Source organism: Delphinus delphis, chromosome X (genome assembly GCF_949987515.2).
Source record: "Delphinus delphis chromosome X, mDelDel1.2, whole genome shotgun sequence".
Lineage (NCBI taxonomy): Eukaryota > Metazoa > Chordata > Mammalia > Artiodactyla > Delphinidae > Delphinus > Delphinus delphis.
Genome location: NC_082704.1, coordinates 26477272 through 26601775, shown reverse-complemented (window position 1 = coordinate 26601775; position 124504 = coordinate 26477272). Strand labels below are relative to the sequence as shown.

Genomic DNA, 124504 nt, shown 5'->3' with positions numbered 1-124504 from the left:
TCCTCCTCACCGAGATCTCTGGGTGCTTGGAGGGGAGCGCCCGCCGCTGGAGTCTCGCTGCTCCACCACACCTCCCCTCACCTCCCCCATCCCGGCCCGGGAGTGCTGCTGGGGCGGGGGCGAGTTGCGGCACCTGCCGCCCCACGGTGGAGCTTAGAAAGGAGGCGGTTGGGGGGAGCCGCACTGCGGGCCCAGCAGCTGAGCTGTGACCTGCGGAGTCCGAGGCCAGCGGTCTGAGACGAGACGTCCCTTCTGCCCTGGGGTTTCCACGCGGCGGGTGCTGTGGGCTGTCATTTCCGAGCTCACCACCGTTGGGTACTTCATACAAACGGACCCCACGCCTCCTCTCCCCACCGAGCCCTAGACGCTCAGCGTGTGAACGGAGACTCAGACGACTCACTCCCTCGTAGTGCCTGGACCGCCGGGGAGTCTCAGAGGAGGGGCTTGGGGCTGAAGGCTCCCAGCTCAACTGAAGGGGATATTGGGGAGGAGCGCGGAGCTGCCTCCGGTGACTCTGTCCCGCCCCCTGATTTCCCCTTAACCTTGGGTCAGCCCGAGACTAGGCGGCCGCGGCGTGCAGGAGACCTTCCGAAGGCAGAGGCTCTGCCCGCCTGCTTTCCTTTTCCTCCCGGCCCACCGCCACCGCGGGTCCCCTCCCTTGCCCTCGGCACCTCTCCCCGTCTCCGGCCTGTCGCCCCGCACCCCCTCTCCTGGGAGTGGCCCCTTGTTAGCTTCTAGTGACAGGCGAACCCTGGCAGGTTTGGCGTGCCCGAGGCCCGAGCGGGCGGGACAATCCACTCCACTCCACTCCTTAAGAGGACAGGTGCCCTGGTCTCGGAGAGGAACTCAGACCCTCGAGTGGAACCCGGGACCGCGGGGGGACACAGATCCATGGGAGAAAGCTGGGCCCGCGAGGGGGCTGGGATGCAGCGTGGGAAATGGCCCAAGGCGGAGCGGCTGAGGCGGGGGCAGGAGGGAGGAAAGAAGAAAAACGGGAACCAACGAGAGAGAAGGAGAAGGGACCCAACCCAGAGGCCCGTGCGCGCGGGGAGGGGGGAAGGCAGAGAAATTGGGGTGGCCATATGAAGCGCTCCCCTGGCAGTGTTCACCTGCCGGGACAGTGCTGCTCACACTGTCTCAGGGAGCTCTTTACGTGCGTGTGAACCTTGAGAACAAGGACTCCGCAAAATGCGTCCCCCAGTGCCTAGTTCGGGGCCTGGCATCCACCAAGCGCCCAATTAAGCATTTCCCGAACAAGCGGGCAGAGGACTTGGATTGGGAGGAGGGATACAGAAGAAAGAAGAGACACAATCAAGAGGTGACTGTAGGGACAGAAGAGCCAAGTATTGGAGGTGCCAACTGTGCTGGAGACCTAGGAGGCGCCGAAAGAGAAGGGCCTGGCACAATCTGGGACAGTACAGGGGAGTTCTGTAGACAGACAGCGCAGGCCCACAGGGCAGATGGTGGTGGCAGAGAAGAGGGGCGGCTGTTGTCTCCAAGGCCCACCAGGGCGCTGGGGCAGGGCCTGGGCGAGGCGCCAGGCCCTGGATTGGGGTGGCAGCCATGTGCGGGGGCAGGGCTGTATATGAGGAACCGCTGTAAGGTTGGGCCGGGACCGGATGGGGGCGGGGAGTCAGAGGGGACTGGCCGCTTCCAGACTGGGTGTCTGGCAGGGAGACAGGTCTTCCCTGCAAAGGCTGGGGCATGGAGGACGGGGAGGGGCTGGAGCTCATTAGCTCTGACCCGGACGTGGGATCTGGGTGACTGCGGGACGAGAGGCGCACATTTGGAAAGCAGAGCTGAGAGCTGATACCCGGAGCCTCGGCGAGCCGGCGGAGGGCCCAGCAGAGCTGGGCTGGCTGACTGCGGGGCTCCCGGGGAATCCTGCTTGCCCCCAGCAGCACCGCCCTCCCGCCTTAGCGCTCCACGCTCCCCAAAGCTCCGTGCATTTCGGCCCAACGCTGGGGGTACCTTAGCGGGGAACCCTTGGTGCCCCGCCAGTGTGCCCCCCTCTGCCCACCTGTCCCTAGGGACCCTCAGAACCTCGCGGAGGCCTCCGCCTCCAAAACGCTAGACCTCGCAGACTGGAACCAAGTGTGTAACTCAAGTCTCCCTCAACCCCTTGGTCCCTGCAAGACCTGTCACCTGCGTCTGCAAGTGCCTCCCGGGGCTTGGGCTTCCCGGTTTCCGTGGGGTGTGGCTTGCTGTTGATGTGTGAGTAGGCGTGCATTTGTCTGTGTCAGTGTGCGTCAGCTGTGTCTGTGTGTTTCAGTGCATGTCAGTGTGTGTGTGTACGGGCATGTGCTTACTCCTATGTTTGTATTTGTTCTTGTGTACCTGCCAGTGTGTGTGTTTCAGTGAGTGTGTCTGTGTCGATGTGTGTGTGTCAGTGTGAATTTTTGGTGTGTGTTGGTATGTATGAGAATGTGTGCGTGCCAGTATTGTGTGTGTGTTAGTGTGTGCATGTCAATGTGTGTGTCAGTGGCTGTGTGCGTATGTGTAGAGAGGTTTTAGCTCACTGCGTTCTGGGCTTTACATACCTTACCTGACTCAATGCAGGAGGCCAGTAACTGAATGCTGTGGATTATAATACTTATTTAAACAAAGAAGCTTGGAGGGAGGGAGGGGAAAAAATAAAATGAAAACAAAGAAATTTGGAAATTCGCTGGGTTTGTCTTCGGTGCTGGGTCACTTGCCCAGGCACGGGGCAGACACGGGAGGGCCGAGGCAAGAGTCAGTTGCTCCGACCAACTGACGAGTGGTCAGTTGCTTTCTTGCATGTCTGTCCCTGTTGATGAGTGGGACCAAAAGATCCCCTTCCTGAAGAGGCACTGTGGACCCTCAGGCCCTGCCATGAACATGTCTTCATGTTCGATGTGTCCTGGTGGGGTCCCTTGGGCGCAGCACAGTTATCTGGCAGGTGCTCAATGTTTGTTGAGTGAATGAATAAACGGAAGCCTGTAAATGTGGTGTTTTCAGTGTTTCCACTGTCCTTAAGGAAGCTGGAGCAAGCAGCGACTTCCCCAGGCCAGCAGGTGACTGTCATTAATTTGCTAATGTTGTTTGTGGAACCGGACTCCCCGGGGAGGGGAAATGGCCCTCCCTGCTAGATAGGAGGGGGCCTAATTATAGTCAAGCTTTAGCAAAGTCACCCTGACGGCTGGGGCAGGGGGTGCTCAGACTGGATGGGGGAAGGGGACAGGGCAGGGGAGGAGGGCCGTGAAGTGGAGCTAAGAGCTCAGCAAAGGGCTTTGTCCTGAAACTGTGGCTTTATGAAAGGAGAAAGAGGATACTAGAGTTGGTCTAAAGTGGAGACGCTCTGAGAAGCATCTGAAAAGTAAGTTCAGAAAGCTGGAGGAAGAGGACAGGGTGAAGCAGAGGGAAAATGATCTGAGATTAACCAAATGCAGACAGTGCTGATAGAACCAGAAACTCAGTGAAGGGCTGAGTCAGGATGAAGTAAGGATTCCTTTGTGCATCATTACCTGTCGCCCCTGGCTTTACATTATTTTATTCCAGTGCTTCTCAAAATATGTCATTGTCTAGCAGTCTCAGCATCACCTGGGAAGTTAGAAATGCAAATTCTCAGGCCCCAGGCCAGACAGACCTACTGAATCAGAACCTTGAGGACTGGGACCCTTTGAATAAGTAAGTCCTCCAGGGGATTCTAATTTATGCTAAGGTTTGAGAACCACTGGTTTATCTGAAATCTAGCCATGGAGGGATGGGACACAGGACTGGGTAAAGTTTGGCAGGATACTGAGGGAAAATTCTGAAGCCTGGGCTGTAGCGATAATGGCAGATCCTGGTGGATTTCTACCAGTGGGCAGCATGAGAATACAGAGTGCCTAGGGTTGGAGAAGAGGTACCAGAAAGATGGAGAGGGGACCCCTGTAGGGAGCTGGAAGTTTCTAAAGATAAACTTTGCTTCCTTTGAAATTTTACTCTTCATTCCACAAATATGAGCTGCATATCAGCCACTGTGCTCAGTGCCAGAGGACTCAAGAAAAATGGGTGCCAAGCACCTTTGCCATGACCTGAGGGAGCACCCAGGCCAGGTGCCAGATGATGGTTCCACAAACAACCAGTAACGTGATAAGTGATATAATCAGTCAGGAGCAAGACCTTGGAGAGGTGGAGACCCAGAGAGGTGAGGGAAGGCACCTCAAGGCCCATTTGGGGACTTCCATGGTGGTCCAGTGGTTGGGACTCCACGCTTCCGGGGCGTGGGTTCGATCCCTGGTCGGGGAACTAAGCGCCCACATGCCCGTGCGGTGTGGCCAAAAAAAAAAAAAGACCCATTTGGATTGAATCTTGAAGAAAGAGTAGTAGCTTATCTGGCCATCAAGGGGTGGGGGGAACAGTAGAAGAACACTATATGTAAAACCACAGAAGAAAAGGACAGAACATTTAGGGAATTCCAACTCTTGGCCAGAGGGAGTGGTGGAGGAGAGGAGAGCGGTTGTAAATGCGACTGGAAGAGAAGGTGGGGTCAGAGCTGGAAGGGGCACGTTGGTCATATGCCAAAGAGCTTAGCCTTCATGCTCAAGAGTAGGGATTCTCGAGCTGTGCTCTCCAGGGACAACGCCTGCTCATTCTGGAACCAGGCCCGGTGCAAATGAGACGGATGCTCACAGTGAAAAACAAATCAGTTAATGGGTAGAAACTTCTCTATTTTAATTTTTTTAACCATAAAGTTTTGCTCAGTCTTTGACAGATGCTCCTTCTTATCTGCTAGCAAGCAACAAAATGAGTGAACATGTAGCAAAAGAATATTAAAGACAATCCCAGGACTGATTATGCTTAATTCAACAGTTTATTTTTTTTCATGGACATCTGTGCTTGTGGCTATGATTTTGTGTTGCACACACATAATGTAGACGTATTTTCTGCTAGCAGAAGTGTTCTTTTGAAAAGTGTTCTATTTCATATGATGCGATATCCTATATCAATTATTTCCTGGCATTCTAGAAAGACCATCATGACTTCCAACTGCCGTGCCACCTGAACCAGTTGGAGAAACTGTCCATTAGTTGGTGAGGAACCACCGAAGGGTTTTGAGCAGGGGGGCGATATGAATACATTTGCAATTTTGAAAGGTCACTCTGGCTCCAGGTTGGGGAGAAGATTGGAGCAGAGAGCAATTGAAGCGATTAGGACTCAGGAACCAGAACACTGTTGTAGCAGTTCAGGCAAGAAATGATGGTGACAGTGACATGGGACTGGAGTAGCATGGAGGGAACAGAGTCTGCTTTAAAATGGGCCACCCATTAAGGGCCTTGTGTGCCCTGCTAAGGATGCTGAGGTTTCACCCTGTAGGGAATAAAGAGCCTTTGCAGCAGTGTTTCTTGGTGGACGGTACCCGAGCTGCATCAGAATCACCCTTACTGCTTCTTATAGAGGCCAAGGCCTAGACCCCACCACAGACCTGCCGAGACAGAATCTTTGTTTGGTAGAAGTATGGGTGTGTAAGAAGATTTCCAGGTGGTTGTGAGGTGCATCGCAGCTGGAGAACCACCATGTAAAGGTTATTGAGCAGTGACATGGCAGTGAGATCTGTGTTTACACAGCACACTTGAGTCACCACAGAAGAACTCATTGAATGAGGGCAAGACCAAAGACAGGGAGACCAGTTAGGAGGCTACTGCCATAGTCCTAGGCTGGCTTTCTGTGTTGGGCAAGAGCCAGAACTCAAGAGAAGGCTGGGCACACTGCCCATATCAGGGATACTAATTGTCCTTAGACCCTGATTTGTACACATAGACTTAGACAAATGATACAATCTTGTGTTTCCTCAAACAATTCTTTTTTTTTTCTTTTTGGCTGTGCCAGGTCTTAGCCACTGGACCACCAGGGAAGTCCCCCTCAAACAATTCTTGTTCACCACAATTAGTCCTCAGTGGTCTTCCCAGAATCACAGAGTTAGTCTAAGATGTGTAATCATGTCAGATGCGTTGTGTACCTACCAGGGCACTGCACTAGGCACGGGGAGAGGTAGAGAGAAATATGAGGTATGGCTTCTGTTCTGAAGGAAGTTCCTGTCTAACTGGGGAGACGAGATATATATGCACTAAAAGTCAAATAGTAAATAACAAATGTGTCTTAAGGCAGTATCCAATATGAAGCATAGACAATAAATACAATGCTCTATTTCTGTTTTCTTTTTCTTTTGTTTTGTTTTTTGCTGCGCCGTGCGGCTTGCAGGATCTCAGTTCCCCGACCAGGGATCGAACCTGGGCCACGACAGTGAAAGCGCGGAGTCCTAACCACTGGACTGCCAGGGAATTCCCCCAGGGCTCTAGCTCTTAACCTAATGGTGATCACATGGGTGTTTGCTTTATAAATATTGATTTTTGCTTTATCTTTCTGCTTTAGGAACTCTTTGGGATATGTGTTACATTTCACGAGATAAAAGAAGGTTTAAAAAGACAATAAGTTCTGTGAGTTGAATGACATTCACCCACAGCCCCTAGACATGGTACAGAATCTAGAGAAAGAAGGTCTCTACCCAGTGACCCTGCAGTCTTCCACAGATGAGCCACCAGCACTGTGAAAGGATTGAAATGAGCCACATAGATGGAATCAAGATGGTAACGACACTCAGTGAGATACTGGCCTCACCATCACCACCATTAGTCATCAGTTAAGGTGAAGTCTTTTTTCATCAATCTGTCAATGCTTTGCATTTAGGTATTGATTTAGCTTTGCATTCATATACATGTGCACATGGAGGCGTGTGCTCACGTACATGTGCGCGCACACACACACACACACACACGCACAGCGTCTTATTCCAAAACAGATTTTATGGATCAATAAACTGGGAATAGAACATCGGTATCAAAAAGGAGAATTCAGATATGCTGAATCTAGTGGGTTGATATAATTGCCATGATTAAGCTTTAAATAGGATTCTTAGCTTCTTGGAAGATATAACAAAAGGAGAAATACTAGCTGGCTTAGTTTTACGTATTTTCTGTACACAGGGATCCCTGATTCATGAATCTCACAAATATTAATAGATAACCCACTGTGTGCCAAGTCTTAGACTAGGTGCTGGAGATCATTGGTGAGTAAAAACAAACTTGGTCCTGGCCTTCATGGAGCTTATGATCTAGTAGGGAGGACAGACAAACATCAAATAATCACACACATAAAATGAAGAAATAAAACTGCAGTAAGAGCAATTAAGGACATACTTATTGGGGGGGCGGTGCAGATTTGACTTAGTCTAGCTTGTCAGTGTAGGAGGCTTCGTGGAGGAAGTGATGTTTAAATCGAGATCTGCGGATTAAATAAGAGTCAGCTAGGTGAAGGGAGGACGGGAGTGAGAAGGGCATTCCAGGCAAAGGAAAGAGCATGTTCGAAGGCTCTGTTCAAGAAGCGGAAAGGAAAAAAAAAAAAAGAAGCGGAAAGGAAGCTGGTGTTCCTGGAGTACAGACAGACTGGAGGGGAATGAAATGAGGCTGCAGACATAGGCACAGAGCCAGATAATCAGGGCCCTTGGCCATTGTACAGAGCTGTTTGGACTTTTTTACCCTAAGCAATGGGAGCCACTGAGGAGTTTGTGACAGGAGTGTGGCATGATCAGACTCGTGTTTTGAAAAGTTCCTTGGCTTCAGTATGCAGAGCATATTGAAGAGAAGAAAATGGAGGCAGAAAACCAGTTAGGGGAATTCCTTGGCAGTCCTGGTTAGGACTCGGAGCTTCCACTGCAGGGGCACAGGTTCGATCCCTGGTCTGGGAATTAAGATCCCACATGCTGCACGGCACGGCCAAAAAAAGAAAGAAAGAAAAAAAGAAAAAACCGTTAGGAGGCTCTTTTAGTCTTCCAGCTGAAAGATCATGGAGGCTTGTACTAGGGCAGTAGAAGTAGAGATGGAGAGAAGAGAACTTATTGGGGAGCTATTTAGAAGGTAAAGACAACCCAGATTTGGTGATGTGGGAGACGAGGAAGACAGATATGCCGAAGTTGACTCTTAAGTTTCTGACTTATATGGTCCTGCAATTCGTTGAAATGGGGAACACTGGAGAACCTCAGGTTCGAGGAAGAGAGAGAAAGTCTTTGGCTCCAGTTTGGGATTAGCTTGAGTTTGAGATGCTTTTGAGACATTGAAGGGGAAGATGTCGAGTAGGCAACTGGAGCTCCCAGAAGAGGGACCAGGACCAGAGCTATAAATCTAGAAGTCATTGGTGTATAGGTAGTGTGTAAAGCCATGGGAATAAATGAAATGACCTAGGGAGAAAGTAAAGAAAGGACCAAGACTGATCCCTGAAAAACACCAGCATTTCGAGAAGAAGAACCTGAGAAGGGAACTGCAAAGGAGAAACTAGAGAGGTTGGAGGTAAACCAGGATCATGGGCTGCCGAAGCCCAAGGACAAGAGGATTTCAAGAAGGTCGTCAACAGAATTGAATACTGCCAAGAGGTCAAAGGAAGTAAGGGAAAACTGTTCACAGACTTTAGGGTCCATGGAGGTCATTGAGCTCAACAAGAGCTGTTTCAGGGGAGACATGGTGGCAAAAAATGGCTTGAGCGTGTGGAAGAACGATTGGGAAATGACTAAATGGATTCAGGAAATATAGTCAGTTATTTGGGGAAGTTTGGCTGTGAAGGAAAACAGAGATGGTAGCTAGAGAAGGATGTGGGAGGTTGGAATTTCTTTAAAGATGGCAGAAAAGACCTGCGAAGGTTTGAATGTTGTTGGAAAGGATCCAGGTGAGAGAGTGATAGAAGATGTGCAGTAATGTGCTGCTAAATGTTTGACAGCTGGTTCTCTGAGAAGGAAAAAAAAGAAAAAAGCAACCCTGATATGCAGCATTTGCTTATTTCCGTGGTGTAAATATTCTCACCACAACTGATTTCAAGCTCTCAATGTGAGTGCGTTCTCAAGCCCTGCAAGTAGGCTCCAGCACACCACCAACGGCAGAAAGCATTGAAATATTTATCAGTTACCTTTTTCTTTTGTCAATTTCTTGTACGTGTCCTTTGCCTGCTTTTATACTGGAACACTTTTTTCCTTGTTAATTCATATGAGCTCTTTATATATATGGATATTAACACTGTCATTTATTTATAGCAGACTTTTGTGGAAAGAAGTTTAAAATATTTGTACAGTCAAAATCTATCAGTATTTCCCTTTATGATTTTTTCCCTTGGTGTTCTGCCCTTCTTTGTGAATTAGTAAATTGGCCCTCTGCTTTGATTTATGTGAAATTGGCTCTCATGAACTAGCTTTCCTGAGGCTGAGGTGTTTTAAATCTCAAAGGTGATGAACAGACTGTGGCTCTTAGTGAATCCACCAAGGTACTAACCATCTTGTGAGTTCTTCTGGTGGCCAGGTAACACCTCTAACCTCATCTTTTCAATTCCTTATTTCAGATATCATACTAAGACAGAAGGCACTTGCCAAGAGCCTGCCCTCTCTTTTAAAATTTCTACTCCAATCATTTGAATCTGCGTTTCAATCACCTGCACAGATATTCTCCCTACCATGGCAAATAAGACATTCAGGGACTTTTAGTAAGCTAGTGACATGATTCTATCATCACCTGCCGAGAAGGACCTCAAGAGATAATCAGACCTAGTATTTTGCTCCTAATAGAAGTAAGTAAAGTAAAATTGTAACCATTGACTTTAGCACATATTTTCCATACTCAACTGGTCAATATTAAATAACTTGATAAAGTAGATTCATTCACCTCAGGCCATATTGACTTGCAGCTAATTCAACCAAGCTCATGGGTAATTCATGTTACTTAAAATCAGACATCCCATAGTGTCAATCACCAGCTGCAGGATCAAGTCAAGGATACGGCCAGGGCTTCCCTGGTGGCGCAGTGGTTGAGAGTCCGCCTGCCGATACAGGGGACACGGGTTCGTGCCCCGGTCCGGGAACATCCCACATGCCGTGGAGCGGCTGGGCCCGTGAGCCACGGCTGCTGGCCCTGTGCATCCGGAGCCTGTGCTCCTCAATGGGAGAGGCCACAACAGTGAGAGGCCCGTGTACCGCAAGAAAAGAAAAAAAAATGGATACGGCCAGGGTTTCCAGGGTTGGGAAGCCAGTGGAATGAATTCACTTATTTGTTTATTCAATAAAGGTTTACAGAGCACTGTACATAACGCTGGGGATACAGCAGTGAACAAGTGCTATTATGGAACTTACAGTCTAGGTGGGCGTGGAGGGAAAGACATACAGGCTATTATAATACAACGTGATAAAGAGAACCACTGGATGCTACGGGGCCCTCAGGGGATGGGGACCTAATTCTGGTAATTAAGTAAGGCTTTCCAGAGGTAGTGATAACTAAGTTGAGGCCTGAATGGCAGTAGGAGTTGGGCGAACAAGACAAAGGCAATGATCATCTCATCAAGCTGAGATCTAAGAAGAAAACACTAGTAACCAGAAATGGGTGGAGAAATGCCAGATGGTCAGCAAAGGTTCAGAGGTGGGTTCCAGTGGTGTGAGTCCATTATCTTGAGCTAGAGTCAAAAACCAAGGGTGGGGCTTCCCTGGTGGTACAGTCGTTAAGAATCTGCCTGCTAATGCAGGGGACACGGGTTTGAGCCCTGGTCTGGGAAGATCCCACATGCCGCGGAGCAACTAAGCCCGTGCGCCACAACTACGGAGCCTGCGCACCTAGAGCCCGTGCTCCGCAACAAGGGAAGCCGCCGCAATGAGAAGCCCGCGCACCACAACGAAGAGTAGTCCCTGCTCACCACAAGTAGAGAAAGCCCGCATGCAGCAACAAAGACCCAATGCAGCCAAAAATAAATAAATTAGATTAATTAATTAAAAAAAAAAAACAAGGGTGAGCATGGATGTGTATATTGCAGGTGGGGGAGTAGGTTCCAGAATTAAGAACCTTTCATTCTCCTGCAGAGACATGGGGCGTGGGGACTTTGAAGAGCAAGTACTTTAAACAAAATATTTAGTTGTTTATTTGGTTGCACTGGGTCTTAGTTGCGGCACGCGGGCTCTTTAGCTGCGGCATGCATGTGGGATCTAGTTCACTGACCAGGGATCAAACCCAGGCCCCCTGTATTGGGAGCTCGGAGTCTTAACCACTGTGCCACCAGGGAAGTCCCAGCAAGTACTTTTTAAAGTAAGCAAACAACAAGGTCCTACTGTATAGCACAGGGAACTATATTCGGTATCCTGTGACAAACCATAATGGAAAAGAATATGAAAAAGAATATGTATATGTATAACTGAGTCACTGCTGTACAGAAGAAATTAACACAACATTGTAAATCAGCTATACTTCAATAAAATTTGAAAAAAAAGTAAGCAAGGCAAAAATAAGCATGCCTCAAGTGCAGGTAAGATCTTAGCAGAAAGGACAAACACCCTTTCTGGAAGCTTGCTTTTATATGGAATGCCCCATTCCCACTCCTTGGAGGGGACATATTTGACCTTTGCTGAGCTGGAATAGTACAGAGGTTCTGCTAGGATTATGGCAGGTTATTGATTAATGTCATGCTCCATATTGTAGAACTCAGGGACAGAACGCAGTGTTTTTTGACATGTTGGCAAATAGTCAAAGTAGCTTCCTGAGGAAGATCTGGGCTTCACTATAAGTAGCTTCATGGCCCACCTCCAGAAGGCATATGACCTTCCATTTAGGTGAGACCAGAGGTCGAGCTTCTCAATTTTCGTAACAGAATATCTACCAACCACCTCCTCTATAGGTTTCCAAAATAAATGGATCAGTCCTCCATAAACAACAGAGAGAAAATACTAGCTAAGCCATTATCAGAGATGACAGGTTTAAATGGCCTGCCATGCAGTTCTTCTTTTAAAATTAATTAATTAATTATTTATTTAGCTGTGTCGGGTCTTAGCTGCCATGCATGGGCTCTTCATTGTGGCACGCAGGCTCACTAGTTGTGGCTTGCTGGCTTAGTTGCCCCTCGGCATGTGGGATCTTAGTTCCCCAACCAGGGATCAAACCCAGATCCTCTGCATTGGAAGGTGGATTCTTAACCACTGGCCCGCCAGGGAAGTCCCCTGCCATGTAGTTCTGATCACAAATCTAGATAAGAGAACTGAAATTTTAGGGAAGTTTGCTTGGGTTGTGGCATCCACATTTTTTCCATTGTAGGTCACATGATAAAAGATGGAGATATGTACAGGCTGCATACATTGATAGTAATAGTGAAATATGGCTTGTTGGCTGGTCAACTATATGGACTGTAGAGACAGTAATACAAAAGCATCCCCCAAAAGTTTAACCAACTGTATTCATTCAAAAGCGCACATTTGTAAGTCTGTTGGTCGTTGGTCAGTTTTGATTGATTCAATAATAAGAGTAGAACACTGACACTTAACAAAATGACCTGGAACAGTGAGACCTAATTCAGTCTGGGGCTGTCTTATGCTGACTTCAGAGACAGACTCCTGATGCGGGCTTCAATTTTGGCAGTTTTAAGAAAGAGAACACACTCTAAGCTGCATCAGGAGGACCTTACTTAACCTTGTCTAGAGCTTGGCCATCCAACCTAAGACGTTGGGATAATGTTCACCTGCAAAATTCTGGGTGAATCCAGTTCACTGAGCTGAACGTTGACACACACTAGTAGTGGGTTTGAAAATTTAGTTGTAAGCAAAGTATAAATGAATAAATGACAACCTAATACTGCCTGTACTCCCAAGACAGTCATAAAATTGTCTTTTAAAGTATATTTTGGGGCTTCCAGGGTGGCGCAGTGGTTAAGAATCCACCTGCCAATGCAGGGGACACGGGTTTGAGCCCTGGTCAAGGAAGATCCCACATGCTGCGAAGCAACTAAGCCCGTGCGCCACAACTACTGAGCCTGTACTCTAGAGCCCGTGCGCCACAACTACTGAAGCTCGTGCGCCTAGACCCCGTGCTCTGCAACAAGAGAAGCCACTGCAATGAGAAGCCTGCTCACCGCAACAAAGAGTAGCCCCCGCTCGCCACAACTAGAGAAAGCCCGCGCACAGCAACGAAGACCCAATGCAGCCATAAATAAATAAATACATAAAATTGTAAAAAATAAAGTATATTTTGTTTGTTTATGAAATTAAAGGATTGTGTGTGCTCACCAAAACCTATGAACCTGATGGATTGTGTGGTGTGTGAATTATATCTCATTAAAATTATTACACTAGGGCTTCCCTGGTGGCGCAGTGGTTGACAGTCCGCCTGCCGATGCAGGAGACACGAGTTCATGCCCTGGTCCGGGAAGATCCCGCATGCCGCGGAACGGCTGGGCCCGTGAGCCATGGCCGCTGAGCCTGCGCGTCCGGAGCCTGTGCTCCGCGACGGGAGAGGCCACAACAGTGAGAGGCCCGCGTACCACAAAAAAAAAAAAAAACCAAAAAACAAAAACTATTATACTAGAGGGACTTCCCTGGCAGTCCAGTGGTTAAGACTCCGTGCTTCCACTGTAGGGGGCACGGGTTTGATCCCTGATCAGGGAACTGGGATTCCTCATGCTGCGTGGCATTGGCCAGGAAAAAAACCTATTATACTAGAGAAAAATAAAACCTATCAGCCTCTTCTGACCACCTCACCACTGTGCCTTAAACTCCCCTGGGCCCTCTGCATCCTACCGGGCTACGCGAAATACAGGACAATCAATAATTCCTGGCACCGGCCAAGCATGGCCCAGGCCTGGAAGCTGCCTCTGACCCTGCTGTTATTGCTCTTGCTGTTTTGGCTTACAGATGCCTGACTCTGCGTATCTGGACTAAGGTAAGAGGCTCCTTCCTCCATTCCTGGGTTCTCAGGATCCTGTGGTCTAAACTCTCCTCTGCACCCCTCCCCTTGCACCCAGGGAAGGGATCTTCGCACAATGGTGACTTATTTTCCACCAATATAGTGCAGAACTCTTCAAAATCTATGAATGCCTTGAACTCAAGAAGGCTCAGCGATGGAAAATGAGGGATTTCCAGTCACCATCTGCCCAATCCACATGTCCAGTTGGAGTCTGCATTTCCTTGAACAAATCAACAGAGCTTTTGTTTGTCCCCTGCAGTTTCAAGTTCAATGTGCTCAGATGTCTTGTCACATCCATAAGAAAATATAAGCTTGTGAATCACTGGAAGTCTAACAAATTGGACTTGGGGACTCATTCCAAAAAGTCCTTGATTGGAGATGGCAGCTCAGTAAATCTCCATACTTGGGATCAATCTCTTCTAAACAGCTCCTAAACTGCTCATGATTAAAGGCGTGAGCACAGAGGAAATTCATAATCTTCATTGCTCTCTCCATCCCACCATGTGGTAAACTGGACTTGCAAAATTCATGGCATGAGGTATGAGGCAATGACAGCTGGGCCCCCAAATTTCTCTTGGCTTGAATACATTGTTTAAATCTTATTTGCCTTTCAAAGCAGGCGCTCCATGTATAACAAGTGAATTTTTCCATGTTTAGAACTTTTTAAAGTCCTTTAAAAAAGCTGGTTAGGGGCTTCCCTGGTGGCGCAGTGGTTGAGAATCTGCCTGCCAATGCAGGGGACACGGGTTCGAGCCCTGGTCTCGGAGGATCCCACATGCTGCAGAGCAACTAGGCCCGTGAGCCACAACTGCTGAGCCTGCGTGTCTGGAGCCTGTGCTCCGCAACAAGAGAGGCCGCGATAGTGAGAGGCCCACGCACCGCGATGAAGAGTGGCCCCCGCTTGCCGCAACTAGAGAAAGCCCTCGCACAGAAACGAAGACCCAACACAGCCATGAATAAATAAATAAATAAAAATTAAAAAAAAAAGTTAATACTTAAAAAAAAAAAAAAGCTGGTTGGGACCTCCTAATTCATGTGCGTTGGCCTTAAAAACAAAGCATGGGGACTTCCCTCCCAGTCCAGTGGGAGCATGGGTTCGACTCCTGGTCGGGGAATTAGATACCACGTGCTGCAACTAAGAAGTCCGCATGCTGCAACGAAGACCCAACACAGCCAAAATAAATAAATTTTAAAAAAGCGTGGACCTTGGGGCCAGACCCTTTAGATTTAAATCTCAGTATGTCTCTTGCTAGCTATATGTCTTAGGCAAAATGCTTAACCTCTCTGTGCCCCAATTTCTTCTTTCCCTGTAAAATTCAGGTGATGATAATAAGATTACCTATGTTAGGGGGTTATTATGAGGATGAAATATGTTAAAATTTATAAAATGCTTAGAACAGTACTGACATATAATAAAAGCCGTTAAGTATTAGTTATTAAGTAAATTAGATTAGTTAATTTAGCTAAAAATCTCAGGCAGGCACAAACAACAACTCCCCCTTTCCCAGGCCATGTTTGGGTCTGCAAGCTTCGTGTCAGACACCTTGGATGTCCATTCACTCTCCTGGGTACTCTAAGTCCTCTTCTTCAGTCAAATTAGAGCACTTGAAACCTGTGTATTTGGTCACCTTTGCAGGATCACTTTCCCTGAGTTTTACTTCTAATGCTATACCTTCCACTTTTTTTTCTTTTTTTTTTTTTTGCGGTACGCGGGCCTCTCACTGTTGTGGCCTCTCCCGTTGCGGAGCACAGGCTCCGGATGCGCAGGCTCAGCGGCCATGGCTCACGGGCCCAGCCGCTCCATGGCATGTGGGATCTTCCCAGACCGGGGCACGAACCCGTGTCCCCTGCATTGGCAGGCGGACTCTCAACAACTGCGCCACCAGGGAAGGCCATATACCTTCCACTTTTGATCATTACAATAAAGAGTCATGTAAAATGCTTTTTTGCTGACTATTAAAAAATATTGTTAAGGACAGTATCCAATATAGTACATATTTGCACCTCCAGCCCAAACTGTCCAGCTCCAGCCTCATGTATGCAGGTGCCCGTCTGGCATTGCCACTTAGATATTTCAAAAGAAACAGACTCAACAAATTCAAGAACAAACACATCATCTCCTCCCTGCTCTTGACCCTCAACCTGATTTTCATCAGTGTCCCACCTCTCAGAGCATGGTACCACCATTTAGCCTGTCACACAGATCAGAATCATAGGAGTCATCCTTTTTTTTTTTTAGTACAAAACAATAACTTTTTATTTGTTCACAGTTAAACACAAGCAACTGCCTTGACATTTTAGAACATTCTAAGAAGGACAGCAAACCCTTTTGATTCCAATTCCCATTCACTAAGTTTGTATCGTTATATTATAAATGTAAATTTATTATTAATGGCACAAGTAACACATGAATCCATTCTTTTTTTCTTTTAAATTAATTTTTATTGGAGTACAGTTGATTTACACTGTTGTGTTAGTTTCTGCTGTACAGCAAAGTGAATCAGTTATACATATACATATATCCACTCTCTTTTAGATTCTTTTCCCATATAGGTCATTACAGAGTATTGAGTAGATTTCCCTGTGCTATACAGTAGGTCCTTATTAGTGATCTATTTTATATATAGTAGTGTGTATATGTCAATCCCAATCTCCCTATTTATCCCTCCTCCCCCTTCCCCCTTGGTAACCATAAGTGTGCTTTCTACATCTGTGACTCTGTTTCTGTTTTGTAGACAGGTTCATTTGTAGCCTTTTTTAAAGATTCCACATATAAGTGATATCATATGATATTTGTCTTTGTCTGATTTACTTCACTCAGTATGATAATCTCTAGGTCCATCCTACATGAATCCATTCTTTTTTTTTTTAAATGTCTTCTATTTATTTTTATTTTTTTTGGCTGCTCTGGGTCTTTGTTGTGGTGCACAGGCTTCTCATCATGGTGGCTTTTCTTGTTGCGGAGCACAGGCTCTAGGCATGCGGGCTTCAGTAGTTGTGGCTTGCGGGCTCTAGAGCGCAGGCTCAGTAGTTGTGGCACATGGGCTTAGTTGCTCCGTGGCATGTGGGATTTTCCCGGACCGGGGCACGAACCTGTGTCCCCTGCATCGGCAGGCGGACTCAACCACTGCGCCACCAGGGAAGCCCCTCCACTCTTATTTTAAAAAGAAAACAAAAACAAAAGAATAAAGTAAAAGTTCCCTTTCATCAGTCATCTCCAAACCTAATCTCATCCCTAGAGGTTACCAGTGTTTGACATACATCCTTCTAAAGCGCTGACTCTGTATGTGTATCTATATGTGCACTGAAAGGGAGTGAACTCAGATATAATGTTAAACGAAAAAATATTGCAAAACAGTATTTACAGTCTGGCACAACATTTTTTTAAACCCTCATTAGCTATTATTTCAGTTCTGGACACAAATCCAATGTGTGTGGGGGGTGGTGCTTCCCCACACCAACAAGCAATTCTTGGACACCAGCAGGGTGACTGAGAATTCAAATCAATTTTTTTTTTTTTTTGGCCGTGCCAGGTGGCTTGTGGGATCTCAGTTCCCAGACCAGGCTATGGCAGTGAAAGCCCAGATAATTCTAACCACTAGGCCACCAGGGAACTCCCTCACATCAGTTCTGATACAATTTGATCGTGTCAGATCCCACAGGTTAAGGGTTCAGTATCAAAAGATGCCCCCCACCCCGACTTCAGATGCTAATTGCAAGTTCAGGTCACCTATGCTTCTGACCAATCGGCTATAAATCAGAGGTTCCCATGACCCCCTCCTCAGGTTCAATTAATCTGCTAGAACAGCTCATCATACAACTCAGAGAAACACTTCCTTACGTTTGCCAGTTTTATTAAAGGATACGATATGGATACAGATGAACACCCAGATGCAAGAGATGCACAGGGCGAGTTCTGTGGGAAGGGGGTGGAGCTTCCATGCCCTCTTCAGGTGCACTACTCTCCCGGCATCTCCAGCTCTTCACCAATGTGGTTGCTCTCTGAAGCCCATACTATTGGGATTTCGTGGAGGCTCTATCACATAGTCAGGATTGAACATTAATTCCATTTTCAGCCTTTCTCCCTCTTCAAGAGAACGGGGGACAAGGGCTGAAAATCCCAAGCTTCTAATCATGGCTTGGTCTTTCTGGTGACCAGCCCCCATCTAGGAGCCATCCAGGAGCCCACCCAGAGTCGCCTCATGAAAACAAAAGACACTCCTACCACCCAGGTAATTACAAGGGTTTCAGGAGCCCTGTGTCAGAAACCAGGGTTAAAAACCAAATATTGGAACAAAAGATGCTCTTACTGCTCTCGTCACTTAGGAAACTACAGGGTTTCAGAAGCTCTGTGCCAGCAACTGGGTCAAAGCCCAATACTTATATTTTTTATTATCTCATAACTATGAATTCTGTATGCCAGAACTGACATCTTTATGATATTGAGTCTTTCCATTCCTGAACATGGTGCATCCCTCCAAACATTCAGGTCTTCCTTTATGTTCCTCAGTAACAGTGCAAGTCTTCACTGTGCTCAACACGATGTCTTGTAAATAGTTGGCATAAAATAAATACCCGTTGATGATTATTTTATAAGGGTTTACTTGGGAATTGGAGATCAAGAAGACAGAGCCAACCTTAGGGAAAGCAGTGACTTTGGGTCAGTTACTTGTCGTGCCTCAGTTTCCCTTTCTGACAAATGGGCATAATCATAGTACCCACTCCAGAGGACTTCTGTAAGAAGTGAGATAATTCATGCAACTTAGAACAGTGAGTGCCTGGCGCATAATTAGTGCCTGCTTCGCATTAGCTGCTATTACTGTTGCTAGCTACTTGGCCTTGGCCATATTCTTTAACCTCTAATCTGTCGTTCACTCTCTCATTTAATTTGTCATCATTCCTCACTTGATTGCTCTAAGGATTCAAAGTGCTTCACACATAATAGGTATTCAAATAACTATTCCCTTGGTTCTTTATATGGTAATAATAATATTTAACATATGGACACTTGCTTTATGCCAAGCATTTTATCTATTACCTTAGTTAATCCACTTAATTATCAAGAAAACTATATGAAGAAGGTGTGATATTGGGAAGCAGGTATCCCTAGTTTAAGAATGAGTAATTTGGGACTTCCCTGGTGACGCAGTGGTTAAGAATCCGCCTGCCAATGCAGGGGACACGGGTTGGAGCCCAGGTCCGGGAAGATCCCACATGCCACTTAGCAACTAAGCTCGTGCACCACAACTACTGAGCCTGTGCGCCACAACTACTGAAGCCTGCGCGCCTAGAGCCCGTGCTCTGCAACGAGAAGCCACCGCAATGAGAAGTCCGTGCACCACAACGAAGAGTAGCCCCTGCTCACCGCAACTAACGCGCGCAGCAACGCGCGCAGCAACGAAGACCCAACGCAGCCAAAAATAAATAAATAAATAAAAGAATGAGTAACTTGAAATAGATTGCGACTGGCCCAAGGGCATATCCTAAGTGGCTCAGCTGAGATTTAAACTCTTATTTCTTTTCCAAATATTGACGCTGGAGTGGGTGATGGTCAGTCATTTGTAAATTCAGTGCCTGAGCCATTATTGCTATATGGCTAAAGATTGATTCCCCTTACCGGCTGGATGTGAAAGGCTTTCTTGTCTTCCTCCAAGAATAGGCGCACTTTGCTGCCCCCTAGTGTCCAGCCAAGTTCTTACCCCCAGGTTCCACTTCATTAAAAAAAAAACCATCTTTTTTTATTATTATTAATTTTTATTGGAGTATAGTTGCTTAACAATGTTGTGTTAGTTTCTACTGTACAGCAAAATAAATCATCTATACATATACATATATCCCCTCTTTTTTGGATTTCCTTCCCATTTAGGTCACCACAGTGTCTTAAGTAGAGTCCCCTGTGCTATACAGTATGTTCTTTTTTTTTTTGTATGTTCTTATTAGTTGTCTATTTTATGCATAGTATCAATAGTGTATATGTGTCAATCCCAATCTCCCAATTCCTCCTATCCCCTCTTCCCCCCTTGGTATCCATACATTTGTTCTCTACGTCTGTGTCTCTATTTCTGCTTTGCAAATAAGATCATCTGTACCTTTTTTCTAGATTCCACATATATGTGTTAATATACGATATTTGTTTTTCTCTTTCTGACTTACTTCACTCTGTATGACACTCTCTAGGTCCATCCATGCCTCTACAAATGACCCAATTTCGTTCCTTTTCATGGCTGAGAAATATTCAATTGTATATATGTACAGCATATTTTAATTAATTTGTTTGTTTACTTATTTTTGGCTGCTTTGAGTCTTCGTTGCTGTGTGCAGGCTTTCTCTAGCTGCAGAGAGCGGGGGCTACCCTTTGTTGCGGTGCCCAGGCTTCTCATTGTGGTGGCTTCACAGGCTTAGTTGCTCTGTGGCATGTGGCATCTTCTCGTACCAGGGATTGAACCCATGTCCCCTGCATTGGCAGGTGGATTCTCAACCACTGCACCACCAGGGAAGTCCCTGTATCACATCTTCTTTAACCATCTTTTTTATTCCCATAATTTCCCTCTAGGAAAGGTGTTACCTTGGGAGAGGCAAGGAAAAAGAGTGATTGAGGGAGACTGTTGTTACTGGTTTTTTGCCTGTTTTTTAACATAGAGGAGAAAATCTGAGTGTCTCTTACACCATCCAGCATGATACGCCAGAAATGTCTGGAAAAAAGCAACACGGCAACACAGCATTCTGACAGTTCAGGCTGCAGAGCCCCCCACTGCTGGATTTCTCCAAGCAGGGTCCCAGTTTCCATCTCTGTGGAAATGTCTTCTCCTTCCATCCCCTGCCTCAGCTCCTGGACCTCACAGGAAGGATCTGAGGAATAGGTGGGAGGGTCACCCCAACTCCTGGTTCTGCCCCCCATTGCTCTGTTTACCCACAGCTGGCCCTGGCCCTCTGGGCACATTGGCACATCTAGAGGTCCTGCTTGTAGGTGGGGGCAGCATGGGGAGTCTAGGCAGAGCCAGGTCTCCTGGGGTGTCTGGTGTGGACACCCAACTGTCAGCTACTCATGGAATGAAGAGAGTGGGCAGGCATCTGCTACAATATGATCCATTGGTATGAAATGGAAGGTGCAGGGAGATTCCATTCATGTATTTCACATATGCACTTACAGGTATATATTATGTTTCATATACACACATGCACATATGTTGATGCCTACATACATGCCAGAGGAAGTTATGTCAAAATAGTAACAATGTTTAGCATCTAGGATGTAGGATTGTGGATGGGTTTTCCCTGCATGTACCTGTATTTTCAAATAATCTCTAGCAAATATATATTAGATCCACAAGCCCTGATTCTTGGTCACATTCACCAGAAAATAAACCTGAATAGCCATAGGTCCTGCAGGTGACAGATTTCAAGAATTCAGTCTTACTGTCTCTAAAACCCATGCTTAAACTTGTCAGATCGTGGGTCCTAATTTGGGGTGGTGGAAATTAAATCACTGTGGCAGAGAGGTTAGCACCTGTTTCTAGAAACTTTGGATGAGGGGAGCGTGTCAGGATTAGTCTGGAGAACAGGGCTCCCAGGAACCCTGAGAGCACCTACTGAGATAGAAATAGTTCCCCTTTCCCTCCTTTCTATTCCCTTTTTCCCTCATCTGTTGGTTCATTTATTCATTCAGACAGCCAACCTTCTCCAAATACTTACTGATAGCTGTGCAGGCACCGGACTAGACTCTGGGGATACAGGGATGAGAAGACCCAGCGCCTGCCCTCAGGAAGCTCACCGCTTACTGGAGAGGACAGACAGACCAATCGCATGAGACTCAGACATTAACTGAGGCCTGTGCAGGGTGCCGCAGGGTCACGAGGAACGACTGGCTAACTGCCTGGAGACATGGGAGCTTCACGAAGCTGGTGACAGCTGGGTTGGGTCTTAAGGGATGAATAAAAGTTTTCCAGGCAGACTAGGAGCAGGAAGCACCTTCCGAGAAGAGTGCAACATGCGCAGAGGCACCTAGGTGTGAAGGAACATTGTTGGATTTTAAGCTGGGAGGGCAACATGGTCAGATTGAGTCACTCTTTGACTCAATATACGTGTGCCACGGGAATAGCTCTGGAGGTCCAGTGGTTAGGACTCTGCGTTTCCACTGCAGGGGACACTGGTTCGATCCCTGGTTGGGAAGCTAAGATCCTGCATGTCGTGCAGCGCGGCCAAATATGTGTGTGTGTGTGTGTGTGTGTGTGTGTGTGTGTGTGTGTGTCACACACTGCGCTAGTAGTGGGGGTGATGGCAGTGAAAAAAAACAAGTCCCTAAACCTATGGAGCTCACATTCTAGTTGGAAAGATTGACACAGAGCAAAAGGGATAAAAATAAAGCAGGGGACGGGACGAGAGAGAGACCAGAGGGTGCCATTTTAGACACAGTGGTCAGGGGACATTTGAACAGGACTGGATGAAGTGAGGGAGCAAAAGGATCTTGAATGAATGGAGAAAGATCACGCCAGGCAGAGGGAACTGCAGGTGCAAAGGCCCTGAGGTGGGAGTGTGCTTGGCATAATCAAGGAACAAGCAGGTGGGGTGGGGGAGGGCTAGAAGAGCATGAGGGAGTGAAGGTCGGGGTGAAGTTAGCAGGAGATGGGGTGGGTGAGGTAGAGGAAGACCCGATCACAGAGGGCCTTGTGAGCCACGCACAGCAAGAAGTGGAGACCTCCCTCTGAGTGGGATGACGAGCTGTTGCTGAGACTACTTGTTGGGTTATGAGAGGAAAGTGCGGCATTACAGTGATGCGAAGGTCTTCACCCAAGCAACTGGAAGGCTGGAGATGCCATTAAGTGATGCGGAGGAGACTCGGGGAAAGCTGGGGAGGACTCCAGTTTAGACGCGCTGAGTTTGGGAGGCCTATTAGACCTCGAAGGGGAGCTGTCGAGCAGGCAACTGGATCTGTCTGTCTAGCACCCAGAGGAGGGTTCAGAGCAGCAGGGGGGACATTTAAAAACCTGACACCAGATGAGACCCTCAAAGGAGGGAATGCACAGAGAGAAGCAGTCCAAAGCCAGAGCCCTGTGGCTCTGCAATCTCCAGACGCTAGAGGATGCTGAGAGGAGGAGCCAGCAGAAGGCATTGAGGATTCACTGACTGGCTAGTGAGATCAAAGGAAAAGCAGGAGAGCTTGCTGTCCCAGAAGCCAAGGGAAGCAAGGGTCGAAGAGAGGACAGAATGATGGACTGCATCAAATGCCCGGAGAGCTCCAGTAAGATGAGGACTCAGAACTCACCATTGGACTTGACAGCAGGCAGGGAGGCCGTGGATGACCTTGGCACGCTCCTGCCTCACGGGCACGCAACCTGTGCAGTTGGACAGTCCGCTCTCAGCAGGGTCTTGCACTAGTCTAATGCTCTTCTGTCGCCATCTGGAAACTCTTAAGCAACTTTTTCCAGTGGGTTGGATGATGACCCCTCTCCCAAAAGGTATGTCCACCCGGATATGACCTTATTAGGAGAAAGGGTTTTTGCAGATGTACTTAAGGTAAAGATCTTGAGGTGAGATCAGATTGGATTAGGGTGGGCCCTAAACCTAGCAACAGATGTCCTAATGGGAGGAGAGTGGGGAAAGACACACAGAGAAGGTGAAGATAGAGGCCGATATTGGAGTGATGAATCTATAAGCCAAGGAATGCCAAGCGCTGTCTGTGGCCATTGGGAGCTAGAAGAGACACAAGGAATGGATTCTTTTTCAGAACCTCCAGAAGGAACCTACCCTGCTGACACCTTGATTTTGGACTCCCGGCTTCCAGAACTGTGAGAGAATCAATTTCTGTTCTTTTAAGCCACCCGGCATGTGGTAATTTGTTACGATAACTGTAGGGAAAAAATACACTTTTGAACAGAGAGCCCCAGGTATTCACTTTGCCTTGGGCCCTGCTAATGGTGTAGCCGGTCCTGCCTCGGCAAGTGCGGATTCTGAGGCTTGGTGGGGTAGGAACGTTATTGGAATGTGTCCAAGAGACAACGGGAGGTAAAGAAGTAGAGACTGCCAGAGAAGACAATTTGAATTCCAGGCAGTCCTGCTGCAAAAGAGGGCACAGAAATGGAGTGGTGGGCTCATGGACATATATCCAGACAAAACTCTAATTCGAAAAGATACATGTTCATAACAGCACTATGTTCATAACAGCACTACTTACAATAGCCAAGACTATATGCAAACATATATATACACACACACAATGGAATATTAGCCATAAAAAAAGAATGAAATAATGTCATTTGCAGCAACATGGATGGACCTAGAGATGATCATACTAAGTGAAGTAAGTTGGACAGAGAAAGATAAATATATGATATCACTTATATGTCGAACCTAAAATACGACACAAATGGGAATTCCCTGGCAGTCCAGCGGTTAGGACTTGGCGCTTTCACTGCCGGGGCCTGGGTTCAATCCCTGGTCAGGGAACTAGGATCCCACAAGCCTCAAGTCTCGGCCAAAAGAAACAAACAAACGAAAAACTAAAACTAAAATCTGATACAAATGAACATATCTATAAAACAGAAAGAGACTCACAGACATAGAGAACAGACTTGTAGTTGCCAAGGGGGAGGGGAGTGGGGGAGGGATGGAGTGGGAGTTTGGGGTTAGCAGATGCAAACTAGTATATGTAGAATGGATAAACAATGAGGTCCTACTGTATAGCACAGGGAACTATATTCAATATCCTGTGATAAACCATAATGGAAGAGAATATGGGAAAGTACATATATAAACTGAATCACTTTGCTGTACAGCAGAAACTAACACTACACTGTAAATCAACTGTACTTCAAAAAAAAAAGAAATGGAGTGGTGGGTAGACAGGGATATTGGCTCAAGAAAGTTGTGGTTCTCTTAAAGAGAGGGAACAGCACAGTATGCTTGAATATGGATTGCAATGCTCCATTGGGGGGAGTTGATGATGTAAGAACAGGAGGGGACACTTGCTTGAGCAAAGTCTTTGAGTACTTCAGAGGAGAATCAATGGCAAATTTTACTTGTTCTCACATACACACACACACACACACACACACACACACAAAATCAGCATTTTGCGTCATAGTGGAAATGCTGCACCCACACCACACACACAGCAGCAGCCCTCATCACCTGTAATCTGGCCAAGAGCATTCACATCCATGATCTCGTTCGAGTCTCACAAAAGGCCTGGGAGGTAATAAAGTCATTCCTTTCATGTCCATTTTTCAGATGGAAAAATAGAGGCTCGGAGAGGTTAAGTGATGGCCCAAGATCACACAGCCGGTCACCGCCAGACCTAGGGCTCCAATCACAGTAAGGTCTTTCCCTCTCTCCTCGGCTGCCCATTTTAGCCAGTTTTCAAAACTCGAGGAGTGGAGGAAGCAAATTCCTGAGGCATGTCCACATCCGTGAGTATGGAAGCCAATGTGTCTATGGGGGACAAGCTGCTTCTCTCACAACAACGATCGCGGCAGCCCTTGGCAGGACTGCCTCCCTGGAGTGGGCCAGTTGGCAGCCAGCGGGGCTCATGAAGAGGACCCACTTGGAGCCGACAGCCCTGTGAAGGACACTGCAGGGACCCGGGGTCCAACCAGCTCAGGCTGTGTGCTTCTGCCCCGGAGAAGTCTCCTCCTCTATGCGACTGCTGAGCAGGCGCGGGCAAAGGGGCACATGAAGTGAGCCCAGGACAGTGGCTGTCGCGTTGAGGCTGTATCGGGATGGCAGTGTGAGGCGCTGCTTGAGGGATGGAAGTGACAAGCTGAGCTGAGTGGCGGGAGTGGGTGGGAGGGCAGTCTAGGCTCTGGAGAAAACCGCACATGAACCCTCCTGTGTGACAGTGAACTGAGCAGAGAGATGTCACTTGCAGGCCTGGGAATGGCGGGGGGCACAACAGTGATCCCTGCTTCCGCCTCCTCCTAAGCTAGGAGCTGGGGCTGCAGGTGGCCGCACTTGTGCCATCTCGACATCTCGGTGACAAATAGACTTAGCACTCAATGTCTAGTCACCAAAGTCAAGACCAGGAGCGCTGAAGTCCCCTCCTCGGAGGAGCTGAGTGACCCAGATGCTGGAAAGGGGGCCAGAGGGTGGGCAGGGCCAGCAACTCTCCTGCAGGGCCCGTCACAGCCCATCAGGCAGGAGCCAAGGGGCGTGCCGAGGCTGAGTGGCTCGGTTGCAGGAGGGGAGAGCCAGACACTACTCTCTGAATGACAGTTGAAGCAGACAAGCTCCAGGGAGAGGACGGCGAGCCCAAGGCCAGACAGGAAGCTCACAGCCAAATGGAGATTGTAAACCAAAACCAAACCCCGCTCCCATTAACTAAGGCTTGCCACACGCCAGCATCATTTGCTGTCTTTGGAGGAGCAACTTCAAGTTTTAGGACACTGCTAGAAGGCAGACGTAATTATTATGACCTATCTAGCGGAGGAGGCCGAGGCACAGAACCGTGCAGTGCCTTACAAAGGTCACCTAGTTAAGTCCCCAAGCTGGGATTCAAACCAGGTCTGTCTGACTTCAAAGCCCACTCTGTTCATTCTTTCCTGCAGGGCTGTATAACCAGTAAATTTTTTTGGGGGGGGCCGTTTTCAGGATCTTAGTTCCCCGACCAGGGATCGAACACACGCCCCCTGCAGTGGGAATGTGGAGTCCTAACCACTGGACCACCAGGGAAATCCCTATAACCAGTAAATTAAATAAAAGGTGATTTCAATCAAAGTAAAAATAACTGCCTCCTTGTACTGAGCACCTACTATATGCCAGACGTTGTTCTAAGAGCTTTTACACGCAGTACAAAACTCATTTAATTGCCACCACAACCTCAGAAGTAGGTATTATCGTCGTTACCACCTTCCTTCTACAAACCGGAAACTCCTTTGTGTAGAATGAGGAAGAGGGCCCAGTTTTTGCAAATTGCCCAAGGGCTCCTGGATGGGGGCCCAGTCACCAGAAAGACCAAGTCATGATGAGAAGCTTGGCATTTTTAACCTCACCCCCCATCCTGCAGAGAGTGGAGAGGGGCTGGAAATGGAGTTAATCATGGATCATGTCCGCATGAGGAGGCCTCCATAAGATCCCGATAGTAGGGGGTTCAGGGAGCTTCCCGGTCGGTGAACACATCCACACCGGGATGATGACACATCCCAGCTCCACAGAGACAGATGCTCCTGCACTCAGGACCCTCCCAGACCTCAGCCTATCTCTTCATCTGGCTGTTCATCTGTATCCTTTATCGTATCCTTTGATAAACCGGTAAACGGAGGTAAGTGTTTCCCTGAGTTTTGTGAGCCACTCTGGCAAATTAATTGAACCAAAGGAGGGGATCATTGGAACCTCCCAGACCTATAGCCCTTTAGCCTGTTGGCTAGCAGCGGAAGTGATACCCTGGGCTCGCCACTGTCAGCTGAAGTGGTGGGGGGCAGTCTTGTGAGACTGAGCCCTTAACCTGTGGGGTCTGAGGCTATCACTGGTACACAATATCAGAACTGAATTAAATTGTAGAACACCTAGCTGGTGTCACAGAGAATTGTTTGATGTGGGGGAAAAAACCACACATTTGGGACTCCCCTGGTGGCATAGTGGTTAAGAATCTGCCTGCCAATGCAGGGGACACGGGTTCGATCCCTGGTCCAGGAAGATCCCTTAGTTGCTGCGGAGCAACTAAGCCCATGTGCCACTACTATAAATAAATAAATTTATAAAAAAGGAAAAAACAATCCACACATTTTGTGACCAGAAGTGAAGTGTTTGGCACGAGTAGTAAAGGAGACCCACAGGGAAGAAACGTGCAGTGGGGAAGAACTGGGTTTTCCCCTACAGACTGTAGGGGAGGAAGAATTATTTTCCCTTTACCCTTCTAGGTGCTTGGCTGAGACAGGCTGTAATAAAAGAGATTATCAGGAGAAAAACAAACAGAAGTTTAATAATATATATGCTTCCTGTACACGTGAGAGATAACCAGGAAAACTGAGTAACTCCCTGAAATGGCCCAAGCTGCCATCTTAAATACCATCTCCAGCTAAAGACAAAATATATTGGGGAGATGGGGGTGTGGGAAACAGTTTGGGGAGGTTAGCAGGAGAAGCACAGTAAACAGTAAACCAGATTAAGGGTGTTATGCAGATTCAAGTCATTGCCTTCTGCATTGATAAGTTTCGAGAGATTTAGAGTCACGCTTAGAGAAGCGTGTACAGAGGGGGAGACATCCTTACATTTGGAGACGTCCCCTACAAATGTAAAAGTCTCTTACAAAAGGGTAACTTCCACTCAGTTTTCAGAGCTTCACCTGTGTCTGCTGTTTCTTAAAAATAACCAGGTAGGGCTTCCCTGGTGGCGCAGTGGTTGAGAGTCCGCCTGCCGATGCAGGGGACACGGGTTCGTGCCCCGGTCTGGGAAGATCCCACATGCCGCGGAGCGGCTGGGCCCGTGAGCCATGGCCGCTGAGCCTGCGCGTCCGGAGCCTGTGCTCCGCAACGGGAGAGGCCACAACAGTGAGAGGCCCACATACCACAAAAAAATAAAATAAAAAATAACCAGGTAAAGATAATCAATATGCCAAAGAGGTGTATTCTGGGGTGGTATATACATATATTTTCTATATATAAATTTATTTATTTTATTTATTTATTTTTGGCTGTGTTGGGTCTTCGTTGCTGTACTCGGGCTTTCTCTAGTTGTGGCAAGCAGGGACTACTCTTCATTGTGGTGCACAGGCTTCTCATTGCAGTGGCTTCTCTTGCTGTGGAGCACGGGCTCTAGGCGCATGGGCTTCAGTAGTTGCAGCAAGAGGGCTTAGTAATTGTGGCGCACGGGCTTAGTTGCTCCATGGCATGTGGGATCTCCCCGGACCGGGGATCGAACCCGTGTCCCCTGCATTGGCAGGTTCGGGAAGATCCCACATGCCATGGAGCAAGTAAGCCTGTGCGCCACAACTACTGAGCCTGCGCTGTAGAGCCCGCGAGCCACAACTACTGAAGCCCACGTGCCACAACTACTGAAGCCGGCGCGCCTAGAGCCTGTGCTCTGCAACAAGAGAAGCCACCGCAATGAGAAGCCTGCGCACCGCAACGAAGAGTAGCCCCCGCTCGCAGCAGCTAGAGAAAGACTGCGCGCAGCAAAGAAGATCCAACACAGCCAAAATAAAATAACTAAAATATAAATAAATTTTTTAAAAGAAGGAATTCCCTGGTGGTCCAGTGGTTAGGACTCTGTGAAGGCCCGGGTTCAATCCCTGGTAGGGGAACTAAGATCCCACAAGCTGCACGGTGTGGCCAAAAGAAACAAACAAGCAAACAAAAATCATGTGTCTTATGGGGTGGGGGGGTAGGAAGAGAGTGGAGGAGGGGTGCCTCCTAGATGCCCCAGCCCTGAGAATGGCTTTTAGCACTACTGAGTCCTTTAAACTCTTCTGTTCACTTTCCAGAAACTACTGCAAAATATAGCTTTTAATTATAACTTTTAATTGACTCATTTTTATTTCTTTTGAATCCCACAGAAGTAATACAGGGATACATTTTCCTTGGAAAAAAAGAGAAAACATTACAGATATGACTAAAATCTCCTTGGACACCCCTCTCCCACTCCTGGGCCCATTGAGAAGAGCCCTAGTTATAACCAGTGTTAGTGCTTTGGTGTGCTCCTTCCAGGGCCTATTCCGTGCATTGACATCCATATGCATGAATATATACAGGTACAGAGTGGTGCTTTGTGGGTATTCTTTTACATAAATTAGATCACACTGATTCTTCTTGTTCTGCAACTTGCGTTTGTCACTTACCAGTCCGTCTGGGAGATTAACAAACATCTATTGAGCACTTATCCTGTGCCAGGCACTGTTCTAAGAGCTGGAGAGACTTCAGTGTACAACACAAAAATTCCTGCCCTCACGGAGCTTACATTCTAAGGGGGGGAATAAAATAAGTGAGTAAAACATATAGTATGCTAGGTGATGATGAGTCCTAAGGAGAAAAGTAAAGCAGGGAAGCAGAGAAGGGAAAGTAAAAGAGAGGGGATGGCAGGAGGGGCTGCAATTGTAAATAGAATGGTCAGGAAAGGCCTCACCGAGAAGATGTGCAGGAGGTGAGTGAGCAGGTCAACCAGACATCTGGGGAAAGAGCATTCCAGGCCAGGAGCTTGGCTGGCATGTTAAATGAATAACAAAAAGGTCAACTGATTCCCAGAGCAGGGTGAGTGATGGGGAGAATAGTTGGAGATGAGGACTTTGGCTTTGGCTTTGGCTTTGGAGTAAGATGTAGCCATTGGGCAGCTCTGAGCAGAGAAGTTATCTGATCGCATTTATGTTTTACCGAGAAGTGAGAAGTGGCCGGGCTCTGGATACCCGTTGTAGATAGAGCTGACGGGATTTGCTGAGGAATTGTCTGTGGGATGCGTAACGACTGTTGGGGAGGAAAAAACTTTCCTCTACCCTTCTAGGTTCTTCTGGCTGATCTAGTCATTAAATTGAAGTGCGACAGATTAACAGGAGAAAATCAAATTTTAATTTGGTACTTACAGAAATTCATAGAAATATGAGACTCAAAGAAATGACCAAAGCAGGCAGATTTTATACCTTTTAGACAAAGAAACAATAAATGTGTGAAGAACTGACAAGACAAAGAAACTTAGACTTGGGTACTAATCGGTGAAAAAACTAAGCAGAGTTTGTTACCCTGTGCCAGGCACTGTTCTAAGAACTGAAGAAACCTCCCTATCTCTGGCAATAAGGATGTCTCTCTACCTCCTGGTGCAGGGAGAGGACCTTTCCCTTGGGAGGTGTATTTCCTGTTTTCAGGGGGACAGAGAGGAGGGTCATAGGGTCCTTTCTGCACTGGCTGTTTCTCAGATAACTTTAAATCAAAATAATTAATATACCAAAGTGGTATATTTGGGGGTGGCCTGCCCTGAACCCCATCATGACCCCAAGGTTTTGGGTCTGAGTGATTGAAAGCATGGAGTCTCCATTTTGGAAATGAAGAGGATTGTGGGAGGAGCAGGTCTAGGGGGAAGGCATCGAGGATTTGGTGCTGACCCTGCTAAGTGTGATGCGGCAACAAGACATCCGGGTGGTGATGCCAAGGAGGCCTCTGGTTATACAGGTGTGGAGTTCAAGACAGAGGTCCCTCACAAATGAACTTAACTACGAAACAGAAACAGACTCGCAGACATAAAGATCAGACTTGTAGTTGCCAAGGGAGAGGAGTGTGGGACAGAGATGGATCGGGAGCTCGGGATTAGCAAACTATTACATATGGAATGGATAAACAACAAGGTCCTACTGTAGGGCTTCCCTGGTGGCACAGTGGTTAAGAATCCGCCTGCCAATACGGGGGACACGGGTTTGATCCCTGGTCCGGGAAGATCCCACATGCCGCGGAGCAACTAAGCCCGTGTGCCACAACTACTGAAGCCTGTGTGCCTAGAGCCCGTGCTCCGCAACAAGAGAAGCCACCACAATGAGAGGCCCGCACAGCGCGATGAAGAGTAGCCGCCGCTCGCCACAACTAGAGGAAGCCTGCGCGCAGCAACGAAGACCCAACACAGCCAAAAATAAATAAAAATAAAATAATTTTTTTAAAAGACCCTACTGTATAGCACAGGGAACTATATTCAATATCCTGTGATAAACCATAATGGAAAAGAATATGAAAACAATGTATATATATGTATAACTGAATCTCTTTGAAGTACAGCAGAAATTAACACAACATTGTAAATCAACTATACTTCAATAAAATAATTTTAAAAAAAAGATAGAGGTCCCTGGTGGAACTATGACTGTGGGAGTTGTCCAGTATACAGATGCAAGAACCATATCCAGTACATATTTAAAGCCATGGTCTAGATAAGACCACTAGGAAACACTAGGAAAGAACAGAGATCTGAAGACACAGCCCTGGGCCACTCCACGATTTACAAGTCAGGGGATGAGGAGGAAATTGCCAAGGAGTCTGAGAACCGGGGAGGTAGGAGAAAAGCCAGAGAGTGTGGTGTCCCGGAGGAGGAAGAAGAAAAGGTCAACTTTGTCAGTTATGCAGATGGGACCAGTCACAGGAAGGTGGAGAAAACTGACCCTTGGATTTGACAGCATGTAAGTTGTTGATGATCATATAGGGAAAACCTCAGTCTTTTTCCTTCACATGTAGGGAAAAACCCAGTTCTTCCCCATTGTGTGTTTCTTCCCTGTACGTCTCCTTTACCTACAGAGAGAACATTTCACTTCTGACACTTCTGGTCACCAAATGTGTGTGTGTCGGGGGGTGTTCCCCACACCAACAAGCAATTCTCGGACACCAGTGGGGTGTCCAATTCAACTCAATTCTGACCCTATTTACCCGGAGATAGCATTAGATTCCACAGGTTAAGGGCTCAGTTCCACAAGACTGCCACACACACCCAACTTCAGATGCCAGTCGCAAGCCAAGGTTATCACCTGTGCTTCTGACCAACCAGCTATAGATCAGAGGTTCCAATGCCCCCCTTCTTTGGTTTGATTAATTTTCTAGAGCAGGTCACAGAGCTCAGGGAAACACATTTACCAGTTTATCAAAGGATATGATAAAGGCTACAGAACAGCCAGATGAAGAGATACAGAGGCTGAGGTCTGGGAGGATCCCAAGTGCACGAGCTTCTGTCCCTGTGGAGCTGGGATGTGTCATCCTCCCGGTATGGATGTGTTCACCAATCTGGAAGTTCCCTGAACCCCCTGAACTGGGATTTTATGAAGGCTTTCATAAATTTTATGGGCATGATCCATGATTAACTCCATTTCCAGGCCCTCTCCTCTCTCTGGAGAATGTGGGAGGAGCTGAAAATCCCAAGATTTTAATCATGGCTTGGTCTCTCTGGTGACCAGCCCCCATCCAAGAGCCCACCCAGAACCACCTCAGTAGAACAAAAGATGTTCCTCATTGCTCTCGTCACTTAGGAATTTATAACGGTTTTAAGAGCCCTGTGTCAGGGATGGGGTCGAAGACAGATGTTAGAACAAGAGATGCTCCGAGTATTCTTATCACTTAGGAAATTGTGAGGTTTTTAGGAGCTCTGTGCCAGGAACCAGGACAGAGAGCAATATATATATTCTCTATTATCTCACAGTGATCTTAACAAGAACAACTTTGGTGGAGTGGAGGGGACAAAAGCCAGTTTCGAGAGTATGTGAAAGAGAGAGTTGGAGGACATAGACTGAGTGGGGGGAAGCAAATGCAGACCATGATTCTGCAAGTGTTAGAAAAGGGGAAGGAGAGAGATGGGGCAATAGCTAGAGGAAACCATTTTTCTTTTTCTTCGATTGGAGCTTAAACAGCATATTTGTGTGGTGATAGAAAAGATCCAGTAGAGAGGGAAAAAATGACACAGGAGAGAGAGGGCAACTGCTGGAGCAAGGTCCTGAGGTAAGTGAGAGGGAATGGCATCGAGTGCCAACGGGTCTTGGCAGAAACTCAGTATAGAATCTTCAACCCTAAGGGATGGAAAAGACCTTAGAGGTGATTACTCCAACTTTCTTCCATATGCAGTAATTCCCCCACACAGCCTCCCAGAAAATGCTGGTCCAGCCTTTGCCTGAACATCTCCAGTGATGATGAACTGACTACTACCCAAAGCAGTTATTTTCATTTATGACCCCTATAGTGGTTAGGTACCTCTTCATAACTGTACTGCACCACAGTCTGCCTCTCTGTCAGTTTCACCCACTGGACCAGGCTCTGTGCTCCAGGACCACAGAGACTGATAGTAATATCAATTGCTAAGCATTTTGCAGATTTCAAGCACTCTTTTGTAGACCCCCTCTCACTGGATCCTTACAGCACAGGGAGGAAGGTATTATCTTCCAAACCACTGCACCGATGGAAAAACTGAGGCTCAAGGAGATTAAATGACCAAAGAGAGCAGGCCTAGTAAATTGCAGAGCAATGACTTCAACTGAGGGTTCCTGAACCCATAGCCCACACTTTCCATTCCTCCACTCTGCCTTAAGTCCCCTCCTCTCTCCCACAGGCCAGCCTGTCTGGTTTTGTTTTTTGTTTTTTTGCGGTACGCGGGCCTCTCACTGTTGTGGCCTCTCCCGTTGCGGAGCACAGGCTCCGGACGCGCAGGCTCAGCGGCCATGGCTCACGGGCCCAGCCGCTCCGCGGCATGTGGGATCCTCCCAGACCAGGGCACGAACCCATGTCCCCTGCATCGGCAGGCGGACTCTCAACCACTGCGCCACCAGGGAAGCCCAGCCGTCTGGTTTTTTAAAGGCAGCTGTCATGTTCCCTGTGAGCCTTCTCCTCTTCCAGCTAAACATTCCCAACTTTCAATCACTTCTCACCTGAAGTCCCTTCACTGCTGGTCACCCCTGTAGATGGGTCCCAAAAACTGAGCACAATATTCTTCTTGTGTCCCCACCCGCTTTGCTCTGGGCGCTGTCCTGTCATTCCCGCAGCCTGGAATCCAATTCCTGCCTTGGCAAAGAAGCCTCACCAATCTGTTGTCTTACTCGTTTTTCACTCATAAATATGAATAACTTGTATATGTGTTTTTGGTCTCTTTTGTTCCTTTACAAAATCTTCTGTCCCCAGGACCCCTGAGAAACAAGTGTTCTATGAGCACAGAAGGAGGTGCATGAGGCAGCCCTGACATTTAATTATAATTTGAAATGTGTGGAGAAATGTGAACCCTACCCGACTTGCTAGATTAGGCATGTGCGCCCGATCTGTCTTCGGAAGGAGTGTGTCCTCCCTCTAGATCTTGATGAATGAAACCCTGTCGGGTTATTGCATCCGCCTGGATTTCCAGCAGCTCTGAGCTTCTGGCAGACAGGAAACAAATCAACTGACTATTCTTCCCAGCCCGCTCTTGCCAAACTGGCTGCCAGGGGACCCTAGGAACAGAACTCCTGATGATGCCAGCTGGCCAACTGGAAAGGGTGGCCAAACTGGGGCGGGTTCTTCCTTGTGCCCTCAGGGAGCAGCTAAACTTCCAAAAGAATGGGAACCACCCCGGGATAGGGATTACTGAACTGGCGCCTCCAGGGTCTTAGTGCACCCAGCAGGCAGTTGACCTTGATCCCTCAACTGTCCTGGCAGGGCCAGGCAGGGTTGTCTTTCTTCCAGGGATTGGCAACCTGTGACATGCTTGCCAAAGATGGCACGCAAATCCTTTAGCAATGGCACTGCGACCAGCCGCGATGCTCTCTCCTTCTCCCTTTCCCTAGCCACCCACTGGAAGAGCTGACCCAGGGACAGTGTCTTCTCATGAAAGCCCGTGCCCAGCTTGAGGTCCTCCTTGCCCCTCTACAAACCTGGACCAAACCCCCAGCACACCGAACAAAGGGATCATGCTCTTAGCAGACCAGTCGTGAGGGACTGCCCATACCTGCCCTAACAATAGGTGAAAGTAGACAGAGAGGGTATCATGCTTAGTGAAATAAGTCAGACAGAGAAAGACAGATACTGTATGATCTCACTTATATGTGGAATCTAAAAAATACAACAGACTAGTGAATATAACAAAAAGAAACAGACTCACAGATATAGAGAACAAACTAGTGGTTACCAGTGAGGAGAGAGAGGGGAGAGGGACAAGATAGGGGCAGTGGATTAATAGGTACAAACTACTGTGTATAAAATAACTAAGCTACAAGGATATATTGTACAGCACAGGGAATATAGCCAATATCTTTTATAGTAACTATCTTTGGAGTATAACCTTTAAAAGCTGTGAATCACTAGGTTGTAAACCTGAAACTCATGTTGAGGTATAGTATACATCAACTATACCTCAATTAAAAAAAAAAGAAAGAAAGAAAGAAAGAGGGCTTCCCTGGTGGCGCAGTGGTTGAGAGTCCGCCTGCCGATGCAGGGGACACGGGTTCGTTTCCCGGTCCAGGAAGATCCCACATGCCGCGGAGCAGCTAGGCCCGTGCGCCACAGCCGCTGAGCCTGCGCGTCCGGAGCCTGTGCTCCGCAACGGGAGAGGCCACAACAGTGAGAGGCCCACGTATCGCAAAAAAATAAAATAAAATAAAAAATAAATAAAAGAAAGAAAACAGAGTATGGTCTCCCCAAAGCCACAGAATACACAGATGATGATAGACTCGGTGCCAGTAAAGGCACAGGCCCTATTTCTTGAACTCCAGAAACAGAATGAATGACAAAGAGGCACGATACAAAATACTACCAAAAATGCTTCAAGTTGAGATCTCACCAGGCTCTGCCCATCTGAGCGGAAACAATATTCAGGCGAACTCAGTCTCAGCCCGAACAAGGGCCATTGAAACATTAAGGCCATGGCTTGGAGGCCTTGGGTCATTTAGAAAGATGCCACAGGGACTTCCCTGACAGCCCAGTGGTTAGGACTCCGCGTTTCCACTGCAGGGGGCACGGGTTTGATCCCTGGTTGGGAAACTACGATCGCGCACGCAGCGTGGCGTGGCCAAAAAAATAAAAAGAAAAGAAAAGAAAGATACCACAAACCCAAGCAGGGGATTCTCTTCCTCATTTATCTCATGTAAGAATCAGATATGGTCTCACAGAGGAGCCTCCATGAAACTTAGGGTTCAGGGCAGAGTTGAGTGTGCCTCTAACTTAAAGTCTCCAAGATCAGAGTTTTCTCCCCTATCAGGCTCCCGCGTGTCTGAGATCTCCACCATTCGAGCAATCCTTCAGGTTAAGGCATTGAAGCCCCTGTCACAAGGCAAATATTTCAGCATAGGCTTTTGGGTGAACATCTGCCCCTTGAGCCAGACTGCCTGGGTTTGAATCCCAGCTCCACCACATGCTAGCTGTGCAAACTTGGGCAAGTCACTTAACCTCTTAACTTCTCTGTGCCTTAGTTTCCTCATCTGTAAAATGGGGGTAATAATGGAACCTGCTCACAAGGTTAGTCTGAGGATTCAATGAGCTAATACACATAAACTTGGAGCAGCGGCTGGCACATAGGAAGTGCTCACCAGATGTTAACTGTTATCATTATGATGGGGTCACATTGTAAAGGGCTTTGAATGGGAGGCCAAGGAACAATGCAGGCTCAGGTCCTGCCTGGTTCCCAGACTCTCCTCCTCCCCCTCCATGACTGGAGCCACTTTCTGAGGATCAACCAACCCTCTAGCTACAGACTCAGCCCAGCCCCAGGCTCTAGCTCAGAAGGATGTCAGCAGTTCCAGCCCAGCATTCTCGGATTCTGCCTGGGGTCATCCTTACTGCTGGACCAGCCCTGACTTCAGACCTCAGTTCTGACAACTGGGCAGCCCCCTTACTCCTGAAGCCCAGCCCCACATCCCATCATGCTTCAGTTCTGGTTGCTAAATCCTTGCCTTTTCCCCTGTGATTGCTTTGGGGACCTTTAACCTAGATGAGAAATTGAGATGTAAGTCATATGAGAACCACTCAGGATACTATACGATGAAACGTTGGGTGTGACAGGCAACAAGGATGCTGTGAAGAGGGAAGTGATTAGGATTAGAGCTGCCTGGAGGAAGCAGAGCTGTGATAGGTAGCATCTGTGCTGGCAGAAGGTGGAAGGGAAAAACGAGTCTGGTCACCTGCCTAGGCCTTTAGCTTAGGCCCCTAAAGCTCACTTTACAATCTTGTTCTGGTTCCCAGTGCCTCACTGCCTGTCCTGTCCCATAGCATTTAACTGGGTCATGTCCTATATCTGGAGAGATGGCAATGCCTACCGAAACTGAGGACAGCAGTGGCATCTCTGGATCGGAGGATGTCACAGTGATGCCCTTTGTTTTTTGTTTTAAATTCGTATTTATTTATTATTATTATTTTAATGTATTTATTTATTTTTGGCTGTGTTGGGTCTTCGCTGCTGCGTGTGGGCTTTCTCTAGTTGTGGTGAGCGGGCTTCTCATTGCGGTGGCTTCTCTTGTTGTGGAGCACAGGTTCTAGGGCGTGCGGGCTTCAGTAGTTGTGGCACATGCACTCAGTAATTGTGGCTCGTGGGCTCTAGAGCACAGGCTCAGTAGTTGTGGCGCACGGGCTTAGTTGCTCCACGGCATGTGGGATCTTCCCGGACCAGGGCTTGAACCCGTGTCCCCTGCATTGGCAGGCGGGCTCTTAACCACTGCACCACCGGGGAAGCCCCTGATGCCCTTTGTTGATGGTTAGTCATTGGAGAACTCCTGAGGGACCCCTTGAAATAAAAATGAGTCTGGATCTTCCAAGCCAGCATCATCATCATTTAAAGCCGACAGCCTCATTCTTCTTGGAGGCTTCCCAAAAGGAACAAGATCAGGCCTTTACTGTCTTTCACAAACCCTCAGCATCAGGTTCAACTTGGGGTGAACCAAGTCTTTCCCACAATCCTTTGGGAACCATTTGCAGGCAACTCACCCCCTCCCCTGGCTCGGAACTGACCACTCTTGCTCTCACAGGGACAGATCATGGGCATGGATAGTGGACAGGATTTGTCTATACCTGTGCTTCTCAAACTATCTGTGGTGAAAGATAGGTTATTTGGTTTTTAAATTTCCAATCTGTCATGAACAGATACTATTGTAAAAGTTTTTAAAAAATGAATCATGCACTCGGATGCTGCAGCAGTATCAAGGTTGTGCAAATGTTGCCAAGCTCTCAATGTCCTTTCTTATCTCGTTGGACTGGCATCTGTCCACAGACCACACCATTCTCGGCCTCTCTGGACTCCATGTGCTCAATGAGGAGATGCTGGCAGATGGATGTGGACTCCCCAAGAAAGGCTGGCTCTGGGAGATTCTGCCCATTCCCTGACCAAAGCAACGACGGAAGGGAGGCCAGACTGCTAGAAGATCTGCCACTTGCTAGCAGCCCCCGGTGACCTTGGACAAGTTACCTAACCTCTCTGAGCCTCAGTTTCTGCACCTGTAAAATGAAGATAATGTCTAACAGTACCTTTCTCATGAGGCTGTTGTGAGAGTTAAATGAGATATAATACATGAAAAGCAGTTGGCACAGTGCCTGGCACTGTCTACTAGAGGCTACACTGTGTATTGGTTAAGAGCCCAGGTTTGGGAGTCATTCCATTTTCGGCTTGGAGTGCCAGCAGGGCCACCTACTCCATTTTGTCATCTGAAAAATGGACGCACCACTTGGAGCTCTCTCACAGGGCCGTGAGGAGGATTCAGTGTTCGGCTCTGGGTCTTGCCCATAGTAAGTGCCCGATGACTGGCGGTTAGATCCCAGTTTTGCCAGTATCCTCCTTCTAAGCCTGACCCCTACTCTGCCATAGACCACGCAGAGGGAAACGTGCCCCTAGCTGGGAGAGTAAGATCATTAGTCTTCCCTCCCTCTGATGTCTGAAACCAGAAACTTTGTGTCACTGAACCAGCCAGAATCTTTTGGTTGTAATAGAGGGGGCGTGGGCACTGGAACCAAACAGACCTGTTCGAATACTGGCTCCATCATGTACTAGCTGTGTATCCTCGAATTCGTTTCTTCACCTGTTGGGATCTCGGTTGTCTCATTTGTAAAATGGGACAAACGCAATAAACCAGTTGTCTCTAAAGTGAGGAGTACAAGGTGATTCATTGAGGTGTGGGAAGAAAATATTACAACTTTTATTTAAAGTTATTTTGTAACAAAAGGATAAAAGAAATTAAACTGTAATGTACCCAAGACATGCGGTGACACTGGCACCCTCATTTGGTCTATTTGTAACACGGCTGCTGATGGGTATCCTGAAGGAGGAATGGGAATTTCACAACACAGAAGGGTTTGATGGTGGTGTCCACCCTCTTTCGTTTTATTTTTAGCCTATTGCAAAGTTCTGCAATGTCTGTGTTGGGTTGTGAATTTGAAGATTATATCATCTGGTTTTAACTAAACCAGTCCTCCCCAAATGGAAAACTGGCTTGAAAAGATTCCGACAAATAAACCACAGCCTGAATGAAGATACTATGAAGAATACAAGGACAAGTGGGCAACAGGAAAGTGGCAGAACTGATTCATCTCCCATTCCTAGTATAAGTTTTCCATCAGCCCCATTCCAAAATAAAAACAACAATGAACAAATTGGTTCTGATAAGAAATCAGCCAAAGAAAAAAAGAAAGAAAGAAAAAGAAAACATCAAGAAAGCTACTTAGGGAAGTCCCTGGCGGTCCAGGGGTCAGGACTCTGCGCTGTCACTGCTGGGGCCCGGGTTCAATCCCTGGTCGGGGAACTGAGATCCTGCAAGCTGTGCAGCACAGCCAAAAAAAAAAAAAAAGGAATGAAAAGAAAAAGAGAAGTTCAACTTGAAAAAAAAGAAAGCTAATTAAAGTATGGTTCACGTCCACTTTGTTAATAAACTCACTTTAAGTGTGTACTTTGCCTTGATATATTAGCTAATAATGATATGAAGCTATAATGATTAGCAAGATCTTTAAAATCTAAGCATCTATTTAACTGATCAATGGCGGTAGACATTAAGGTGGTGATTACTTTTTGTGGCAGTTTTGAAACATGTCTGGAAATTCTCCTTTTGAGGGGAGGAGTCTGTGTTTCCTTCACTTGAATCTGAGTGACCAACATAGTATGGTGGAAGTGATGCTAGATCGTAGACCACATAGAGAGGCCATCTATAGGTGTTCTGGCCAGCAGCTCCAGCTGAAGTTCCAGCCAACAGCCATCATAAAATGATGGACATGAGGAAAGACATCTCCAGATTTCAGCCGCCAGGTGTCCAGTCACCCCCAGCCATCGTGTCTTCCCAGAAAATCCCCAGAGGCCATCCCCACGTGCCCTGTCTGAATTCTTGACCTACAGAATCCATGAGCATAAAAAAATGGTCATTTTCACTACATTTTGGGGTGATTCATTACACAGCAATAAGAACTAAAGGGGTAATGAAAGGGAGGGGGCACAAAGGAGACTCCTGGGTGCTATGATATTCTTTTTTTTTTTTTTTTTTTTGGCTGCGCCGCCGGGCTTGCAGGATCTTAGTTCCCCGACCAGAGATTGAACCTGGGCCATGGCAGTGAAAAGACCAAGTCTTAACCACTGAACCGCCCGGGAATTCCCGATATTCTATTTCTTGACCTGGCTGCTGGTTATACAAGTGTGTTCAGTTTGTAAAAATTTGTCAAGCTGTACACTTGTGATTTGTGCACTTTTCTATATGTATGTCATAGTTTCTTTAAGTTTACATGAAAAAACTGGGCATCCAGGACATAAAAATAAATTTCTACTTTTTTTTTTTTTTTTTTTTTTTTGCTGTACGCAGGCCCCTCACTGCTGTGGCCTCTCCCATTGCAGAGCACAGGCTCCGGACGTGCAGGCTTAGTGGCCATGGCCCACGGGCCCAACCGCTCCGCGGCATGTGGGATCTTCCCGGACCGGGGCACGAACCCGCGTCCCCTGCATCGGCAGGCGGACTCTCAACCACTGCGCCACCAGGGAAGCCCCTCTACTATTTTTTTATCAATGTTTAACATCAAGTGATTTTCAATATAGTACTTTATTAGATCTCACTAAACGTAAAGATACATGCTTAGAAGCTTTGTTTGAAGTTTCATACTAAATAAAGAAAAACGAAAGTTCACAGATCCCTTTAGGGAACCACTTGTTTTTCCCATCATGGTAAAAATGGGCAAAATAAAACCATGTGAAACAACATGATGACAAACTCAACTCCAGTCTTTTGTCAGCAAATACTGTTGGAAGGCATCTAGAAAACACTGCTGAAGATTTGAACAAACAGTATTAGAATAAATGATGGAGTTTGGGAGGTTTGCTGTATAGCTGGGTAAAATCTTTCTAACATTTTCAGCTTTCTATTTGCTAGATTCTGTCTCAGTAATGAAATCCACAAAGAACTACTTTTTTGTGGGCTACTAAAGGAAAGATATAAAGAACAAGATATAGTATGTACAAAAAATGATTGGTTTAATTGTTTAAATTTTTATTGGAGTATAGTTGATTTACAATGTTGTGTTAGTTTCAGGTGTACAGCAAAGTGAATCAGTTATACATAAACATATATCCACTCTTTTTTAAATTCTATTTCCGTATAGGTCATTACAGAGTACTGAGATGGTTTAATCTTTTTTAAACGCCTTACAGAAAAAGAGGAAATGCAGTTTTTTACTCTAATGAAGTGCTGTTTTGACAGGAATATTTTTCAAAAGGTGGGGGTGAATTTCAAGGTAAGTTTACTGAAAAAGTTGGCAACCTTTCACAGCAAAGATATTGAAGCCTGGAATGTACAAACTGCTATAGGATTCACGAATATCCTACAGAAACTAGACTTTTGATATGTTCATAGTACTCTATTTTGTAACAAGGTAGGGAGTGACACTCCCTTTGTCACTTCCCCACCACACAGAGGTTAGCTGGTTATTTTGTGGCAAACTCCTTAAAAGAGTTTTCAAACTAAAAGATAGCTTCCTTTCACACAAAGGTACGTGTTTCAAATATACTGACCTTTTCTGTGGTGTCCTTTAACAGTCAGTGGCTATTTTTTTTTTTTTTTTTTTTTGCTGTACGCGGGCCTCTCACTGTTGTGGCCTCTCCCGTTGCGGAGCACAGGCTCTGGACGCGCAGGCTCAGCGGCCATGGCTCACGGGCCCAGCCGCTCCGCTGCATGTGGGATCTTCCCAGACCGGGGCACGAACCCGTGTCCCCTGCATCGGCAGGCGGACTCTCAACCACTGCGCCACCAGGGAAGTCCCAGTGGCTATTTTTTAAAAACCATTATAATAAACACACTCAATATAGCTCTTCAAGGTTAAGTTGATATTTTAACACTGAGTGAGAAAATAACTGCTTTGGATGGAAACTCAGTTCATGGAGAGAGCATTTGGAGAACAGATATTTGTGTTTTCATTGTTATGTAATTTTATTGCCAAAAATGATTAAGTTGCATACCTAGAAAACCTCTCATATCTACACACTTAAAACCTGGGACTGAAAATATCTACCCTGAAAATGTCTTTCAAATGTAGAGTTTTGATGGATTTTGAACACATTTGTTAAAAGCACAAAAGTGGGGCTTCCCTGGTGGTGCAGTGGTTAAGAGTCCGCCTGCCGATGCAGGGGACACGGGTTCGTGCCCCGGTCCGGGAAGATCCCACATGCTGCGGAGCGGCTGGGCCCGTGAGCCATGGCCGCTGAGCCTATGCGTCCGGAGCCTGTGCTCCGCAATGGGAGGAGGCCACAACATTGAGAGGCCCGCGTGCCGAAAAAAAAAAAAAAAAAAACATAAAACACAAAAGTGCAGCAAGTGCTGATTGGTTGGCAAGAACAAATGATTGGCATCAGGAAAGGTGATGGTTTACCAGCTGAATTTCATCAAAAGCTGTTTCATAATTGGTGGGTGGAATAGGAAAAGGAGAATCATGACGATGTGGTAAACTCAGCCCATGGAATTTGTCTTCCATTGAGAGCTGTGCATCTTTTTCAGACATCTTCCTCATCTATGGCAGCTGCTGAAACCAAGTGCTGAAATAAATTAAACTTAGAACCACACCTTCACACAGCTGTATTATAGCGTATAATTATAGCTGTATTACTGTATTACTATATTAACCCAAGATATTTTTTTAATGAAGCATATGCGATCACATTCTCTGTAGGAAAAAAATGTATTCATAACATTTTATTTATTTATTTATTTTTGGCTGCATTGGGTCTTTTTTTTTTTGCGGTACGCGGGCCTCTCACTGTTGTGGCCTCTCCCGTTGCGGAGCACAGGCTCCGGACGCGCAGGCTCAGCGGCCATGGCTCACGGGCCCAGCCGCTCCGCGGCATGTGGGATCTTCCCGGACCGGGGCACGAACCCGTGCCCCCTGCATCGGCAGGCGGACTCCCAACCACATCACCACCAGGGAAGCCCTGCATTGGGTCTTCGTTGCTGCGCGCGGGCCTAGTTGCGGCGAGCGGGAACTGCTCTTGATTGCAGTGCACAGACTTCTCATTGCGGCGGCTTCTCCTGTTGTGGAGTTCAGGCTGTAGGCGCGCGGGCTTCAGCAGTTGTGACTCACGGGCTCCAGAGTGCAGGCTCAGCAGCTGTGGTTCAGGGGCTTAGCTGCTCCACAGCCTGCGGGATCCTCCCGGAACAGGGCTCGAACCCATGTCCCCTGCATTGGCAGGCGGACTCTTAACCATTGCGCCACCAGGGAAGCCCTCATAACATTTTAGTGAGAGTCAAAATAGTTTTCTGTACTACAAATATTATAAAAAGTTTAAACTGTTTGAAAATACTGTTTATTTCATCCTTGTCTCATCCTTTTAAAATGTCCTTTTTGTGTATGCTTTAGAACATACATAATGTATTAGTAGAGTAACACATGCACATGATTTTATAAAACACTCAAGCATTGAGAATACTTCTCAAAATATTTTTAGTAGAGGGGTGTGCAATCGAAAAAGTTGGGAGGACTTCCCTGGTGGCGCAGTGGTTAAGAATCCGCCTGCCAATGCAGGGGACACGGGTTCGATCCCTGGTCCGGTAAGATCCCACATGCTGCAGAGCAACTAAGCCCGTGCACCACAACTACTGAGCCTGTGTTCTAGAGCTCGCGAGCCACAACTCCTGAGGCTGCGAGCCACAACTACTGAGCCCACATGCCACAACTACTGAAGCCTGCACACCTAGAGCCCGTGCTCTGCAACAAGAGAAGCCACGGCAATGAGAAGCCCGGGCACTGCAACGATGAGTAGACCCCGCTCGCTGCAAGTAGAGAAAGCCTGCATGCAGCAACGAAGACCCAACTCAGCCAAAAATAAATTTTAAAAAAAGTTGGGAGACCACTGCTTGAATAGTGTCTACCTTGTTTTAGGGCATCAACGAGGTCATGAATGCAATGTGCTCGGCACATATTAAGTCCTCAGTGAGTATTGGCTCTTTGGCTCTTATGATATCCTCTATACGAGTGATGCATTAGAGGCAGTGTGAAATGATGGTGAAAAGCAAGAGCCTTGCAGTCAGGCAAAGTAGGATGCGTTCCCCTGCCACTTACTAACTGAGAGAATGTGACCAATGAACTTCGCAGGATTTCCCTGGTAGCGCGGTGGTTACGAATCTGCCTGCCAATGCAGGGGACACGGGTTTGTGCCCTGGTCCACGAAGATCCCACATGCCTTGAAGCAACTAAGCCCGTGCGTCACAACTACTAAGCCTGTGCTCTAGAACCCACGAGCCACAACTACTGAGCCCACGTGCCACAACTACTGAAGCCCGCACGCCTAGAGCCGGTGCTCCGCAACAAGAGAAGCCACCAAAATGAGACACACACGCACCGCAACCAGAGAAAGCCCACGTGCAGCAACGAAGACCCAATGCAGCCAAAAATAAATAAATTAATTAATTAATTTAAAAATCCTTTCTCCTTCCCACTTCCTTTAAAAGAAAAACAAACAAACTTCGCTGGGCCTCAATTTCTCATTAGTCCCCATCTCTTAGAGTTGTTATAAAGATTAAGAGAGATAATGCACTCTTTTGGTAACAGCTTCATTGAAATATAATTCACATACCATAAATGTCACCATTTTAAAGTGTACCATTCAGTGGGTTTTAGTATGTTCACAAGGTTGCACAACCACTGCCAATATCTAATCCAGAACACTTTCATTACCCCAAAAAGAAACCTGTGCCCATTAGCAGTTGCTCTCCATGCTCCCTTCCCCTCCCCTACTCCCCCCACCTAGCCTAGGCAACCACTAACTTACTTTCTGTCTCTGTGGACTTGCCTCTTCTGGACATTTCATATAAATGGTATCAGACTATATGTGGTCTTTTGTGTCTGGCTTCTTTCACATAGCACAGTGCTTTCAGGGTTCCTCCATGTTATATGTAGCAAGCATCATTACTTAATTCCTTTTTATTACTGGATAATATTCCATTGCATGGATATACCACATTTTGTTTATCCCCTCATCAGCTGATGGACACTGGGGCTGTTTCTACCTTTTGGCTATTGTGAATAGTGCGGCTATGAATACTCGTGCATGATAAGGCATGTTTAATGCTCAGCACAGGGCCTGCCAGGCACCTAAGTGCTCAATACCAGTAGGTGGTTGCTCTCCTTATCATTAGGGAGTGCTATCATTGGGAGATTTGGGACCCAGAGTGCCTGGATGTCAAAAAGGGTAGGTGAAAGTCACCAAGGACAGCATTCATTTACTGCACAGTGTCACCGAGAGCTGTCCCTGCCCACCTCACCCAAATAAGTAAGGCAGTGTGACACAGAGGCATGAGCACAGACCCACTCCACCACTTTTGAGCTGTGTGATGCCGGGCAAGTCACTTAACCTCTCTCAACCTTGTGTGTAAGTTGGATATAATTAGTCTTGTCTACATATCTCACAGGCTTGCTGCCTGGGTCAAAGAGTTAAGTTAAAAATATGGGGCTTCCCTGGTGGCGCAGTGGTTGAGAGTCCGCCTGCCGATGCAGGGGACGCGGGTTCGTGCCCCGGTTCGGGAAGATCCCACATGCCGTGGAGCGGCTGGGCCCGTGAGCCATGGCCGCTGAGCCTGCGCGTCCGGAGCCTGTGCTCCGCAACGGGAGAGGCCACAACAGTGAGAGGCCCGCTACCGCAAAAAAAAAAAAAAAAAAAAAAAAAAAAAAAAAAAATGAAAGCACTTTGAAAACCATAAAGCATTATTATTGCAAACCTTACATATTACAGAAACTAACGGCTCTCGAATAGAGTAAGGAAGCACTTTGTTCCGCTCACCATTCTCCCTCTCTCTCCAGCTTGTTCACATTCTCTTCAACATGACACCCTGGCCTTCTCACCACAGCCCCTGATGCTAGTACCTCCTTCCTTGCATCTACTTAAGGGCCAAGGGTGAGCAGCCTGATCCTGGGTAAAAACCTGAATTCACATCAAGAAAAAGCCTGCCATGTCTCTATTTCCAGGTAGAAATCTGTGCGACCTTTCCGGTTTTCTCAATAGCTAGCTGGTTAGAGCGCCCTCGTGTGTCTCCACGTGGTAATACCTGAGGTCTTTCCTGAGAGGTGACTTTTTCATCGCAGCCTCAGTAAAAGGTGTAATGGAAATTTTTTTCTCGTCACACTTCATGGCCCATGCTTGACACTTGGACTCCAGTTAAGCCATTGCAGCCCGAGTCTTAGGCAGGTTTCCTGCTTGCGCTCAGGCCTAAAGATTTCTTCCTGCTCCCTGCCCACACCTTTCTCCTCAGTCATTTTGAAAAACCCTGGTCTCACCGTTCACAGATGTCAACTTGGTCTTACCACCTTCTATTATTCCAAGCTTATCCAGCTCCCAAAGTAAGATCATATGTTTTTCTAAAAAGGGAAGAAAGTAAATCCAAAATAATAGAAAAGTGTGTTTTAAGTGTTTACTATATATATAAAACTATATATATATATTATATATATATAAATATATATATATTTACTATATATAGTAAAACTATATATATATATGATTTGTTCTATAGTCTAAGGAAAAGGTATCGAGAATGTTAAACCTTTCACAGGGGTCTCCTCATGGAAAGCCCTGACACTTGGGAAGGGGTAAATGATGATCAGAGACAGTGATGTCTGGCAGTGCGTGCTTGCGTGCGCGCGCACACGAACACATGTTTACACACTCTCACACGCTCTTCTGCTCAGGGAGCTTTCTCTCTCGTGGCTTTCTCTCTCACTGAGAATCATGTGATAATATCAGCTCAGGTCTTTGGAGGAAAGAAAACTTATATTTTATATCTGGAACCTCAAGAATGTTCCCTGCAGGGACTTCCCTGGTGGTCCAGTGGTTAAGACTGCACACTTCCATGGCAGGGGGCGTGGGTTCAGTCCCTGGTCGGGGAAGTAAGATCCCACATGCCACGCGGCGTGGCAAAAAAAAAAAAAAAAAGTTCCCTGCTCCCTCCATCAGCTACCGCTATGAAAGCCTGAGGGACTTTACTTCCCATATTCCACACATTCCCCTCATGCCTGCTCTGCAGCCATGGATTTTTCTGAATCCATGAGCCCCATTGGCAAACTCCACTGCGAGCCAAAGATACATGTGCTTTTGGCTTCACCCCAGGAGCATGTTCCTGAAAAGTTGCGGGCAAATTAAATTTTTGCAGGTCAGTTATGATTCCCCACCGGCTTCCAATGAGACTTTTGAGCTGCGCTCTCTCCTCCTCAAGATTGATTTTCAACACTTCAGCTTGAAGTTTCTCTGCCTCTTGCCATCCTCTCTGACAGTTAAACCTCATCTGGAAAATGAAGAACCTGACCGAGGAAACATTAAGAATTCTCGAATAGTCCAGGACCTATAAAAAATACACTAGAGAGGCTGCCATTTGGAAAAGACACCAGGTACCACCATTCAAACTGCAAACCCTCACCCTACATCCAGCTTTTGGAGAGGTTATTTCCAAGGGCTTGAGGGGTTTTGCCCCACTCTCTTGGGGGGCAGCAGCTGCCTCGGGGGATGGGCATTTTCAGTTTAGGAGGATCTTTACTACCCTTCTGCTTTCTGTTCTCTTCACCCCACTCCCAGGTGTCAGATTCCAGAGACCTGTTGACTGAAGAAAAACACACAACCCAAAAGTTGCAGGTTATGTTTTATTCAGCGGACTTACTGAGGACTCTAGCCTGGGAGGCAGCCTCTCCGAGAGCTCTAAGGAACTGTGGCAAAGAAGTAAAGGAGGAGCCACGATATACGGGAGTTTTTGCAAGAAAAAATAAAAACATGTGTTCAAACATCAAAGACTACAGCTAATCACAGAAAACAGACATCTCAAAGTAGTGATTTTAGCCTCCCCCCCTTTTTTTTGGCCATGCCGTGCAGCTTGTGGGATCTTAGTTCCCCGGCCAGGGATTGAACCCAGAGCCCTCAGCAGTGAGAGCATAGAGTCCTAACCAATGGACCACCAGGGAATTCCCTAGCCCTTTTCTCTGTATGGCAAGATGCAAGAGTCTGGGCTCATGGAAATTATTCCTTAGATAAGCATCTTAACTATCTAGGGCCAGTATCCTGTTTTTCTCCATCCTGAGTTCCCCTCAGGGCACGCCGTGGGGCCGTGGGGGACGGTGGCTGCAGGGGCTCCTGGCTTGATGGTAGTTGACTTTCATTGTTCACTAGACTAGCAGGCAGCATTCTTTGTTTACTGGAATGGCAGGTGATACTCTTTGTCTACAGACCCTCTCTCCCGAAATAGAGATGGGTGCTGTGGTCCCGGGGAACCATGTATGCAATTGGTGACCTAGACAAAGCACTTGGTAATAAGTAAAGAGTTGCTAGGGAAGCACCTTGGCTCTGGTCTCTGGCAACAGTTAAGCAAGGGCACGTGTGCCCTGGGTCTGTGATGCTGGTCAGGCGACTGCCCTTGCAGTCTTTGAACCGGAACCAGAGATATTATTAGTGCTGATAGCGAAGGGAACTGCCTGCTTAGTGGCGAGGAAAATTAATAGTCCAAGCGTTCTCCCATCCTGCATTCTCCATGCTGGCATTTTGATTAAAAGAAATACTGCTGCAGCTGTTTGCATATTCTAGAAGTGTGTGTGCATGTGTGCGGTTTAGTGTTTACAGATTTGGGGTTGTGGAGGGGAGTTTCCAGAGCAACGGAAGTAGCTGCTTGTCAGTCAGGGTTCATTTTGAAAATGAAAGCCTGAAAGCTTGGGGCCCACTCTGGGCCTGGGCCTGGTCTCCGAGGAGCCGGCAAAAGCCAGGAGTTGCCTTTGGTTAGTCAGCTCAGTGAAGCAACCACTTGATCACCTTTTGCCTTTTTCTTTTACGAATTGACCAAGTCTATGAGCTGCTTTTGGTGTCCTGCAAATTCAGTCTGAGGCAGGGATGTGGGAGTGGGCATCGAGGTTCTGGCCGAAGACACCTCCCCCAACACGTACACACACGATTACATTTCCCCAGGCTGCCAGACCAGAACGAGGTAACCTATTTCTCACACACTACTAGGTACACAAGGGTAGTATGACTAGTCATCAAAGAGTTTAGTTTAATTGGCCTATGTCAGAGTAAAGGGAGAGAAATACAACACAAGGCTGTCTGTTCTGGGTGCCGGAGGAGTAATACAAACAGATGGTTGGGGGAGCGAGGGATCACTCTGGGCTGGGGTAATCGGAGGAGGCTTACTGGAGAAGGTGGCAACTGAGGCCAACCTTGAAGGACAGGGGGGAGAACTTCACCAAATAGAAGCTATGAGGGAGGACATTCTCGGTAGAGGAGGGCAAGTTCAAGATATGCTCAGGTTAGAACAAGTCCATCCGTTTGGCTGGAATTTGGGATTTGTGTGAATGGTTTGCTGTTGATAAGCTTGGTTTGAAGGCCAGATCCTCTGCGCCAGAACAAAGGCTGCGGTGTCACACAGACTTGCTCTGCCACTTCCTTCGGGGTGACCTTGGGCAAATGGCCTAATCTCTTTGCAAAGCGAGGACAGTAACAATACTTAGCTCTTGAGATCCTTGGGCGGGTGATAGAATGAACATATATAAAGCATTTAGCAAAGTGGCACATAAAAAGTATTTTAAAAAATGGATTACAAATGCATAGGCTGTCATGAAGGAAAGCTCCAGCTCTTTAGGGCTGACCCCAAATATCTGAGGGCAAAGGTGGAAAAGCCTCTGATACCTTCCATCACTGTGGGACCCAGTAGAGTGGGCTGGCTTGGCCTGAGTCCCCATTCCCTCTGGCCTAGACTGTTGGAATAGTCTCCTGGCTTTCTGCCTCTGCCTCTCCCATAATCATCTTCCTAAAGACCACCTTAATCATGGCTGTATTCCTCTCTGGCTCAAGAACCTTCTATGGCTCCCCACTGCTCATGACTGAACTCCCTAACATGGGGCGGGGGGGGGGGGAGGCAAGAACTACCATTTATTGAGAGAAGAGCCAAGAGGATGCTAATGTTAGGACTAAAAAGGTAAAATACCCTCCTCTTTTAAAAGCCTTGAAACTCGGAATTCGCGGAAATCAGCAGGTCCCTCAGGGAGAGAGCGGGATGCATCTCTGAAGAGGGTAAGGCGTTCGTGGCCGATGGCTCAGATTCACCAGTACCTGCTTCTTCAAGCCAAGCTGGGAAAGGTTAAAGAGAAGAGGGCGGAGAGAGGAGTAGGGAGCCTCGGGGAAGCAGGGGGTAGCCCTTCTCAGTTCCCTGGAAGGGCTTTTACGCCTGGACACTTTCTCGAATTTCTCTGTAGGAATCCCGGGCAGCTCCGGCGCTGCGGGAAGGGTCAAGGCCACACAAAGGGCAGTGCAAGCGAACCCGAGTCACATGGGGCAGCCAAGCCGCCTCCGTGAATGCGAGGCGCGGGACAAAGACGGCTCGGGGACAAAGTGCAGGGAGACTCCTGAGGAGATAAGAGGGAAGGGCGAAGGAAGGGGCGGAGAGCGACCGCCCCGGAGCTGTAAGGACCGCGCTGCCGGAGGCCTTGGCTGGAAGCCGAACTCAGCCCACCGCGGAGGGGGCTCCCTAGAGCCTCTTCACCCAGCAACTGCGGGGATGCTGAGAACCCGGCTGCTGGGGCAGCTGGGCTGCTCCCGTTGGCGCTCGGGGCTAGCGCGCAGCCCGCCCCGGCGTCCGCCCCACAGTTGCCCACGCCGTGCGGGAGGCGGGGCCGCCCAGCTCACCTGGCCGTTTGGGGCGGGGCCGCCCGCGACCCGGGGAAGCGTAGGTGGCGGCGGTACCCGGGGTGCAGGAAAGGGGCTCTACCCGGGGGCATGGCCGGAGCTCCCACCCCTCCAGGCCCCCCCACCGCCCGTGCCGGGGGCCCTCCCTCGGCTCGCTCGCGCTCTCCCTCCCTCTTCTCCCCTCCTTCGCTCCCTCCCTCCGAGCCCAATTGCTCAAGCCGCTTCCTTCCCCAACGCCAGCGCCAGTTCCTCTCTTGGTGGGGCCCGGGAAGGGCAGCAAACGCTAGACACTGGAACAGCCGCGGCGGCAGGACCATGGCCGAGCCCCGAGGGGCCGCGAAGCCGGCACCCAAGGCCTCCTTCGCACCGACCGAGCTCAGCCTGCGGAGCGCCCCGCAGCCCCGCCCCTCGAGAGTGGACACCGTCAGCCTGGGCAGGTACCGGGGCAACGCCACCACCGCCTTCCACCGCTCGGTGATGCCCTCGGGGACAGTCTCGGGGCGCCGGCGGGGAGCGCTGCGGGAGCTGTTGGGGCTGCAGGGGGCGGCTCCCGCCGGGTGGCTGTCGGAGGAGCGCCCCGAGGAGCAGTCCCCGGGCGGGCCGAACGCACCGAGCGGTAGCGGGCTATGCCTGGAGCCCCGGGAGCACGCGTGGATACTGGCGGCCGCTGAGGGCCGCTTTGAGGCGCTGCAGGAGCTGCTGGAGGTCGAGCCGGGGCTGCTCCTGCGGGGCGACCCGATCACGGGCTACACGGTGCTGCACTGGCTGGCCAAGCACGGGCGCCACGAGGAACTCATCCTGGTGCACGACTTCGCCCAGCGCAGGGGGCTGCGGCTCGACGTGAGCGCCCCGGGTAGCGGCGGCCTCACGCCCCTCCACCTGGCGGCCCTGCAGGGCCACGATATGGTCGTCAAGGTGCTGGTGGGCGCCTTGGGGGCAGACCCCACGCGCCGCGACCACAGCGGCCACCGGGCCTGTCACTACCTGCGGCCCGACGCGCCCTGGAGCCTGCGGGAGCTGTCGGGGGCCGAGGACTGGGAGACGGCGGGCAGCAGCGAGCGTAACAACGCCAACAACAACAGCAGCGGCGGCGGCGCCGCGTGTACGCCGAGACGCGCCTCCAGCGCAGTGGGCGCGTCGGTCGTGGAGACAGCGGCGGCGGCGCCCGCCAAGGGGAAGGACTCCGTGGGCAGACGGGTGGCGCAAATTCAAGGCCTTCTCCGCCATATGTTCCCCTTCTTCCAGGACCGTTGAAGGAGACGGAGACTGGAGAGCGTGGAGGGACCAAGACGCTGCGGCGGGGCCGTGGTCCCGGGTGGTCCCTGGCGGTCCCGGGTGGTCCCGGGTGGTCCCTGGCGGTCCCGGGTCCCACCGAAGGGGCGGCGCCTCGGACGCAGCTCGGGCCGCAGCCGTGGGCGCTGGTCCTGCAGGGAGCAGATCACCTCGGGGTCCGTCTCAGGCACCTGTCTCAGGAGTACAGTCACCGGCCAGGAGACGCGGGGACCAGGGCACGCCTAACCGAGGGAGACCAAGGACCAAGCCTTCCTGGCGCCGAATCCCCAAACTACAGGATTGAGTTAGGAGCAGAAGCGTGGTCCTGCTTGGGAGAGGGAAAGTTAGCTTCCAGTAGACATTTCTGGGCAGGTGGAAGCTCTGGGTTTATTAGGAAACATTTGCTAGAAGAATGAGTTAAGATTGTAAACCACTGACGCAGAGGAAGCGCCTAACTGCAGTTAACGGGTCTGACTCGGCTGTTAACGGGTCACTTTGTGAGGGCAGGCTCAGCCCCTGTCAACCTGCTCCTGAGACAACCAGGCCTTACCCATACGGTTTGGTTTCTAATGTATCATGAATGACTTCTTAAGCATATTAAAGTGGCATATGTTTTCCTTTCACATTACAAAGCTGTCCTTTGAATGACTTTTTTTTTTTCCATCAACCACCTCTTCCCTGTGTTTGCAGGGAAGAGGTCACCAACCCACGGCTGCGAGCTAGTGATCCGGAACAGTCTCTGGATCTCATTTGCACAGCAAGTGGCCAAGGTGTGCACCAAAGGAGCTACTTTCCCCTTGGCTCTGAGTAGAGACACACAGTTTACCTGTCTCCTGGGCTCTTTAGCATCTAGGTCTGGCCTCTTGCACAAGTCTCATCCCAGAGGAGTTGTCTGCAGGGAGCAGAGGGGAGGTAAAAGGAAAAAGCCTCCAAATATGTATTTCTAATATTTCCTGGTGAGTCATGTAATTTACCTTGACTTCTGCCCTCCAATGAGACACACCCCCTGGCATTTTTTCCAAGATAGGGCTTTAATCATCAGCATTGTGGGTTTCTTTTAGTTACATTTACAGGTGGGTTGATTTGAGCTGAAAGGAGGGAGAAGCAGTTGGTGGCTGGAAATCCGTGCTGCTTTCGAGAACAGCATATTTTCAAAATAGCACTGTATCCCTGGAGGGTTGGGTAGCCCTTGCAATGGACTGCTGTGTCCCCAGCCCTCCCATCCCAGTCCTCTAAGGCCAGGGAGGAACTGAGTCACAATAAAACACAGCCCAGAGACACCACCCTGAGCCCATCTGTCCAGGTTTCCATCTCTGCCTGGCGGGCCTGTTTGCCCCTTCTGTGCTCAAAACGTTCCCACCTGCCCTTAATAACGCATTAGATTCTTCCCATCCATGAAATGATCCAAATCTTTCCTATTGATTCTCAGCCTGTCCCGTGTCTCTAGGAACTATACCTTAAACATATTTACAGTGTAATGTAGCATTTCCTTTTTCTTCTTCTAAATGAACTTCTTTGGGAATTCCTCCGCCATCCAGTGGTTAGGGCTCGGCGCTTTCACTGTAGGGTCTTGAGTTCAATCCCTGGTTGGGAACTAAGATCCCACAAGCCGCGAGGCAGAGCCAAAAAAAGAAAAGAAACAAAAATGAACTTCTTTGATGTTTGCAGTGGGAGGGTGAGCAGCTCCTGGCTTGTGGCATTTGGAACGGGCATCTAGCATAGCCCTCCTCCACCCCCATGCCCATTTTATAGATGCAAATTGGCTAACTGATGCAGGACCGCGAGTTCTGCTCCACAACCTCTCCCTTGACAGCTGCCGAGGTGGGTTGGGTTTGGTGAAGGCGTCAGGGCAGGGCCTTCCTGCCACATGGTTGAGTCTGCGGACTCCTGGCTTGGAGGGAAGATTGGCATGTGCCTTCGTCCAACATTCAAAGGACACTTTTAACAGTAGTCCCCTCTTCATAGGAAAAGTTTGAACCTAAGCATCTTAACTATTAGCAGATTTGGGGACCTAAGACAAGCATCTGCCCTGCTCTTTCCAAAATGCACACCAAGTCAGCTGGAGGATTTGAAAGCGGCTTTCTGGAGTTTTTCCTGTAGTCAGCTATTCTTCCCCACAGATTTTTCTCATCATGTGATATTGCCTAGCCTACCTCCTCCATGTAAAATTGAGGTTTGGCTGCAGGGGACAAACCCCCATGCTGAAAACTCTCCATGCCTAACATCAAGCCATTGGCATTTCTGGTATGCTTTTCGAGGCAAATATGGTATGCTCACCCCAAGAGAAAGAACAAATTCCCTGAGAAACTTCTTTCCAGGGGAGCAAAACAGAGTTAAGCAGATGATGCAAATCTGCATTCTAGTGGGACAGGCAGACAAGAAAAGGAGGCAGAAGCAGGGCTCTGACAGGTAAGCATGGGGGTTGGAGTAGGGGGTGCTGCAAAGAGGGCGGGGCCTAACCCAGGCCAAAGGTGCAGGAAAGGCTTTCGTGGAGGAAGAGTACACCTGATCTGAGGCTGGAGGGGTGAGTGGGAGTCGCTCAGTGGAGACGGGAGAGCAGCCTCCTGGCAGGGCCACTGGAGTATACACGGATGCACATAGCAAGTACCAGGAGATGTGAGTCAGCCGGTTTGAAAGGAAGGTGGGAGCTGGGGAGTAATTAACGGCAACTCTGGAGAGGTGGATGGGGGTCCAGATCACTAAGGCTCTCATAGGTCATGCTGAAAGAGGAATACAGATTTTAACCTAGAGGTAGCTGGGAGCCATAGAAGTTTCTAAGCAGGGGAGTAACATGATGAGATTTTAGAAAAATCACTCTTCCGGTCACGTGGAGGATAGAGCCAAGTGGGGGAAAATGCATCATACAAGCAAAGCGTTTCAGGAGAAACGCTTCAAGGAAAGCCACGCTTCTGCTGGGAAGTTCAAAGCCCCCTGTGGAAGGCAGTGGCCTTCAAACTTGTTTTTTATTCTCTCTTTTGCTCAAATGGAGCTTACCTCAGAGCACCAGGTGTAAAACTAAGTGTGGAACCGCTCAGGTGAAGCTGGGTTGGGACCTCTCCCCCCCCGCCCCCCGATCCCGTGCCCCTGTCTTAGACCGGCGGGGGTCGCACAGTGGCCCCGGGAGCAAAATTGCCAAAACTGCTGGCATGGTGAAAAGCGCTCAGCCTAACCTGGGTTCCGAAACCTGCTACTGATTAGTGACCTTGAGCAAATCACTCACCTCTCTGAGCTGCAGTTTCCTCATCAGTAAAATGGGAACAATACAAGCTCCCTTGCATGGTTGTTCTGATGATTCGAGAAAATACATATGCAACGCCTAACAGCGCTGCAGGACACATAGGAAATAGAAAATAACAGAGAATGTATTTATTAACAAATTTATTAACAAATAACTTCTTGTTTGGAAAAATTAAGGTACTCAGCAGGCTCTTGTGGTGAAACTACTTTATCTGCTAGGGTAGCCCAGGAGGGATCTTGTGGTTACCTGAATTATCCCACCTCTAAAATGTGTCCACATTCATTGCAAATTATTTTCCCTCTGTACTAGATGAGTGGCTGCTCCTCAAAGGAGATATTGGTTCCTCTGCTGATGTCTTCACAGCCTACACACTTTTCCTTTAGACAAAATCGAAACAAGCCGACTTACCTTGTTCTCAGCCCCCAGAAGAAGTAAAAGCAGTAACTTAGTAAGTAATTGCCCACCAACTATTAAATAGGTTAGATATTATTTCCAGATAAAGCCATAAACTGGAGTCAGGGCTAAACCTGAAATCCTCTGAAGAGAATAAAAGCACACAAGTCGATCCGTCTCTTGACCCTGTTATCTATAGAAATGCCCCCTCCCATCCCAGCCAACATACCCTGCATTCCACACCCAGCCTCCCTGTTTTCTCTCTTTCTGTTCATTTTAACGAAGGGAAGGAGCACACCTGTCTCCTTTCAAGATGTAACTCATGCTCTCAAGCCCGCCTCCTCCCACAGCCTAATTCCATCAGTTGTCCCTCTCCTGTATCTTGGAGCTCACCCTCAGTTTAGTTCAGTGCAATAAACGTTTGTTGAGCACCTACTAGGAGCCAGGCTCTTTGGGTGACAAACACTTCCCAGCCAAGCTTTTCCACAGGGAGGTCTCCTCCCTTAACATCTCCACTTCCTCAGCTCTTAATCACTCCTATGCATTCTGGTTTCTGCCTCTGTCATCCCAGCACAGCTGCTTCCACAAAGGTCTCCCATGATGACCTCCCGTCTGCCAAATGCAAGTCCTTACCTTTGTTCACTTCTTGGCAGCACTGGCCAATGTGGGCAACTTCCTCCTCCTTGAAACTCTCTTCTCTAGTCTTCCATGACCTTCTATGGCTTTAGTTGCTGGCACTTACCAGGTTGAAGTCATGGAAAGTTCACTCTACATTCTCTCCCTAAGTCATTTCATCCCTTCCCCCACTCACCCCTGCCCCCAACTCTGCTCCAGCCACACAGTCCTTGCTGTTCCTCAAAAGAGCCTTGTTCTCCTGAACTCTGGGATTCCTACATGCTGTTCCCTGTCCAGAAACACTCTTCCCTCTATTCCTTGCCCCCTTTCACCTGGCCTACTCCCACTCATCCTTCAAATGTCAGTTTAAATGTCACCTCCTTGGGGAAGTCTTCTCTGACCCTCAGGCTAGGTTAGAACTGTACCTTTTCTAATCCTTATCACACTTGAGAAGTTATTCATGCAGTTATTAGATTAATATCTCCCCTGCCCCACTAGACATAAATTCCATGAGGGCAGGAACCAAGTCTGTCTTATTCACCACATTATCCCTAGTTCCTGGTAGATGGAAGGCGCTCAATAAATTGGCAGTGGAATCACAGATTTGATCTCAAAAGCACAAGAAGCAAAAGAATAGATAAATTGGACTTCATCAAAATTAAAAACTTTGGAGCCTGAAAGGAAACTACTAAAAAGTAAAAAGACAACCCACACAATGGGAGAAAATATTTGCAAACATATATCTCATAAGGGTCTAGTATCCAGAATATATAAAGAACTCCTACAACTCAACAGCAAAAGTATAAAAAACCTGATTTAAAAACAAGCAAAGGACTTGAATAGACACTTCTCAGAAGATATGCAAATAGCCAACACGCAGAGGAAAAGGTGCTCAACCCCATTAGTTGTTAGGGAAACGCGAGTCAAATCCAGAATGAGATACCACTTCACATCCACTAGGATGACTATCGTCAAAAAGTCAGATGAGGGCTTCCCTGGTGGTGCAGTGGTTGAGAGTCTGCCTGCAGATGCAGGGGACACGGATTCGTGCCCCGGTCCGGGAGGATCCCACATGCTGCGGAGAGGCTGGGCCCGTGAGCCATGGCCGCTGAGCCTGCGCGTCAGGCCACAACAGTGAGAGGCCCCCGAACCGCAAAAAAAAACAAAAAACCAAAGTCAGATGATAACAAGCATTGGTGAGGATATAGAGAAATTGGAACACTCCTATTTTGCTGGTAGGAATGTAAAATGATACAGTCACTTTGGAAACTAGTCTGGCAGTTCCTCAAAAGTTAAACACAGAGTTACCATACGTAATACTGTGATTTATAATAACAGACATATATTTGGTCTTCAACCCCATTCCTGGCACAGAGCTCCTAAAGCCCTTGGAATTTCCTATGATAAGAGTGATAAAGGTGTCCCTTGTATGTTAATAAGGTGACTTTGGGGAAAGCCCTTAGGTAACCTAAGGTTAGGAACTGGCTGCCAGGGGAAGCAAAGGCGACAGGAGAGGGGTGGAACTTTCAGTATAACCCCCCTCCACCCTCTGCGAGGAGAGAGGGGCTGGAGGCTGAATCAGTCATTGGCCAGTGTTTTAATCAGTCATGCCTATGTAATGAAGCTTCCATCAAAACCCGAAGGACAGGGCTCAGGGTTCAGAGCTTCCAGGTTGGTAAATACATGGAGATTTGGGGAGTGTGGAACCTTCAGAGAGGGTATGGAAGCTCTTAACCCTTTCTTCATACCTTGCCCTATGCAACTCTTCCATCTGGCTCTTCCTGGATTACATCATTTTATAATAAACTGGTGATCTAGTAAGTAGGATGTTTCTCTGAGTTCTGTGAGCCACTCTAGCAAATGAATTGAACCCATGAGTGGGTCTTAGGATCCTCTGATTTACAGTCAGTCAGAAGTACAGGTAACAACCTGGACTTGCAACTGGCATGTGAAACCCGAGGGGTGTGGTAGTTGGAACCTCCGATCTGTAGCCCATCAGTCAGAAGCACAGGTGACAGCTTGTGACAAGCATCTGAAGGGGGAGGGGGCGAGGGACAGTCTTGTGGGACTGAACCCTGAACCTTTGGAATCTGATGCTGTCTCCATGTAGTGTCAGAATTGAGTTGAATTGTAGGACACTCAGCTGGTGTTGGAAAACTGCTCCTCGTTAGTGTGAGGGAACTTCTCCCCACTGGAATTGGTACCAGAACCTATTTACCATATGACTGAGCCATTCCACTCCTAAGGTATCTAGGTATTTACCCAAGAGAAATGAAAACATAAGCTTATATGTGAATGTTCATAGCAATGTTATTCATAATAACCAAAAGATGGAAACAACCCCATTGTCTATCAACAGAGGAATAGATAAACAAAATGTGATGTAGCCATACAATGGAATCTTATCCAGCCATGAAAACGAATGAAGTACTGATTCAACATACAACATGGATGATCCTTGAAAACATGCGCTAAGTGAAATAAGCCAGTCACAAAAGACCACATATTATATGGTTCCATTTATGTGAAATGTCCAGAACAGGCAAATCCATAAGAGACAGAAGGAGATTAATGGTTGCTTAGGGCTGAAGAGGATGGGGGCTGGGGCTGGGGGTGGGTGATAGCTAAAGGGTAGGAAATTTCTTTTCTTTTAATCATTTTTTTATTGGAACTTCCCGGGCGGTCCAAGTGGTTAAGACTCTGCACTTCCACTGCAGGGGGCATGGGTTCAATCCCTGATTGTGGAACTAAGATCCTGCATGCAGCGGGGCACGGCCAAAAAAAAAAAAATCATTTTTAAAAATTGAAGTATAGTTAATTTACAATGTTGTGTTAGTTTCAGGTATACAGCAAAGTGATTCAGATACATATATTCTTTTCCAGATTCTTTTCCATTATAGGTTATTACAAGATATTGGATATCTTGTAATATCCAATACATTACAATATCCAATGTAATACCCTGTGCTATACAGTAGGTCCTTGTTATCTATTTTATGTATAATAGTTGTGTATATGTTAATCCCAAGCTCTTAATTTCTCTCCCCTCCCCCATCCTCTTTGGTTTGTTTTCTGTGTCTGTGAGTCTATTTCTGTTTTGTAAATAAGTTCATTTGTATCTTTTTTTATTTTTATTTTTTTAAATTTATTTATTTTTGCGGTACGCCTCTCACTGCTGTGGCCTCTCCCGTTGCGGAGCACAGGCTCCGGACGCGCAGGCTAAGCGGCCATGGCTCACGGGCCCAGCCGCTCCGCGGCATGTGGGATCTTCCCGGACCGGGGCACGAACCCGTGTCCCCTGCATCGGCAGGCGGACTCTCAACCACTGTGCCACCAGGGAAGCCCTCAAATTGTTTTTTTTAATAAATTTATTTATTTATTTTTGGCTGTGTTGGGTCTTCGTTGCTGCACGCAGGCTTTCTCTAGTTGTGGCGAGCGGAGCTGCTCTTCGTTGCAGTGCACGGGCTTCTCATTGCGGTGGCTTCTCTTTTTCTGGAGCATGGGCTCTAGGCGCACGGGCTTCAGTACTTGTGGCATGCGGGCTCAGTAGTTGTGGCTCGCAGGCTCTAGAGCACAGGCTCAGTAGTTGTGGTACACAGGCTTAGTTGCTCCGCGGCATGTGGGATCTTCCCGGACCAGGGATCAAACCCGTGTCTCCTGCATTGGCAGGCAGACTCTTAAACACAGTGCCACCAGGGAAGTCCCCTATTTTCAGTTTTTTAAGGAACCTCCATACTCTTCTCCATAGTGGCTGTATCGATTTACATTCCCACCAACAGTGTACGAGGATTCACTTTTCTCCACACCCTCACAACCATTTATTGTTTGTAGACTTTTTATTTTATTTTAATAAATTTATTTACTTTTGGCTGCATTGGATCTTTTTTTACATAAATTTATTTATTTATTCATTTATTGGCTGCGTTGGGTCTTCGTTGCTGCGCATAGGCTTTCTCTAGTTGCGGTGAGCAGGGTCTGCTCCCAGTTGCAGTGCACGGGCTTCTTATTGCAGTGGCTTCTCTTGTTGCGGAGCACAGGCTCTAGGCGCACAGGCTTCAGTAGTTGTGGCTCGCGGGCTCTGGAGTGCAGGCTCAGTAGTTGTGGCGCATGGGCTTAGTTGCTCCGTGGCATGTGGGATCTTCCCGGACCAGGGCTCGAACCCATGTCCCCAGCATTGGCAGGGGTATTCTTAACCACTGCACCACCAGGGAAGCCCCTATAGACTTTTTAATAATGGCCATTCTGACTGGTGTGAGGTGATGCCTCATTGTAGTTTTGATTTGTGTTTCTCTAATAATTAGTGGTGTTGAGCATCTTTTCATGTGCCTGTTGGCCATCCGTATGTCTTCTTTGGAGAAATGTCTATTTAGGTCTTCTGCCCATTTTTTTATTGGATTTTTTTGATATTGAGCTGTATGAGCTGTTAGTATATTTTGGAAATTAATCCCTTGTCAGTAGCATCATTTGCAAATATTTTCTCCTAGTCGGTAGGTTGTCTTTTCATTGTTTATGGTTTCCTTTGCTGTGCAAAACCTTTTAAGTTTAATTAGGTCCCATTTGTTTATTTTTGTTTTTATTGCCATTACTCTAGGAGACAGATCCAAAAAATATTGCTGTGATTTATGTCAAAGAATGTTCTGCATATGTTTTCCTCTAGGAGTTTTATAGTATCCAGTCCTACATTTAGGTCTTCAATCCATGTTGAGTTTTTATTTTAATTTTGAGTTTATTTTTTGTATATGGTATTAGAGAATGTTCTAATTTCATTCGTTTACATGTAGCTGTCCATTATTCCCAGCACCACTTATTGAGGAGACTGTCTTTTCTCCATTGTATATTCTTGCCTCCCTGTCATAGATTAATTGACCATAAGCACATGGGTTTCTTTCTGGGCTTTCTATCAGCAATTTTCTTTCTTTTCTTTTTTTTAACATCTTTATTGGGGTATAATTGCTTTACAATGGTGTGTTAATTTCTGCTTTATAACAAAGTGAACCAGTTATACATATACATATGTTCCCATATCTCTTCCCTCTTGCATCTCCCTCCCACCCACCCTCCCTATCCCACCCCTCCAGGCGGGCACAAAGCACCGAGCTGATCTCCCTGTGCTATGCAGCTGCTTCCCACTAGCTATCTACCTTACGTTTGGTAGTGTATATATGTCCATGCCTCTCTCTCGCTTTGTCACAACTCACCCTTCCCCCTCCCCATATCCTCAAGTCCAGTCCATTCTTTAGTAGGTCTGTGTCTTTATTCCTGTATTACCCCTAGGTTCCTCATGACATTATTTTTTCTTAAATTCCATATATATGTGTTAGCATACGGTATTTGTCTTTCTCTTTCTGACTTACTTCACTCTGTATGACAGACTCTAGGTCTATCCACCTCATTAAAAATAGCTCAATTTCGTTATTTTTTATGGCTGAGTAATATTTCATTGTATATATGTGCCACATCTTCTTTATCCATTCATCCGATGATGGGCGCTTAGGTTGTTTCCATCTCCGGGCTATTGTAAATAGAGCTGCAATGAACATTTTGGTACATGACTCTTTTTGAATTATGGTCTTCTCAGGGTATATGCCCAGTAGTGGGATTGCTGGGTCATATGGTAGTTCTATTTGTAGTTTTTTAAGGAATCTCCATACTGTTCACCATAGTGGCTGTACCAATTCACATTCCCACCAGGAGTGCAAGAGTGTTCCCTTTTCTCCACACCCTCTCCAGCATTTATTGTTTCTAGATTTTTTGATGATCGCCATTCTGACTGGTGTGAGATGATATCTCATTGTAGTTTTGATTTGCATTTCCCTAATGATTAATGATGTTGAGCATTCTTTCATGTGTTTGTTGGCAATCTGTATATCTTCTTTGGAGAAATGTCTATTTAGGTCTTCTGCCCAGTTTTGGATTGGGTTGTTTGTTTTTTTTGTTATTGAGCTGCATGAGCTGCTTGTAAATTTTGGAAATTAATCCTTTGTCAGTTGCTTCATTTGCAAATATTTTCTCCTATTCTGAGGGTTGTCTTTTGGTCTTGGTTATGGTTTCCTTTGCTGTGCAAAAGCTTTGAAGTTTCATTAGGTCCCATTTGTTTATTTTTGTTTTTATTTCCATTTCTCTAGGAGGTGGGTCAAAAAGGATCTTGCTGTGATTTATGTCATAGAGTGTTCTGCCTATGTTTTCCTCTAAGAGTTTGATAGCTTCTGGCCTTACATTTAGGTCTTTAATCCATTTTGAGCTTATTTTTGTGTATGGTGTTAGGGAGTGATCTAATCTCATACTTCTACATGTACCTGTCCAGTTTTCCCAGCACCACTTATTGAAGAGGCTGTCCTTTCTCCACTGTACATTCCTGCCTCCTTTATCAAAGATAAGGTGACCATATGTGCTTGGGTTTATCTCTGGGATTTCTATCCTGTTCCATTGATCTATCTTTCTGTTTTTGTGCCAGTACCATACTGTCTTGATTACTGTAGCTTTGTAGTATACTCTGCAGTCAGGGAGCCTGATTCCTCCAGCTCCATTTTTCGTTCTCAAGATTGCTTTGGCTATTCGGGGTCTTTTGTGTTTCTATACAACTTGTGAAATTTTTTGTTCTAGTTCTGTGAAAAATGCCAGTAGTAGTTTGATAGGGATTGCATTGAATCTGTAGATTGCTTTGGGTAGTAGAGTCATTTTCACAATGTTGATTCTTCCAATCCAAGAACATGGTATATCTCTCCATCTACTAGTATCATCTTCAGTTTCTTTCATCAGTGTCTTATAATTTTCTGCATACAGGTCTTTTGTCTCCTTAGGTACGTTTATTCTAGATATTGTATTCTTTTTGTTGCAATGGTAAATGGGAGTGTTTTCTTGATTTCACTTTCAGATTTTTCATCATTAGTGTATAGGAATGCCAGAGATTTCTGTGCATTAATTTTGTATCCTGCTACTTTACCAAATTCATTGATTAGCTCTAGGAGTTTTCTGGTAGCATCTTTAGGATTCTCTATGTGTAGTATCATGTCATCTGCAAACAGTGACAGCTTTACTTCTTCTTTTCCGATTTGGATTCCTTTTATTTCCTTTTCTTCTCTGATTGCTGTGGCTAAAACTTCCAAAACTATGTTGAATAACAGTGGTGAGAGTGGGCAACCTTGTCTTGTTCCTGATCTTAGTGGAAACGCTTTCAGTTTTTCACCATTGAGGATGATGTTGGCTGTGGGTTTGTCATATATGGCCTTTATTATGTTGAGGAAAGTTCCCTCTATGCCTACTTTCTGCAGGGTTTTTATCATAAATGGGTGTTGAATTTTGTGAAAAGCTTTCTCTGCATCTATTGAGATGATCATATGGTTTTTCTCCTTCAATTTGTTAATATGGTTTATCACATTAATTGATTTGCGTATATTGAAGAATCCTTCCATTCCTGGAATAAACCCCAATTGATCATGGTGTATGATCCTTTTAATGTGCTGTTGGATTCTGTTTGCTAGTATTTTGTTGAGGATTTTTGCATCTATGTTCATCAGTGATATTGGCCTGTAGTTTTCTTTCTTTGTGACATCCTTGTCCGGTTTTGGTATCAAGGTGATGGTGGCCTCGTAGAAAGAATTTGGGAGTGTTTCTCCCTCTGCTATATTTTGGAAGAGTTTGAGAAGGGTAGGTGTTAGCTCTTCTCTAAATGTTTGATAGAATTCACCTGTGAAGCCATCTGGTCCTGGGCTTTTGTTTGTTGGAAGGTTTTTTATCACAGTTTCAATTTCAGTGCTTGTGATTGGTCTGTTCATATTTTCTATTTCTTCCTGATTCAGTCTTGGCAGGTTGTGCATTTCTAAGAATTTGTCCATTTCTTCCAGGTTGTCCATTTTATTGGCATAGAATTGCTTGTAGTAATCGCTCATGATCTTTTGTATTTCTGCAGTGTCAGTTGTTACTTCTCCTTTTTCATTTCTAATTCTATTGATTTGAGTCTTCTCCCTTTTTTTCTTGATGAGTCTGGCTAATGGTTTATCTATTTTGTTTATCTTCTCAAAGAACCAGCTTTTAGTTTTATTGATCTTTGCTATCGTTTCCTTCATTTCTTCTTCATTTATTTCTGATCTGATTTTTATGATTTCTTTCCTTCTGCTGACTTTGGGGTTTTTTTTGTTCTTCTTTCTCTAATTGCTTTAGGTGCAAGGTTAGGTTGTTTATTCGAGATGTTTCCTGTTTCTTAAGGTGAGCTTGTATTGCTATAAACTTCCCTCTTAGAACTGCTTTTGCTGCATCCCATAGATTTTGGATCGTCGTCTCTCCATTGTCATTTGTTTCTAGGTAATTTTTAATTTCCTCTTTGATTTCTTCAGTGATCAGTTCGTTATTAAGTAGTGTATTGTTTAGCCTCCATGTGTTTGTATTTTTTACAGATCTTTTCCTGTAATTGATATCTAGTCTTATGGCATTGTGTTTGGAAAAGATACTTGATACAATTTCAATTTTCTTAAATTTACCAAGGCTTGATTTGTGACCCAAGATATGATCTATCCTGCAGAATGTTCCATGAGCACTTGAGAAAAATGTGCATTCTGTTGTTTTTGGATGGAGTGTCCTATAAATATCAATTAAGACTATCTTGTTTAATGTATCATTTAAAGCTTGTGTTTCCTTATTTATTTTCATTTTGGATGATCTGTCCATCGGTGAAAGTGGGGTGTTAAAGTCCCCTACTATGAATGTTTTACTGTCAATTTCCCCTTTTATGGCTGTTAGTATTTGCCTTATGTATTGAGGTGCTCCTATGTTGGGTGCATAAATATTTACAATTGCTATATCTTCTTCTTGGATCAATCCCTTGATCATTATGTAGTGTCCTTCTTTATCTCTTCTAATCGTCTTTATTTTAAAGTCTATTTTGTCTGATATGAGAATTGCGACTCCAGCTTTCTTTTGGTTTCCATTTGCATGGAACATCTTTTTCCATCCCCTTACTTTCAGTCTGTATGTGTCTCTAGGTCTGAAGTGGGTCTCTTGTAGACAGCATATACATGGGTCTTGTTTTTGTATCCATTCAGCCAATCTGTGTCTTTTGGTGGGAGCATTTAGTCCATTTACATTTAAGGTAATTATCGATATGTATGTTCCTATTCCCATTTTCGAAATTGTTTTGAGTTCGTTATTGTAGGTCTTTTCCTTCTCTTGTGTTTCTTGCCTAGAGAAATTCCTTTAGCATTTGTTGTAAAGCTGGTTTGGTGGTGCTGAACTCTCTCAGCTTTTGCTTGTCTGTAAAGGTTTTAATTTCTCCATCAAATCTGAATGAGATCCTTGCTGGGTAGAGTAATCTTTGTTGCAGGTTTTTCTCCTTCATCGCTTTCAGTATGTCCTGCCACTCTATTCTGGCTTGCAGGATTTCTGCTGAGAGATCAGCTGTTAACCTTATGGGGATTCCCTTGTGTGTTATTTGTTGTTTTTCCCTTGCTGCTTTTAATATGCTTTCTTTGTATTTAATTTTTGACAGTTTGATTAATATGTGTCTTGGCGTATTTCTCCTTGGATTTATCCTTTATGGGACTCTCTGTGCTTCCTGGACTTGATTAACTATTTCCTTTCCCATATTAGGGAAGTTTTCAACTATAATCTCTTCAAATATTTTCTCAGTCCCTTTCTTTTTCTCTTCTTCTTCTGGAACCCCTATAATTCGAATGTTGGTGCGTTTAATGTTGTCCCAGAGGTCTCTGAGACTGTCCTCAGTTCTTTTCATTCTTTTTTCTTTATTCTGCTCTGCAGTAGTTATTTCCATTATTTTATCTTTCAGGTCACTTATGCGTTCTTCTGCCTCAGTTATTCTGCTATTGATCCCATCTAGAGTATTTTTCATTTCATTTATTGTGTTGTTCATCACTGTTTGTTTCATCTTTAGTTCTTCTAGGTCCTTGTTAAATGTTTCTTGCATTTTGCCTATTCTATTTCCAAGATTTTGGATCATCTTTACTATCATTATTCTGAATTCTTTTTCAGGTAGACTGCCTGTTTCCTCTTCATTTGTTAGGTCTCGTGGGTTTTTATCTTGCTCCTTCATCTGCTGTGTGTTTTTCTGTCTTCTCATTTTGCTTATCTTACTGTGTTTGGGGTCTCCTTTTTGCAGGCTGCAGGTTCGTAGTTCCCGTTGTTTTTGGTGTCTGTCTGCAGTGGCTAAGGTTGGTTCAGTGGGTTGTGTAGGCTTCCTGGTGGAGGCGACTAGTGCCTGTGTTCCAGTGGATGAGGCTGGATCTTGTCTTTCTGGTGGGCAGGTCCACGTCTGGTGGTGTGTTTTGGGGTGCCTGTGTTTTGCGGTGCCTGGGACTTATTATGATTTTAGGCAGCCTCTCTGCTAATGGGTGGGGTTGTGTTCCTGTTTTGCTAGTTGTTTGGCATAGGGTGTCCAGCACTGTAGCTTGCTGGTCATTGAGTGAAGCTGGGTGGTGGTGTCGAGATGGAGATCTCTGGGAGATTTTCACCGTTTGATATTATGTGGAGCTGGGAGGTCTCTTGTTGACCAGTGTCCTGAAGTTGGCTCTCCCACCTCAGAGGCACAGCACTGACTCCTGGCTGCAGCACCAAGAGCCTTTCATCCACATGGCTCAGAATAAAAGGGAGAGAAAGTAGAGAGAAGGAATTAGTAGAAGTAGGAAGAAAGAAAGAAAGAAAGAAAGAAGGAAAGAAAGAAAGAAAGGAGGGAAGGAAGGAAGGAAGAAAGAAAGAAAGAAAGAAAGAAAGAAGAAAAGAAGGAAAGAAGCAAAGAAAGAAAGCAAGGAGGAAGGGAGGGAGGGACGGTGGGAGGAAGGAAGGAAGGAGGGAAGGAAGGAAAAAGAAAGAAAGAAAGAAGATAAAGTAAAATAAAGTAAAATATAATAAAGTTATTAAATTAAAAAATAATTATTAAGAAAAAAAAATTTTTTTAATTGACGGATAGAACCTTAGGATAAATGGTGGAAGCAAAGCTATACAGACAAAATCTCACACAGAAGCATACACATACACACTCACAAAAAGAGGAAAAGGGAAAAAAATCATAAATCTTGCTCTCAAAGTCCACCTCCTCAATTTGGGATGATTTGTTGTCTAAAGGAGGGAAGGAAGGAAGGAAGGAAGGAAGGACGGAAGGAAAGAAAGAAAGAAAGAAAGAAAGAAAGAAAGAAAGAAAGAAAGAAAGAAAGAAAGAAAGAAAAAGAAAGAAGATAAAGTAAAATAAAATTATTAAAATTAATTATTAAGAAAAAAATTTTTTTAAAAAACGGACGGATAGAACCCTAGGACAAATGGTGGAAGCAAAGCTATACAGACAAAATCTCACACGGAAACATACACACTCACAAAAAGAGGAAAAGGGGAAAAAATCATAAATCTTGCTCCCAAAGTCCACCTCCTTAATTTGGGATGATTGGTTGACTATTCAGGTATTCCACAGATGCAGGTACATCAAGTTGGTTGTGGCGCTTTAATCTGCTGCTTCTGAGGCTGCTGGGAGAGATTTCCCTTTCTCTTCTTTGTTCTCACAGCTCCCGGGGCTCAGCTTTGGATTTGGCCCCGCCTCTGCGTGTAGGTCGCTGGAGGGCGTCTGTTTTTTGCTCAAGACAGGACAGGGTTAAAGGAGCCACTGATTCGGGGGCTCTGGCTCACTCAGGCCGGGGGGCGGGAGGGGCGCGGAGTGCGGGGCGAGCCTGCGGCGGCAGAGGCCGGCGTGACGGCGTGACGTTGCGCCGGCGTGACGTTGCACCAGCCTGAGGCGCGCCATGCGTTCTCCCGGAGGAGTTGACCCTGGATCCCGGGACCCTGGCAGTGGCGGGCTGCACAGGCTCCCCGGAAGGGGGGTGTGGATAGTGATCTGTGCTCGCACACAGGCTTGTTGGTGGCGGCAGCAGCAGCCTTGGCGTCTCATGCCCGTCTCTGGGGTCCGCGCTTTTAGCCGCAGCTCGCGCCCGTCTCTGGAGCTCCTTTAAGCAGCGCTCTTAATCCCTTCTCTTCGAGCACCAGGAAACAAAGAGGTAAGAAAAAGTCTCTTGCCCCTTTGGCAGCTCCAGACTTTTCCCCGGACTCCCTCCCGGCCAGCCGTGGCGCACTAGCCCCTTCAGGCTGTGTTCACGCTGCCAACCCCATTCCTCTCCCTGCGCTCCAACCGAAGCCCAAGCCTCAGCTCGCAGCCCCACCCGCCCTGGCGGGTGAGCAGACAAGCCTCTCGGGCAGGTGAGTGCCGGTCGGCACCCATCCTCTGGGCGGGAATCTCACCGCATTGCCCTCCGCACCCCTGTTGCTGTGCTCTCCTCCGCGGCTCTGAAGCTTTCCCCCTCCGCCACCCGCAGTCTCCCGGCAATTTCCTTTTAAGGTGATGAAAATGTTCTAAAATTGAGTTTGGTAATGGCTGCACATATCTGTGAATATACTAAAAACCACTGAACTGTACACTTTAAATGAGTGAATTGTATACTCCGTGAATTATATCTTATTAAAACTGTTACTTAAAAAAAAAAAACAGAAAGAACCAGAGAAAAATGTCCTCTTAGATTAGAGAGCAGTGAGAACAGAGTTACTGAATTAATGAAAGAGAAGTGAGGAGGGGCGGCCTTCAGAAAGGGAAGGAGGAAGAAGTATATAAATAGAAAGCTGACAGAGGAATTAGAAGAACTAGAGCAATGAGGTCCCTGGGTGTGGAGATAAGGCTCCTTCCAGGCCTCAGAGGCCCTGAAGCAACCCTGTAAGCTCAGTTCAGTGTGATAAATGGTGTTCACATAGGGGCCCTGGGTCATTACAACCAGGTTTAAAGTGTTTAGTATCTCTGTTGAAGAAGGCAGAGAAGTTTATGACACATCCTAAATAGGTAACAGTCTAAAAGCTTGGGTTCATATGGGCGCACTCCTCAGTCATCCAGAAAATGTACGTTTATGGAGCACACTCAACAGATAAGGTCCTCCTGAATTCAGAACATTTTAAGGGTGTGATGGTCTTTTTGATATGTCAACTTGGCAAGGCTCCAGCCGCCAGTTACTCAAACACTAATCTAGGTGTTTCAGTCAAGGTATTTTGCAGATGTAATTAAAGTCCACAGTTAGCTCACTTTAAGTAAAGGAGATTATCTTAGATAACATAGGTGGGCCTGATTTAATCAGGTGCGAAGCCTTAAAAGCCGGGTTGAGGCTCTCCCAAGAAAAGAAATTCTGCCTGTGGGCAGCAGCTTCAGCCAGTGGACAGCCATGCCTGTGAGATCCTGTCTGCCTTTCCTGAAGGCCTGCCCTGGGAGTTCCCAATTTGCCTCTCAGGCCTCAAAATCACAGAAGCCAATTCCTTGCAATAAAACCCTCATTATATATCTCCTACTTGTCGTGCTTCTCTGGGTGAACACTGACTCATAAAAAAGCAACTGTGTTACTCCAAGATAATAAATTTGTGATCAAATTAAAGTTTATTCAGATGGAACATATCTAATGCCTAGATGGTGGTTTCTAATACCATTCTCCAATAAAAGGAACCAAGGTTCCTTGTCTCCCTGGAGAAATGGCTGATTCTGGGCTGGGGAAGTAGTGGATTTATACCATAAGTATAAAATAAACATCCAGGGACTTCCCTAGTGGTCCAGTGGAAGACACGGAAGAACCTTAAATGCATTATTACTAAGTGAACAAAGCCAATTCAAAAAGGCTACATACTGGGACTTCCCTGGTGGCGCAGTGGTTAAGACTTCACGCTCCCAATGCAGGGGGCTGAGGTTCGATCCCTGGTCAGGGAACTAGATCCCACAGGCCGCAACTAAGAGTTCTCATTCCGCAACTCAAAGATCCCGCTTGCTGCAAACTAAAGACCCGACGTAGCCAAATAAATAAATAAAAATCCATACGTCCATTTTGATATAAACAAATGACAGAATAAGTAAACAGGGAAGAAGAGACAAATCTCCCATGCAGGAAAATTCTGGGTAATTTATGGAGCTCCTCGTCTCTTGAAGAGTTAAAGAAGGGGGAGCATAACTCCCCACTTCTTAAGAGCTGCACATTGTGACTTACTTCCAAAGAGTACAGTCGGGAAGGGGGAAAATAGAGTAACTGTACAGTGGAGAAACCTGACCAACACTACTTCAGCCAGTTGATCAAGGTTAACATCAATGATGATAAATCATGGTGAGAGTACATACCCTTGAAATGATCTGATAAGAACGGCCCTGTGATCTTCCTTCCCCAAAACTTATAACCTCAGTCTGATAATGAGAAAAACATCAAACACAATCCAGTAGAGGGGCGTCCTAAAAAATATTTGACCAGTACTCAAAACTGTCAAGCTCATGTTGTTGAACCCAAGTTCATGGGCCTGACACACAGTGAAGCCAAACAAATAGAAACATCAGAGTTTGGAGCAGAGAACGGTTTATTGCTAGGGCCAAGCAAAGAGTTCTGATCCAAACTCAAACGTTTTGGTTTGTTTGGCCTCACTGTACATTGGGCCCACGAACTTGGGTTCGACAGCAGTCATCAGAAACAAGGAGAGGGCTTCCCTGGTGGCGCAGTGGTTGAGAGTCCGCCTGCCGATGCAGAGGACGTGGGTTCGTGCCCCGGTCCGGGAGGATCCCATGTGCCGTGGAGCGGCTGGGCCCGTGAACCATGGCCTCTGAGCCTGCGCGTCCGGAGCCTGTGCTCCACAGCGAAAGAGGCCACAGCGGTGAGAGGCCCGCGTACCGCAAAAAAAAAAAAAAAAAAAAAAACAAGGAGAATCTGAGACACTATCACAGCCAAGAGGAGCCTAAGGAGACATAACTACTATATGCCAAAGTGGTATCCTGGATGGGATCTTGGAGCAGAAAAAGGCTATTAGGTAAAAACTAAAAAAATCTGAATAGGGGCTTCCCTGGTGGCGCAGTGGTTGGGAGTCCGCCTGCTGATGCAGGGGATGCGGGTTCATGCCCCGGGATCCCGCGTGCCGCGGAGCGGCTGGGCCCGTGCATCAGGAGCCTGTGCTCCGCAGCGGGAGAGGCCACAGCGGTGAGAGGCCCGCGTACCGAAAAAAAAAAAATCTGAATAAACTATGAACTTTATATTATCTTCTCGACTTTTCTCGAAATCTAATACTGTTCTAAAAAATAAAGTCTATTAAAAAACTAGAGGGACTTCCCTGGTGGTCCAGTGGCTAGGGCTCCATGCTCCCAATGCAGAGGGCCCGGGTTCGATCCCTGGTCAGGGAACTAGATCTCACATGCTGCAACTAAAAGATTCCACATGCTGCAACTAAGACCCGGTGCATCCAAATAAGTAAATAAATAAATATATTTTTAAAAAACTAGATCAGGAAAAAAATCAGATGAACAAATACTTCTGAATATGTACTCTACAAGTTTTTTTTTTTTTTTAAGATAACTGAGTTAAATTTATTTTGTTTTATTTTTTGGCCACACTGCGCTGCTTGCGGGATCTTAGTCCCCCGACCAGGGATTGAACATGGGCCCACGGCAGTGAAAGTCCCGAGTCCTAACCACTGGACCACCAGGGAATTCCCTGTAATCTACAAGTTTTGGTACTAGACTACAAAATGAGGAGTCATTCCGCTGTTTTCATTTTTACTTTAATTTAAAAGCAAGTCTAGGGGCTTCCCTGGTGGCGCAGTGGTTGAGAGTCCACCTGCCGATGCAGGACACATGGATTCGTGCCCCAGTCCGGGAAGATCCCACATGCCACAGAGTGGCTGGGCCCGTGAGCCATGGCCACTGAGCCTGCGCGTCCGGAGCCTGTGCTCCACAACGGGAAAGACCACAACAGTGAGAGGCCCACGTACCGCAAAAAAAAAAAAAAAAAAAAAAGCAAGTCTTGATGATTTAAGTGGCTGGCAGTCTGTTGACCCTCTGTTGATAGAGACTGTCCTATCTCCTAGTCAGTGCCAAATGAATGGCTTTTCTACCCCAAAGAGACTTTAGCAGGTAGTCCCCCCCAGTAGATAACCTCACTTTCTATTTCATTAAAAAGACGGAAATCACCTAAAAAGAATTTGTTCAGCTTCCTGCAACCAAACCTATGAACTGATCTGCATGTGCACCCATTTTTCCCTTCCTGTGCTCCTGTTATAACAGTTACCACTGATGCAGTGTTAACTGTGTGCCAGGCACTATGGTAATGCAGGTTGCGTGCCATTTCAGTAAACAAGAATGTCTCCCGCCATCAAACCATCAGCCACTGCAGACGTCCCGACCGCGCGCCCTGAGGGGAATTCGGATGAAGAGAAACAGGATACTGGCCCTAGATAGTTAAGATGCATATCTAAGGAATGATTTCCATGAGCCCAGACTCTTGCATCTTCCCATACATAGAAAAGTGCTGAAATCATTAACTTGAGAGGTCTGTTTTTTAGTGATTAGCAGTAATCTTCTGATGTTTGACGATATTTTTTTTCCAGCAAAAACTCCCCTATATCGTGGCTCCTCCCTTGCCTCTCTGGAACATTTCCTCAGAGCTCTCTGAGAGGCTATCTCTCCTGGGCTGTAGTCCTCACTAAGGTCCCCGAATAAAACATAACTTGCAACTTTTAGCTTGTGGGAGTTTTTGAGGGTTTTTTTTTTAGTCGATAGTAAGCATATTGCATGCATTATCTCCTTTAATCGTCACACCGAAATTCCGAGGTTCTCATAATTTCCCCATTTTATAGTCAAGGAAAACTGAGACTCAGGGAAAGTAAGTGACTTGCCCAAGTTCTCACAGCTAGAAGGTGTTAGAACCAAGTGTTCCAACCCAGACTCCAGAGTCTGACCTCTTAACTCCTAGGCTCTCCTCCTCTGTGAGACAAATCCCTACTCCTGTGCTCTGACTCATCACTTCCCAGCCCTTGGGAGCTTTGATCCACTGACGATTTGTATTGTCCACTCTGTGTTCCTACTTCTTCCCTTCTGTGCCCTTCACATCATTATGCAAACAAGCTGTCACTCCCCGGGTCAAGACAAAACCCCTCCTCTAACCCCACAGGTTTCTCCAGTTCTCTCTTGACTCGAATATTCACTACTCAACTGTCAATATTGAGTATCTTCACCTGGAAGGCTTACAGCCATCCTGTGCTAAATATACCCCAAACTGAACCCTTGACCACTCCGCTTTCCCACCAGAAAACTATTCTCATGGTCTTTCCCTCTCAGCGAATGACACCACCAACCACCTTGTTGCTCAAGCCAGAAACTTGGGCATCATCCTTGCCACTTCCCTCTACCTCTTCTCCTACACTCAGTCACAAGTCTTGTTGATTCTATGAAATCTCTCCTCTGTCCATTTAACTCCATCTCCACTGCCTCTGCCCTAGTGCTGGCCACCATCCTTTCTCATGCGGACTACAAACCACAGCCTCTTACTAGTCTCTACTTCTAGCCTATGCTGCCCCATCCCCAGCCAGTCTGATCTTAGCACTCCACGCACTAACCCCGGTTATTTCTTAAACCCAAACCCGATAGGCATCTGTCCATTTTCAAGCCCTTCAATGTTTTTCTGGGCCTCAAGATGCAATCCAAGCTCTGTCTCAAGGCTTTGAGCCTCCCACTGATCTGGCCTCTGCTTACTCTCCAGCTTCCTCCTTCATTACTACTTCCTCTGGGCACCCCTCTCCCGCCACCCCCGAGTATGTCCCCTTCCCACACTTCTGCCACACAGAGTGACTTTCAGTTCCCTAAATTCTCCCAGCTTTCTATTTATTTTTTAGGGGGGGGGGTTGCCCACATGGCATGTGGGATCTAGTTCCCCGCCCAGGGATCGAACCCACGGCCCGTGCAGTGGAAGCGTGGAGTCTTAACCACTGGACCACCAGGGAAGTCCCTCCCAGCTTTCTCCTGATTGGGCCTTTTCACAGTCTGTATCCTCTGTGTAGCACATGAACACACCACACTCCACCCGCCAGATCTAACTCCTCTTTGGCCTTCGGGGCTCAGCTTGCTCTTCCTCAGCTCCTCACTCCCATGTTCAGGTCAGGTTCCCAAGGACCTAGTGCCTTCCTCAGCACAGCACTTAGCATCGGGGGCTGTGGCTGTCTGCACATTCGTCTGTCCCCTGCAGACTGTGAGCCGGTGAAAATGGGGGCCTGTGGATGTGGCTCACCCCTGCAGCCCAGCACCCAGCACCCAGCGCCATGCATCCACCTCGTAGTCTGTGTTGGGTGTTTGCGGAATGAACAAGTGGGAGTCGGAGGCAGCTGACCTTGAACTAGAGCCACAGGCTTTCTGATTAAACTAATAGTTGTTTCTTTGTAGGTCATTTGCGTTCTGTTCCAATGCCTTTCTCCCTTTGGTGGCCCCAGTGGAAACACTTTTTCTAATGAATCAGATATACATTTAGAGACTTACAAATGTAGCATTAGAGGTTCATGATTTAGAACCAGTTTCCTCATTTTGAGCGGCAGAAAACTGAAGTCCCCAAAGCTGACGTGGTTTGTTAGTAGCAGGCTCATTGTAGCTGTAAAACTGGGACTATATCTTGTCTTACTTCAGTTACTCTGGTACCTAACTGTTGGTAATGCCTGTCTTCTTTCATTTAAACGGTAAGGTAGGTTGCACTGTGACTGTGGCTTTCACGATTAGCCATGTGTTAACATTAAATGGGGCTGGGACTTCCCTGGTGGCGCAGTGCCACAACTACTGAAGCCCGTGCGCCTAGAGCCCGTGCTCCGCAACAAGATAAGCCACCGCAATGAGAAGCCCGTGCACTGCAACGAAGAGTAGCCGCCACTCGCCACAAGTAGAGAAAGCCCGCGCGCAGCAACAAAGACCTAATGCAGCCACAACTAAATCAATTACTTAATTAATTAAAAAAAGAGAGAACGCAGTTCCACTTAGGGTCAGGCTGAGGCACAAGTCCTGTCCCACTGCTCCTGGGTCTCAAGTGACAGCTTTGGACATGCAGCTGCAGGTGGCCTCATCAGTGACCATAGTTCAGGTGCAGGTGTTGGCCCACCAGTGTGGTGAATGAGGTGCTCCTACAGAGGGTGAGTAGTGAGAACAGTGCCATTCCCTACTCGTTATGCCTGAGTTTTCATGATGTGCCCGATTCTCCACATTCTTTCCCTAGTGCCTTAAGCCCCAGCTACCTACCTGCCAACCACGCATGCGCACACACACACCATTTGCCTCCTCGTGAACCTGGGTGAGGCCTTCCCGCAACTCCCCAGGCAAGTCATTCCTCCTTCACCCTTTGTAAACACATGTTAAGGCATCGATTAGTTTTCTTCGAGGGTTTGCCACCCATCCTCCCTCCCTCCGTTCCCAGACGGGCATATCTGATGTGCACAGGTACAGATGCACGGCACGCTCTCTTGACTGCAATACCTGTGAGGGTCATACTTGCCTCTGGCTCCCCAAATACCCAACGTTTTGTATAAGCAGGGGCTTCATGTTTGCTTCTCTGGGCTAAAACACCCTCAGGGAAGGGTAAATGGTTAATACTTCACCCTGTTCTTTCCAAGAAAATCTACTTCCTGTTCAAGCTGGTTCTCATTGCCATTCCTGCTGACAGCAGCTACCTGCCATGTTAAGTACTCAAACTGTTAGTTGCTATCAGCAGGAATGAGAATTGTGGGACTTTTTTTTTACCCTGGCCAATGAAAGCACCAATTCCTAACCACTGGACTGCCAGGGAATTCCCCTTTCTTCTTTTTTATTTATTTATTATTTATTTATTTATTTATTTTTGCGTTACGCGGGTCTCTCACTGTTGTGGCCTCTCCCGTTGCGGAGCACAGGCTCCGGACGCGCAGGCTCAGTGGCCATGGCTCACGGCCCCAGCCGCTCCGCGGCACGTGGGATCTTCCCGGACCGGGGCACGAACCCGTGTCGCCTGCATTGGCAGGCGGACTCTCAACCACTGCGCCACCAGGGAAGCCCTTCTCTTTTTTAAATTTTATTTTCTTGTTTGAGAATTGTTTAACTTTTTTTCATCTGTAAAATGGGAGAATTATCTGCTAGGACTGATCCTTGACCGACATTATCATTCAATCCTTACAAACCCGAAGTAGGTATGATTCTGGATAAGTCTCCTGATGTTTCCACAGCTGGTTCAGTAACAGAGGTGGGATTCACCTGGAGGTGAGTGTAAGGCCCAGGATTTTCGTCCTCAAGTCACCCTACCTCCTTTCTTTCCAAGATCTCGAGGGGTTACTCTACTCCAAATTCAAATCCTGGAACTAGAAGGGAACTGGCATCTCTCCAAAGGCTGACACTAAGCACCAACTCCATGCCAGCTCTGCCTGATGTCCCCCCTGACAACCTGCCCCTTCCCACTGTCTTCGGTCCCTGTGTCTTATTTTTGCTTTATCCAGCATACAGCCCACGTCTGCTGGGGAGGGGTCCACACCAAAACTTTAATCCTGCTTACTCCCCATTCCTCTTCCCCGTTTCCTAGTTAGGCGCTGAGTCAACTGCTTCAGTGCGTTATTAACTTCATCCTCAAAGCCCTCTGAGGGAGGTCCCACATTGCAGATGACACTGAGGCTTACAGCTGGTGCATGAAGAGCCGGATTTGAATGCAGACTATGCAGTCTTGCCACTCCAGACTGCTAACTCTTGGCCACCACTCTGCTGCTGCCTGCTTCTCAGTAGGCCATCGAGGGATGGCCAGCATCACCACGGAGTTGACTGTCTTTTAAAAGCTGATCTTATGCTGCACCTCTTATAGGTAAATATAAGTCCTAAATATCTCAAAGCTCCCATTCCTCCCTTCAGGAAGCAGCAATCTAGTCCACCGAGGAAACAAATACCGGCACTTACTGCACGAGGCAGTGAGGAACCACTGGATCCAGGACCTGTGTCCAACCCCAGGCTCCAAAGAAACCCCTTTTACACGGCCAACCAACCCTGGTGTCCATCATTTTCCCTTTCAATTTTAATCCTCCTTATTCAAGGTCTATAGAGAAAGCTCCCTCTGCCGTGTGACCTTGGCCTTGTCATAACCTCCCCGGGCTCAGCGAGGAGCCTACCTACTCTGAATGGTGAGGGTGAGGTATTCCTAATACTCCAAAATGGTTAGAAATTTCCATCACATGACTGTTAATTAATTGTATCAAGTCCCTCTGCCTTGGACTTGAATAACATTTTTAGCACATTAACATTTACCAACTGCTGTTCACACAGTGGCAGCTGTCTTTGAATACGAAGGAAACACTGATGCAATAAGAGAAAATATTTGAAATCTAGGAGCTTGTAAAGGAAGTGGAAGTGTTTTTCCAAGATCTGTTGGCAGCTCCCACGTTCTTGGGCTGGTGGGTATTCTGCAGCCCACCCTTCAAAATTCTGGTGAGCACAGTGGTGCTTCTTAAGGACCGTGGTCATGAGCCTCCTAGTTTGGTTACAGGTCAGGGGCCCCTTGGTTGTGCAAGGGGTGCAACCACCATTTGCTGCACTCTGACAGCTCCTGTCACTTGCTTTATCGGCTCTGTCCAGTGCAGGCTCCCTACAAGCTGGGTAGGGAGTTAGCACTAAACCTGACCCCCTTCCTCTGCGGCAGTTCCAGCCTAATTCCACAGGTAACTAGCTGGGGCACTCTGGCTTTCTCCCATCTTTCCCAGACATTAGATATGGCCTGTGTATTGGCCCATTACTAGCCTAACGTACATCTGTCTATCCATCAGTTAAACTCAAGTACCTAAGAATAGTGCCTGGCCTGTAAATTCGAATGTATTACATGTCAAAAATACTCTTGATTTCTTTCAACCATTTAAAAATGCAGGGCCGGGCTTCCGTGGTGGCGCAGTGGTTGAGTCCGCCTGCCAATGCAGGGGACACAGGTTTGTGCCCCGGTCCGGGAAGATCCCACATGCCGTGGAGCGGCTGGGCCCGTGAGCCATGGCCGCTGAGCCTGCGCGTCTGGAGCCTGTGCTCCGCAACGGGAGAGGCCACAACAGTGAGAGGCCCATATACTGCAATAAATAAATAAATAAATAAATAATAAAAATGGAGGGACTTCCCTGGTGGCACGGTAGTGGTTAAGAATTGGCCTGCCAATGCAGGCGACACAGGTTCGAGCCCTGGTCCGGGAGGATCCCACATGCCACGGAGCAACTAAGCCCGTGCGCCACAACTACTGAGCTCGTGCGCAGCAACAGAGACCCAACGCAGCCAAAAATAAATACATAAATTTATTTTAAAATAAATTTTAAAATGCATAATTTTAGTTCACAGGCCATACGAAAACAGTCAGCAGACCAGTTTGCCAATCCCTGGCTCACATGATTCCTACTCTGAGGACTGGCACCACAGAATAGTATATGAAGATGCTTTTTATGGGACTTCCCTGGCAGTCCAGTGGTTAAGACTGCACGAGTTCGATCCTTGGTCAGGGAACTAAGACCCTGCCTGCATCGTGGCATGCCCCCCACCCACAAAAGCCTTTTATTTTAAGGTGCTACCCTCAGGTATGAGGATGACACATACATGCACTTCCCATAACAGTAGGTATAAGAGCTGCAAGTTACAGGGAGCTATTAAACAACAAAATCTAAAAAAAACAGTTCCTTACTTTTACTAGACATACTTCTAAGTACCTGGTAACTAGAGAACATTTCTATCATTGGACAGTCCTGTGTTACATCTGATAGGAGGAGTATTTATTCAGTACATCATCACAAACCAGAATAATACAATAACAGTTCCAACAAAAGGTTCACATGTTTATTACAGAGCTACACAGTGAGCAGTGATGAGGAAAGCTCAAGAGGAGAGAGCATCAAACACAGGCAGCTGTTCCAGACACTAGTGATGTTCTGATAATGTGTGTGAATTCATATGTGAGGCTCATTATAGACCGAGCTTGGTTCTTCTCCAATGTCTTCTCTTAGAGTTGTACCTACACAGAAGGAGATCACAAATTACAAAGGCAGTCTGACCTCAATTTAGCTGCTCTTACTGACCACAAACTTTGCCTTGAAGTACCATAAAAATCTTTGAAAGAAAAAGCGTTCCACTTTCCCTACCGTTAACAAGTTTGGAGCTCTTTTTGGAGAGTAAAAAACGATTTGCTAGATGTGTTAAAGAACTAGTCAAAGCAATTTTTTACCTCTCAAAATGATTCCAGGCTAAGGAAAACATACACTGGTTCCTTATAGGGACTAAGTAGTGGAGAAGCTCTCTCCTCTCCCCAAGTGTACGCTCATTCACTTTTGATTCAACAGACCTGGGGTAGACCCAGAGACATATAACCTCCCCTTCTAAATTATATCAAAACCAGTAATTCTACATAATAGGTCACACATACAAAAAAGCTCTTGCATAATTTTAATACTACATTAACACCCTCAGTCACTTCAATACCACAGCCAAGTTATTTGCAGAGCTAAGGCCATCTCAGAAATGTTCATGTCAATCTGTCATGATTTTACCCCCATAAAAGGCAAAATCAAAAATGATCAACACAGATTTTCTTTCAGCAGGATTATGTCAGTACTTCCACGAAACGGAGCACTGTAATTGCAACCTGCTTTCAATACATTTTAAAAGTTAGACAACACACACACAAAAAGCCAGACCACAGAGCAAGAGACCAGCATCTGATAACTGCAGGTACCCTCTATTGAGCTAGGCACTGAGCTTTATATACATTTCTTTCACTCCTCACAACTATAAAGGCAGGTCCTACCATCATTGGATGAGGACACGATAAACCAAAGGTTGCAATTAATTGGCCTATAAAGCTACAGTGGGTGGTGATTTCACATGTGTAACTGGCTAAATGAATTAAGGAAATGGGCCTTCCATCTTATGTTCTGGCTCAGACTGAAGACAACAAGGAAATTAACAAATATTGGAGGAGTGTCTGCCCCTAAGCTCAGCTGTGGGCTGACTGTGTCCAGAAACCCAGAAGAAGCACATTAAAAAAAAAAAACCCAAAAGAATTTCAGAATGGTGGCTCAGGACGAATTAAACTGCATATAACTTTCAATTGTGCATTTACACCCCCAAAGTAATCCTAAGTTCAACAAAACACAAGGGTGGGGAGTGTTTGCCTTTACCTGATTTTATTACCAGTTTTCATTCGAATCCATTGGGGAATGGGACGATTCTGCTTTTGTTTCTTAGCCAGAAATCGCTTGATCCTGAAAGTCTTGTGAGAAGACTGGGAAGGAAATGCAATCAATTTAACAGCAATACCAGAACTTGCTCCAATGATTCAAAGTCAAGAACTCCCTAAATCCAACAAATATTCAAATGCTTAACATATACCAAGAACAACCCTCTCGATGCTAAACCCATCACTGCCCTTTGCTTTGTTCCTCACTTCTCCGGAGGCAGATACCATAATTCCCACTGTTCAAAGAAAAATCAGTAGTCAGGGAGGTAGGTAACCTGCCCCAAAGCAGAGTATTAATGTGCAGATTTGGCTGGGATTCAAACCCAGGTCCTCTCTGCTCCAAGGCTAGGGCGTGTTCCAGTCTTCCCTGCTGTCAACCCAGGACTGAGAGGACTATAGTCAGAGATGGCGGGGACTAAAGCACGTGGTTTTCAGGAACAATCCCTTGCAAGTCAGTGAGTCTCAGCGCACTATTTTATACACCAGAGTACTGGGACTTCCCTGGTGGTCGAGTGGTTAGGATCCCACGCTTCCACTGCTGGGGACCCCGGTTCGATCCCTGGTCGGGAATCCAAAAAGCCACACGGAGCGGCAAAAAAAAAAAAAAAAAAGATTTACACAAAGTCCCTGACTTTCGGTAAATCTGTTCTAGCCCTCTGACCATTTTGGTATTAATTCTAACTCTATTTAAAACGTCACTTTCCCAAGGATGACTTTCCCAGCTTCCCGTCACATTCAGAGCACATCACCCCTTGATCCAGGCGTTTCTACGAGGTGACGTTCAAGTCCCTTAACAAAGGGCTAAAAAGTCCTGTAATCTCATAGCGTGGAAGGATCCTGGCACCCAAGTAAAAACACTCTTCGAAAACCAGCAGCCTACATTGCCTTTTCGATGCCAGGAACATCCCGCGTGTCGCAGGCAGCCCGAAGTCAGGCCACGATTTCTGGGGTACCCCCTCGACTTCTCTTCTTGCCCCCGAAACAGAGTTCGCTCCGGGAAAAACGGGAATCCCTGCCCGCCTGAGCAGTGGCCTGGAGCACAGAGCGCCCCTTCGGACCTCGCGGGGCCGGCACAGCCCGCCCCTCCCCAGGTGCTCGCTCGCTTCCCAGCAGGCCCGCGGACTGGAGCCGTGGCCCAACTCCATCTCCTCTGGAAAAGGCCTTAAAAAGGGTCCCGCACATCGGCGCAGCCCGCGGCACCGGCGAGCTCGCGGGGACCTCAGATCTCGGAAAGCCACCCCAGACCCGATGGTAATGGATGGACTTACCATGGCGATGATCAAATCCAGCCGCAGATAGAATGGAGGACAAGAGAAAAGAGGGAGAATCAAGCGGAAGTACGTGTTTTAGAGGGCGCCGCCGGGGGCCGGGCTTGGGGAGGACACGCCATGAGCCAACCATCGCCCCCTGGCGGCCGCTCTCTGCGCAAGCTACCGTGAGGCCGTGGGAAACTGCGCTCATTCGTGCGAAATGGAATTCCCTTTGCTTCAGTTCCGTAATCGGGTTTTTCAGGACCCCGTTAGTGTGCCAGGGGCACCCTGTGTCATGGGTGAGACACACAGTCCGTGATAACCGCCAAGGCAGAAACCCTTCCGAAGGCGGGAGGAGCGGAGTGGGCGGGGCTATCTCCAAGGAGGGCGGGGAAGAGGTTATGTCCCTGCGCAAGGGACTTCGGTCCTGCGTTTGGGAGGGAGCGCGCCTAGGGGTGGGGGCTGGGAACGCCCCGCCGGAGTGGACTAGGGGGTTGGCCCCCGGCTCTTTCTCGGCGGTTGTGTCCACTAGGCTGGGCCGTGCGGGATGGGAAGGTACAGTGGTGTTGGCCATGGGGCGTTAGACTAGGCAAGAGGCTGCCAATCAAGGGTTTTTTTTTTCCTTTCCAGTTATATTGAGATATAATTGACATACAGCACTGTATAACCAATCAAGGTTTTACACAACGCAGAGTACTAAGGATCACGGCCCCAATCAAGGTTTTAAACTGAGAAAGTTCTGGACAGAACATTCCCTTGGCTGCTAGGAAGCTCAGACTGACTTTGTAACCCACCTTTGGCAAAATGTACAGGAATTAATGGCACACGTTTTGGATGTTAATGTTCCCCGTTTTCATCTTTTTCTTCTCCCCATTTAGGAATAAAGATCTCTACAGTCACTTCAAGCATTTTTGCACCAATAGATTAAGGTAAGGGTTTTTAACCTGGGGTCCACAAGGGTCAATGTATAGAATTCACAGGGTACGAACGTGGATGGAAAAAAAATCACAACTTCGTTTTCATCAAACTCTGAAATGTAGTGCTTTCTTTATTTACAAATGTAGACAACAAACTACAGTGACATTAGCAGTACCTGTGACTTGGTCACCAATAGAAATAAAAGATGGTTTCATATCACACTGCAGTTGATGCAGATGTCTCGAAATATCATTTATGTACTCATCACTTCTTTGAAATTACAGTAGACCCACAAGAACTCTGTTAATCCTGTATGTTGCTATAGTACACATTTCTTTTAGAAAATATTTTGATAGCTGTATCGCAGTGTGATTGGTTTTCTTTATCATCCTGTGTGCTTTGTTTTATGCATTTAAAAACATTCTGAGAAGGACTTCCCTGGTGGCGCAGTGGTTAAGAATCTGCCTGCCAATGCAGGGGACACGGGTTCGAGCCCTGGTCCTGGAAGATCCCACATGCCACGGAGCAACTAAGCCCGTGCGCCACAACTACTGAGCCTGCACTCTGGAGCCCACGGGCCACAACTACTGAAGCCCGCGCGCCTAGAGCCCGTGCTCCGTACCAAGACAAGCCACCGCAATGAGAAGCCTGCGCACCGAAACGAAGAGTAGCCCCCGCTCGCCGCAACTAGAGAAAGCCTGCCTGCAGCAACGAAGACCCAATGCAGCCAAAAATAAATAAATAAAATTTATTAAAAAAAACCACAAAACGATTCTGAGGGACTTCCTTGGCGATCCAGTGGTTAAGAATTGCCTTCCAATTCAGGGAACGCGGGCTCGATCCCTGGTTGGGGAACTAAGATCCCACATGCTCCGGGGCAACTAAGCCTGTGTATCACAACTACTGAGCATGTGAGCCACAACTAGAGAGCCGCGTGCCAAAACAAAGGATCCCGCATGTCACAATAAAGATTCCGCATGCCGCAACTAAGACCCAACGTAGCCAAAAATAAAATAAAATATATTTTTTTAATTCTGAAAATAAGTCCAGAAACTTTCTCAGACTGCCAAATGGTTCTATGGCACAAAAATGGTTTCGAATCCCTGGATTGGGATAGTGACAGATGGTAGAACAAACAAACTAACTAAGTAGGAGGCTTTGGAAATAGTCTAAACAAGAAGTGATGGTGGGGGGCTCCCACGGTGGCACAGTGGTTGAGAGTCTGCCTGCCAGTGCAGGGGACACGGGTTCGAGCCCTGGTCTGGGAGGATCCCGCATGCCGCGGAGCGACTGGACCCGTGAGCCACAACTACTGAGCCTGCGCGTCTGGAGCCTGTGCTCCGCAACAAGAGAGGCCCGTGCACCGCGATGAAGCGTGGCCCCCGCTCTCCGCAACTAGAGAAAGCCCTCGCACAGAAACGAAGACCCAACACAGCCAAAAATAAATAAATTAATTAATTTTTTAAAAAAAAGAGTTAGATAAATTAATAAATTTATTTTTTTAAAAAAAAGAAGTGATGGTGGCACAAAGTAAGGTAGTCACCATGACGTTGAATAAGAAGAAACAAGATCAAGAGGTGATTGTGGTACCCGTTTCGGCAGCACATATACTAAAATTGGAAGGATACAGAGAAGATTAGCATGGCCCCTGCGCAAGGATGACACGCAAATTGGGGCAGCGTTCCATATTTTTTTGAATGTTCTCAAATGGTTACATATGTGGGGGAAAAAAAGGTGATTGTGACATAAAGTTAACAGGTCTTAGTCCCAGGTCTCTGCCTTGGGCAACTGGATGCTGGTGCCTTAGATCTAGAGAGGGAATACAGAAACCATAGGAAGCTTGAGCCCAATTTAATAATTACCGGGGTTTTGTTTGTTTGCTTTTTGGCTACGCCATGTGGCTTTCGGGATCTTAGTTCCCCGACCAGGGATCAAACCTGTGCCACCTGCAGTGGAAGCACGGAGTCCCAACCACTGGACTGCCAGGGAATTCCCGAATAATTACCAGTTTTTAACAGCAACAGTTTAGTTACTTTAATCCCACCCAGTTTTTAGATTCAGACCCTCATCCAAATTTACATTTAATTCAAGTGAGACCTTGGGCTTCTTACCTTGGATTTTTATTATTTACTTAAGAGCCAGTATTTTCTTTTTGGTGACCAGAAGGAAGGAGCAACAAATAAACCTTTAGTAGATGAATTATCATCGTCATCATCATCGTCATCATAGCTACCATTTCCTCCGGTTTAGAGTGGGACTGACACTGTGCTAAGAGCTTATATAAATCATCCTTTTAATTCTTACAGCTTTATAGGACACTTGTTGTTCTTTCCTTCTGCATTGCATGGCACCCGCTCTGAGTTTCTTTTGCTGATTCTTCCTTATCTCACTTACTTTTTAACATTGGAGAGCGCTGAGGTTCAGATTTGGACCTCTTCTCTTTTGTATATACACTCCCTTCCTTGGTGACCTCATCCAACATCATGGCTTTAAATGTTTTCTTGGACTTCCCCCGCGGTCCAGTGGTTAAGACTCGGCGCTTCCACTGCAGGGGCCACGGGTTTGATCCCTGATCAGGGAAGTAAGATCCCGCATGCCACACAGCACGGCCAAAAAAAAGAGAAAAGTTTAAATACTCTCTTGGTTGACGACACCCAAATGTATGTCTCCAGCCTGGATGTCTCCTTGAACTACTACCTTCAACGTCCCCACCTGGATGTCTAATAGATGTCTTTAAACTTAATGTGTCCCAAACAGGACTCCTGATATTTCACCGTCAGCTGGCTCCCTCAAAAGTCCTTCCCATCTCAGCAGATGGCACCTCCATTCTTCCTGTTGCTTAGGCCAAAATTTATTTTCCACTCTTTTTTAAAAAATACTTCCTCTTTTTTAAAAAAATTTTTAAAAATTTTATTTTTAGCTGCGTTGGGTCTTCATTGCTTCGCGTGGGCTTTCTCTAGTGGTGGCGAGTGGGGTTACTCTTCGTTGCGTGCGCAGGCTTCTCATTGCTGAGGCTTCTTTTGTTGCGGAGCACAGGCTCTAGGCGCGAGGGCTTCAGTAGTTGCGGCTCGTGGGCTCAGTAATTGCGGCTCATGGGCTTAGTTGCTCCGTGGCATGTGGGATCTTCCCGGACCAGGGATTGAACCTGTGTCCCCTGCATTGGCAGGCAGGTTCTTAACCACTGCACCACCAGGGAAGCCATCCACTCTTCTCTTTTCTCTCACATCCCATATCCAATTTGTCAGCAAATCTGGTCAGTTTGACTTTGAAATTTATGCAGTACCTCAAAATGTGACTTTATTTGGAGGTAGGGTCGTTACAGAGGTAATCAAGTTAAAATGAGGCTGGGGAGGGACTTCCCTGGTGTTCCAGTGACTAAGACTCCACGCTTCCAATGCAGGGGGTCTGGATTCGATCCCTGGTCAGGGAACTAGATCCCACATGCCACAACTAAGAGTTCACATGCTGCAACTGAGACCTGGCACAGCCAAATAAATAAATAAATATTTTTTAAAAATGAGGCTGCCTAGTGTGGGCCCTCATACAGTCTGACTGGTGTCCTCATCAGAAGAGATTAGGACACACAAGGAGACACCAGGGATGCTCGCATGCATGCAGAAAGGCCATGTGAGGACACAATAGGAAGGTGGCCGGCCACCCGCGAGCCAAAGAGAGAGGCCTCAGGAGAAACCAGACCTGCTGATGCCTCGATCTCAGGCTTCTCGCCTCCAGAACTGTGAGAAACTTCCGTTGTTTAAGCCACCCAATCTGTGGTATTTTGTCATGGCAGCTCTCACCAACTAAGACAGGTGGGATCAGGACATGGGGAGTGGGGAGAAGGGCATTCCAGCTAGAAGGAACAGCATGCCACCAGTCACAAGCCAATGTGCTGTACCTCCTGATTGGCTGGAGCCAGGGAGGCAAGTTTCAGGGGCTGGAATTCCACAGAGCTGGGTCCCATAGGGTCAGAAAGGACAACGGCTGTGAAGAGGCTCCCGGATTTGACATAGGGTGCTCCCTGGTGCCCTTGGAAGTTGGGCAGTACACACGGGATGTGAGGAAGGGGGCAAGAGGAGAAAGAGTGGGTGGTGAAGTGGGGGCAGGGCTTGTGGGGAGGAGAGGCTTTTAGGACGTTTGGGTGTGAAGAGGAGACAAAGGAGGGCAGTGAGAGAGGGTGGTGAGCTCAAGAATTGGTCATTTCTGAGACTTCCCTGGCGGTCCAGTGGTTACGACTCCATGTTCCCAAGGCAGGGGGCACAGGTTCGATTCCTGGTCAGGGAACTAAGATCCCACATGCCGTAGGGCGCGACCTAAAAATAAATAATAATTTTTTTTTTTTTTTTTGCGGTACGCGGGCCTCTCACTGTTGTGGCCTCTGCCGTTGCGGAGCACAGGCTCCGGATGCGCAGGCTCAGCGGCCATGGCTCACGGGCCCAGCCGCTCCACGGCATGTGGGATCCTCCTGGACCGGGGCATGAACCCGTGTCCCCTGCATCGGCAGGCGGACCCTCAACCACTGTGCCACCAGGGAAGCCCCCAATAATTTTTTTTTAAAGTTTGAAAAAATGTATGTACTCAGTTGCTTATAGAAGAATTATTTCTAACAGCCCCAAACAGGAAACTATCTTTCTCCAGCTGAATGGATAAACTGTGGTATATTTACCAAGGGCTACTATACAGCAATGGTTCTCAAAGTGTGATCCAGGGAACTCTGGGGGATTCTCAAGACCCTTTTGGAGGGTCTGCAGGGTCAAAACTATTTTTTTTTTTTTTTTTTTTTTTTTTGCGGTACGCGGGCCTCTCACTGCTGTGGCCTCTCCCGTTGCGGAGCACAGGCGCCGGATGCGCAGGCTCAGCGGCCATGGCTCACGGGCCCAGCCGCTCCGCGGCATGTGGGATCTTCCCAGACCGGGACACGAACTCGTGTCCCCTGCATCAGCAGGCGGACTCTCAACCACTGCGCCACCAGGGAAGCCCCAAAACTATTTTTATAATAATACAAAGAAGTCATCTGCTTCTTTCACTCTTGTCCTCTCACGGGTGTACCGTGGAGTTTCCAAGAGGCTCCATGACTTGTAATAACTTCATTGCTCTGACACACAATAATAGAATGTGTGTTTGTGTGTTCTTGGGTTTTAAATATTTTTCAGTTTTAATTTCTAATACAGTAAATATCGATAGATATAATCCACACAAACAAAGGCCCTTTGGAGTCCTCAATAATTTTTAAGTGTAAAGGGGTCCTAAGACTAAAACATTTGTGAACCGCTCCTATACAGCAATGAGAATGAACAGACTACAGCTACCCACAGTGGCACGGATGGATCTCACAAACATCCACAAATGTGGAACAAAGGAAGCCAGACACAGAAGCATGCATACTGTATGATTCCATTTACATAAAGACACAAACCGGGCAAGACTAATCTGTGCCATTAGCAGTCAGGATAGTGGTTATCCTTGGGGGGAGGAGGCGCTGGTCATACTCTGTTTCTTGATCTGGGTGCTAGTTCTGTAGGTGTGTTCCCTTTGTGAAAATTCATCTAGCTGTACACTTCAGGTTCGTGTGCTTTTCTCTATGGGTGTTATATTTCAATATAAATTAAAAATACTTTTATATGGGTCTACAGATAAAACTATAGATGAGGGCTTCCCTGGTGGCGCAGTGGTTAAGAATCCGCCTGCCAATGCAGGGGACACGGGCTCGAGCCCTGGTCCAAGAAGATCCCACATGCCGCGGAGCAACTAAGCCCGTGCTCCATGACTACTGAGCCTGCTCTCTAGAGCCCGCGAGCCACAACTACTGAAGACCCCATGCCTAGAGCCCGTGCTCTGCAATAAGAGAAGCCACTGCAATGAGAAGCCCGTGTACCACAACGAAGAGTAGCCCCCACTCGCCATAACTAGAGAAAGCCCACACGCAGCAACGAAGACCCAACCCAGCCAAAAAAAAAAAAAAAAAAAAAAAGACACACCACCATCTCTCACTTGGATCATTACAAAAATCTCCCTTCTTCTGACCCTGCCCCCTACACTGTCTTTTCAACACAGCAGCCAGAGTGATCCTATTAAAACCTGTCAGATCGCATCACTCTTCTGCTCAGAGGGGCTCTAATGGCTAATTTCACTCAGGTAAAAATCCAAGTCCATACAACGGCCTGCAAGGGGCAAGTGCCATCAGGCCCTTTCACCCCGCCCACACCCCCCCCACCTCATCTCCAGCTGCTCTCACCTTCAGCTCACTCTGTTTGGGCCACACTGGCCGTTACGTTCTTGTCTTGGGGACTTCGCACTTGCTGTTCCCTCTGCCTGGGAGCTTCCTCCGTCAGTCTCTTCAGGGCTTGATTCACACCCCCTTCTCCTTGAGGCTTTCCCTGACCGCCCTCTCCATCTAAAAGCGCAGCGTCGGGCTTCCCTGGTGGGGCAGTGGCCGAGAGTCCGCCTGCCGATGCAGGGGACACGGGTTCGTGCCCCGGTCCGAGAAGATCCCACATGCCGCGGAGCGGCTGGGCCCCTGAGCCACGGCAGCTGAGTCTGCGCGTCCAGAGCCTGTGCTCCGCAACGGGAGAGGCCACAACAGTGAGAGGCCCGCGTACCACAAAAAAGTAAAAAATTAAAAAATAAAAGCGCAGCGTCTGCCCTCACTGAGCGTTCCCCACCCCCACCCCCACCCCACCCCCACCCCACCCCCCACTCCTGCTTTATTGTTCTCCGTGGAGCTTACAACACCACGTATATTTTTTTCTTTTTTTTTTTTAAGTTTTGGCTGCATAACATGTGGGATCTTAGTTCCCCAATCAAGGATCAAACCCAGTCCCCTGCATTGGAAGTGCAGAGTCTTAACCACTGGACCACAAGGGAAGTCCCTATTTTCTTTCTTTATTGCCTGACTCCCTCCCTAGAATGTAAATTCCATGAGGGCTTGGATTATGTGTTTTGTTCACTGCGGTCTTCTCCGAGCCTAGAACAGTGCCTCACACATAGTAGGTGCTCAATAAATATTTAATGAATGAATGAATCAACAAATGAAGTCAAATACCTCAAACAGACAAAACAGAAGAACAGGCCCCTCAGGGCAGTTGACAGCTTCACTGTTTGACTTGGACACTTCTTGTTTGAGGAACCCCTGAAGCACTTCTGCCCAGCCAAGAGGGTTCCTCAGAGTAGAGCTTCAAAATGACTGCTGAAGGCAAATGGGAGCCGTTGAAAGCTTTTGAAGGGCAAGCAGCAGTTATGTGGTTATTTTAGAAAGATCGCTTGGGCAGCTGTGCCGAGAGCAGATGGTAGCGGAGGTAAGAGTGGAAGCAAGGAGACCCACGGGGGCCACTGCTGCAGTCCCAGCACAAAGATGCTCTTTTTTGTTGCAGCTGCTTCCCAGTCCCTCCCAGTCTCTCCCTGTCATTCCTTGCAGATTTAGCTCCTGGTTCACTGCCGCTCTCTCCAACACTGCTCCTGTCATGGTTCCTGGTGAGTTCAGTACCCACTTGCGGCCCCTTGGCTTCCTCTCCTCCGGTGACCCCGTCCTCCGCTGCACCGCAGCCACTTGCTCCCTTGCCAGCCCTTTGACCTTGGCATGATCCCACTCTCTGATGTCCTTGCAGCTGACTTTCTCTAGGACCCCAGCACTGACGACGATGCTCCCACCCCACCGGGAGCACCCCTCCATTGAAGCTATGCCATTTCCCTGTTCCTTCCGCTGCCCCTCCGTATCTCCTCTTCCCTCCTTATTTAGCTTAAATTGTATCAGCCGCTCACTCGTCCGCACCCTGCCCTTCTTTGTACTTGCCTGGAGAGACCGTAACCCTAGTAAATCCAGTCCTCCACCTGACCGACAGCCTGTGCTGCTGACAGCTGAATGAGCCTGGAGGAAACCGACTGACCTCGCTCCGGGTTCACAACCACTGACTTCCAGTGGGCCCTGAAGACTACCCCACAGTTCTACATTTCTCCAGTGCAGCCACCCTCCCATTCTCCTAGAGCAGTGCTCCTCAAGCTTTAATGTGCACATGAGTCACCTGGGGATCTTCGTAGACTACAGATTCTGACACCTTCCCAGGTGACCTGCATGCTGCTGGCCTGTGATCAGCAAGGGCCTAGGCCAGGGGCTGGCAAACATTTTCTGATGGCAAATATTTTAGGCTTTGCAGGCGACATATATATATGATGTTTATTACAACTATTCAACTCAGCTGCTGTAGCTAGACAGTACATAAACTAGTGGGTGTGACCAGGTTCCGATAAAATTTTAGTTATGGAGACTAAAATTTGAATTTCGTAGAATTCTTTTGTATCACAAAATATTATTCTTTTGATTTTTTCCATCATTTACGAATATAAAAGCCATTCTTAGCAGGCTGTACACAAATAGGCAGTGGCCAGGCTTGGTTCACTTTTGGCCTAAATGACAGTTTTAACCCTTCTTCCTCCATTCTCACTCTCAGGGATGCCCTTGCTTCCTAGCCACCGAGAAAACTTCAGCAATGACAGGAGAACTTCCATAACTCACCTACCACATCCCAGCTACCAGCACTGTACTCGAATGCTCTGCCTTCATCCCGTTCCTACAATGGATCCTAACCCCCGTCACCTATTCAGAAACCTGCCTCTGGCAGTTCCTCCCTTTCTGTCCCTGCTTTTCCCTGGATTGTTCCCATCAACACACAAATAAATACGCCGTTGCTTCTCCCATCTTAAAAACCTGCTCTTTACCTCGACTCCCTTTCCAACTACTGCTCTTTTCCTTCCTTTACAACAAAACTGAAAGATTTGTCTATATTTACTACTTCCAATTACTCTCCTCTTTCTTTTTTTTTTGAGCTATAATTCACATACCATAAAATTCACCATTTTAAAGTGTACAGTTCAGTGGGTTTTAGTATGTTCACAAGGTTGTACAACCACCACTGGTATCTAATCCAGAACACTTTCATTACCCCCAAAAGAAACCTGTGCCCATTAGCAGTCACTCTCCATTCCCCTTCTCCCCCACAGCCTTAGGCAACCACTAACATACTTTGTTTCTATGGATTTGAATATTCTGGGCGTTTCATATAAATGGAATCATACATTATGTGGCCATTTGTGTCTGGCTTCCTTCACAATTTTTCAGGGTTCCTTCATGTGGCATGTGTCATTAATTCTTTCCTTTTTATGGCTGAATAATATTCCACTGTGTGGACATAATCATTTTGTTTATCCATTTATCAGTTGATGGACACTAGGGTTGCTTCTGTGTTTTGGGCTATAATGAATAATGCTATAAACAGTGGTGTGCAATTATGTTTGAGTAACTGTTTTCAATTATTTTGGATATATACCTAGGAGTGGAATTGCTGGGTCATATGGTAACTCTGTTTAACCTTTTGAGTAACTGCTGGGGTATTTTCCACAATGGCTACACCATTTTACATTTCCTCCAACACTGCATGAGAGTTCACATTTTTCTCACTAATGCTTATTATTTTCCATTAAAAAAAATTACAGCCATCCTAGTGGGTACCCATCCTTTCTGGAGCCCACTCCAATCAGGTTTTCACCTAGCACTCAAGCTGAAACTGTACTTAAGATCATCAGTGACCTCTGTGTTGCTAAATCCTAAGTTAATTTCTCGGATCTGATCTGACCTATCAACATTTATCTTAGTTGACCTTTCCTTAGAATACTTTCTTCACTTGGCTTCCAGGACAGAACACTTGGTTTTCTTCCTATCCTTCTGCCTGCTCCTTCAGAATCTCTTTTTTCTGGTTCTTCTTTATCTCATTTCCTCCTCAACTCTTTATTCAAAAGTCATCTTCTCGGGACTTCCCTGGTGGTCCAGTGGCTAAGACTCTGTGCTCCCAATGCAGGGGGCCCGGGTTTGATCCCTGGTCAGGCAACTAGATCCCACATGTATGCCGCAACTAAGAGTTCACATTGCCACAACTAAAGATCCCGCATGCCGCAACGAAGATCCCGCACGCAGCAACTAAGACCCAATGCAGCCAAATAAATAAATATTTTAAAAAGTCATCTTTTCATTGAAGCCTTTCAACCCCTATCCATGAACATCATACTCCTTTCCCCTGATTTATTTTTTCTCCTAAGCACCCGTCACTTTCTAACAATACATATTTTGCTTGATATATTTACTTTCTCTCTCCACTTCAATGTAAGTACCATGAAGGCAGGAATTTTGTCTGTTTCATTCACTGATGTAATTCCAGAATCTAGAACATGAATGGTACATGGTGTGTGCTCAAAAATTGGCAAATGAATAAGTGACTGCATGAATGATGGCAGCTTGAACTAGGGCAATGAAGGCCTGGAGAGGAAGGAGATGAATGGCACAGGATGATTGAGCAGCCTTGGGGAGTGAGGATGGAATCAGACATGATCCTCAGTGCTGAGTGAGTAGGTGGTTCACATCCTCTGTGAAGCAGGAGGATGGGAGGAACGTTGAGTTCAATTTGGGGCCAGGGATATTTGGGGTCATTGGGTGATGTCCGGTAGGGAGCTGCATCTGAGATCAAGGGATTGGTCAGGGCTGGAGGTATGGAGGATAGCCTTAAAGTCTGGAAATATAGATAATACATCATGCATTACAGTAGCAATAAACAATCATGTATTTAACCATGCCTCTGTAGTATAAGCTTAATAAATATTTGGTGGATGAATAAATGAGCTCTGTGAGATTTCTAAGGATGGCCAATCCTAGGTATTGTCGGTACATATTTTCTAAGAATTCACCAAATCTCAGCCTGTCTTTGCTACCTTGCCTTCCTTAATAAGGATATAAATGGTCATAATAAATTTTTGTCATGTAGAGGACAGTCCCAGAGACAGTAAAGAAAATTCTGGGCCACCTCCATAAAAACATACAACATATAGAGCCTCTATATACCAACAAAAGGCCACAAAACTCCTCTATTCTTTCTCCTATGGAACTAGTTGAGATAAGGTCTGTGAATACCATAGGAAGTTAGATCTTAATTTATTTTTTAATTAATCAATTTTTTTAAAGGGTTTGTGATTTTTTTAAAGGAACTCCTTTATTTATTTATTTATTTATTTTTGGCTGTGTTGGGTCTTCGTTTCTGTGCGAGGGCTTTCTCTAATTGCGGCAAGCGGGGTCCACTCTTTTTTTTTTTTTTTTTTGCGGTACGTGGGCCTCTCACTGTTGTGGCCTCTCCCGTTGCGGAGCAACAGGCTCCAGACGCGCAGGCTCAGCGGCCATGGCTCACGGGCGCAGCCGCTCCGCGGCATGTGGGATCTTCCCGGACCGGGGCACGAACCCGTGTCCCCCGCATCGGTAGGCGGACTCTCAACCACTGCGCCACCAGGGAAGCCCGGGGGCCACTCTTCATCGCAGTGCGCGGGCCTCTCACTATCACGGCCTCTCTTGTTGCGGAGCACAGGCTCTAGACGCGCAGGTTCAGTAATTGTGGCTCACGGGCCTAATTGCTCCACGGCATGTGGGATCCTCCCAGACCAGGGCTCGAACCCGTGTCCCCTGCATTGGCAGGCAGATTCTCAACCACTGCGCCACCAGGGAAGCCCTAGATCTTAATTTATAATCAGAGTTAAAGTACTGCCTCAGGACTACCTTGTATATGCCTGCTGGGCAAGGAGGTGTGGTTCCCGATTTTGAAGGCATGAAAGCCTCATGAATGCCCAAGCCACTCCCTTTTCACTGCCCTGGAGGTAGCTATTCCCACTGCCCTCACTCCTTGAACTTCTCATGCCTACTTCCCTTAGAATCGCTTCTCTCCACCAGAGCAGCAAACTCTCCAGGGCTGTCAGCATCTGGAGGGTGGGGACCTTGTTTACAACTGTGGCCTTAGTGCCAACACATAGGAGGTGCTTGATGAATGTTCAGATATCCAGTGTCTGAGCTGTCTCCATCCTGTCTTCATTTCCAAAGAAATCAAACCTGTGTCCGAAGAAGGCAAAAATGGAATCAACTGCTTATCAAGAGGGAGGGCCCTCCTGCAGTCTCAGCAGTTTGTCTGGTTTAGGGATTTTCTTCAACAACACCTGGCAGCTTAGGGGAAGGAGACTCCCACCCCAGGCCATCAACACAGCCCCTCTCACATGGTGCATTGTGCCCTGGTTATTTCTGGTTGTCTCTTGACACCACTGGCCCATGGTTCCTCAAGGACAAGGACTTGAGTCCTTGAACCCCAGGGCCTCCACACAGTCAGTGACTAGTAAATGTTAAGTGAATACATAAGTGAATGGAAGAAATTTAAGAGGGGGTGGGAAGGGGCTTCCCTGGTGGCAAAGTGGTTGAGAATCCGCCTGCCAATGCAGGAGACACGGGCTCGAGCCCTGGTCTGGGAAGATCCCACATGCCGCGGAGCAACTAAGCCCATGCGCTACAACTACTGAGCCTGCGCTCTAGAGCCTGCGTGCCTAGAGCCTGTGCTCTGCAATAAGGGAAGCCCCCAGTTGCCACAACTAGAGAAGGCCCACATGCAGCAATGAAGATCCAACGCAGCCAAAAATTAATTAATTAGTTAAAAGAAAAAAAAGAGGGGGTGGGGAAGTGTGGTTTAATGAGTTGGACTGGGCAGCAAGCAGAACAAGAGAGGGAGGCACTGACATGAAAACAACTGTGAGAGGGCTGGCAACGGGCCCCAGGCTGGGTACAGAGGCAAGTGATGCCAACTCATGACTGATGGTGCTGGGGTGATGCTTCTCCTAAGCTGCCAACAGGTTCCCTTTTCACCTGCCTTCTCAGGAAACCTACACTAGTGGTTATCACTTCCCCTGGGTATTCATCCTTTCTCAGTTCTTTCCTTTTGGCTTCTAAACATGCTTTAGTATTTCTCATATTAAAAAAAATCCTTCCCCAATACCCTTTATCATCACCATTTTTTCACTGCCAAACTTCTCTGAAAAGTTGTCTATGCTGTTTCCATTCTCAGCCCAGTCTGGCTTTCATTCCTTATCATTCCAGGTCATCAATGATTTGTCAGTCACTGAATCCCATGGCCTTTTTTTAAAAAAATATTTTTTGGCTGTGCCACATGGCAGGTGGGATCTTAGTTCACAGACCAGGGATCGAACCCCCACCCCCTGCAATGGAAGTGTGGAGTCTTAACCACTGGACCGCCAGGGAAGTCCCCCCATGGCCTTTTTTCAGGCATCACACTTGACCTTCCAGCAGCATCCAACCCTGATGGCCACTCCCCTTCTTCATTCTTATCCTTGGGTTAGGTAATATAATACCAGTCTTCTGGTTTTTCACCTGCTCTCTGGCTACTCCTTTTCTGTCTTTATACATTTCCTTACCTGTACAGTATCCTTAGAGTTCTTTAAGGCTGGGCCTTAGGCCTGTTTCTGTTCTTTCTCTACTCTCTCCCCCTAAGTGATTAAATCCAGGCCCATGACTTCAATGATCACCTAAAAATAGATGAATTCCAAACCTGTATCTCTAGCCCAAATCTTTTCTCTGAGCTCCAAGACCTGTATATCCAACTGCCCCCATCTCCATTTCCCACCTGCCACTCACCCTCACTGTAACATGGTTTCTGCCTCACCAGTTCACACGTGCCTCAATACTGCCAAATCCAGTGAACAGTGCACATTTCTTATCTTTCTTAATCTCTCTGTGGCATGGGACACTGCCAGCCATTCTCCTCCTTGAAAATACCCCTTCCATTATGCCAGTACTCTCTCCCAGTTGAGGACCATTCTCTTTCAATCACCTTCGATGGCTCTTCCTCTTTACCTGCCTCTTGGGCTACTGGTTTCTAAAAGCTGAGTAAACATAAAGCAGTGACTTATAAAGTAAAGGCAAACTGATGTCACATTAGAGAAGATGGCAGGATGGAAATGAAGCAGCAGCTCAAGGATGTTGTCCAGACATTTTGGTTCTTATGGAACAAGACTGGTGAACAATGATTTGGTCTTCTAGGTGAGCAAAATATAGGCATAGTGCTAGTGAAGGTAGTAACAAATATCATTCATCCACTTTCAAAATTCCCAAAAGGTTAATTAAGTATCAAAAGCTTAATTTCTCAAAACTAACAGCTATTTTGTAAAGTTAATAAACACTTAGCTTCGTACTTGAGTGATGTTGATGTTTATTGATATCGACGCAAAACAAACTAAGATTAAAAGTTGCTATTTAACAGGAACAAATATTGGTGCAGTTTCCTTCCTGGAGACGGTAGGCACTCAGCTCCAGACCTAAGATAAAACAAAGACTGGATTGTCAAGCACCAACTAAGGGTTAAGCTTTAGTAATATAAAAATTGCTAAAGGCAAAAGGAGATGTTAAAAAAGTTTTTTTTATGCTAAGCTCACGTAAGCAAACAAAAAACTAAAACTAATCCTAAAACTTTAGGACATAGGATATAGACAAGACATGACTATTTAAATTTTTGCAGAAGCGAAAATCTGTTATATCCTTCACTGTACTTGTATTACAATTACATGCTTGTTGCTTCTACACTACACAAAGTCAACAGTTATCAACAACAATGACTATAACTAGACCTGAACAAGACTTCAAAGTGACTCTGCTCCACTGAAATTAAGAAAATTCAATCCAGGATTAACAAAACCTTTTGATTTTAGAGCCAGTTCCCGTATCTTCTTCTCGTGTCATACCTAATTAAGTCCTCTCTTGACGTCTCCTGCCTGCAAACTGCAATGTATGTCCTCTCCCTCAGCTTTGTCTGACACTTTAAAATTAATTTGTATGAACTGCATAAAAAATGAAATTGTACTTCCAATCTGAACCTGCAATCGGGCTCCTGCTTTGACGCAAAACATACTCCTCTGCAGTGTACCCCACCAGCACAGCGACCCCCTTTCTCTCTCTCTATTCCTTTGCCCTGAAGGCACTTCTGGATTGCTTAATTCGTGCTCTTTGGCTGCCTAGACAGTCAGGACACCTAAGGCCATTTGGACCTATCACTCCTCGCTTCCTTCTTTTCTATGGCTAATACCACTTTCCTGCTTTTTTTCTATGGTTGAATCTCCAGACTTGGTGCTGTCATCATGGGGACAGAGTCGATTTCGGCTTCGAGCTCCTGGTTGGTAAAGCTGCATTGCTGGGCGATCCTAAAGTAAAATGAAATGTTAATGTTACAACATTGCTACTAAGCATTTACAGGGGATTTTCAGAGTCATAAGTTATATATTGACATATACCAAAAAGAACCCACACAAGACCAAAATGTGAGGGCACAGTACGTGACAGTAAGTGCCGATGGTTAATTTGCTTCAAACTGCCCGCTTCCTTTCCCCTATCTACAAAGAAAAACAACCGTTTCACTTTTTAAGCAACAGTTAAAAATACGTATTATTTTATATGCCTAGAGTAAATTTTTGATAAGTCTACTGCCTAATTTTCTCAACCATCTCAAGATGAACTGAATCAGCTTGAATAGTTTTTCCTTAGAAACCATGGCCACTGGCTCTCTTCCCCATCAGTAAATTCACTTTAAAATGCACCACCACCTGAGAAAATTTTAGGAGTAAAAACAAAAATAATAAAGAATGCAAAGTCTTAAATGAAGACCTCCCTGAAGTTATGAGCTCAGACCCTTGTAACTTAGCACAAATATGACTGTCTCTTAATTCAGGTTTAACAAGGTAATAGCCTAGTTTGAGACTCTCTAGGTGGCACTTTAGATCTCAGGTTCCTAAATAATCCTCAATAAAGTCACCAGGTACCCCTCAGTTCAAGTAATGTGTTTGGTTATGACAGTATGACCCTGGAAAACTTACATGTATAGGCCTTTTTTCAAATTCAATAAAACAAGACATGAGCCTTCCTTGCCCTTTCTCTCTGACATATGAAAGTTAGGCTTAAAGCATTATTCCCAAGTGAATAATTCCAGCAAAATATTTCACTATTTTAACAAGATGAAACGTTAAAACAAATGAGACTGCTGCGTAGCATTTAAAGAAACAGATGATGGGGCTCCTACTGTGCAAAGATGGGACAATTTAAACATCCATCAACAAGGACAATAACTGATAGTAACAAGTTGGAGTACACCAAATATTTCTAAATCCACAAGTTCTTAAAGACTAAACGGAACAAAACTCATGGATAGCCCCTACAAGTTGCTGGGACACCAACTCATTACTCTGAATACTGTAAATAAAGGGAAAGGATCAAATGCTTTTCTTGCCTTTCCTCCACCTTATGAAATAACGCATCTAAACAAAATTATCAGGAGAAAAGCTGATAAAAATTTTTATAATATATGGATCAGGCTTATAATACCTGAACTAATTGATCAGTTGTTTTTCCAACTTTTTATCTTAAAAAATTTTTAATCTATAGAAATGTTGCCAAACTTGTACAACAAATACCTCATACCTTTCTCCTAGATTCACGATGGTTAACATTTTGTCACATGTGCCTTTTCCGACTCTAGTGTGTGCAGGCATACACGTATATAGACACATTATATTTTTGCAGAACCATTTGAGAGTAAGTGCAGACATCATGACCCTTCATTGCTAAATATTTCAGCCTGTGTATCTTAAGAGCAAGGACATCCTATCACATAACCATAATACGATTACTATTGGTCAATCTTAACGTCACAATAAAAGGATACCCAGACATTGTATGCTTCCTGATATGATGCAGTAGGAACTGCACACCACCACCTATCAAGTATTCTTGCCAACAATTGAGTCTGAATATATTCAGGCCTCTAGATGAGGGGCCACCTGTTTTTGTGAATAAAGTTTGATTGGCACACAGCCAGGCTTATTCTTTTACATGTTGTCTATGCCTACTTTCCTACAAAGCTTACCGGTTGTGACAGAGACCACATGGCCCACAAAGCCTGAAATATTTACCATCTGGCCCTTGACAGAAAAAATTTGCTGACACTGCTCTAGATATGACTACTGGTTTTCAAGGAAACACAGAAGGTAGAGGAACATGTTAAATGATACCACAGGGATGTAATTAGCCAATCTGGACTGTTAGAAGCTCTACAGGGCAAACTGGATTCTGCAACAAATAAATGGTAGGAAAGCAAGAGGAGGAGGAATTGTCTAGATTAAGAGACACTTAAGGGAACATTTCAAGCAAATACAGTTTGTGGACCTTGTTTAGAGCCTATAAAAAAGATGTTAATGAGACAATTGGGAAAATCTGAACACTGAGTAGGTAGGATGCTAAGGAGTTATTGTCAGTTTTTTTTTTTTTTCTGGTGTGAAAATGATATTAGGGTTATTTTATTAAGAAAAAGAGTCTTGGGCTTCCCTGGTGGTGCAGTGGTTGAGAGTCCGCCTGCCGATGCAGGGGGCACGGGTTCGTGCCCCAGTTCGGGAAGATCCCACATGCCGCGGAGTGGCTGGGCCTGTGAGCCATGGCCGCTGGGCCTGCACTCCGCAACAGGAGAGGCCACAACAGTGAGAGGCCCGTGTACCAGAAAAAAAAAACAAAAAAAAAAAAAACAAAAAGAAAAAAAGTCTTTGGGACTTCCCTGGCAGTCCAGTGGTTAAAACTCTGCATTTCCACTGCAGGGGGTATGGGTTCGATCTCTGGCTGGGGAACTAGGATCCTGCATGCCACCTCGGGGCGTGGCCAAAAAAAAAAGTCTTTACTCTTAATATTGACGTATTTAAAGAAGAGATTATCTGTCTAGGATTTGCTTGAAAATAATCCAGTAGGAGTAAGATAGGCTAGAGTAGAAAGAAGATTGGCCATGAGGTGATAATTGCTGAAGCTGGGTGATGGGTACATCACATTATTCCTCTGTTCTCTCTACTTTTGTGTGTGTTTGAAATACATACACAAACTTATTAACAATAAGTTAATAAAAGGACCCCACCAAGACTGAAAAAAAGGTGCAGATAGTTAAAGTTCCCCTAAAATTCTATAATGAACAACGAGCTAGCCCTTTCCTTTATACTTGCAGGAAAAGAAAAAGAAATCCTCATGAAAATAAGTTTAACGAAAAGCAGCACCTTGTTTCTTATGCGATCTCTCTTAACCACTTCTTCTTTCTTTTCAGTTTTTTCTGAGCTGCCTACTGGTTCTGTACTTTCAGGCTTCTTTCCTTTATCCCGAAGGGCTTCTTTCTCTTTTTTCATTTCTTCTTCCTTTCTTTTAAAAGCCTTCTCTTTCTCGTAGCGCTCCTTCTGCCTGCGGCGCTCTTCCTCCTGCCGCTTCAGCCTCTCTCTTTCCCGCAGGGCGCGCTCTTGGTCTCGTTCATAATCCCGCTCCCTCTCCCTGTATTCTCTGCCACTCTCATCTTCAGGTCTGCGTGAGAAACAAATCTGAGTATGCACCCTCAAAGTTCTTCTAATCACAAATGCAGGAACATTCTGATCCTGACTTGGCCACTACAATGAGGTTGAACTTTTGGAGCAGCATTAAAAAAAAACTACTAGTATTTTGAAAAACAATAAAAAAAAAACCCCAAAGTCATTCACCCAGATTAAGATACTAAAATATTTGAAACCTGTCCTCCTCATCCCCCTACACCTCGTAAAACCAAGTATCTTGATTCAGGTACAAGTCCAGAAAGTAGCAGTAAAACTAGCACCTAGAAACATACCAAAAACAAATGTACCAAAGAGCCCTCAACTACCGACCTCTTAGGCTTTTCATCTTTAAATTCACCATCAGAACGTTTGGGCAATGGACAACTCTGCCCACTGGCTCTTTCATCACTCAGATTCTCTTTGTCCAATTTCTTGACCTTTTCTCTTTTGTCCACTTCTTTTTCATCGCCTTTTTCTGGCTTCTTGAGCAGCTTTAAAGAGAACAAATTTAAGTTTATTTTGAAGGGTGGGACATTGTCTTCTGATTCTACCAAAGAAAATAATACACTAAATATTTTCAATTTAGGCTATAGAAGGCCCCCGTCTCTGCAGGTACTCATAAACTTTCAGGTGAACAACTAGTGCATGAGAGCAGTAATTTGCTAAAAGGACGCTATTAATGTGAAAGTGTTATCCACTCAAATGAAGTGGTTTAATCACTTTGTGGCAATAGGATCAAGACTCCTTTGGCTTAAATGGGTCAACCTTTAAGTAGACCAACGTACACTTTCAAGTACGCCTTCTGTAGCCCAGCATGTTGGCATAACTTGATAGGAAAATATGGTATGAATTTAAAATGCTAAGCAGATCATTACTGCTGGACTATTTTTACGTAGTAATTATAAAGACAAATACCTTGGTCACCAAAGGAGAGATCCATTGCAGGAATAATTTTGCCTTGAGTCTGAGAGTAGTTACATACTTATGATGGTACAATCATATTATCATTAGAGATGAAAAGCAAAAATTATTTGGCATTTGATTTAAAAATCCAAATACCTCATACAATGGAACTGTGAAGTTCCATCTGTACTGAATAGGAATTCTGCTCAATGTCATATATATGACAGAATGCAATTCTAAACTAAAAGTGGTTTATAAAGTCCAAATTGCTAACAAAAATTTCTTTCTCATGCCACTGCTATAAATCTCTCTAGAATACCCCCAAGTGTTGGATATTCAGAGAGATTTTTAGTCAAAATAGAAGAATTTCAAGTCTCAGAGTGAAGGCATCATAGAAAGTTTCATCTCAGGGTGAAGGCATCATACAAGCCACCAAGCAAGAGGCAAAGCACCACAAGACTTAAGCATGAAGTGTTTCAGCACACAGACAGCCACTGCAAATGGTGAGTCCAAACTGGACACTAAGAAGGCACCAGTGTAAAGTGAGGATACCATGTGCAGGTTTCACTGGAAGTGTTCTTATTTCTCTAATGAACATCTTTGTTAGAAGCCAAGATGTTCATTACTCTAATAAGAACATTAACGGATATCTCTAGCATGGCTGGCTCTACCTTCTGCCTTGCTGACAGAAATAGCAAGTCAAGTCACTTGTGGCATGGCGGACAGAGAAATCGCTAGAAGGAATTAAGATGGGAACCTCCCCACCCTGCCGCCAAGCCCCTTATCACCAATAATGAGTCCTGGAGAGCCTAGGGGAACCCTAGCCACGTGAACGGCTGAATTTTGAGGAGGTAAAAGGAGACCCTGCCATCACCTCGGTGAGATTTTCTCTGACTTTCTCTGAAGTACTATGTACAAGTACTTCCCCAGGAAGTTCGCTGAAGTAAGGGCTGCCAAGCCATGCCCTCAGAAGGGAAGTAGCAAGGCTGGGATCTTTCTATAGGTTTTCCTCTTCCTACATGCAATATATTAATCAGAATCTGCTGCTCACAGATTCCCAGGTAGATGCAAGAAGGTAACGTGGGGAATCCTGTGAGAGGGGAAAGGACATAATGCAGGGGGTATATCCCTAGTACTCCCACAAGGCAGCCAGTTATGAGAGGCATATAAAAAGAAGAGAAGGGAAAGAGCTCTTTAGGCATGGTTGTCCTCTAGCTGTATATTGTTGAAGCTCCTGGGTACACAGCAGAGCATCAGCAAGTCATCTGAGCTTCCTTCTAAGGTAGGAATTTAAAATGGCTCAGCTTTTAAGAAGACTTAGGTCAGTCTGAAGGGGTTTTCTACAGGTAACACTACCACCACCACCAAAAGGACTTATTAACTAAGACCTGTGTGTGTGACATGATACTAGGTGCTCTGTATCATGTACTTGGTCCTTACATTTTTCTGATTCACAGCTTGTAACAGAAACCTGTGTACCTGAGGACAGTGGAAAACAAACAGATGAGGCAACTTCATGTATCAAAAATGAAGGAAAAGCTGAATAAAACCCGTAATTCATGCCAGCCAGCCCTAAGCCCTTATTTATGAAGAATTGAGAAAATAATAATCCAAAATTGAACATTTTCAATGATTAAAAATAACACAGATCTGCACTGAATACCATGTAAACTACTTAATCTTTAAAATTATCTTAAATTAAAAGAATAATACTATTACTATTATAGGAAAGGCTTCTGTTGATTCACTCCCCCCCCAAAAAAGACAAAAACAAAACCAAAAACACTGTTTACACCAACACAAGATGCATGCATATTTGAAGAAGTAGATACAGTACATGCAAATTTCAGCAACATGCAGTCAGTTTAAGTTATTTTCATACCTTAATCTTTGGTTCATCCTTTAATTTGTCCCTTTCTGGAACTCTGTCTATCTTCTTTAGCTTTTCTATATCTTTCCTTTTTCGTTTCTCTTCTTCTTTCCACTTCCTCCTCTCTTCTTCTCTTTGTCTTTTTCTTTCTATTTCTCGCCTCCTTCTTTCTTCTCTCTTTTCTTCTCTCATCCTCTAGAAAGAAACATCAACACAAACCTTCAAACAAGATAACTGCCACCAAAAACTTAGTCTTGAAGGTACGGTGGGCACCCACTTAACTATATCATCTTTCCTTCCCATTTTCTATCTCCTTAACCCCCTCACCACCCCATTCAAAATATGAGAGAGAATAAAGACCAGGGCCTGCTAATATCAGAGTCTCCCAATGCTGCCTTACTACATTATCCAGAGGCTTTCAGGAAATCAAGAGAGTGTCTCTGGAGCAAGCTAAGGACTCCCTGGTTTTGCAGAGTGAATCTTTGGTCCAACAACCAGAGTGAAGAAGAAGGCCAGAGAGTGAGGCCAATGAGCCAACTCTTTAAAGAATAATGGTAGAAGAAGCAGCTATCTCTCCTATAGGATCCCAATGCTCTTATATTCACAGAATGCAAACCAATGAAATAGAAGTATTGAGAGAACTATAAAAACAAAAGGTTTACCTGCTTGTTTTTCAGGAAGCTCAAAAGTGGGGTTGTCTTTTTAGCTACATAAATGTAAACAGATTATTAATAATACTTAATCAACCCCTAGAAAGGATTCTGTTTTCTGACATTCCCTGCCAACCACCCAAGGTGGGAAAACTACACCCCTTAAACAGTAAGTTCACAACTATATTATTGGAAAGAAGTTTTACAGTATTCTATTTCGATTCTGAAGGTTTAAAATAATTTTTTAAAAGTTAAGAAATTCAAATTAAAACAATAAAACAATTATTAAAAAGAGCAATTCCCGGTCAGTGAGAATAAAGTGCAAAGGACATTCTCTTGTTTTACAGATGGGAGTATAAATTTGCTCAACCAGGAAGAAACTGGGGTAAGGGGCTAAAAATATCTAATACTTTTGACCCCATAATTCCACTTCTGGGAATTTATTCTATGGAAAGTATCGGAGATGGGCTTATATTATGCATCCATTAATAAAAACCAAGTTTTAGAAGAATATTTAACTCATTCTTCAATATTCTGAACAATGCTATCTAACCTTGTAGCTAGCTTTTTGCAAAGCATACTTCCTTCCTAGGATAAATTCCTAGGAGTGGAAATCCTGGGTCAGAGGCTGTGCTTATGTTTAGAGCTGATATAGTAGTGACAACTTACTACTAAAACCAATATCCAAGCTAGAATTTCTCAAGTGGTTTTCAATTTTGCAGTAACTAACTTCATTTTTTGACATTTTCAGGTCAAAATTTTTTTTAGGAATATGAGCTTATTACTAGAAAACACCAATTGATCTTCAAAGGCTTACCAACATCTTAAGGTCCTATATGAGTCTTCAAACTTTTTATACTTCTGTTACATTTGTGTGGCACTAAATAAGTCAGAATTTTTCCCATCTTATCAATGCATTCTCATAATCCTGTGAGGCAGGTATTATCTGCACTTTATAGTAGAACAAACAGAGTCTTAAAGAAGTTAGTGCCTTTCCCATGGTCAAACAGCTAGCAAGTGACAGAAGTGGGAGTCTGACAGGTCTTCTGATGAAAAAGCTGTTGCCCTTAATTCCTTTTGCCCACTTACCTATTAATTCTCTATTTTTTGCTTCTATTTCCTCTAGCAGTGTCTCTGGAGTAGATGTCATTTTCTCATTATCTGCAGCATAACTTTCCAAAAATTTTCTATATTCTGGATCTAAATAATTGTTTAAGTAAATAGAAAACATAGCAGACTTTAAACAAAATAGGAAATATTATCTATGGGAGAACTGCAAGCCATAGTTATGGGACCTTCAGAGACTATCATTTATAGCATGTAAGCAGTTTCTGCATCAGTACACCTCACTTTAATTAAACTCAGCATATGAAAATCAGGTGTTCTAAACAGATAAATGAGGGCAGATGTCCTAGATGTGGCACTAGAGGTGATAGTAACTTCTGGAATTCTTTCCTAGATGCCTCCGACATCAGAAAAGGTAACACATCTGAGTCATTATGTTGTATCTGGAGCATGCACTGTGGAGCATGTCACTTGATCTAGTCTTCACGGTCTGAATCTATGATATAATCAATAAGCAGCTGTGTGTTGAGTCTTTTCTGTGTTTTCCTTATAAAATACCCATTATAGTAATAAATAATGGAAACCAAACTAGTTGATTCTAAAATGCCCATCTGATATAAAATATTGCAGCTAAGTCCTTAGCCAACACAACCACATTACAGAGATCTCAAAATCTGGATCCAGTTTACCGTAAATGGCAATTATTTCAGTTTTTTAGTTCTAGTATTTCAGTTCAATGGAATTACTATGTGTGCAGTTAACTGCATATTCAAAGCCTAGAAAACAGGACTGGCCACTACAGTACTTTATATTAAGTTACTCAAGTATAGAAAATTTTCCATCACAGCTCTCAATGATAACGCTTCCTCTTTATAAAAATGGAAACCAAAAGTCAAATAAATAATCATAAAAATGGTAAGAGGCCTCAAGGAGTTGTAATTTGAAACATCTGATTTTTTCCCATTGTCTTCTAATATACCTAAGGTGATTTACTACTCAACAGTCAAAATATATTGCTTAATGGTGAAGGGATGAAAAGCCATTAGCCAAAGAGAGTGAAAACTAGAGGAAACCCACCTCCATTCTGACAAGCAAAGCTTTCATCAGTGAATTACATCTCTCATGAACTTTATTTCCTATGTTTTCTTAATTTAAAAGATTGGAGTCCATTTAATTCCCACAAAGGTAATATTTTTAAAAAACCCATGGCCCTACTATATATACAACACAGGGAACTCTACTCAATATTCTGTAATAACCCATATGGGAAAAGAACCTGAAAAAGAATAAATATATGTATATGTATAACAGAATCACTTTGCTGTACACCTGAAACTAACACAACATTGTAAATCAACTATATTCCAATATAAAATAAAAATTAAATTAAAAAAAACATGGCATTAGCATTACATAACTAGAGCTATACTGTACCATCATCGATAGTCCCAACTTTAGTATCTCTTTTCTTAGTCTTCTTTTTTGCAGCTTTTTGAAAAGGTGCAAATTCTACTATGGCAGGATATTCCTGACCTGTTTAGAAAAAATAGCATACTTGTTGTAAGAAAGAAAAGGTCAAAAGTGGATACAAGAGACTCAACCCACCACTCTCTAGGCTTCCTTTGATGACAGTGGTCTGAATAGGTCTCCCAACAGGCATAAATCACATTGGCACAACTAAAATCAACATGTTGCCAAAGGAGCTCCCAGTTCATACTGATAACTTAGTGAAAAGATATGGGAGGGAATTAAAATACTCACTTAAATTCAACTTCTAAGTGTGATATTGTGATATGTGGGGGAAAAAAATCTACAAACTAATTTTCATTTAAAAAATACATCAGAGGGAATTCCCTGGCAGTCCAGTGGTTAGTACTCGGCACTTTCATTGCAGGGGCCTAGGTTCAATCCCTAGTGGGGGAACTAAGATCCTGCAAGCCATGCAGCATGGCCAAAACAAACAAACGAACAAACAAAAAAACCAGATCACAATACTGATTATACAGGGGTATAAATATGTCAAAAGTCACCAAATGCACACATAAAATGGATGCATTTTAATATGTAAATTATACCTTAATAAAATTGATTTTTTATAAGTGCAAAAATATACATCAGAAATCTCTAGAACAGGTAAAGCTACAGAGATAGAAAGTAGGTTAGTGCTTGTCTAGAGATAAGGAGTAACAGCTAATGGGTACGAGGTTTCTCTTTAGAGAAATGTGTTCTAAAATTAGATTGTGGCGACAGCTGCACAACTCTGTGAATATACTAAAAAACACTGAACAGTACACTTTAAAAGGGTGAATTTTATGGCATATGCATTATATCTCAGTAAAGCTGTTATTAAAAAATACACCAGGAGACACCAAAGCACAGGCAACAAAAGTGAAAAATAGATAAACTGTGCTACATCAAAATTAGGAACTTATGGGGCTTCCCTGGTGGCACAGTGGTTGGGAATCCGCCTGCCAATGCAGGGGACACGGGTTCGAGCCCTGGTCCGGGAATATCCCACATGCCGCGGAGCAACTAAGCCTGTGTGCCACAACTCCTGAGCCTGTGCTCTAGAGCCCGCGAGCCACAACTACTGAAGCCCGTGCGCCTAGAGCCCATGCTCCGCAACAAGAGAAGCCACCACAATGAGAAGCCCGCACACCACAATGAAGAGCAGCTCCACTTGCCACAACTAGAGAAAGCCTGTGCCCAGCAACAAAGACTCAACGCAGCCAAAAATAAAAATAAATAAAATAAATAAATTAAAAAAAATTAAGAACTTCTGTGCATCTAGGGACATAATCAACAGAGAGAAAAGGAAGCCTATAGAATTCGAGAAAATATTTGCAAATCATATATCTGATAAGGGGTCAATATACAGAATACGTAAAGAACTCCTACAACTCAACAAAAAAAACCCCAAATAATCTGATTAAAAAATGTTCAAAGGACTCGAATAGACATTTCTCCAGAGATGGTATACAAATGGCCAATAAGCAAATGAAAAGATGCTATGTGCTCAAGCATATGAAAAGATTAAACTATTACCTCACTAATCATTAGGGAAATGCCAATCAAAACCACAATGAAATACCATCTTATACCTGTCAGAATGATTACTATTAAAGGGGAAAAAAACCCCAGAAAATAGCAAATGTTGGCAAGGACATGGAGAAATTAGAACCTTCATGCATTGCTGGTGGGAATATAAAATGGTGCAGCCACTATGGAAAACGGTATGGTGGTTCCTCAAAAAAATTAAAAATAGAATTACCATATGACCCCGCAATTCCACTTTTGGGTATGTATTCAAAAGAAGTGAAAGCAGAGACTTGAACAGATGCTTGTACATTCATAGCAGCATTATTCACAATAGCCAAATGTCCCTCAACAGATGAATGGATAAAGAAAATGAAGTATATACATACAATGGAAAAGGAGATTCTGACACATGCTACAACATGGATTAACCTTGAGGACATTATGCTAAGTGAAATAAGCTAGTCACTAGAAGTCAAATACTATGATTCCACTTATATGAGGTACCTAGAATGGTCAACTTCATAGACAGAAGGGTGGTTCATGGAGGTAGAATGTAGTTGCAAGAGGCTGGGAGAGGGAGAAATGGGGAGTTGTTTAACAGGTAGAGTTTCAACCTTACAAGAAGAAGTTCTAGAGATTGGTTGCAGAACAACGTGAATGTACTCAACACTACTGAACTGCACATTTAAAAATGGTTAAGATGGTAAATTTTATTTGTGCATTTTACCACAATTTTTAATAATGCAAAAAACCAAAAAAAGTAACAAGGTAATGATACATACTATGACATGGATGAACCTTGAAAACATACTAAGTAAAAGAGGCAGTCACAAAAGGCCACATATTGTATGATTCAGTTCATATGAAATGTCCAGAATAAGGAAATCCATAGTTAGATCAGTGGTTGCCAGGGTCTAGCGGGAGAGGAGAATGGGAGATGACTGCTAATGAATACAGGATTCTTTTTGAAGTGATGTATACATTCTGGAATTACATAGTGGTAATGGTTACAAAACTTGTGAATATACTAAAAACCATTGAATTTTATGGTATGTGAGTTATATCTCAATTAAAAAAAAAAAACCCAAGTGACTACTGGAAAAATACACTAGATCCCTGCTATAGAATGTCATACAAGGTATAAAATTCCATCCTGGGCTTCCCTGGTGGCGCAGTGGTTGGGAGTCCGCCTGCCAATGCAGGGGACGCGGGTTCGTGCCCCGGTCTGGGAGGATCCCACATGCCAGGGAGCGGCTGGGCCCGTGAGCCATGGCCGCTGGGCCTGCGCGTCCGGAGCCTGTGCTCCGCAACGGGAGAGGCCATAGCAGTGAGAGGCCCGCGTACCGCAAAAAAAAAAAATTCCATCCTTAGATCTTTGGCATGTAAACATAAGCCAGGATAAATTACTAGAATTGACCATTAGGCATCACAAAGCAGTCACACAGGAAACAAGGTTTTAGAAATCCTAGTGAATGCAGAATCATATTACCTTAATAACTGATACATTTGAGAAGGAACAGATAAACCAGACTGAAACAAAAGGAAATTGTGGAAGACAGGCTGAAAAAAACAGAAGTGAGGCCAAACTATGGAAGATGCTGACTACCAGACTAAGGAATTTGGACTTTTGTTCACAACTGCTATCTTAAGTCACTATTTTCAAAAAGATTAATTTCATGGCAATATAAGACTATTAAATTATACAGAAAGTGGAAAAAAATGGAAAATCCTATAAGGTTAGAGACTGGTTGTCTAAGCATTTGGTGATGAGGATATAAAGTGTGAAAGTATTACTAAGTCTGGATGAACAAGATATTAAAAAGCAGTAAATTGACAAAATCCATCACTTGTTTAAATGTAAGGGATAAAAAAGAGAGGAAAAAAGTTAAACACAACTCAGATTTCCAGGAAATCACTGCTATCTACTGGAATAAACTTGGAGTGGAGAAGTAGCCGGTTTGAGGGGATTAATAAAAGCTGGACAAACACAGTAGCAATCCTTCAACTTTTACTGGCATATTTCCTGACAAAGATTTCCTTTTTACCAACTTTGAACTAATACTGAAAAAACATAACCTAACAAAAAGACACATCATTCACCTATGATTGCAAAGTCAAAAGAAAAGTGGCAAATGGAAGTGTGGACATTCTCTGACTAAATGTTGCAAGCAGCAGATAATAAAATGAGAGTTAAGGCAGAAGTTTTTCTTCCCTATAAACTCCTGGATACAAAGTGGGAAATCATCAAGTTCAATGTTTTAATTATATACAACTTAGAATGTTAAACAGTACTCCAGCTGGCAACTATTGACATAAAGAATCTGACTTAAATAAGTGTTAGTCCTTGAAGCAAGATGAGAAGTAAATATTTAAAATTTGTCATACAAGTTTAAAGAGTCATTTATCAGTATCACTGTTGAAACTAGTAAATACTCAAAACAACAGATCATCTAATACCGGGCAAAAGAATAGTCACAGGAGGAGAAAACTGTGGCAATTTCATTCAGTTGATCAAACTACAGAAATAATAGGTTAATACAAATATCTGAGGACTGTAAAAAGTCATATTATCTATTTATAAGGCTGTCATAAGCTTATCAAATGTGTAAAACTCTTTAAATGTTGCTCATCTTATCACCCAGGATTTTAGAAACGCCATGAAGGCATCGAGAAAACACTGTGATACACACATTGTCTTAAACATACAAATGACAAAGAAACCACCCCCCTCAGTTAAAAGGACTTACCTTTATTGTCGAGGAACACATAACCATCGAAACGATCCCTGAACAAAATAATGTCCTCCTGGTTTTTAAAGTTGATGTATGCTCTGGCATACATATGAGGATACAGGCTGCAGGGAGGAAAGCAATTATGTCAATGTGCTTGCAGGTGTCTGACTGAACTACAAGTATGCATATGTTAAAAAGATAGGCTCAAAAATCAAATGGAAAACATTAGTAGGATTAAAAAGAATGGAAGAAACCTTTTTCATTTACCCCCTCCCTCTTTTATTTATTTATTTTACCTAGTATCATTAGAAAAAAACTCAAAATAATCATGCTCAGGCATAGGCTGAAGATGTTCCTGAAGCTGCTCCTTGGTCAAAGTGGGCGGTAATCTCCGTATTACCACCTTAAGAAATGAATAAGGAAAATAAAATTAGTACAAAGCAATTTTCTGTCAAACCTGAATCACTGTCCCTGAAGAAAGTTGGCCTTTAAAAGATGAGATCACTTATAAAAACCCAAGAGAATGTTCAGAAAGCTCAGAATGATTAGTCAAACATAATAGTAACGTAGTTAAAAAAAACCACCAACTCTCAAAAACGAGAACTGCCTGGAGCAAGGAAAATCTCAGGTTCTGTTAACCTGAAGCCCCACAGTTTACTAGGTCTTCGCCTCATTTTCTATCACCCATTTTCAGCAGTGGTAAGAAATTAGTAAACCAACCCTGGTCTTTTGTGGGTGCCATGAATTCTTGATTTATTAATATTTCCCTACCACATCCAACACATCCTAAAATAAAATCCTTACTCAATCAGCATAAAGAATTCAAAATTCTAAGGAAGACCACAAATTCCCTCATTGCTCCCCAAATAAGGATGCACCCGATCTGGCCCCCAGACCATAATATCCCCCACCCACCCACTCCCTCAACTAGCCTCTATTAATTTTCCTATCACAAACTACTCCCACCCTTGATGGCCTCTTCACTATTGCCCCTTCCCAACCATCCTCCACGGGTGGCGGAACGGTCCCGCCCTCTCCTGGGCCGACAGCCGGCCAGTCACCTTGCTCAACGCCTCTTTCTTCTCCTTGTTCCGATCCTGCTTATCTTCCGCTTTGATGCTGTCCCCCGAAGGCCCACAGACGCTGCCTGTGGCCCCCGGGGGAGTCAAGAGGGTTACTCGCTTCTCCTTAGGCCTATGCTCCTTCTCCTCCTTCATGGCCACGGTTTCGCTCCTCATCGCGGTGGCCCGGCCTAAACGCCACTACGCCGGCACCTAACGACTCCCGGCCCACTCCGAACAGAACTCCGCCCCCAACGGACGCCCCGCCTTCTAAGCGGAATCCTGCTTTCTTTCGGGCCCCGCCAGGATCTCGCGAGACTTCAGGACGCCTGGTCTTAGCTTCCCGCCCGCGGAATCCCCGCACCGCCCAATCCCCTTGCGACCCAGACTCCCTCGGGGCACGTCATTAGCAGCTCCGCCATCTTGGCTGGGACGAGTATTTCACGGACTACAAATCCCGGCATGCAAAGCACTTACTCGGGCTTCCCTGGTGACGCAGTGGTTAAGAATCCACCTGCCAATACAGGGGACACAGGATCGAGCCCTGGTCTGGGAAGATCCCACATGCCACTGAGTAACTAAGCCCGTGTGCCACAACTACTGAGCCTGCGCTCTAGAGCCCACGAGCCAAAACTACTGAGCCCACGCGCCACAACTATTGAAGCCCGCGCACCTAGAGCCCGTGCTCCGCAACAGGAGAGGCCACCGCAATGAAAAGCCCGCGTATCGCAAGAAAGAGCAGCCCCCGCTCGCTGCTTCTGGCCGGGAGGTCTGGAGTCGTAGGTGTTTCAGGGTTCCTATTTGTAAGTAAATGGAATCCTTAATCTTGAAAGTGTAGTGTTTTTCAGATCTAAAGATACTTTCTGCGGGCTTTGTTTTCCTCAGATAAACCCGATGTTATCCAAAGTTTACCTCACTAGGGGAACGACTTGTATTTTCTATCATTGGTTGTGAAGTGTCCTTTCAGAGTCTTTAGAGGTTTTTTTCCTTATATTGATTAGGATTCAGACACTTAATAAACACGCACAGAACACTGACATTAAAGGATCATTATAACCAAAATGTATGAGATTTGTTTTCATCACCGTTTTTAAAAGTAAAAGGAACCTATCATGGTACTGATGCCCCGCAGGGAGGAGAAAATAAAATAAAACCCAACTTGCTTTAGATGGGATTGCCCTCCTTCCCGCTTTTAAAAAGGCTAATTATGCATTATTTGTAATAGCCCCAAACTGGAAACAACCCAAATATCTGTCAACCGGCTAATGCATAAACAAAATGTGGCACATCCATAGATCTAAATACTACTCAGCAATAAAAATGAAGCGATACGTCCATCCACATGAGTGAATCTCAAAACGATTATGCTGAGTGAAAGAATCAGGACACAAAGAGAATACATGCTGTATGATCTCATTGATATGAAATTCCAGAAAAGGTAAAACCATAGTGAGAGAAGGCAGATCAATGATTGCCAGGGGGCGTCGGGGGTGGGGAGAAGGGATTGACTGCAGAAGGGCTCCAGGGAACTTTTTGGAATTATAAAAAATGCTCTTTATCATGATTGTGGTGGTGGTGGTTGCATGACTGCAGACATTTGTGTAAACTCATTGAATTGTACACTTAAAATTGGCAAATATTATTTTATGTAAATTATATTTTATTGAAATTCAGCCCCTCAGATTAAAAGAAATGCAAAACTTGAAAAATATTGCTCAGCAAAAGCCCCAGGGGGCTCCTCAGGAGAATGGAATGGAATCTGTCTCCTTCTCCAAACCCAAGAAAAATCTTTTTCCGTGGAGGAGCTGGTTAGTAGTGATCTTGAAGAGACAGCTGGCAGTGGAAGTCTTTACAAGAGGAAGAAATCTTTCTCCAAAAAGGAACCAATTAGTGACCCTAAAGAGGCAGGAAACAAGTGTCCCCAAGAAAAAGGGGAAATTCTCTTGTAAATGTCAAGTATTCTGATTTGGGTTTTTTTAATGTTTTATTATACTTTGTTAAAAAGGAAAAATTGTACATTTTAGAATGTTTTTATGAGTAAATTTAATGTACTGAAAATGTAAAAAAAAAGAAAAGAAAAAGAGGAAATTCTCTTCCAAGGAGGAGCCACTCAGCAGTGGACCTGAAGAGGCTGCTGCCAGCAAGAGCAGCAGCTTCAAGAAAAAGAAAAAGCTCCAAAAGCTGTCCCAGGGTGATTAGAATTGACATTTCCCTGGTGAGGCATAACTTGCAGAGATATTTCCCAACCCAAGCCTATATCTCAATAAAAAGAAAAATATTGCTCTAAATGATAGAGCGTTTGTATTTCATCAAATTTAAGATACCATCGAATCTAAAACCATTATTTTATATACAAAGAAAGAAAAAATGCTGCCAATTGAACTATGACACACTATCAATTTTAAGATGTATCTTGATTTCAGAGGTGTTAAAATGTGAAAAAAAGTGTTAGTATCAATTGAGCATAGTATATCTCTATTATGTGCAATTAAGGAAAAAGGAGGTGAAATGGGAGAGAAGGGCAAATGATAAGCCAGAGAGAGACACAGACATCCCCAGCAGGCAGGAACCAAGTTAAGGATGCAATAGAAACCCAAGGCAGAAAGCTGGCTCAGGGCCAAGGACCCATTTTTGCTGACGTCTGGAATATATTATCCAGACTCCGTTCTTAAACTGTCTCACTTCTGTTGCCAAGCATATGCTTGTGTTCCTAATTCCTGTTGCCAAGGCTATTTCCCTGTATTTGGGATCTGTTACTCACTCTTGCCTCCAGCACCTGCCCACTCGTACAAGCCTAGCTTAAGTATCTATCTGCCTCTGAACTCCTACTTAGCTTTGCATTTACATCTTGGTGTATGCCTGTTTTGGAGTGCTTGCTAGCTTTAAACAACTGCTGTATTTCAGTCGTCAGAGTTGGGTGTTCCAGGGCTCAGTCCTTAGACCCCTTTTCTATCTACGCTCACTCCTCTGTTAGTCTCATCTGTTCTTGTGGATTTTCTCTCTTCGCTGACTACTCCAAAATTTATATCACCAGTCCATACATCTCCTCTGAATTCCAGACATATATCCAACTGCCTAATTTGACATCTCCACTTAGATGTCTAACACATTCAGATTCTCTGAACATGTCCAAAACTGAACACCTGATCACTCCCCACAACGCCTGTATTAGTTTCCTATTACTGCTGCAACAAATTACCACAAATTTTGGGGGTTAAAATAACACAAATTTATTATCTTACAGTTCTGTAGGTTAAAAGTCCAACAGAGGTCTCACTGGACTAAAACTGAGGTGATGGCAGGACTGAGTTGCTCCCTGGAGGCTCTAGGAGAGACTCTAGTTCCTTGTCTTTTCCAGATTCTTGAGGTTGCTCATATTCCTCAGCTTGTGGCCCTTCCCTCCATCTTCAAAGCCAATAATATAGCATCTCTCGGGACTTCCCTGGTGGTCAAGTGGCTAAGACTCCGTGCTCCTAATGTAGGGGGCCTGGGTTCGATCCCTGGTCGGGGAATTAGATCCCACATGCAGCAACTAAAGATCCTGCATGCTGCAACTAAGACCCATCATAGCCAAATAAATAAATAAAAATAGCATCTCTCTCGGACCATCTTCATCTATGTCTCTTTCACTCTCTCTTCTGCTTCCCCCTTCCACTTTTAAGGACCCCTGTGACTACGTTGTGCCCACCTGGATAATCCAGGATACTCTCCTTATGTTAAAGTCAGCTGATTAGCAACCTTAATTCCCATTGCCATATAATGTAACATAGTCACAGGTTCTGGGGATTAGGATGTAGACAATTTAAGGGGGCATTATTTTGCCTACCACACACTGTAAAGTTTCTTTTTTTTTTTTAAGGGAATTTCATTTTCATTTATTTATTTATTTATTTTTGGCTGCGTTGGGTCTTAGTTGCTGCGCGCGGGCTTTCTTTAGTTGCAGCAAGTGGAGGCTACTCTTCCTTGCGGTGCGCGGGCTTCTCATTGCATTGGCTTCTCTTGTTGCAGAGCACGGGCTTTAGGTGCGTGGGCTTCAGTAGTTGTGGCACGTGGGCTCAGTAGTTGTGGCGCACGGGCTTAGTTGCTCTGCAGCATGTGGGATCGCCCTGGACCAGGGCTCAAACCCATGTCCGCTGCGTTGGGAGGCGGATTCTTTTTTTTTTCTTAACTGCTTCTGAAGCATTTGTTTGCAAATGCAGGTTATATATATATATTTCTCAACATCTTTATTGGAGTACAATTTTTTTTTACATCTTTATTGGAGTATAATTGCTTTACAATGGTGTGTTAGTTTCTGCTTTATAACAAAGTGAACCAGTTATACATATACATATGTTCCCATATCTCTTCCCTCTTGCATCTCCCTCCCTCCCACCCTCCCTATCCCACCCCTCCAGGCGGTCACAAAGAACCAAGCTGATCTCCCTGTGCTATACGGCTGCTTCCCACTAGCTATCTACCTTACGTTTGGTAGTGTATATATGTCCCTGCCTCTCTCTCGCTTTGTCACAGCTTACCCTTCCCCCTCCCCATATCCTCAAGTCCATTCTCTAGTAGGTCTGTGTCTTTATTCCTGTCTTACCCCTAGGTTCTTCATGACATTATTTTTTCATAAATTCCATATATATGTGTTAGCATACGGTATTTGTCTTTCTCTTTCTGACTTACTTCACTCTGTATGACAGACTCTAGGTCTATCCACCTCATTACAAATAGCTCAATTTCGTTTCTTTTTGTGGCTGAGTAATATTCCATTGTATATATGTGCCACATCTTCTTTATCCATTCATCCGATGATGGGCGCTTAGGTTGTTTCCATCTCCGGGCTATTGTAAATAGAGCTGCAATGAACATTTTGGTACATGACTCTTTTTGAATTATGGTCTTCTCGGGGTATATGCCCAGTAGTGGGATTGCTGGGTCATATGGTAGTTCTATTTGTAGTTTTTTAAGGAACCTCCATACTGTTCTCCATAGTGGCTGTACCAATTCACATTCCCACCAGCAGAGCAAGAGTGTTCCCTTTTCTGCACACCCTCTCTAGCATTTATTGTTTCTAGATTTTTTGATGATGGCCATTCTGACTGTTGTGAGATGATGTGAGATGATATCTCATTGTAGTTTTGATTTGCATTTTCACAATCCAAGAACATGGTATATCTCTCCATCTATTTGTATCATTTTTAATTTCTTTCATCAGTGTCTTATAATTTTCTGTATACAGGTCTTTTGTCTCCTTAGGTAGGTTTATTCCTAGATATTTTATCCTTTTTGTTGCAATGGTAAATGGGAGTGTTTTCTTGGTTTCACTTTCAGATTTTTCATCATTAGTGTATAGGAATGCCAGAGATTTCTGTGCATTAATTTTGTATCCTGATACTTTACCAAGTTCACTGACTAGCTCTAGTAGTTTTCTGGTAGCATCTTTAGGATTCTCTATGTATAGTATCATGTCATCTGCAAACAGTGACAGCTTTACTTCTTCTTTTCCAATTTGGATTCCTTTTATTTCCTTTTATTCTCTGATTGCTGTGGCTAAAACTTCCAAAACTATGTTGAATAAGAGTGGTGAGAGTGGGCAACCTTGTCTTGTTCCTGATCTTAGTGGAAATGCTTTCAGTTTTTCACCATTGAGGACGATGTTGGCTGTGGGTTTGTCATATATGGCCTTTATTATGTTGAGGAAAGTTCCCTCTATGCCTACTTTCTGCAGGGTTTTTATCACAAATGGGTGTTGAATTTTGTGAAAAGCTTTCTCTGCATCTATTGAGATGATCATATGGTTTTACTCCTTCAATTTGTTAATATGGTGTATTACGTTGATAGATTTGCGTATATTGAAGAATCCTTCCATTCCTGGAATAAACCCCACTTGATCATGGTGTATGATCCTTTTAATATGCTGTTGGATTCTGTTTGCTAGTATTTTGTTGAGGATTTTTGCATCTATGTTTATCAGTGATATTGGCCTGTAGTTTTTTTGTTGTTGTTGTAAAGCTGGTTTGGTGGTGCTGAACTCTCTCAGCTTTTGCTTGTCTGTAAAGGTTTTAATTTCTCCATCAAATCTGAATGAGATCCTTGCTGGGTAGAGTAATCTTGGTTGCAGGTTTTTCTCCTTCATCACTTTAAATATGTCCTGCCAGTCCCTTCTGCCTTGCACAGTCTCTGCTGAAAGATCAGCTGTTAACCTTATGGGGATTCCCTTGTATGTTATTTGTTGTTTTTCCCTTGCTGCTTTTATTATGTTTTCTTTGTATTTAATTTTTGATAGTTTGATTAATATGTGTCTTGGTGTATTTCTCCTTGGATTTATCCTGTATGGGACTCTCTGTGCTTCCTGGGCTTGATTAACTATTTCCTTTCCCATATTAGGGAACTTTTCAACTATAATCTCTTCAAATATTTTCTCAGTCCCTTTCTTTTTCTCTTCTTCTGGAACCCCTATAATTCGAATGTTGGTGCGTTTGTTGTCCCAGAGGTCTCTGAGACTGTCCTCAGTTCTTTTCATTCTTTTTTCTTTATTCTGCTCTGCAGTAGTTATTTCCACTATTTTATCTTCCAGGTCACTTATCCGTTCTTCTGCCTCAGTTATTCTGCTATTGATCCCATCTAGAGTATTTTTCATTTCATTTATTGTGTTGTTCATCGTTTATTGTTTCATCTTTAGTTCTTCTAGGTCCTTGTTAAATGTTTCTTGCATTTTGTCTATTCTATTTCCAAGATTTTGGATCATCTTTACTATCATTATTCTGAATTCTTTTTCAGGTAGACTGCCTGTTTCCTCTTCATTTGTTAGGTCTGGTGGGTTTTTATCTTGCTCCTTCATGCTGTGTGTTTTTCTGTCTTCTCATTTTGCTTAACTTACTGTGTTTGGGGTCTCCTTTTTGCAGGCTGCAGGTTCGTAGTTCCCGTTGTTTTTGGTGTCTGTCCCCAGTGGCTAAGGTTGGTTCAGTGGGTTGTGTAGGCTTCCTGGTGGAGGGGACTAGTGCCTGTGCTCTGGTGGATGAGGCTGGATCTTGTCTTTCTGGTGGGCAGGTCCATGTCTGGTGGTGTGTTTTGGGGTGTCTGTGAACTTACGATTTTAGGCAGCGTCTCTGCTAATGGGTGGGGTTGTGTTCCTGTCTTGCTAGTTGTTTGGCATGGGGTCCAGCACTGTAGCTTGCTGGTCGTTGAGTGAAGTTGGGTGCTGGCGTTGAGATGGAGATCTCTGGGAGATTTTCGCCGTTTGATATTATGTGGAGCTGGGAGGTCTCTTGTGGACCAGTGTCCTGAAGTTGGCTCTCCCACCTCAGAGGCACAGCAGTGACTCCTGGCTGCAGCACCAAGAGCCTTTCATCCACATGGCTCAGAATAAAAGGAAGAAAAAGTATAAAGAATTATAAGTAGAAAGAAAGAAAGAAACGAAGGAAGAAAGAAAGAAAGAAAGAAGGAAAGAAGGGATGAAGGAAAGAAGGAAAGAAAGAAAAAGGAGGGAGGGAGGGACAGAGGGATAGAGGGAGGAAGGAAGGAAGGAAGGAAGGAGGGAAGGAAGGAAAAAAAGAAAGACAATAAAGTAAATTAAAATAAAGTAAAATATAAAGTTATTAAAATAAAAAATAATTATTAAGAAAAAAAATTTTTTAAAAATGGACAGATAGAATCCTAGGACAAATGGTGGAAGCAAAGCTATACAGACAAAATCTCACACAGAAGCATACACATACACACTCACAAAAAGAGGAAAAGGGGAAAAAATCATAGTTCTTGCTCGAAGCCCACCTCCTCAATTTGGGATGACTCGTTGTCTATTCATGTATTCCACAGATGCAGGTACATCAAGTTGATTGTGGAGCTTTAATCCACTGCTTCTGAGGCTGCTGGGAGAGATTTCCCTTTCTCTTCTTTGTTCGCTCTGGTCCTGGGGTTCAGCTTTGGATTTGGCCCCGCCTCTGTGTGTAGGTCGCCTGAGGGCATCCGTTCTTCGCTCAGACAGGACGGGGTTAAAGGAGCAGCTGATTCGGGGGCTCTGACTCACTCAGACCAGGGGGAGGGAGGGGCACGGAGGGCGGGGCGAGCCTGCGGCAGCAGAGGCCAGCATGATGGTGTGCCGTTGCACCAGCCTGAGGCCTGCCGTGTGTCCTCCCGGGGAAGTTGTCCCTGGATCCCGGGACCCTGGCAGTGGCGGGCTGCACAGGCTCCCCGGAAGGGGGGTGTGGATAGTGACCTGTGCTCGCACACAGGCTTCTTGGTGGCGGCAGCAGCAGCCTTAGCGTCTCCCGCCCGTCTCTGGGGTCCGCGCTTTTAGCCGCGGCTCACGCCCGTCTCTGGAGCTCCTTTAAGCAGCGCTCTTAATCCCCTCTTCCAGGTACGTGGGGAGTTTCTTGCCTTTTGGGAGGTCTGAGGTCTTCTGCCAGCATTCAGTAGGTGTTCTGTAGGAGATGTTCCACGTGTAGATGTATTTCTGGTGTATCTGTGGAGAGGAAGGTGATCTCCGCGTCTTACTCTTCTACCATCTTCCCTGGAGTATATCGAGGCAGATTCTTAACCACTAAGCCACCAGGGAAGCCCTGTGAAGTTTCTTTTTAATTAAAATTTTAAAGTACAACACGTACAGATAAGTGCACAAATAATAAACATATAGCTTGATGAATTTTCACAGAGTGAATACACTCATGTAACTAGCACTGAGATCAAGAAGTAGAACATTGCCAGCATTCCAGATGCTCTGTTGGCGTTCCTGCTCAGTCACTTCCCCCACCAAGAATACCACCATCCTAACTTCTAACACGATTGATTCGTTTTGCTTGTTTTAAACTTTATGTAAATCGAATCACACAGCATGTATTCTTTTATGCCGAGCTGCTTTCTCTCAACTTTTATTTATTTATTTATTTAGGCTGCACCATGCAGCTTGTGGGATCTCAGTTCTCTGACCAGGGATTGAATCCGGGCCATGGCAGTGAAAGCCCAGAACCCTAACCACTAGACCGTCAGGGAACTCCCTCTCTCAACTTTTATGACTATGAGATTCATTTATATTGTCGTATGTAGCTTTGAATTGTTCATTCTCGTTGCTGTATAATATTCCATTGAATGAATCTACCACACTTTATCTATTCCAATATTTGGGGTGCTGCTCTGAACATTCTAGTACGTGTTGTTTGGTGATCATATGTATGCATTTACGTTGGATACATACCTAGGAGTGGAATTGCTGGATCCCAGAGTAAGCATATGCTCCACTTTATTAGACACTGCCAAAGAGTTTTCCAAGAGGTTGTACCAATTTACACTCTTATCAACAGTGTGTGAGAGTCCCAATTGCTTCACACCCTTCCCAACACTTGCTAATGTCTGGTGGGTGTGTAGTGGTTGCTCATTGTAGTTTTACTTTGCATTTTTCTGATGATTAGTGCAGTAGAGCACCTTTTCATATGTTTATTTTTTACTGTATGCCTTTTTAACCTTTTGGTTATTGCACCATGTTAATATATTATTTATTCCAAAGCAAAATTAAAAAAACAAAACCAAGGTGCGGAGGTGTTACGGCTCCTTTTCACCAGTTAAGGGGGCGAGTAAAGGAGAGACAGAGAGAGAGAGAGAGAGAGAGAGAAACTCTCTTCAAAGTTCCTTACATCATTGATTCTCAGCATTTGATTGTACACTCCAAGATCCTTCTTCCCGCTTCCCAAGTTGGCAATATCATGGTTGGGACTCCACCGTAGAAAAGCAGAAAGAAAATGTTTACACATACACAGAGAAAAACCCTTACTTTAAAAATTCTTCCCTGGCCTTCATTGAGCAGACTGCTTTTTATAAGTTGTATTGCCCCTTTTGTATTAACTCCTTTCACAAATAAAATTCCTTGTGGGAATCACGTGGGACTGCCCGATGTTCAGCTCCACCCAGCATAATGGGCAATATAACACTAACACCCAATTTCAAGATCAAAGTGCCTTTCATTTAAATGCTGTTGTGTTTGTTGTTGTTTTTAATTAATTTTTGATCCAGAGCAGCTCTGAAATTACCCAAATCCCAAGCAGACATGAGAAAAGGAGTTGGATAATTTGTAAAGTACAAAAAAAAAAAAAATCCACTTAAGTGCCTGCTGATTCTAAAGTTATCTGTAAAGGAAAGGATAATAGTTTACTTTATATATCAGCCAAGTTAAAGATATGTTTGAGAACTTTGGACTCCAATGTAAAAAGGAGGATTACACAGTATAATTATTTAAAGTACCTTCCCATTGGTCAAGGATTATAACAAAAGATGTTAACCAGCTATACCCCATGTGTACTGATGACATAAAACAAGAGGTAATGGGAGATATGACATAAGCAATTCAGTTTCATGGGAAACAAAGGTGAATTTCTCAATTAAAAAAAATTTTTTTCAGTTTAAAATTGGTGTCTGAGGCTTGGAGGAGTGACATTAGATTCTGAGTGAGAATACCACACTTATGTGAACTTGTAAGTAAATAAAATACGGTTTAAAATCCTGAAAATGTATAATTTTCTCGGGTGAATAAATTTACAAGATATAAAAGTCAAACAAAAATTACAAGTTAATCATATTCTCTAATATGGACTTAGAAAGAGCCTATGTACTGAGAGTGAGAATATGTTTAGACAAAAGACTTACGGACTCACAACAACAGAAACAATCGTGAAAAAAGCTCAGTTTTACCCTGTGCTGTAGCTTTGAATTGTTCCACTTCTTCCCTAAAAAAAAATGATACCATCTAGAGTCACCAGCTAACAACAGGGTATTCAAAATAGCAAAGATTTATCTTGGGAGTTCCCTAGTGGCCTAGTGGTTAGGATTCCAGGCTTTCACTGCCGTGGCCTGGGTTCAGTCCCTGGTCGGGGAACTGAGATCTCAAAAGCTGTGCAGCACGGCCAAAAAAGAAAAAAGAAAAGATTTATCTTGATGATGTTAACATAAATAATTTTAGATTAGTTTCTGCCACAATTTTAAAAAGTTATTTGGATTTCTTTTCCTAAATATTAAAACAGAAGATTGCTTGCCTAATTAATTCCCCAAATTCTTCCCCTATTCCACTCAGTTTCACATAGAAACAAAGGAAGTAATTATCTATTGAATTTTATTGAAGATGAGCGTTGAGTTCTCTTATAGCCACTGCCACCCACAAACACGCATGTGTGGGCACACAAGTAGAGTCAGAAAGTATCTGAGAGGGAAAATGTACAATACAATTATTTGTCTCTTCTGTCCACTCTCAATTAAAAGAGAAAAATAGACATGGAATATTGGATGAAGAAAAAAGTTTTTTGGACCTAAGATATTCTGTTCATTTATGTGCTTTGTTTTTTTTGTTGTTGTTAGTAATTTTTTATTTTTTTAATATGTGCTTTGTTATAGATTACTTTCCTCTTTACTAATTAAAAAAAAAGCTGGAGAATATTTAAGACCTTGTTAGCTAAATAAGAAACCTTAACCATCTTGAAGGCAAATTTCCAAGTAAGAGTAAATTTGACTATGCTTTTCTCTTTGTCATAAGCCATAGGGGTCCTTTCTATTGTGCCTCCCTGACATTTAGTATAAGGAATTAAGGACTCATAATATTTTGCTAAAGAACCTGTCTTTACCCACCCTGTGTTAGGCATGTATTAGCTCCAATAGCTTGTAAAACATGTTTTGGAGAATTTCATGATGTCATAAATATGTCTATTGTAGAAAATAGTTCCAGCTCACAAATTGTATATGTTATTAACCACTCAAGTCATGGCAGACTGATAAACCACAAGTAAATAACAGTAGTGCTTCTAATAGGATTTATTCACAATGCCACATCTTGTTCTTGCATATACTTCCCCTTATCCCATTTAGTTTTATATCTTTCATTTAATCCTAAGTCGGTGTTAACATTATTATGACTATGTAAATGTTGTTCCTAGCTGAGACATATAATATACCATTATTATGCTTCCTTTCATATATGACATTTTGTTTTTCCTGGAGTTATTAATTACTTTGGTTATTTTATTTTATTTTTTTGGCCACGCCCTGCGGCTTGTGGGATCCTAGCTCCCCAACCAGGGTTG

General features: G+C 45.3%; 3 protein-coding genes, 1 long non-coding RNA gene and 2 other non-coding genes across 8 annotated transcripts; 3 read left to right on the top strand and 3 right to left on the bottom strand.

The window, feature by feature from the left end:
• The first annotated feature begins 51462 nt into the window (after positions 1-51462).
• Positions 51463-52514, top strand: SOWAHD (sosondowah ankyrin repeat domain family member D). Its single transcript, XM_060002497.1, has one exon. It carries the CDS (start codon positions 51540-51542, stop codon positions 52476-52478), a length of 939 nt encoding a protein of 312 aa, XP_059858480.1. The 5' UTR covers positions 51463-51539; the 3' UTR covers positions 52479-52514.
• Positions 52515-79331: 26817 nt separating this feature from the next.
• Positions 79332-82324, bottom strand: RPL39 (ribosomal protein L39). The gene is made up of 3 exons (XM_060002786.1): positions 82010-82324; positions 80683-80786; positions 79332-79520 (listed from the first exon to the last, which is right to left on the bottom strand). Exons 1-3 carry the CDS (start codon positions 82010-82012, stop codon positions 79472-79474), a joined length of 156 nt encoding a protein of 51 aa, XP_059858769.1. The 5' UTR covers positions 82013-82324; the 3' UTR covers positions 79332-79471.
• On the bottom strand, positions 80022-80154 carry LOC132419072 (small nucleolar RNA SNORA69). Its single transcript, XR_009518088.1, has one exon. It is a non-coding gene; the product is annotated as a small nucleolar RNA SNORA69 (small nucleolar RNA).
• A 122-nt stretch (positions 82325-82446) lies between the features above and the next one.
• Positions 82447-83901, top strand: LOC132418796 (uncharacterized). The gene is made up of 3 exons (XR_009518038.1): positions 82447-82546; positions 82870-82920; positions 83341-83901. It is a non-coding gene; the product is annotated as an uncharacterized lncRNA (long non-coding RNA).
• Positions 83902-84492: 591 nt separating this feature from the next.
• On the top strand, positions 84493-84602 carry LOC132419122 (U6 spliceosomal RNA). The gene has a single exon (XR_009518130.1). It is a non-coding gene; the product is annotated as a U6 spliceosomal RNA (small nuclear RNA).
• Positions 84603-96959: 12357 nt separating this feature from the next.
• On the bottom strand, positions 96960-112704 carry UPF3B (UPF3B regulator of nonsense mediated mRNA decay). Of its 3 annotated transcripts, XM_060001880.1 has the most exons (12): positions 112461-112704; positions 111696-111802; positions 111415-111521; positions 107063-107161; positions 105653-105763; positions 104576-104619; positions 103926-104108; positions 103484-103522; positions 101471-101631; positions 100841-101135; positions 97855-97960; positions 96960-97083 (listed from the first exon to the last, which is right to left on the bottom strand). In XM_060001880.1, exons 1-12 carry the CDS (start codon positions 112635-112637, stop codon positions 97070-97072), a joined length of 1443 nt encoding a protein of 480 aa, XP_059857863.1. In that variant the 5' UTR covers positions 112638-112704; the 3' UTR covers positions 96960-97069. The 3 variants fall into 3 exon arrangements, with proteins under 3 accessions (XP_059857863.1, XP_059857862.1, XP_059857864.1); XM_060001879.1 differs by having other exon boundaries at positions 96965-97960; XM_060001881.1 differs by lacking the exon at positions 103484-103522 and having other exon boundaries at positions 96965-97960.
• Positions 112705-124504: the final 11800 nt, after the last annotated feature.

Coding starts and splice junctions, on each gene's coding strand:
- SOWAHD (XM_060002497.1), top strand. CDS start 51,540: ATGGCCGAGCCCCGAGGGGCCGCGAAGCCGGCACCCAAGGCCTCCTTC.
- RPL39 (XM_060002786.1), bottom strand. Junction 79,521..80,682: donor AAAACTGGTAATAAAATCAG/GTAAAGGCAAAC, acceptor CCTTCTGTGTAG/GTACAACTCTAAGAGAAGAC.
- UPF3B (XM_060001879.1), bottom strand. CDS start 112,637: ATGAGGAGCGAAACCGTGGCCATGAAGGAGGAGAAGGAGCATAGGCCT. Junction 107,162..111,414: donor TGTGTTCCTCGACAATAAAG/GTAAGTCCTTTT, acceptor TTTTCTAAACAG/GTCAGGAATATCCTGCCATA. Junction 104,620..105,652: donor AAAAAATAGAGAATTAATAG/GTAAGTGGGCAA, acceptor ACATTTATGTAG/CTAAAAAGACAACCCCACTT.